Source organism: Schistocerca gregaria, chromosome 4 (genome assembly GCF_023897955.1).
Source record: "Schistocerca gregaria isolate iqSchGreg1 chromosome 4, iqSchGreg1.2, whole genome shotgun sequence".
In the NCBI taxonomy this organism is placed as follows: Eukaryota; Metazoa; Arthropoda; class Insecta; order Orthoptera; family Acrididae; genus Schistocerca; species Schistocerca gregaria.
Window position 1 is genome coordinate 637,894,501 of NC_064923.1, and position 144,179 is coordinate 638,038,679.

Sequence of the window (144,179 nt, forward strand, 5' to 3'; positions counted from 1 at the left end):
AGGGTAGTTGACTTACACCTTCTAGAGCACGTTGGGTGGCACGGGATACATGCGGACGTGAATTGTCCTGTTGGAACAGCAAGTTCCCTTGCCGGTCTAGGAATGGTAGAACGATGGGTTCGATGACGGTTTGGATGTACCGTGCACTATTCAGTGTCCCCTCGACGATCACCAGAGGTGTACGGCCAGTGTAGGAGATCGCTCCCCACACCATGATGCCGGGTGTTGGCCCTGTGTGCCTCGGTCGTATGCAGTCCTGATTGTGGCGCTCACCTGCACGGCGCCAAACACGCATACGACCATCATTGGCACCAAGGCAGAAGGGACTCTCATTGCTGAAGACGACACGTCTCCATTCGTCCCTCCATTCACGCCTGTCGCGACACCACTGGAAGCGGGCTGCACGATGTTGGGGCGTGAGCGGAAGACGGCGTAACGGTGTGCGGGACCGTAGCCCAGCTTCATGGAGACGGTTGCGAATGGTCCTCGCCGATACCCCAGGAGCAACAGTGTCCCTAATTTGCTGGGAAGTGGCGGTGCGGTCCCCTACGGCACTGCGCAGTATCCTACGGTCTTGGCGTGCATCCGTGCGTCGCTGCGGTCCGGTCCCAGGTCGATGGGCACGTGCACCTTCCGCCGACCGCTGGCGACAACATCGATGTACTGTGGAGACCTCACGCCCCACGTGTTGAGCAATTCGGCGGTACGTCCACCCGGCCTCCCGCATGCCCACTATACGCCCTCGCTCAAAGTCCGTCAACTGCACATACGGTTCACGTCCACGCTGTCGCGGCATGCTACCAGTGTTAAAGACTGCGATGGAGGTCCGTATGCCACGGCAAACTGGCTGACACTGACGGCGGCGGTGCACAAATGCTGCGCAGCTAGCGCCATTCGACGGCCAACACCGCGGTTCCTGGTGTGTCCGCTGTGCCGTGCGTGTGATCATTGCTTGTACAGCCCTCTCGCAGTGTCCGGAGCAAGTATGGTGGGTCTGACACACCGGTGTCAATGTGTTCTTTTTTCTATTTCCAGGAGTGTATATAATACTAGAACTGACATGTGATTACATTTTCACGCAATTTGGGTGCATAGATCCTGAGAAATCAGTACTCAGAACAACCACCTCTGGCCGTAATAACGGCCTTGATACGCCTGGGCACTGAGTGCGCCAGGGCACTGAGTCAAACAGAACTTGAATGGCGTGTACAGGCACAGGTGCCCATGCAGCTTCAACACGACACCACAGTTCATCAAGAGTAGTGACTGGCGTATTGTGACGGTCCAGTTTCTCGGTCACCATTGACCAGACGTTTTTAATTAGTAAGAGATCTGGTGAATGTGCTGGCCACGGCAGCAGTCGAACATTTTCTGTATCCAGAAAGGCCCGTACAGGACTTGCAACATGCGACCGTGCATTATCCTGCTGAAATGTAGGGTTTCACCGGGATCGCATGAAGTGTACAGTCACGGGTCGTAACACATCAGAAATGTAACGTCCACTGTTCAAAGTGCTGTCAGTGCGACCAAGAGGTGACCGAGACGTGTAACCAATGGCACCCCATACCATCACGCAGGGTGATACGCCAGTATGGCGATGACGAATACACGCTTCCAATGTGCGTTCACCGTGATGTCACCAAACACGGATGCGATCATCATGATGCTGTTAACAGAACCTGAATTCATCCAAAAAATGACGTTTTGCCAATCGTGCACCCAGGTTAGTCTTTGAGTACACCATCACAGGTGCTCCTGTTTCTGATGCAGCGTCAAGGGCAACCGCAGCTATGGTCTCCGAGCTGATAGTTCATGCTGCTACAAACTTCGTCGAACTGTTTGTGCAGATGGTCGTTGTCTTGCTAACGTCCCCATCTGTTGACTCAGGGATCGAGACGTGGCTGCACGATCCCTTACAGCCCTGCGGATAAGATGCCTGTCCTCTCGACTGCTAATGATACGAGGCCGTTGGGATCCAGCACGGCGTTCCGTATTACCCTCCTGAACCCACCGATTCCATATTCTGCTAACAGTCATTGGATCTCGACCAACGCGAGCAGAAATGTCGCGATACGATAAACCGCGGTTCCGATATCCTACATTCCGACCTTTATCAAAGTCGGAAACGTGATGGTACGCATTTCTCCTCCTTACACGAGGCATCACAACAACGTTTCACCAGGCAACGCCGGTCAACTGCTGTTTGTGTATGAGAAATCGGTTGGAAACTTTCCTCATGTCAGCACGTTGTAGGTGTCGCCACCGGCGCGAACCTTGTATGAATGCTCTGAAATGCCAATAATTTGCATATCACAGCATCTTCTTCCTGTCGGTTAAATTTCGCGTCTGCAGTACGTCATCTTCATGGTGTAGCAATTTTAATGGTCAATAGTGTACAATAACTTACATCGAGACCTCCATATTTCAGACAGTCACATCGGTTCCAAATGTTGTATATCCACAGAGTACCGACCATAACTCTGATGTAGTTTGTGCTATGTGCTGACAACCATGAGAACGCGCGTAAGCTTTAAGTAATCGGTAACAGAGCACAGGAAAAGCGTAACTGTGAGCGTCTGTCGTGTAGAGCCCTCGTGGGGAAGTTGGCAGACCGTTACTTATGAAACTGTTGTATGGGACAACATGTTACTGGCGTATAAAAGAACAGTTGAGAGGGTATAGCAATATTCTATTGACAGTCCATTTTCGCTTCGTTTATTTTAACGTAGCAAACCTAGAGGTAGCCTAAACTTGTAGTTTCAAGGAAAAAACACAGACATTGGGAACATCAGAATAAGAAAAAATTGCACCACACTTGCAGAAGTATTAATAATAATAATAATAATAATAATAATAATAATAATAATAATAACAATAATAACTGACCGCTAGATGACAGCACCACCATACATCTATAAACACTGAATAGTTCTTTTACATGTTAGGAAAATGTTGTCTTATATAATGCTCTTATATATATGTCTCGAACCTGGGACCCTTACTAAGACGAACTAACATTCTACCAAGTTCCCCATGGGAGCTCCGCACGACAAACGCTCAAAGTTATGCTTTTCCTGTGTTCCGTAGGTCACGTGACACGTATTACTTACTGTTTAGGCTCGTTCTTCTGGACAACAGCGCATAGCACAAACTATATCGCTGTTTTGTTTTATCTATCGATATACGACGTTTGGTATCGATTTGACTGTCTGACATCTGGAGGTTTCGATGTTACTGCTCCATAATTTCACACCGGAAAAATTACGCTCTCTTACACCACAACCCTGCCGTGCAGTACAACAATTCACTTGACAGTATTCTTCATGGCTTTAGAATGCCTCTGTACAACCACAGCAGTCGCAAGCTGACCGCATCTAACTAGTCGCACACGGCCACATTGTGAACTAATTAGCTACGTGCACTCAATACTTGCGACTAACAGATGTGGCTCACAAAACCACATGCCACTTTTCACTGCCTCGTAATAACCAACTTGCCATATTTCCTCGTCACTAGAATCTTCTCCTGCGCACCTGCAAGAATGTGCTGTCCGCTACCCAGCTCGATGATGTCCACCTACAACTGGCCACGCCCAGTGTTGACTGTTAGACTGCCGCTGCTGCTCGCTTCCGTAGTGCTCTCCCTCCCAGCCTGTTGTGGTTCTTTGCTGTCAAAAGACCGCCTTTAGTCACGTGCTAGTCACTGCGGCCGCACTTTGGCCAGCCCGCCAAATATGGAGACAGGTATGGTCGTTGCTCCGAACAGGTCCAGTGCTGAAACCACAACCAGCGTGGCGGGCGGGTAGTGCAACATGCAGCGAAATTCCAATTTCACGACACAAATAATTCAGAATGTTGATTGGACTACCACTCTTTGAAAATCTGAAGGTAGCAGGGTAAAAGTACAGAGAGCAATAGATTATACGTAGCTTGTGCAGTAAAGAAGGCTTCGGTTTTCAGAGCCGAAAGATACGAAAGAAAAGCATTAGTTGTGAAAGTGACCTATCTGGCATGTTATTCAGTCTGTTCATTGAGCAGGCAGTAAATGAAACAAAACAGACTTTTGGGAAGGTAATTCATGTTCATCGAGAAGAGAACATAATCTTTAAACTTTGCTGATGGAATCGTAATGCGGTCAGAAAAGAGAAAGGTCGTGGAAGAGCAGATGCATGCAATGGATAATATCTTGAACAGAGATTGCAACATGAACATAAACAAAAGTAGAATAAGGGTAATACAATGAACGAGTCCTTGCTGAAAAGTAATGCCTTCGAACTTTTTATTGTATCTTTGGACAATACGGTTTTTATTATGTTCTCAATACCAGCTGCAATATTACAAGCGAACCATATTACTCGGTCGCCTTTTCGCTTCTCTTGCATCAGTTTCAACCCTGCGCCGCTAGAAGGTTCAGATCTGTAGTGTACAACATGGGCGCTGTGCTACGTAGTTATGTTGGCGCTTCAGAAAAACCGTGTTGCAATCGAGTTTCTAAGCGCAGAAAACGTGGCTCCACTTGAAATCAGTAGAAGTGTGAAATCTACGTACGGTGATGATTGTATCGATATTAGTAACACGCGTCTTTGGGTTGTTCGTGCTCGTAATGAACGAAAAGATGGTGCTAACCTCATCTTGTGTGACAGAGCCCGGAGTGTTTTCAGACTACAAAGAACACCTTCGAGGACGTTACTGTGATAATGACGAAGTGGTGCAATCAGAAGTGAAGCTGCGGCTCCGTCAACAGTCTACAGTGACGGTATCAACAAACTTGTCTGTTGCTGGGACAAATGTATTCGTCGCCAGGGTGTTTGTGTCGGGAAATAAATACGTAGACTTGAAGAACTAAGATGTAGAATTTTAATAACGCTTGGTTTATTTAAATAGCTTTAAGCGTTTTACATTAGATTTTCGGAAGAATTACCTCTCTGCACGTCATCTTAACCGAAATAAAATCATTTAGTGCAGAGGAAATTAGATCAGGAAATGACATACTGAAAGAAGTTTCCGAGCTATCATATTTGGACAGAAAAATAACTGACGGTGGCAGAAGTAAAGGGGATGTATATTGCAGATTTACAAATGCAATGAAAGCATTTGTCGAAAAAGAGAAATTTATTTACATATAATATAACATGTAGTGTTAGGAGCTCTTCTCTGCAAGTACTTCCAGAACTGTAGCCTTCTGTGGAAATGATATGCAAACGATAAATAATACGGATAACAACACAACAGAAGCTTTTGAAATGTGGTGCTATAGAATAGCGCTGAAGATAAGATGGATGTATGGAATAACCAACGAATAGCTACTGAGTTAAAATGGGGAGGGTATTAAGCCTCAGCTTCAGTAAAATAAGGGAGACCACCACAATCTGCTCTTGACGCAGACTCTGTTAGCTTGGCTCGCTTAAAGTCATAGGGGCAGTTGTACAACAGCGCTCTAAGGCCCACGCATTTATTAAAGTGCTGAACAGTGAAATTATTATAATCTAGTTGATCGGCATGAAGAATGGGCAGTTTTGTACTCATAAATGAGCGAATTTGGAGGGTGGAAACTGTAGTGGGAGACCAAGGCTTGGCTATAGTAAGCGAGTTAAAGTGAATGTAGGTTATAACAGTGACGCGGATATAAAGAGACTTTCACAGGATAGAGCAGCATGGAGAGCGGCAGTAAAACTATCTTCATCCAAGTACGATTTTATACGTCCGTTGGATCCGAATCTGCGGACATGCGCGAATTTCTGTACAAACCTCTCTCGCAACAGCAGCGGTCAACCTCAGACTATTATCTCAATGTCATTAAGGAAACATTTTTAAATATACGAGATCGTGCTGTAACGTAATGTATCCAAATTTTTATGTGGAATCTCTTAAAGGTTTCTAAGTAAAAAAATGTTATTAATGCTTTACATATTTATTTTTCACGTCTACATATTTTCAGCCATCTGAGTGTACACGGCTCCGAATTGCAGCGTGTAGCATGGCGGTGTGTAACGTAACTACACTGATGAGCCTAAGAAACTGGTACACCCACCTAATTACATGTAATGCCCCACCAGTCGCAGAAGTGCCGCAACACGGGGTGGCATGGACTCGACTAATGTCTGAAGTAATGATGGAAGGAATTGAAACCATAAATCATATAGGGCTGTTCTTAAATCCGTAAGAGTACAAGGGAGTGGAGATCTCTTGTGAACAGCACGTCGCAAGGCATCCGAGATATGCTCAATAATGTTCATGTCTGGGGAGTCTGGTGGCCAGTGGAAGAGTTTAAACTCATAAGAAAGTTTCTGGAGCCACTCCGTAGCAATACTTGACGTGTGGGGGGTCGCATTGTCCTGTTGGAATTACCCAAGTTCGTAGGAATGTACAATTGACATCAATGGATGCCTGTGATCAGACAGGATGCTTAGGTATGTGTCACCTGTCAGAGTCGAGTCTAGACATATCGGCTTCCCATATCACTCCAATTGCACACTCCCCGCACCATTACAGAGCCTCCACCAGCTTGAAGAGCCCTTCTGACATGCAGGGTCCATGGATTCATGAGGTTCTCTCACTCTCATACGGCCAACCACGTTTCCAGTCATCAACTGTCCAATGTTGGTGTTGACGGACCCAGGCGAGGCGTAAAGCTTTGTGGCGTTATAGTGCTACAACGATGAAAGATAATATTGCGACGATGTCAAACCTTATTTTCATGATATAAAGAAGAATTGATGATATTAAAAATGTGATTATAATTTTATTATTTTAATTTTTGTGCTCAGTGAATCAAAGACTTTCTAGTGCACGGAATAAACTAGCATTGTTTGTACTACGAAACTATATATGATTGTTAAGTGAGAATTGATTCTATGTAAGACATTTTGTCTGGGCGGATTTTGCTCTCGTAATGGTCGGTAGAGAGAGAAAAGTTTCTTAATCGATGTATGTAATGTGAATGTATAAAGGCTATAAAAAGGAGAGAGAGCGAGATAATCCTTGCGGACAATCACCATATTCTATAAGAAAAGGTAAATACAAGTTATTCAAAACAATTATCTCTAAAGTGTATCGTCTTGTGATTTCTAAAGACTGAAAATTGCGGTGTTTAATCTAAACCCGTCCTGAATAACATCGAAGAACATTTATATCATCATATATTTTCTTCGTTTGACCACGGTTGTGATTCGCATGTTACTTTTTGTTACACGACGTGTTAGAAATATTTTCATTATACGCGCAAAAGTGCACACAGCTTTAATCGAACCTGTATCTTTCGAAAACGATAACTCTTAATCAGTACAATTACGCGAATATCCTCTAAATCGCAACCGTGATCACAAAAGTGTTTCCTGAACCTGATTTTAATAAATGTGTAGACTTGAAAGCGAACAGCATTGCACCATCGTTGGTTCACAACAATTGAAAGAAAACAAAACAGGGAGTGAACAACTTTAAATTTTAACGTCGTCAGCGTTACGAAATCTGAGCGACGTAAGCTAATTAATTAAATATTAACAGGAAGATAATTATTAAATTTTAAAGATAAAATCACAGCAAGAATTTAAAGCATCATTACGTTTCTTTGCATTAGCACTTGAGTATCAGATACCGTTATATCTATTTAAAAGACAGTGCGCAAAAAAAATTGCCACCTTTTATAATTATTATTACAGCAATTCATCGTGCAGTCACAAAGGGTACACGAGTGGGCCTTCGGCTCCGAAAGCCCATATCGATGATATTTCGTTGAATGGTTCGCACGGTGACTTGTTGATGGCCCAGCACTGAAATCCGCAGCAACTTGTGGAAGTATTGCACTTCTGTCACACTGAACGATTCTCTTCAGTCGTCGTTGATCCTGTCCTTGCAAGACCTTTTTTCCTGCCGCAGTGATGTCGGAGACTTGATGTTCTACCGGATTCCTGATATTCATGGTACATTCACGAAATGGTCATACGGGAAAATCCCTACTTCATCGCTACCTCGCTCGTGCGCCGACTATAACACCAAGTTCAAACTCACTTAAATCTTGGTAACTGGCCATTGCAGCAGCACTAACCAATCTAACAACTGCGCCAGACACTTGTCTTATATAGGCGTTACCGACTGCAGCGCCGTATTCTGCCTGTTACATATCTCCGTATTTTAATACGCATGCCAATACCAGTTTCTTTGGCGCTTCAGTGTAAGTCCGTATGGGAGAAACAGCGTTCAGTATTTGGGTTTCGAATTCGAAGAGTTCGTCCACACGTGGAGCGGAGCGCCTTCTCCTTCTGCATGAGAATGCAAGACCACTCACGAGCGCCCCAACGTCTGCAGCAGTCCAGCGCCTCGGGTCATTTCTATGATCACACGAACGCCCAAAAAGGGCTTTAAATGTTGTATGACTTGTTTGGTGTCTGTGAGGGTACTTGTTTTTGTGTAACCGTACTACCTCTCGACCCCTTTCATCTGCTTGGCCGTACACAAACACGATCTTGACTTGTTGTCGACATGAATATCGAAAGATTCTGCTGCTTACAGTACACTGCGCCAGACACACAGCCTGTAACACACAGGGAACACACAACACACGGTCAGAGGAACTTCCGTCATCTGCGTCATCTACTGTGGCAACGCTACATTTCTGGTCACATGTTCATAGGTTCTTACCCCCTCTATTTCCAATCAGTACTGCTGGTTGTCAGTCAGAGTGAAAAAACACGTACTGGAAATGTATTCGCAGTTGCGAATATGAACAATCATCGGCTGTTTATTTGAATGACGACATTGAAAACTTGTGCCAGGCCGGGGTTCGAGCCAAGATTTCCCGCTTTAAGTGAGTGATCGCCTTAATCGCTTCCGCTATCCGTGCGTGTGTCACAGCCAGACCCAAATTCCATATTTCGTCGTCCATGAGTCATAATCTGCACTCGTGCCTACCAGTATTCCCGCCAAGGAATGACATTTATTGAGAGTCGACGGCCTACTATTGGCGAATACAATCGAAATAGTAGCACCCTTGTTGTTAAGAAGTACAGTGCAATGTTCCTTCGAACATACGTGGCCCTCGACTCTCAATAAAGTTGCCCTTATTGGACGGGAGTGTACATAACGTAGGAGTGCAGCTTGTGACACATGGATAAGACATACAGCAGTTTGCCGCTGAGCGGGATTCGGGCACGGATAGCCGATGCGGTTAAGGCGACCGCTCGCGAACAGTGGGATGTTCGGGTGCGAGTCACAAATTTTCTCTATCGTCATTCCAATTCACAGCCGGAGGTGGTTTATATTTGCAGTTGCGAATACATTTCCTGTATTGCTTGATGATTGTAGTCTGTGCAGTGCCTGTTGCTTCGGAAGTGTATACATTACATGGCCGAAGGACCATTGCATCATACTTCTTAATAACACATGCATTGCTGTTCAATATGAAAAAGGAGGTCTTTCTTAGATATTTCTTTCAATCGATCACATTTTATACGACGAGACTACAAAGTAATTCAAGTCCTGCAGTTCAAAAGGACAAAGGATCTCTGGCAAGTAATGGCCTGTTCATTTATCATCACATTTTTGTGAAAGTTTTAGCAGCTGTATCTTGGAAACGTTTCACGAAACGTCATACGCCTTTAGAGGAGGATACCCTCACCTATTAACGTACGTTCTTTCTCTTTTGATAACGTTATATTTAACAGCAGAACTGTTGACCCTGGGAAGTACGAGGCTTCTCTTTACAATGGAGAAAGACAGCGGGCGAAACGCATGGCGGAAGCCGCGGCAGGCAGCTGCTGCTTCCTCTTCCTGCTGTTATCGACTGGCCCGGCGCGAAACTCTCCATTTCTGGTTGCAGATAGCAGTAGGCAGAGCAGTGCGTGCAGGCGTGGGCTGGCCTGCGACCGGCACGCGTTATCTGCCCAGGACTCGCAGATCAGCCGCTTCGCTGTTTGCCGGGCTCCCCATGTTTGCCCTGCACAATCCGCACCTTTCTAGATAGAGTCGCTCACCCGCTGGTGTTGTAGTCCATTTGTCGGAGCCTCACATCTGGTCGGCGCACACGTAAGTTCTCTACATATTGTCTTGTAATGTAGCTACACCATCTCAGCTCTAACAGGTTGCTTATTTCTTTTCCTGAGAAGCAGAATTTTCGGTCTAACTGACTACGGCTTTCATTTCTTCTTTTCCGGTACTAACTTTCCAACTTCGCGTATCTACTGTATGAACCGCTTTCGGTACTGTATTTTGTAGCTGTTTCTACTGCTCCCACGCACATCAAAAAAAGTTTTGCATCACCACGGTTCCAAGTACTATTGAAGACAGATGTTGACTGTGGATGTTGTATCACAGACACAGTCCCTTTGACTGTTGAGAGATGTCTCTAAACCCGTCCAGAGATGTAAACAACGATGCATGAGCAGCGCCTATTAGACGGACGGGGTCCGGCAGCCGATCAGTTCGAGGAAGGAGGTGCACGGCTCGTGTTGTACGTAGTCCAACCATTCCTAGACGGTCAGTACACCGATCCGATCGCGTCCGCATTGTTACTTTGTGCCAGGAATCGCTCGCAACAAGGAAAGTGTCCAGGCGTTGTTCGGACGTGGAAGAGATACAGAGAGACAGGAACTGTCGAAGACATGCCTCGCTCAGGCTGCCCAAGGGCTACTAATGCAGTGGATGACTGCTACCTACGGACTATGGCACCGAGGAACCCTGACAGCAACGCCGCCATGTTGAATAATGCTTTTCGTGCAGCCACAAAACTCGTGTTACGCCTCAAACTGTGCGCATTGAGCTGCATGATGCGCTACTTCACTCCCGATATGCATGGCGAGGTCGATCTTTGCAACCGCGACACCGTGCAGCGCGGTACAGATTGGCCCAACAACATGCCGAATGGACCACTCAGGATTGGCATCACGTTCTCTTCACCGATGAGCGTCGCGTATGCCTTCAACCAGACAGTCGTCGGAGACGTGTTTGGAGGCCATCCGGTCAAGCTGAACGCCTTAGACACACTGTCCAGCGAGTGCAACAAGGTGGAGGTTCCCTGATGTTTTGGGGTGGCATTCTGTGGGGCCAACGTACGCCACTGGTGGTCATGGGAGGCGCCGTAACGGCTGTACGATACGTGAATGCCATCCTCTGACCGACAGTGAAACCATATCGGCAGCATATTGGCGGGACATTCGTCCTCATGGACGACAATTCACACCCCCATCGTGAACATCTTGTGAATGACTTCCTTCAGGATAACGACATCGCTCGACTAGAGTGGCCAGCATGTTCTCCAGACATGAACCCTGTCGAACATGCCTGGGATAGAGTGAAAAGGGCTGTTAATGGACGACGTGACCCTTGCCGTTGAGGAGTGGGACAATCGGGACCAACATTGCCTTGATGAACTTGTGGATAGTATGCCACGACGAATACAGGCATGCATCAGTGCGAAAGGAAGTGCTACTGGGTACTAGAGGTACCGGTGTGGACAGCAATCTGGACCACCACCTCTGAAGGTCACGCTGTTTGGTGGTACTACATGCAATGTGTGGTTTTCGTTAGCAACAAAAAAGGCGGAAATGATGTTTATGTTGATCTCTATTCCAATTTTCTCTACAGGTTCCGAAACTCTCGGTACCGAGGTGATGCAAAACTTTTTCTCATGTATGTATAATTCATCCTTTCCAGTTTTCCTTTCAACGCCAAGTTTGTGTGGTGACAATTTCTCTTGTCGCCTACTGCATCTAGTATCACTTCATTTCCTACTTTATGTGTTCAATGAAATTTTCTTATTCTTCTGTAGCACCTCTCCTCAAATATCTCTAGTTTATTCTTCTCAGTTGTATCTTCCTCTTCCGTGCAAGTCTATGCTCCAGACACATCTTTCAGATGCAAACAGTCCAATTTAACGTCAGCATTTTACACAAGTAGATCTCTTTCCTCCAGCACCTCTATGATTCAGATGTTTTCCTTGATCGCTCCATCTCCAGCAATCACAGTTTACATATAGCTGTGTTCTGTCCACAGCCCAGATACATAGCAAGTCATTGTCCTTTCTTCTATTATTCTTGATCATTGTCATCCATGTTTTGTATATTGCTAACTTTAATTCCACGTTAAGTAGGTACTACATCCCCTTCAACAGTTCTCGTAAATTTTTCCTTCCAGATGGGCTATGTGGTGTGTGAGCTTTATCCTTAGGACTTTATTCCCTTACTTTCGTATTCATCCTCTAAAACGCTCTTTCACGTCTTTTTTTTACCTCACCTAAAATAGAGTGTAAAACGTAAACCAATACCATCTAACAAACCAAGTTTATGAGGCTTTCAGTTTGCCTAACACTTGCGAACTGTAGGGTAGTACCATGGAATTGGGACGAACTGCTCAGTAGTAACATCAACAACATTTTTAACACAAATGTTTGACAAACATTAGTTTGCACACTATGATTGTTTATACTAACAACAAAAGGAATTCCAGTTGTAACTAAAAAGCCCTTCATAGTTACTTTGCATGTGTTTTTACGGTTAGTTAGTACAAAATATGTTCATGTTGTAAGTTATTTTCTCTTTCTTTCACGTTGATTATCACTGGATTTAATTCCTTAATGTAGTTCTCTACTCATGGAAAATTCTTGCCCACCTCACTTTCAGCTACTTTGTTGCTGATTAGATATTAATTAAAATAACCAATTAAATTTTCCACATACTGGGAATTGTAGATGTTATCAGTTAATGAAAATGTCAAATTCTGCACAAATCGCCTCAGCGTCATTATTTCCTTGCATTTTCTGCGAATGATCTCGGAGTTAGACTTTATTCAAGTTGAACTTGACAACTTGTGAATTGTATGTCAGTAACACTATTTATGTGTTTGTTATTCACATATGTAAATAAAAAAGTTACTGTTATTCCGAAAAAGTTTGTAAGTCGTCACGCTGATTTTTTCTGATTGTTTACGATATTCCTTCGGTAATGACTACAACTGAACATCTTACTGATTATGGTGCACATCCAATTTGATATGAATATGTGTCTTATCCCTCAAGTTACACAAACATTTAGGATGGAATCAATCGTGGTGTGCGGTACTTTCATTAGGCTCAATTCACAGAGAAGTGGCTTGGCAGGGACGTCTGGTGGAGATGTGACAACGTTTCAAGCCCCACGTACGTTTTAGCCACGAGTGGCGCGTCGAAGCGACGCTTGGCGGTGACGTCAAGTGACGCACTGCTGTTTTCTTTAATTTGAAGTGTCAAAATGCTAAATTATTTAGAGATTAACGTAAATTTTCATGAAATAATAGAAAAATATCCTGAATTATACGATCATAATCGAGCAGACTATTTACAGTGGCTGTGTGCAAGACAAAGCCTGGCAGAACACCGCTGGAGATCTAAACGAAACAGGTCAGCTAATAGCATTACCACCTGTAATTGCGAGAAACTGACTATATTCTCAATCGAGAGAAGTAAACGTTACGGAAAATTATTTATTGGAATAGTGTCTTTGGCGGTGACGTGATAAGAAAACGGGAGTCCGATACTCTTTTGTTTAATCTCAGTTACTTTCGTAAAAGTCAGTAATGATAATAATACTGTTAACTTAAGCTACCTCTGAACTGGAAAATGGCTACGTCGCACAGTTAGATTGGAAACAGTTCGTTTCGTATTTTGTTGACAGTGAAAAGGAATGATATTTAGTCCGCAACTCGTGTTCGTGCGGTAGCGTTCTCGCTTCCCGCGCCCGGGTTCGATTTCCGGCGAGGTCAGGGATTTTCTCTGCCTCGTGATTACGGGGTTTTGTGTGATGTCCTTAGGTTAGTTAGGTTTAAGTAGTTATATGTTCTAGGGGACTGATGACCATAGATGTTAAGTCCCACAGTGCTCAGAGCCATTTGAACCAGTAATGATATTTAATTTAGTAATAATTGCACTCAGAAAAATTTAGGGCTCGGAGAAAAATAAATGACTGAAGGTTGCAATAATGTAATACGTGAGTAGTAATTTCTCGCAAAAAGACTTTTGAAATAATCACGACCCAAATGAAAAGCTTCGATATTTAGTTATTGCACTCGCTCACTCGCACCGAATGAGATTTATCTTTTCTTTTTATTCAGACTGAAAGAGGTTCTTCAAATGACGTAGTCTTAATGTCACAAAATATTTTAATGCTTTTAATGGACATTGAGTCTGCACAAGCAAACACAACTTACGTTTAGTAGTACAGCTCAGCAACAGCGATCAAGAAAGATCTAATTCCCAAGAAAACCTAATCGTCTACGAGATTTAACCGAAAGAGATCAGCGAAATAGAGCTTCTCACAATCGTACATGCCTTTTTATAATATTCTAAAACTGTTATCTTTGCGTTATTTTCATCCCATTACTAGTTACAAGGTTAATGCATCACTTCATTGCGTAGATATTGGAACCAATAAAATTAAATAGCGTTTCCTTTAGCGTACTAGGCGCTGTCATTTAGTAATTATTCCTCATGATATGGGTGAAAATTCGTTAAGTGGCGCTGTGACGCCACAAGCCAGTAAATCGCATTATTAATAATATTGTGAATGGTAATGCATAATTTGATCGTTTACCCTAACAACATCGTAACTAACTAAAAGCAAATTTTACCTAAGCAAATTTTACTGGTAAAGAAAAAACTGCTTTATGCGTAAGTACTAGTGCTTTCTTGATACAGGCGGTGTTATGAGGTAAACGCCATTCTGCATATTTTTGTAACAATTATGGCACATTTGCTTATGTTTTTTTTAAAAATAGCACTAGTTTTTATTTTCCTGAACGAACAACGCCTTAGCGCCACAGTTATGACGTTGTGCAGTTGAAAGACATTGGTTTTTCTGTGTTACTAATGGCTGGAATATAGAGCTTATTTTTGAGAAAGTGTAAGAACAAAGGTCAAAACAGGTGATATTTATTGGAATACAAATTTGCACAAGGACCAACAGAAGATACAAAAAAATTTACACTACTCGCGTTGCAATTACACGAAATATCTACATTCATAATTACATTTTCTGTCCTCAATCAGTGGGTTTTGGCAGACAGACGAGTAAATGCACGATTCACTTGACAGTTTGCTCGTAGAAATTCCGTGTTTCAGCTGGGATATACTGCCCCATGTCAAGTAAGTTTCCCCCTTCTTGTCACTTTTTACTGGCAGAAGTTTACCGCACAAAATAGAGAAAACTGAAATGTTGCCTAGGGCAGGTTCTTTCCCCGTACTTCTCGGATACTTTAAGACTTTTACTTCCCCTTAGTTCAGCAAGGCTGTCAGATGAAATTTGTAGCCTGAGATACTCAGTTATTTTGAAGGAGTGTCAGCGCCAACTTTGGTCTAGTGCGGCAAAATCTCTTAAGTATTCTGGTTCCATCTTGCAGAGAAGGGATCCGCTGTGTTAGGCGTTAGTGGTTACTGGAATCCAGTCGTCGGGGTGATATACGTGTAAAGATCTTTTTTTCTTCTCTATAAGGACAAAATCTCTATCACCTGATAGGAAACTGTGTCCTGCAACGAGGAATTTCCGATCTTCAGCAATGAAATATTTACCGACGGTCAGATTATGGAAATGTATTACAATATTTTGAACATTCCTCTTAAAATATGCGATACTTACGATAACTTTCAAAAGCACATCATACGAGAGATAAGAATTATGGTCAAATCATTCTAGGTTCGACTAGAGTTTTACCAGCTCGGACAAGTTACGTATCGAATTGTGCACAGCACTAAATCTTTTGGATTTGACTCAGACCATCTTCACAGTCGACGCGAGGACACGTCATTAGAATACATAATATTAATCGCATTGTGCATAGAAACACTTAGAACTATAAATATTACCTTAACCATCGCTCATCATACTTGAATGCATTCATCTTTAATACGTTTACTAGATGTCCTGTCTTAATCTATATGTCTACTCTGCACAAATTAGTACCATTTGCATCCACTTTCCCGAAACGCATTTTAGTATAGCAATAAAATAAAGATTTTGCTACAAGCACGACCCACCTGCTATGTGGTTACGGCCTAGCATGACGTATAATTTCTCTAATAAATTACAACAAATTTTCTACGCTGTTGCTAGCAAAAGAACGCATATTTCAATTTTTTCCTGCAGTTTATCTACAGCTACATTTACATACACCCATACGACCAACTGTAGGCCTCCGTTCGTCCTAATCTCTATTCTCTTGGTAGCAGAGTAAGCGCACAGTCTCCCTCGAAAGCGGTTTCTTTAAATGTACCCAACAGGATTGTGGAGAACTACGCCCTATTTCTTCCAAGAATTACCATTAAAGTTCTCCGTTTAATTCTGTACGCTTTCAAATGGTTCAAATGGCTCTGAGCACTATAGGACTTAACTACTGTGGTCATCAGTCCCCTAGAACTTAGAACTACTTAAACCTAACTAACCTAAGGACATCACACACATCCATGCCCGAGGCTGGATTCGAACCTGCGATCGTAGCAGTCGCGCGGTTCCGGACTGCGCGCCTAGAACCGCTAGACCACCGCGGCCGGCTGTTACGCTTTCGAATGAACTAAACCGACTTATTAAGATATCAGTACCATATGTCTCAATTCAGTTCAACAATTACAAAATCATTACTGTTATACATTGTCATGTACATGATGACTTCAGACGCTGCCATATTGCTCCTTAGTTGGTTGCTCAAGCGTCTAGCATGCAGTTAGCTCTACAGTCGAAGTACACTTTCCGAAAATCCTTCCGACATATCTAAATCTCCCATTCACCTACCTTAAAACTAATTTTACGTCAATATCGCATAATATATCTTTTATTATTACCCCTAAATGTGTATGCATTGTTTGCACAGCAAAGTGTTACAGTATTAAGCACCAGTTCTATATTTATAACACATTGTGGAGATATTTTTATCACATAACGAGTATTACCTCCCCCCATGAACCATGGACCTTGCCGTTGGTGGGGAGGCTTGCCTGCCTCAGCGATACAGATAGCCGTGCCGTAGGTGCAACCACAACGGAGGGGTATCTGTTGAGAGGACAGACAAACGTGTGGTTCCTGAAGAGGGGCAGCAGCCTTTCCAGTAGTTGCAAGGGCAACAGTCTGGATGATTGACTGATCTGGCCTTGTAACAATAATCAAAACGGCCTTGCTGTGCTGGTACTGCGAACGGCAGAAAGCAAGGGGAAACTACGGCTGTAATTTTTCCCGAGGTCATGCAGCTTTACTGTATGATTAAATGATGATGACGTCCTCTTGGGTAAAATATTCCGGAGGTAAAATAGTCCCCCATTCGGATCTCCGGTCAGGGACTACTCAAGAGGATGTCGTTATCAGCAGAAAGAAAACTGGCGTTCTACGGATCGGAACGTGGAATGTCAGATCCCTTAATCGGGCAGGTAGGTTAGAAAATTTAAAAAGGGAAATGGGTAGGTTAAAGTTAGATATAGTAGGAATTAGTGAAGTTCGGTGGCAGGAGGAACAAGACTTTTGGTCAGGTGACTACAGGGTTATAAACAAAAAATCAAATAGGGGTAATGCAGGAGTAGGTTTAATAATGAATAGGAAAATAGGAATGCGGGTAAGCTACTACAAACAGCATAGTGAACGCATTATTGTGGCCAAGATAGATACGAAGCCCACACCTACTACAGTAGTACAAGTTTGTATGCCAACTAGCTCTGCAGATGACGAAGAAATTGAAGAAATGTATGATGAAATAAAAGAAATTATTCAGATAGTGAAGGGTGATGAAAATTTAATAGTCATGGGTGACCGGAATTCGGCAGTAGGAAAAGGGAGAGAAGGGAACGTAATAGGTGAATATGGATTGGGGCTAAGAAATTAAAGAGGAACCCGCCTGGTAGAATTTTGCACAGAGCACAACTTAATCATAGCTAATACTTGGTTTAAGAATCATGAAAGAAGGTTGTATACATGGAAGAACCCTGGAGATACTAAAAGGTAGCAGATAGATTATATAATGGTGAGACAGAGATTTAGGAACCAGGTTTTAAATTGTAAGACATTTCCAGGGGAAGGTGTGCTTTGACCACAATCTATTGGTTATGACCTGTAGATTAAAACTGAAGAAACTGCAAAAAGGAGGGAACTTAAGGAGATATGACCTGGATAAACTGAAAGAACCAGAGGTTCTACAGAGTTTCAGGGAGAGCGTAAGGGAACAATTGACAGGAATGGGGGAAACAAATACAGTAGAAGAAGAATGGATACCTTTGAGGGATGAAGTAGTGAAGGCAGCAGATAAACAATTAGGTAAAAAGACGAGGGCTAGTAGAAATCCTTGGGTAACAGAAGAAATATTGAATTCAATTGATTAAAGGAGAAAATATAAAAATGCAGTAAATGAAGAAGGCAAAAAGAAATACAAACGTCTCAAAAATGAGATCGACAGAAAGTGCAAAATGGCTAAGCAGGGATGGCTAGAGGACAAATGTAAGGATGTAGAGGCTTATCTCACTAGGGGCAAGATAGATACTGCCTACAGGAAAATTAAAGAGACCTTTGGAGATAAGAGAAGCACTTGTATGAACATAAAGAGCTCAGATGGAAACCCAGTTATAAGCAAAGAAAGGAAAGCAGAAAGGTGGAAGGAGTATATAGAGGGTCTATACAAGGGCGATGCACTTGAGGACAATATTATGGAAATGGAAGAGGATGTGGATGAAGATGAAATGGGAGATACGATACTACGTGAAGAGTTTGACAGAGCACTGAAAGACCTGAGTCGAAACAAGGCCCCCAGATTAGACAACATTCCATTGTAACTACTGACGGCCTTGGGAGAGCCAGTTCTGACAAAACTCTACTATCTGGTGAACAAGATGTATGAAACAGGCGAAATACCTGCAGACTTCAAGAAGAATATAATAATTCCAATCCCAAAGAAAGCAGGTATTGACAGACGTGAAAATTACCGAACAATCAGTTTAATAAGCCACAGCTGCAAAATACTAACACGAATTCTTTACCGACGAATGGAAAAACTAATAGAAGCCAACCTCGGGGGAGATCAGTTTGGATTCCGTAGAAATGTTGGAACACGTGAGGAAATACTGACCTTACGACTTATCTTAGAAGAAAGATTAAGGAAAGGCAAACCTACGTTTCTAGCATTTGTAGACTTAGAGAAAGCTTTTGACAATGTTGACTGGAATACTCTCTTTCAAATTCTAAAGGTGGCAGGGGTAAAATACAGGGAGCGAAAGGCTATTTACAATTTTTACAGAAACCAGATGGCAGTTATAAGAGTCGAGGGACGTGAAAGGGAAGCAGTGGTTGGGAAGGGAGTGAGACAGGGTTGTAGCCTCTCCCCGATGTTATTCAATCTGTATATTGAGCAAGCAGTAAAGGAAACAAAAGAAAAATTCGGGGTAGGTATTAAAATCCATGGAGAAGAAATAAAAACTTTGAGGTTCGCCGATGACATCGTAATTCTGTCAGAGACAGCAAAGGACTTGGAAGAGCAGTTGAATGGATTGGATAGTGTCTTGAAAGGAGGATATAAGATGAACATCAACAAAAGCAAAACGAGGATAATGGAATGTAGTCGAATTAAGTCGGGTGCTGCTGACGGAATTAGATTAGGAAATGAGACACTTAAAGTAGTAAAGGAGTTTGCTATTTGGGGAGAAAAATAACTAATGATGGTCGAAGTAGAGAGGATATAAAATGTAGACTGGCAATGGCAAGGAAAGCGTTTCTGAAGAAGAGAAATTTGTTAACATCGAGTATAGATTTAAGTGTCAGGAAGTCATTTCTGAAAGTATTTGTATGGAGTGTAGCCATGTATGGAAGTGAAACATGGACCATAAATAGTTTGGACAAGAAGAGAAAAGAAGCTTTCGAAATGTGGTGCTACAGAAGAATGCTGAGGATTAGATGGGTAGATCACATAACTAATGGGGAAATTTGGTATAGGATTGGGGAGAAGAGAAGTTTGTGGCACAACTTGACCAGAAGAAGGGATCGGTTGGTAGGACATGTTCTGAGGCATCAAGGGATCACCAATTTAGTATTGGAGGGCAGTGTGGAGGGTAAAAATCGTAGAGGGAGACCAAGAGATGAATACACTAAGCAGATTCAGAAGGATGTAGGTTACAGTAGGTACTGGGAGATGAAGAAGCTTGCACAGGATAGAGTAGCATGGAAAGCTGCACCAAACCAGTCTCAGGACTGAAGACCACAACAACAACAACAACAACGAGTATTAAGTGATTAGACTTCCATTCCATGCGGAACCGATGGGTATGAGATGTACCCCTTTGAGCAAGAATAGATTCTTGTATTCAAATTGATATGGAAGCAAACGGCCTCCGAGTGTCACCCCGAGTATTTTCTTGCCATGCCATAAACTGACACATGTTGTGTCAATTTATGAAGACTACTGACTGGATACTAGTATGAATGCACGAATCCTTTCATTGTATCCCAGAGTCGTTGGGTAATAAATCTGGAGGCCAGCTTAGCTGGTAAAGGATCCATACGTCCCTCAAGACCTTTGTTGGTCATGCATTATGATGCTGGAATACGCTGTCCGGTACCCTGATCAAAAGAGTGAGAAATTAGTTTGCCATTTTTGCTATATCTACATCTACATTTATACTCCGCAAGCCACTCAACGGTGTGTGGTGGAGGGCACTTTACGTGTCACTGTCATTGCCTCCCTTTCCTGTTCCAGTCGCGTATGGTGCGCGGGAAGAACGACTACCGGAAAGCCTACGTACGCGCTCGAATCAATCTAATTTTACATTCGTGATATTCTCGGGAGGTATAGGTAGGGGGAAGCAAATTATTTTCGATACCTCATCCAGAAACGTCCCTCTCGAAACCTGGACAGCAAGCTACACCGCGAAGCAGAACGCCTCCCTTCCAGAGTCTGCCACTTCAGTTTGCTAAACATCTCCATAACGCTATCACGCTTACCAAATTAACCTGTGACGAAACGCACAACTCTTCTTTGGATCTTCTTTATCTCCTCTGTCAACCCGACCTGGTAGGGATCCCACACTGATGAGCAGTACTCAAGTGTAGGTCGAACGAGTGTTTTACAAGCCAAATCCTTTGTTGATGAACTACATTTTCTAAGGACTCTCCCAATGAATCTCAATCTGGGACCCGCCTTACCAACAATTAATTTTATATCATCATTCCACTTCATATCGTTCCGCACGCATACTCCCAGATATTTTACAGAAGTAACTGCTACCGGTGTTTGTTCCGCTATCATTTAATCATACAATAAAGGATCTTTCTATCTATGTATTCGCAATACATTACATTTGTCTATGTTAAGGGTCAGTTGCCACTCTCTGCACCAAGTGCCTATTCGCTGCAGATCTTCCTGCATTTCGCTACAATTTTGTAATGCTGCAACTTCTCTGTATACTACAGCATCATCCGCGAAAAGCCGCATGGAACTTCCGACGCTATCCACTAGGTCATTAATATATGTTGTGAAAAGCAATGGTCCCATAATACTAACCCTGTGGCACGCCAGAGGTTCCTTTAACGTCTGTAGACGTTTCTCCATTGAGAACTACATGCTGTGTTCTGTTTGCTAAAAACTCTTCAATCCAGCCACACAGCTGGTCTGGATTCCGTAGGCTCTTACTTTGTTTATCAAGCGACAGTGCGGAACTGTACCGAACGCCTTCCGGAAGTCAAGGAAAATAGCATCTACCTGGGAGCCTGTATCTAATATTTTCTGGTCTCATGAACAAATAGTGCTAGTTGGGTCTCACACGATCGCTGTCTCCGGAATCCATGTTGATTCCTACAGAGTAGATTCTGGGTTTCCAGAAACGAGATGATATGAGAGTAAAAAACATGTTCTAAAATTCTACAACAGATCGACGTCAGAGATATAGGTCTATAGTTTTGCACTTCTGCTCGACGACCCTTCTTGAAGACTGGGACGACCTGTGCTCTTTTCCAATCATTTGGAACCTTCCGTTCCTCTAGAGACTTGCGGTACACAGCTGTTAGTAGGGGGCAAGCTCTTTCGCGTACTCTGTGTAGAATCGAATGGGTATCCCGTCAGGTCCAGTTGACTTTCCTTTGTTGAGTGATTTCAGTTGCTTTTCTATTCCTTGGACACTCATTTCGATGTCAGCCATTTTTTTCGTTTGTGTTAGGATTTAGAGAAGGATCTGGAGTGCGGTATTCCTCTGTGAAACAGCTTTGGAAAAAGGTGTTTAGTATTTCAGCTTTACGCGTGCCATCATCTGTTTCAATGCCATCATCATCCCAGAGTGTCTGAATATGCTGTTTCGAGTCACTTTCTGATTTAACGTAAGACCAGAACTTCCTAGGATTTTCTGTCAAGTCGGAACATAGAATTTTACTTTTGAATTCACTATGCTTCACGCATAGCCTTCCTTACGCTAACTTTGACATCGTTTAGCTCCTGTTTGTCTGAGAGGTTTTTGGCTGCGTTTAAACTTGCAGTGAAGGTCTCTTTGCTTTCGCAGTAGTTTCCTAACTTTGTTGTTGAAACACGGTGGGTTTTTCCCGTCCCTCACAGTTTTACTCGGCACGCATCTGTCTAAAACGCATTTTACGATTGCCTTGAACGTTTCCCATAAACACTCAACATTGTCAGTGTCGGAAGAGAAATTTTCGTTTTGATCTGTTAGGTAGTCTGAATTCTGCCTTCTATTACTCTTACTAAACAGATAAACCTTCCTCCCTTTTTTGTATTCCTATTTATTTTCATATCAGGGATGCTGCAACGGCCTTATGTTCACTGATTCCCTGTTCTGCCCTTTCAGAGTCGAAAAGTTCGGGTCTGTTAGTTATCAGTAGGTCCAAGGTGTTATCTCCACTAGTCCGTTCTCTGTTTAATTGCTCTAGGTAATTCTCAGATAGTGCACTCAGTACAATGTCACTCGATGCTCTGTCCCTACCACCCGTCCTAAACATCTGAATGTCCGAGTCTATAACTGGTAAATTTAAATCTCCACCTACGACTATAACATGCTGTGAAAATTTATGTGAAATGTATTCCAGATTTTCTCTCAGTTGTTCTGCCACTAATGCAATGCAGCTGAGTCGGGAGGTCGGTAAAAGGAGCCAATTATTAAATTATTACCCTAGCTCAGTTGTTGAGTGTAACCTCTACCCATAATAATTCACAGGAACTATCCACTTCTATTTCACTACAGGATAAACTACTTCAAACAGCGACAAACACGTCACCACCGGTTGCATGCAATCTATCCTTTCTAAACACGGTCTGTGTCTTTGTAAAAATTTCGTCAGAATTTATCTCTGGCTTCATCCAGCTTTCCGTACCTATAACGATTTCAGCTTCGGTGCTTTCTATCAGCGCTTGATGTTCCGGTACTTTACCGATGCAGCTTCGACAGTTTGCAATTACAATACCGATTGCTGCTTGGTCCCCGCATGTCCTGACTTTGCCCCGCACCCTTTGGGGCTGTTGCTCTTTCTGTACTTGCCCGAGGCCATCTAACCTAAAAAACCGCCGAATCCGCGCCACTCAACCCCTGCTACCCGTGTAGCCGTCTTTTGTGTGTAGTGGACTCCTGACCTATCCAGCGGAACCCGAAATCCCACCACCCTATGGCGCAAGTCGAGAAATCTGCAGCCCACACGGTCGCAGAACCGTCTCAGTCTCTGATTCAGACCCTCCACTCGGCTCTGTACCAAAGGTCCACAGTCAGTTTTGTCGACGATGCTGCAGATGGTGAGCTCTGCTTTCATCCCGCTAACGAGACTAGCAGTCTTCACCAAATCAGATAGTCGCTGGAAGCCAGAGAGGATTTCCTCCGATCCATAGCGACACACATCATTGGTGCCGACATGAGCGACCACCTGCAGATGGGTGCACCCTGTAGCCTGTACCCGGGGTATTGACGAGCGTTTAGCCTCCCTTCAACAGCTACCAAATCAGTCCTGTTGACATACCCAATAGCCCGCTGAAATCCACCTACTACCTGAATGAGTAGCAATTGTAATTCCGTTATTAAGGGCTAGAAAATACTATCCACTGTGTAAAATTTGACGCATGAATGAACAACAATGCGATCTGCCTACTATTAATAAAAATTGTGAAGTAAAATAGCTTAATACGTAAAAGGGCCTTTAATTCAACTTGAAGAATATTTTCGACTGTTCTATTACAATCTTAAGAGTAGATGCTTTTCTTGTTGTAGAAGAGACGCGTGAGATACAGTTATAGTTGCACGTTGTAGTACCTAATATCTTACGATAAGAAGCATCAGTTACAAAAATGCAAATTTTGGATGTATTCATGAATGCAACATGTGTGTTGCAGTTCTTTGAATCTCAACCGCATCTTATTTACTTTACAGTTTCATGTAAAAAAGAAAATTGTTTATCTGCTGAAGGCAGTTCATGGTATTTTTAATTCTGCTGAAGGTTAACTTTTTCCAATGAGCCGTGCTCACACTGGCTATTAACGTGAACAAAGGTTAAGCGAGCACATCTAGACTGAACATAAAAAGTCGTACAATTGGGAGGTGACTTCAGGAGGAAAATAAATCATGAGAGATTTGACTTTAATTTTAAATATTTTTTAACAAATAGGCATCAAGTTCACGCACAGTAGATACAAATGTCTTCCAAGGGACCACGTGCATCTACAATAACACACATCTTCAAAACAGAAAATTTACCCCACATGTTTCCAAGTCACCATAAAACAATTTAGTAAACGAGGTAGTAAAATGACAAGCAACTAATATATGCTGATGGCTCAAGCGTAAACACATTGGTGTCCAAAATTAAAGCAAAAAACCGCTATTTCTCCATACTGTGTCTAATTCACGATACAATCATGCCAACTGTCAACCAGATATCCGTACCATCGTGTCCTATACGTCAGATGCCATTCTGGTCAACGAACAATCATGCCAACGATGACGTTAGGGCATCTATGAAACGAAGTATTGTTTTCCGGGTAGTCCCACATCCACAAACGCTGTGTACACTGGCACAGACGGTGCAGTATGGCACAGAGAAGATACCTACCAGATTCTCTGCGGCGGAGGGTCGTACAAAGAAAGGAAACAGAACAATCGCAAACTGATTTGGCCCGATGGCTTTATATGAATCGCTCTGTTGTTTCTCCGATGTGGTGACAGCTTAGAGAGACCGAAACTGTATCCAGAAGACCAGGACAGAGCCGACCACGAGTGACTTCAGAAGCACACTCCGTCTCCAGGCCAGAAGTGGTTAATCGGGACCATGTGACCACCGTTTTATCCTCAGTTGAGGATGCGGATAGGAGGGGCGTGTGGTCAGCACACCGCTCTCCCGGTCGTTATGATGGTTTTCTGTGATCTGAGCCGCTACTATTCGGTTGAGTAGCTCCTCAATTGGCATCACAAGGCTGCGTGCACCCCGAAAAATGGCAACAGCGCATGGCGGCCCGGATGGTCACCCTTCCAAGTGCCTGCCACGCCCGACAGCGATTAACTTCGGTGATCTGACAGGAACCGGGGTATCCACTGCGGCAAGGCCGTTGCTCTGACTTGAGAAGAGAAGACTGTTATTTGGCTGTAAGGGCACGACGATAGCACCTCAGTACTGCGTGGCAACTGGCATGTGAGCTCACAACGTCCACTGGACTTGTTGTATCGAAGCAAACGGTGTGCAGAAGGCTTTGACAGAGCGGCCTTTACTGTCGGGGCCTGCTGTATGTCTGCCTCTGACGGGTTTTCACAGAAGCGAACGTCTGAAATTGACTCATCAGTATACCGCCTGGGCGGTCGAAGAGTGAGCCAATGTTGGTTTCACAGATTAGTCCCGTTGTAGTCTGCAAGCTGGTTGTTGATGAATTCGCCTCTGGAGGGAAGGTGGAACTCGATTTCGGGACCCAAGCTTTCTGGAAAGAGACCAATGTCTAGGAGGATCCCTAATGGTGTGGGCAGGGATTATGTTTATCACTTGAGCCCCTCTTCATCGGCAAGGTTTATCTGGTGTTAGGTATCCAGACGAGACCTTGGGGCCTCATTTGCGGTTGCTGCGACGTGCAGTGGGCTCAGACCTCGTATTGATGGACAATGCTCGACCTCATAGGGCACGGGTAGTTGATGTTTTCAGGAAAACGGAAGGTATTACACTCATGGCGTGGCCTGCACATTCTCCCGATTTGAATCCCACAGAGCATGTCTGTGGCGTCCTGTGGAGACAACTTCCAACGCGTCAGCATCCACCAACCCCTCTCCAAGACTGCGAGCAGCTCTGGAGGAAGAATGGCGTTATTGCCTCACCACGAGACTGAGGACATCATACAAGGCATTCCCTGTCTTTGTGAGGCCTGTGTTGCTGCCAGAGGTGGTCACACTCCATACTGAACACCTTAATCAGTTTTCGTAATGTGTGTGCAAGTCCGTTAAGTAAGAAGAAACGAAGAACATATTTGTCTACCGTTCTGCATGTTGCAGTTGCTTACGTTCTGTGTTCCTTACATTGTTTCTACTTTACTATCGTCTATATATACTGTTCTGTGGCAAAATGAACATAACCTTGCAAAATTTCCTTTTGTTGATATAATTTTGGACATCGGTGTAGATGCTAGACCTCCCAAAACAGTCAAAGATGCAAACCAAAAAAAGAGCTGACCTCGCTCACACGAATACATGTCTAAAAACCTGAAAGTCATGTGATATAGAATGAGGCAAATGCAACGTCAGCAAACAACTCTCTCACCATACATCCTGAACTCTGCAAATTAGAAACGTGCATCTCAAAAGCACTCTCTAAACGTAACAAATCATCAGCTGGTGCAACAATGTTAACAGCTCTCCAGGTGATGACCATAGGTTCTATCAGAACTTGAAACCCTGCGCCATACTGCTCGACTGACAAGGCGCCTCGGTAAAAGAGCAGTTTGCAGATATAGTGCAAACTACACTCCTGGAAATTGAAATAAGAACACCGTGAATTCATTGTCCCAGGAAGGGGAAACTTTATTGACACATTCCTGGGGTCTGATACATCACATGATCACACTGACAGAACCACAGGCACATAGACACAGGCAACAAAGCATGTACAATGTCGGCACTAGTACAGTGTATATCCACCTTTCGCAGCAATGCAGGCTGCTATTCTCCCATGGAGACGATCGTAGAGATGCTGGATGTAGTCCTGTGGAACGGCTTGCCATGCCATTTCCACCTGGCGCCTCAGTTGGACCAGCGTTCGTGCTGGACGTGCAGACCGCCTGAGACGACGCTTCATCCAGTCCCAAACATGCTCAATGGGGGACAGATCCGGAGATCTTGCTGGCCAGGGTAGTTGACTTACACCTTCTAGAGCACGTTGGGTGGCACGGGATACATGCGGACGTGCATTGTCCTGTTGGAACAGCAAGTTCCCTTGCCGGTCTAGGAATGGTAGAACGATGGATTCGATGACGGTTTGGATGTACCGTGCACTATTCAGTGTCCCCTCGACGATCACCAGAGGTGTACGGCCAGTGTAGGAGATCGCTCCCCACACCATGATGCCGGGTGTTGGCCCTGTGTGCCTCGGTCGTATGCAGTCCTGATTGTGGCGCTCACCTGCACGGCGCCAAACACGCATACGACCATCATTGGCACCAAGGCAGAAGCGACTCTCATCGCTGAAGACGACACGTCTCCATTCGTCCCTCCATTCACGCCTGTCGCGACACCACTGGAGGCGGGCTGCACGATTTTGGGGCGTGAGCGGAAGACAGCCTAAGGGTGTGCGGGACCGTAGCCCAGCTTCATGGAGACGGTTGCGAATGGTCCTCGCCGATACCCCAGGAGCAAGAGTGTCCCTAATTTGCTGGGAAGTGGCGGTGCTGTTCCCTACGGCACTGCGTAGGATCCTACGGTCTTGGCGTGCATCCGTGCGTCGCTGCGGTCCGGTCCCAGGTCGACGGGCACGTGCACCTTCCGCCGACCACTGGCGACAACATCGATGTACTGTGGAGACCTCACGCCCCACGTGTTGAGCAATTCGGCGGTACGTCCACCCGGCCTCCCGCATGCCCACTATACGCCCTCGCTCAAAGTCCGTCAACTGCACATACGGTTCACGTCCACGCTGTCGCGGCATGCTACCAGTGTTAAAGACTGCGATGGAGCTCCGTATGCCACGGCAAACTGGCTGACACTGACGGCGGCGGTGCACAAATGCTGCGCAGCTAGCGCCATTCGACGGCCAACACCGCGGTTCCTGGAGTGTCCGCTGTGCCGTGCATGTGATCATTGCTTGTACAGCCCTCTCGCAGTGTCCGGAGCAAGTATGGTGGGTCTGACACGCCGGTGTCAATATGTTCCTTTTTCCATTTCCAGGAGTGTATAAAACCAACGATACGACTTCTCTAGTATACGATAGGATGAAATATGTCCTTTAGCCAAGTGTGTTACTCGAATCGATACGTAATATGAAAGACATTTGTAACCGAAGGCTTTCCACGCCATGTTTCCTGGAGTAAGAGAGGCGTGGGTCCCGAGAATTGCCGCTTCTTGCGGCTTTTCACCAGGTCGTCTACAGATACATTGGCGTTAGTGATCTCTCACGTTTTTTTTTTTTTTTTTTTTGGTGTGACTGTTTAAAAAGCGAGTCTCATCGCTGTATATCACAGAATATCACTCGATGATCGAGTTGACTCTAGCCCCTCACAGTTCAAGTCTCTGTCACTATCCTTGTTGCAGTAATTGCACTGTAGCCATCTTCGAAGCTAACAGTCTTGGTGGGGCGTTAAAATATTAATTCCATCTATCACTGTACCTGTAAGAATGACCCTATCACAATAAAATTAAATTTGAAAATATTAATTTCTGTATCACGTCGATGTCAGCGTCCTGTTATTGAGTGCAAGGGTGTCTCGCCACCAGTTAGCCAGGGTAGGTAGAATTAGGCTAGCCATTTTTTTTGGGTCTAATTCCAGACATATTTTTGAAATTGTTGTAATCGGTTTGCTGAAAGATTAACTTTATTTATTCGGCTATATTTTTCACTTGGCATAGCTTTTTTGGAAAAGCTGTTCGTGTCTGGCAATCTGTTATGACATTGTAGCCTTTTTAGCAGCACATTCCAGATTGCCATTATTCCAATTTTCGGCTCTAAAAAATGTTTTTTATGTTTGACATTGACAGCTCTTGTATGTTTACATGTTTCTGCATGGTATTTAGCATCATTATTTATTTTACGTGCAACAAAAATTCTCCAGTATACAGTGTGCAGTAAACACGTTCATTGCTACTCTCAGTAAACAGTTTCAAAAATTTACATTCCTTGTAGAGGTTAACGATAAACACATACTTTCTTTTTCTCATTGTCAAACTAAGAAACAAAAAACAATAAGAAATAAATGATGAAAAACGTGTAGACGAGTTATTTCATACACGAAAACAACATAAACACTTTGCCCTTTTTGTGATGCCAAATGAATAAGTCAAAATTCGTGGCTGAACCGTTAGTCACGCTTCCCCATCGACGTCAACGTTTGAATCAAGGTCGACTGAGAGGGCCACGCTCTTAATCTTTTATAGGGCGGTACTATGAACTTCCAAAAATAAACTTGAAATGCTTGTATTTCATATCCAAAACAAGAGGTTAGTGATATAACATACTTATTTTCTTGGTTATCTAAGTGCGTGGCATCCTATGGGGTGGTAAGTATACTTAACAGAGAACATTTGTGATACTAGATATCATACATTGTTCTCTAGTAAGTATTCTTACCACTTATTGTGTTTAAGAAATATTATGAAATAAATGAGAATTAATACCACATTGCTTATATTTTATTTCTTAAACACATCAATACATGTTACAATATTTCAGTCACATACATATGTATGTTCAAAACTGTAAATATAATTACATCAGAATGAATGTAAGTAACTGAGAAATCTACATCATCTACATGTGCAAAACTGTAAATACTGCTATATGAGAATGAATGTAAGTAACTGAGAAATCTACATCATGAAAAGCTATTATAAATAGCTGAAAGATGATGTGGGAATAATTGTTGTTGTTAAGAACAAAATCGCAGACGAAACCAACTGAATGGAGTTTTACTCATAATTACGAATTGGGGGTGTGGAAAGGTATGAAGCATGGCAAACACAGGGCTACATTGGGTCTGATGTAAACTGTGGTGGAGCGTTTTTGTTTCTTTGTAGTACTGCAATATGCATATCGTCGAAAGGTAGGACCCTTTGCTGATAGAAGCTGCCATACATTTGTTAGACGAATTGTACTGGCTACAGTTGCTCGGCCATCAGGAGCATTTCCCTTTCTTTTTCTTCCAATCTGAATTACTGGGCCTTTTTTGATTCGTGCAGAGAAGGAACCTGTCATTTCAGTTGCTAACTGTGACCTGTATTTCAAGTGACTCAAAGTTATTGTGCTAGACGTACATTTCCTGACTGTATCTTTGTAGAGGTTGCATCAATACAATAATAAAATAATTTTAGCCACCACCGTTGGGATTTCCATGATATGTTGTAGGTACAGAGAAGCTGATCAAAACGATCCACCCCTCCTATATATAAGTTGTAATCCATGATTGATTTTGGTCAAGGAACGCTTTCCCTAACACCCTTGTTATTAGTTCTCAGAATAAAACGTTTTGATTCAATATTATGCATCGTGCTAATTACAATAACACACTTCTTTCCTCTGTCTTTCGATTTTGATACTCCTATGTCTCCAGCAATAACTATATCAGATTCTGCTATTTTTGGAGTTTTATCAGCAGCTAAAGTATCTTTAGGAAAGCAATTTCGTGTTTGTCTGATTGTGACACAAGTAAAAAATTATCAAATAACAGGAAGTATCCTAGACCTTTATAAGGAGCTGCAAGTTTTTCTATGACACATCCACCTAGGGACTTGTTACTGTTGCCTCCTTCTTTGCCCTCGTACACTGACAGTCCTAGACAGTACCCTGTACTAGCACATGCAATCACCCAGATTTTAAAGTCACTTTTCATTGGTTTATTTGGCATATACTGTTCTAAGGAGTTTCTTCCTTTGAATCCCACCATAGATTCATCAACTGACAAATATCTAGCAGGATGGAAGAACTTCTTGAAACAACTGTTGAGGTGATCCAACATAGATCTAATCTTATATAATCGGTCAAAACCCATTTCAGCCTTTTTTGGCATTTTGGAATTATCATTTAGGTGTAAAATTCTCATAATTTTCAAGAAAAGTTTATAGGCATCACTTGTGCGACTCTACTGTTACAAAAGTTGCTGTCATTACTCCAGTACAGACTAACACTAGGTAACGGATTGAATCCCATAATAACGAGTATTCAGTTCATCGACAGTTAAATTTAATCGGATATTTTTCTGTATAGCATACAAATTTGACTGAGCAGTGATCTGCTCCAAGAACTCACCAATCAGAATTAGGTTCAAAATTGCCATTGGGCTACTCACATTCAATTCAGCTATGTTCAATATGCGAAAAGGCATAGACTAAACAGTGTTGCACAATAATTGGTGTACATGCCCTGCTCTGCACCATGAGAAAGTGACACAGCATGGTCAGTTTCATTTTCACTTTCTGTTTCTGTTTCGTCAACAACTGAAAAGTAAGTTTCATCATTGTCATGTGACAACCGGGCAACATTGGTGGATGTTGTGGGTATGTGTAGTTGAACTGGTAGGCAATCATCTGCATCTTCATTCCCACCTTCTTCTGAATCGTCAGACATCTCGTCCATTACTCTATTTAGCTCCTATAAAATTTTCTCCTCTGTCAGACCTCTTCTATTTAGAGCCATGATGAGACCTACAACAAAATGGAACTGTTACCTAAGAACTAATCCCTTCAATAAACACTAACACGTTTTTGATGGTGTTTGAACTAGTAAATAAATAAAATGAAACTTTAACATTCGTCACTGAAAACGTGTGTAACCTACCTTTTGGTGACACATGTATGATTATAACGTAGTAACATCTTAGCCGCTATTTTGAGAACGAAATTGTACCCACCATGTAAGAAAATACTGTTCAATAAATGAACAAAACATAATTGTAGTCGACAATTTAATTAGAAGGACGAGAAATCTTAGTCTGAAAACGACCCATTTTCGGCTATTCTTTCCGGCTCTCACAAAGCATAAGCCTTATATCGCAATAAATATTTCAGCACATAACGAAAGTGAATAATTTATACCACAATATACGCAGAATTAAACATACAATTATTGCCTTACCTTGGAATGCACAAATCTGCAGTGTTTCTGTCTTGCAGAACACATAATTGACGACTGTTTACTTCTCTCAACAACACTATGACAAGAGACGCTCTTTGGTAAGAATGCGTACCACTTTCACTTCCTTTACATGTTTAGAAGGCGGTGTGGCGGGAATTCAAAAAGTGGCACGTATTTCTACCACTACCAGAGATCGTTAAAGCAAGTGATTTGTTACAATAAAGGTCTATATAAACAGACGATTCTGTACAATGAGGCGGGTGGTAAGTATACTTACTAGTTCCTATAAAGTGTTAAAAGATTGTTCAAAACGCGATGTCGAGCATAGAAGTCTAAGATTAAAATGAAACTATCACCACTCATAAAATTCTCAAACCCGAACACTTTTGCAAACCTGGACATTAACCAGCAACCAACCACTAAAAATCCAGGACTATCCAGGCTAACCCTTAACGAATTGTATGCTCAGGCAGAATTCCAATGGAATATTTATAGTTTGTAGATTCTATGAGTGCCTTAATCCCCAACATAGTAGGGTCCCTCGGTGTCTTAGCACTTCAAGGGTAGTCCAGCAGCAGTGCTATACCAACTATTTCTTTAGGGGAGGGGAGAGGCAAGCAAACCACTCTACTGTGGCTTTGTGGCTTACAAAACACTCGTTCGACCTATACTTGAGTATTGCTCATCAGTGTGGGATCCGTACCAGATCGGGTTGACGGAGGAGATAGAGAAAATCCAAAGAAGAGCGGCGCGTTTCGTCACAGGGTTATTTGGTAACCATGATAGCGTTACGGAGATGTTTAACAAACTCAAGTGGCAAACTCTGCAAGAGAGGCGCTCTGCATCGCGGTGTAGCTTGCTCGCCAGATTTCGAGAGGGTGTGTTTCTGGATGAGGTATCGAATATATTGCTTCCTCCTGCTTATACCTCCCGAGGAGATCACGAATGTAAAATTAGAGAGGGTAGAGCGCGTACGGAGGCTTTCAGACAGTCGTTCTTCCCGCGAACCATACAAGACTGGAACAGGAAAGAGAGGTAATGACAGTGGCATGTAAAGTGCCCTCCGCCACACACCGTTGGGTGGCTTGTGGAGTATAAATGTAGATGTACTGATATCGTCTTTTAAAAAACCGTTAAGAATACATCCATACCGATAATGTGGGAAAGTGTGTTAAGTAATCAGCACCTTGTTATTCTACAGAGAGAAACAACTCATCAATACTATTATGGACTCAGATTTACTGGTCGTGGTCTTTAAAACAACTTCGTTACTTAAATTTTTAAAGAGACGTTATTTACCTGGGAAGTCCTACGTGTTTTGAGACAATTTACGCAAAGGAGTTCATATTTACTACAATATCAAAAGGCCGGAGAGAACCCTTTTCTTATTACTACTACATTCCTGGAAATTGAAATAAGAACACCGTGAATTCATTGTTCCAGGAAGGGGAAACTTTATTGACACATTCCTGGGGTCAGATACATCACATGATCACAGTGACAGAACCACAGGCACATAAACACAGGCAACAGAGCATGCACAATGTCGGCACTAGTACAGTGTATATCCACCTTTCGCAGCAATGCAGGCTGCTATTCTCCCATGGAGACGATCGTAGAGATGCTGGATGTAGTCCTGTGGAACGGCTTGCCATGCCATTTCCACCTGGCGCCTCAGTTGGACCAGCGTTCGTGCTGGACGTGCAGACCGCGTGAGACGACGCTTCATCCAGTCCCAAACATGCTCAATGGGGGACAGATCCGGAGATCTTGCTGGCCAGGGTAGTTGACTTACACCTTCTAGAGCACGTTGGGTGGCACGGGATACATGCGGACGTGCATTGTTCTGTTGGAACAGCAAGTTCCCTTGCCGGTCTAGGAATGGTAGAACGATGAGCTCGATGACGGTTTGGATGTACCGTGCACTATTCAGTATCCCCTCGACGATCACCAGAGGTGTACGGCCAGTGTAGGAGATCGCTCCCCACACCATGATGCTGGGTGTTGGCCCTGTGTGCCTCGGTCGTATGCAGTCCTGATTGTGGCGCTCACCTGCACGGCGCCAAACACGCATACGACCATCATTGGCACCAAGGCAGAAGCGACTCTCATCGCTGAAGACGACACGTCTCCATTCGTCCCTCCATTCACGCCTGTCGCGACACCACTGGAGGCGGGCTGCACGATGTTGGGGTGTGAGCGGAAGACGGCCTAACGGTGTGCGGGACCGTAGCCCAGCTTCATGGAGACGGTCGCGAATGGTTTCTCGCCGATACCCCAGGAGCAACAGTGTCCCTAATTTGCTGGGAAGTGGCGGTGCGGTCCCCTACGGCACTGCGTAGGATCCTACGGTCTTGGCGTGCATCCGTGCGTCGCTGCGGTCCGGTCCCAGGTCGACGGGCACGTGCACCTTCCGCCGACCACTGGCGACAACATCGATGTACTGTGGAGACCTCACGCCCCACGTGTTGAGCAATTCGACGGTACGTCCACCCGGCCTCCCGCATGCCCACTATACGCCCTCGCTCAAAGTCCGTCAACTGCACATACGGTTCACGTCCACGCTATCGCGGCATGCTACCAGTGTTAAAGACTGCGATTGAGCTCCGTATGCCACGGCAAACTGGCTGACACTGACGGCGGCGGTGCACAAATGCTGCGCAGCTAGCGCCATTCGACGGCCAACACCGCGGTTCCTGGTGTGTCCGCTGTGCCGTGCGTGTGATCATTGCTTGTACAGCCCTCTCGCAGTGTCCGGAGCAAGTATGGTGGGTCTGACACACCGGTGTCAATGTGTTCTTTTTTCCATTTCCGGGAGTGTATTTTACAAACACTGTGCATCACATCTTAACGAAAAAGAAAAGAAAGACGTAATTTGTTTTTATTTGGACTAAAACATTTTACAGGCGATTTCCAAATGTAGTTTTCCTTTTGACACTTTGTCTTTCATGACATCCGTAAGTTTAGTTTTTCTAGTTCTGCCTTGATGAACATTGAGGAGGAGTAGACGGGTGAGACTTGACTGAGTCATTGTTGATCTGAGTTTTAAGTCGTCTCAAGGCGCAGAATGAGTCTCAGAGGATGCTGACGATACTGGAACTGTCAGAATGATGAGGCGAATAACTTCCTGAAACAGTTCTTTAGCCCTGTCATGTTCAGCAATAAGTTTTCTTTCACTAGAGAATACCTTACATGCTTGTATACCATCGCAATGGTATGCAGCATTCCGAGATGTGCACGAAGCCTGTTCAAGTTGAAGTCTGTTGTATGTACTCCAAGAAATTCTTCCAAACGTTGTATAGATGGAGGATGTGTTTGGGGGGACGTAATAAGTATTTCTTCAAGGTAGAATAGACTTTTGTAGATCCTCTTAGTTGAACCTTCGATCAATCTCATTCAGAAGGAGATCAAGAATTTAAAACAAATCTTTCGTAAATTCTCGTTCTTGAAACAATTCTTTGGGGACAGACGGTGTACTGTGTGTTGTAATTCCTCTGGCATTTTTCTTGGCCATGAGATTTTTGGGACTTTCATGTTAAGGTATTTAGAGTAATCATTGGAATATCAAATACTTCCGTAGTCCTAAGATATGCAAGAGCTACTTGTAGAACCTCTACAGAATGTTTCACTCCGGACACATTAACATTTGGATCCTGTAGGGATCTGGCTAGTTCCTCACAAAGTTCAAACACTTCAGTTACAACTGTTATATAACAAATAGTTTCAAAGTTTTCGAGCCGCTTCGCATAGCCCCGCAGGACTGACCTTCTTCCGTCTCTTAACTGAGCTCCGTACATTCAATATTTCGGTCACCGTTTTCTTGACTCACTCATAGTTTCCCCTGAAAAGTGTCAGTTTCACTCTTACAGCCCTTCGGGTGGGACACATTGGAATAAGTCGTTGAGCTTTTAGTTTTGTATCGTCTCACGATATTAGATGATAGCACAACATCTGCATACACATTTTTCCTTTTAGCGGATTCTAGAATTATATTTGACACGGCTTTCACAGTTATCAGTACATCGCACAAAGGATGTGCTGCAAATTCCTCGACTTGCGCCATAGGGTGGCTGGATTAAGGGTTCCACTGGATGGGTCAGGAGTCCACTACACGCATCAAGCGGCTACACGGGTAGCAGGGGTTGTGTGGCGTGGACTGGGCGGTTTTTTAGGTTAGATGGCCTCGGGCAAGTACAGGAAGGGCAACAGCCTCAAAGGGTGCGGGGCAAAGTCAGGAAATGCGGGGACCAAGCAGCAATCGGTATTGTAATTGCAAACTGTCGAAGCTGCATCGGTAAAGTACCGGAACATCAAGCGCTGATAGAAAGCACCGAAGCTGAAATCGTTATAGGTACGGAAAGCTGGATGAAGCCAGAGATAAATTCTGCCGAAATTTTTACAAAGACACAGACCGTGTTTAGAAAGGATAGATTGCATGCAATCGGTGGTGGCGTGTTTGTCGCAGTTAGTAGTAGTTTATCCTGTAGTGAAATAGAAGTGGATAGTTCCTGTGAATTATTATGGGTGGAGGTTACACTCAACAACCGATCTAGGTTAATATTTGGCTCCTTTTACCGACCTCCCGACTCAGCAGCATTAGTGGCAGAACAACTAAGAGAAAATCTGGAATACAATTCACATAAATTTTCTAAGCATGTTATAGTCTTAGGTGGAGATTTCAATTTACCAGATATAGACTGGGACACTCAGATGTTTAGGACGGGTGATAGGGACAGAGCATCGAGTGACATTATACTGAGTGCACTAACCGAAAATTACCTCGAGCAATTAAACAGACGGAGCGAGGTGGCGCAGTGGTTAGACACTGGACTCGCATTTGGGAGGAAGACGGTTCAATCCCGCGTCCGGCCATCCTGATTTAGGTTTTCGCCGGCCGCGGTGGTCTCGCGGTTCTAGGCGCTCAGTCCGGAACCGCGTGACTGCTACGGTTGCAGTTTCGAATCCTGCCTGGGGCATGGATGTGTGTGATGTCCTTAGGTTAGTTAGGTTTAAGTAGTTCTAAGTTCTAGGGGACTGATGACCATAGATGTTAAGTCCCATAGTGCTCAGAGCCATTTGAACCATTTGAACCATTTAGGTTTTCCGTGATTTCCCTAAATCACTCCAGGCAAATGTCGGGATGGTTCCTCTGAAAGGGCATGGCCGACTTCCTTCCCCATCCTTCCCTAATCCGATGAGATCGATGACCACGCTGTCTGGACTCCTTCCCCAAACCAACCAATTAAACAAAGAACCGACTCGTGGAGATAACACCTTGGACCTACTGATAACAAACAGACCCGAACTTTTCGTCTCTGTAAGCGGATAACAGGGAATCAGTGAACATAAGACTGTTGCAGCATCCCTGAATATGAAAGTAAATAGGAATGCAAAAAGAGGGAGGAAGATTTATCTGTTTAGCAAGAGTAATAGAAGGCAGATTTCAGACTACTTAACAGATCAAAACGAAAATTTCTCTTCCGACACTGACAATGTTGAGTGTTTATGGAAAACCTTCAAGGCAATCGTAAAATGCGTTTTAGACCGATACGTGCCGAGTAAAACTGTGTAGGACGGGAAAACCTACCGTGTTTCAACAAGAAAGTTAGTAAACTACTGCGAAAGCAAAGAGAGCTTCACTGCAAGTTTAAACGCAGCTAAAACCTCTCAGACAAACAGAAGCTAAACAAATGTCACAGTTACCGTAAGGAGGGCTATGCATGAAGCGTTCAGTGAATTCGAAAGTAAAATTCTATGTACCGACTTGACAGAAAATCCTAGGAAGTTCTGGTCTTACGTTAAATGAGTAAGTGGCTCGAAACAGCATATCCAGACACTCTGGGATGATGATGGCATTGAAACAGAGGATGGCACGCGTAAAGCTGGAATACTAAGCACCTTTTTCCAAACCTGTTTCACAAAGGAAGACCGCACTGCAGTTCTTTCTCTAAATCCTAACACAAACGAAAAAAATGGCTGACATCGAAAAATGTATCCAAGGAATAGAAAAGCAACTGAAATCACTGAACAGACGAAAGTCAACTGGAATTGACGGAATACCCATTCCATTCTACACAGAGTACGCGAAAGAGCTTGCCCCCTTTCTAACTGCTGTGTACCGCAAGTCTCTAGAGGAACGGAAGGTTCCAAATGATTGAAAAACAGCACAGGTAGTCCCAGTCTTCAAGAAGGGTCGTCGAGCAGAAGCGCAAACCTATAGATCTATATCTCTGACGTCGATGTGTTGTAGAATTTTAGATCGTGTTTTTTACTCGCGTATCATGTCGTTTATGGAAACCCATAATCTACTCTGTAGGAATCAACATGGATCGTGTGAGACCCAACCCGCATTATTTGTTCATGAGACCAGAAAATATTAGATACAGGCTCCCAGGTAGATGCTATTTTCCTTGACTTCCGGAAGGCGTTCGGTACAGTTCCGCACTGTCGCTTGATAAACAAAGTAAGAGCCTACGGAATTCGAACCAGCTGTGTGGCTGCATTGAAGAGTTGTTAGCAAACAGAACACAGCATGTTGTTCTCAATGGAGGAACGTCTACAGACATTAAAGTAACCTCTGGCGTGCCACTGGGGAGTTTTTGGGACCATTGCTTTTCACATCATATATTAATGACCTAGTGGACAGCGTCGGAAGTTCCATGCGGCTTTTCGCGGATGATGCTGTAGTATACAGAGAAGTTGCAGCATCAGAAAGTTGCAGCGAAATGCAGGAAGATCTGCACGCATAGGCACTTGGTTCAGCGAGTGGCAACTGCCCCTTAACATAGACAAATGTAATGTATTGCGAATACATAGAAAGAAAGATCCTTTATTGTATGATTATATGATAGCGGAACAAACACTGGTAGTAGTTACTTCTGAAAAATATCTGGGAGTATGTGTGCGAAACGATTTGAAGTGAAATGATCATATAAAATTAATTGTTGTAAGGCAGGTGCCAGGTTAAGACTCATTGGGAGAGTCCTTAGAAAATGTAGTTTATCAACAAAGGAGGTGGCTTACAAAACACTTGCTCGTCCTATACTTGAGTATTGCTCATCAGTGTGGGATCCCTACCAGGTCGGGTTGACGGAGGAGATAGAGAAGATCCAAAGAAGAGCGGCGCGTTTCGTCACAGTGTTATTTGGTAAGCGTGATAGCGTTTCGGAGATGTTTAGCAAACTCAGGTGGCAGACTCTGCAAGAAATGCGCTCTGCATCGCGGTGTAGCTTGCTGTCCAGGTTTCGAGAGGGTGCGGTTCTGGATGAGGTATCGAATATGTTGCTTCCCCCTACTTATACCTCCCGAGGAGATCACGAATGTAAAATTAGAGAGATTCGAGCGCGTACGGAGGATTTCCGACAGTCGCTCTTCCCGCGCACCATACGCGACTGGAACAGGAAAGGGAGGTAATGACAGTGGCACGTAAATTGCCCTCCTCCACACACCGTTGGGTGGCTTGCGGAGTATAAATGTAGAATGTTGATGTAGATGTAGATGTAGATCACAACTTCTTGAATGATTACAGTCGATTGTGCATCAAGGAATAGACAATATCCCCCTTCTGCGTGGACACACTGTGAGCAGCACAGCGAACAGCTTCAGAAGGAAGACTTCGATAGGGTGATGGAGATGGATACATGCCTTGAACCTGTCATCCTAAATTTGTAATCAAGTGGTTAGGACAAGAACTCGGATAGCGGTGACGATAATATTACGATGTAGACTTTAGAACAAAGTAAAGTAATATTTGGGGTTTTAAAGAGTCATGATTTAAAAAATACGTTTTTAAACATATCGATAGCATACATAGTGTATGAGAACATCTCAGGCTTTCTTGATTAGGCATTTATATCCTAAGAAGTAAGTAGACTATAATTTTCAACATATTGCCCAAGCAGAAATTAACTTTTCCCAGCATGATGTACGCTCTAATTACTCGCGAAAACGCGGCCGGGTAAGTAAGTAAAAATTTTCTTTATTGCGACGAGGAGACCCCTTTATTTTCAAGACACGAATGCTTTAAAATGACACGGTGGGTTACTTGTCGAGATGTCGGAGGTTCTCCGCGTTATCGGTCAGAATTCTCCCGAGTTATTCACAAAAGACGGTTAGTTGTTTCCTTGTTCAGGGGACCATAAATGCGATCTCGCACTGTAACGTCAGTCTAAACTCCTGCCTGTTACAGCGAAAAATATAATAACACACTGACAATTTTTACGTTGTTCTTTTTGCTAGACAAGTTGTGCAGAAACCAGATGGCAGTTATAAGAGTCGAGGGGCACGAAGGGGTAGCAGTGGTTGGGAAGGGAGTGAGAGAGGGTTGTAGCCTCTCCCCGATGTTATTCAATCTGTATATTGAGCAAGCAGCAAAGGAAACAAAAGAAAAATTCAGAGTAGGTATTAAAATCCGTGGAGAAGAAGTAAAACTTTCGAGGTTCGTCGATGACATCGTAATTCTGTCAGAGATAGCAAAGGACTTGGACGAGCAGTTGAACGGAATGGACAGTGTCGTGAAAGGAGGATATAAGAAGAATATCAACAAAAGCAAAATGAGGTTAACGGAATGTAGTCGAGTTAACCCGAGTGATGCTGAGGGAATTAGATTAGGAAATGAGACACTTAAAGTAGTAAAGAAGTTTTCCTATTTGGGGAGCAAAACAACTGATGATGGTCGAAGTAGAGAGGTTATAAAATGTAGACTGACAATTATAAGGAACGCGTTTCTGAAGAAGAGAAATTTGTTAACATCGAGTATAGATTTAAGTGTAAGGAAGTGAAACGTCCCCTTAGAAAAATTATACAAGACAGGTCTATGTGAAACGTCCTCTTTGAACAATTATACACGAATGTGCTTAAACTGACACACAATATTTTTAGCGCAAGGCAATCTGACTTCGAAAGATCCCTACGAAAGAATGGCCCTGACTAACATTAACCTATATGTTTCACAAATCACTTACCTCACAAAAATCTTCGTTACTCGAACTACTGCAATACAGCAAGCGCCACTACCGCCAGCTAACTAAAAGATTCAAACTACGGAAGTCACTAACTACTGAGGCACAGTTAGCAAATGAAAGATTTTAATAGAGAACAAACAATGTATTTACCTTAATAGTCATAATATATATATATATATATATATATATATATATATATATATATATATATATATATATATATCAGTTCATGACACCAATTCTTACAAATTTCAAAACTCCGCCATCTCTCTCCCCACGTCCACCACTGCTGGCGGCTCACCTCCAACTGCGCAACGCTACGCGCTGTTAGCATCCAGCTGCCGCTGCCCAACACTACAATGGCAGACAACAATGCAAACTAGCCACAGACTGCGCACAGCACAGCCAGTGATTTTTCATACAGAGCGCTATGTGGCGTTACCAATAAGAAAACCTAAACAGCCTACTTACAGAAGTCATTTCTGAAAGTATTTGTATGGAGTGTAGTCATGTAGCGAAGTGAAACATTGACGTTAACTAGTTTGGACAAGAAGAGAACAGAAGCTTTCGAAATGTGGTGCTACAGAAGAATGCTGCAGATTATATGGATAGATCACATAACTAATGAGGAGGTATTGAATAGAATTGGGGAGGAGTTTGTGGAAAAACCTGACAAGAAGAAGTGATCGGTTTGTAGGACATGTTCTGAGGCATCAAGGGATCACCAATTTAGTATTGTAGGGCAGCGTGAAGTGTAAAAATAGTAGAGATAGACGAAGAGATGAATACGCTAAGCAGGTGCAGAAGGATGTAGGTTGCAGTAGGTACTGGGAGATGAGGAAGCTTGCACAGGACAGAGTAGCATCGAGAGCTGCATCAAACCAGTCTCTGAACTGAAGACCACAACAACAACAACAACAACAAACCTTTCACGAGAAAGGTTCACACATATCACCTCGAAACTGGAAAATAAATGTGTGTCTCTTTACCTCTTTAGAGGATACTGGAGAAAAATCACTGGATACAATGTGCAAGTTTCACGTTCGTTACCAGAGCAACAATGAATAGCGATGTAGCTACGGCGTGAACGCGAGGTGGTTGTGAACGGAGGGAAAAAGTGGGAATGTAAGAATACTGCCTCACCTCACATTTAGGTTTTCACGTGTTTTATTTCCTTAAATGTTGAATTGTTCGTAGAGTGCGGTGTTTGGTCATTGTTGGCCGGTGGTTCGTCATTTTCGATGGGACCACACATGGATTATTTCTGTGTGACCACGAGATTTAAGTGATCAAAAAACGTTTTGCGCCACCTGCAGATCTGCGAACGTGCCTGGACTTAGATTCAAAGGCAACCAAACAGTAAGTAATGAGGGTGGTGGCAATACTTGTTTCGAACAGTATGGTATTACGCAGGTGATTAGGATAACTGCAAACAATGTAAAAAAAAATAGTGTCAAGAATTCTGGCTTAAGTCTGGCGCTCCTCCGCAGAATTAGGTGCACTGGCCATTCTATAGTTTGCTATACGTCAAAGCCGGCCCTGAGGACCCGATCAGTCTCAACTACTGTTCGAAAGTTCTATGCCATACAATTACATTAGCATGCAGAGGCTGTCCCTGAGCCACAGACTGAAAAATGGAAGAAGGGAGAGGACAGAATGTAGTAGATGTCACAAGATGATTAAGTCAAAAGCAAAAATTGCTACTAACGAAAATGCTGATCCCATATTTGTTGACTGCAGAAATCGTATCAGCCCCCCTTCCCCCTTAGAGTTTGATGTGTGCAGTCCCCCTTCCCTCCCCCCTCCCCACATCCCCCTCGCCCCCGTTGACAAGCCGTTGGCCTGCTGTTCTCTCGCTACTGCACGCTGTCGTTACTTTGTTATAAGATGAGACCGGAACTTTGGGAGAGTTCCTTTTTAAATGCGTTACATCTGTCTTTACTTTGACTCGAATCTGTACGTTTTGCATCTCCGTATTGAAACGTCGCAGTTTTGGGCTGTCTTTTTCTGTCTTTTTTTAGTATAAACGCTTGTTTGATGAAATAAATGACCTTTGTTAAGTATTTGGTTGTTATTTATCCCTTTATTATTAAAAACAACAATGGATGTCGCGATAGAGAAAGTAATAGTTCGTAAGAGTTTTAATTTTCGCTTGTGTGTATTAGAGTTAATTTTCGCTTGTGTTTATTAATATCGGATCATTCCTTCCTAAAAAGTAGCAGTTAGTGCCGGAGCTGGAACGTGGTTTAATTATCATTCTGAATTTCTCGTTGTTTTCAGTTTTCATTGCGACGTTGTGCAATGTGGCTAAACATGCAGAAATTCGGAGTTCCTTTGCTCAGTAAACTGCAGTTATATTAATAGTTTCGGATCTGACGTATTTTCTGCTGACAGTAAAATAAGTCTGTTTAAAATATATGAGCAGTGAGTGAACTACGAAAAGAAATATTTCTCACAATTTCAGTACAAGAAAACATAAAAATACACTTCAAAGGCCAAGAAAGAAAATTTCTTTATTTCTAAAGGTAAATGCAACAGTGAGTCGATAATCGCAGTTTGCATTTGACTTACGTATAGATGCCGGAATCCCTTTGTGGGAACTACAGAATCTTACATTAAAATAATTTTTGTTGAAGTATACAGACGAATATGTGCGCAGTGAGTCAAGTTTGCGAAAATGTTACTTAAGTGAATGTGACGATGAAGTTATGAAAATAATTAAAGATGAGGCAAAAAGTATCCGGTTTTAAATCGGCGAATCAACTGATCGTACAGGTCTTTTTTTTGTCACTGTCGTTGTTGGATAAGGACATCCTTCAGAAGAAAAATCAATGAAACCATTTCTGTCTGAAAAATTTTTCGATTCAACTATCGCACATTTATTTACCCATTCATCACAATTACTGTAACCCGAGGAAATTCAATATGAAAATGTATTACTTTTTACCACAGACATTGTACTATACATGAAAAAGGTTGGGACACTTTGAAAGTGCTATTTCCAAACATCATCACGTGATCTGCGTTGGAGTTGGAATGCGCAAGGCACCAGAAGAGATACGAAGCTTGTTTTCGGATGTCGACAAATTGTTTGCCATCATTAACAAGACCTCAGAAAAAGCCCATCAAAGTTTCAGGCATTTAAAGACATTGCACCAGATATACCTGTGCCTCCTCAGCCTGTTACAACGAAATGGAGGAAATGAATTCAGAAGCAGTTTTCTACGCTTCATATTTTTTGAGAGCAGTATAGCTAAGTTGGTCATCTCTCTGGAGGATGAAGCATCTTTAATTGTGCAAAAAAGATACTTCTCGATTCTTCGGAAGTGCCAAAGACTTAAGTTTCACTGCTCCTGAGTTCAGTTTCTTGCCATACGCTTTACGTCAATGAAGCTTATGGACGATTTGGTGAAAATATTGGAGGGTATGCCAGAGAAATGTGAGTTTCGGAAAAATTCTGATCTTGACAAGCTTAGAAAGATGTCAAAAAATCTATGAAGTGACAATTATGTTGGAGGAGAAATAGACCCTGCCGTAGTTCCATGTTTTAGTTTGCTCCAGCCGCCTGTGCAGATGTTGAACCGTTATTTTCTCAGATGAAAACTGTGTTATCTGACAGGAGACTCAACACCAGTCCGGAAAATTTAGAAAAGCATTCGGATGTCAGGTGCAACCAATAAGCCTATCAGGCATTGTAATACATAAGCTTTCAAGAAACATTTTAATTTTCCTGTCAAGTACGATCATTATTTTGTTTAAAACTTTAAAATTACTTTAAAAATATAATACAGCATGAAGTTGACATGAATTTGCTACGTGTGTGATTGTCTGAATAGTGCAACCTAGAAAATAAATAGGCATAATATAAGGTTTATCTGGATAGCCTTTTATGACCTACTTTAGAGATTTGTAACGCAATTTTGCCAGCTTATTTTAATGATTTATAATGTCTAAAATTTCTGTCCTGGATATAAGCTAAATAAAAGGATGGTCAGGGAAGTAGCTAGTTAGCTACAAAATAATATAGCCGGATGTCTATACTGAACACACAATTTAATAAAGAGGCACACTGTTGTCTCAGAATCTGTATTACATGTAAGCAAGGGATTGATAATTACAATCGAGTTCGGAACCTAGAAAATTTGATCACAGAATTTAAAGTGAACCAGACATCTCGTATAGAACGAACTATCCACACATTAGCTGGATTTTCATCTACATCTACATCTAAACTCCGCAAGCCACCTGACGGTGTGTGGCAGAGGGTACCTTGAGTACCTCTATCGGTATTCCCTTCTATTCCAGTCTCGTATTGTTCGTGGAAAGAAAGATTGTCGGTATGCTTCTGTGTGGGCTCTAATCTCTCTGATTTTATCCTTGTGGTCTCTTCGCGAGATATACGTAGGAGGGAGCAACATACTGCTTGACTCCTCGGTGAAGGTATAGTCTCGAAACTTCAACAAAAGGCCGTACCGAGCTACTGAGCGTCTCTCCTGCAAAGTCTTCCACTGGAGTCTATCTATCATCTCCGTAACGCTTTCGCGATTACTAAATGATCCTGTAATGAAGATCAGTCGGATCTTCTCTATCTCTTCTATCAACCCTATCTGGTACGGATCCCACACCGGTGAGCAGTATTCAAGCAGTGGGCGAACAAGTGCACTGTAACCTACCTCCTTTGTTTTTGCACTGCATTTCCTTAGGATTTTTCCAATGAATCTCAGTCTGGCATCTGCTTTACCGACGATTAATTTTATACGCTCATTCCATTTTATATCACTCTAATGCCTACTCCAAGATAATTTATCGAATTAACTGCTTCCAGTTGCTGACCTGTTATATTGTAGCTAAATGATGAAGGATCTCTCTTTCTATGTATTCACAGTACATTACACTTGTCTATATTGTGATTCAATTGCCATTCCCTGCACCAAGCGTCAATTCGTTGCAGATCCTCATTATTACAACCTCTCGATATACTACTGTATCATCCGCAAAAAGCTTCAGTGAACTTCCGATGTTATCCATGAAGTCATTTATACACATTGTGAACAGCAACGGTCCCACGACACTCCCCTGCGGCACACCTGAAATCACTCTTACTTCGGAAGACTTCTCTCCATTGAGAATGACATGCTGCATTCTGTTATCTAGGAATTTTTCAATCCAATCACACAATTGGCCTGATAGTCCATATGCTCTTACTTTGTTTATTAACGACTGTGGGGAACTGTATGAAACGCTTTGCGGAAGTCAAGAAACACGGCATCTACCTGGGAACCCGTGTCTATGGGCCTCTGAGTCTCGTGGACGAACAGCTCAAGCTGGGTTTCACACGATCGTCTTTTTCGAAACCCATTCTGATTCCTACAGAGTAGATTTCTAGTTTAGGGAAAGTATCTTACAACGAGAACTTTGAATTCCGAACTCCTAAAACTGAAAAAGAGTATTAACTGAAAATTGGACTGCCATATGGACCTTCAAGCAAATATTTTAAACGAAACTTTTGTTCTCCTGATAATTCACGCCCGGGTTCCCGGGTTCGATTCCCTGCGGGGTCAGGGATTTTCTCTGCCTCGTGATGGCTGGATGTTGTGTGATGCCCTTAGGTTAGTTAGGTTTAAGTATTTCTAAGTTCTAGGGGACTGATGACCTAAGATGTTAAGTCCCATGGTAATCAGAGCCATTTGAACCATTTTGAACCTGATCATTATAAAACAAAGAATAGTGAGTTAATATCGTAACGTGCGACCAGCCAGCCATTTGCGTGAGTGAAACACCCGATCACCAGATAGTCGTGTATATGCGCAGTCACGCGCCTGAATCAGTTACCCATCTTGAAGTAGCAGCATTTTCAGTTAAGAACGTGGATCAACCGTCGTTCTCGATATTTTCACAGCCAGAAACAGAACTTTCACACACCTTCAAAAATCAGTTCCCACACGACCGTTACTTTCTCCTCATCACGCCGAAATAACAAAGTACGTCTATTCTGATGCTGTTTCGCAGGCTCAGAGCAGTGTCCGAAATACGTTATTACTCGCCAAGTAGTTTATTAACTCTGAAATTAACATTTTTGCTGAGCTTTCAAGTACGCAATCTTCGTCAGCAGAGGTCAGATTACTCCCAATGGTGACCGTACCTGTACTGCAGCTAGCGCCCCACTCTAGGTATGTTCCTCTACAGTCTCAGTTTTGCAAATGAATGAATTTATATTAACTGTTACAGAGGAAGTTACATTGTTAGGCTCTTCTCTCTTTTCTGCTTTAGTTCACTAATAAAATAATGATCTGTAACCTGAAGGGTTGATAAATGAGTGAAATTATTTTGTGACGTCAGCGCAATCTCTACTTATCCCACAGCAGATCCCAAACGGGAATTCCCCTTGGGCAGAGTCGCTCTGCGCGCTTTTCGTGCCTTGGAAGGTCTACATACGGAAAGAACCTTCTAGAACAACCTCTAGAACCTGCGATTTCCGGCTCGCATGAGACATGCATTCCTTTTCCGGCCACGTCTGCTATCGAGGCCCTGACGTTCCGTAGCTGTTAACCCTCTTCTATGCGTGACGTTTTTGCATATGCCGGCACAGTCCCATTATGCTCTCTGCTACGTGAAGACAGAAGTGAGTTATATGGCGCTCTCATGTCCCTCATGCAAATGATTCGACCTTTCCAAGAGTCCGAAACACGGCGATGTGCTTCACGTACACGTCTTCTGCATATGCGGTATTTAGATTTCCACCTAATAGCCACCATGTTTTCATACTATTCTTCATCTGTAGGAATGGTTTTTTTTTTCTACTGGAAATACTGAAAATAACCTTTCTTAGGGATGAAAATGTAATGAAAGTATACTATGAAAATACTGGATTTACAGCGCATAAAAATTTAAATATGAAAAGTCAATTCTGTTCTCTTATTATTATGTTTATTAACATGAACCAATCCTTTCGGTACTAAGAATAGCAGATTCGCTGTGTGTTCATTTGAGCTTCTTCCCCATAACTTTCGTATAGGTTCAAGACAGTTGCTAGCAGAAGACGTTTTTATGACCAGTGCTCGTAATTAGCTACATCACAGCTATGCCATTTACGAATGGTCTATGGTGTAAAAGTTTTAAATCGTTTTACTCGAGAGATTCGTCCTCGGCATGTATCACCAGTTCAATTAAAAAAAATCCGTGTCAAATTGTCGGTGATTTGCTAACCAGTCGGCTCCTGCCGACTAATGTCGCTTTTCATATAACATAAAGCTCTTTGTTGACTTCTGAGGTCATCAGTCCCCTAGAGCTTTGAACTACTTAAACCTACCTAACCTAAGGCCATCACACACATTCATTCCCGGGGCAGGATTCGAACCTGCGACCGTAGCGGTCGCGCGGCTCCGGACTGTAGCGCCTAGAACCGCTCGGCCACTTCGGCCGGCCTCTTGTATCAAACATGAAGCAAATATGATTTGTATCTGCTGTCATATATGATAGATTAAATTCTTTAGCTAAGTATATTTCTGTGATGTTGTTGCTGATAAAATTATCACACTATAAAATTCTATTCTACGAGTAGCTTTGCGTTCAGAATAGAAAAATTTCAGTCTATAATCTGAAATTTCAAGACAAGTCATCAATCGATCAATCTTAAAAATGTAGTGTTTATCTATTTACTACCGAGCGAGGTGGCGTAGTAGTTAGCACACTGGACCCTCATTCGGGTGGACGACGTTTAAACCCGCGTCTGGCCATCCTGACTTAGGTTTCCCGTGATTTCCCTAAATCACTTCTGGTAAATTGCGGGATGGACGGCCGATTTCCTTCCCCATCCTTCCCTTATCCGATGGGACCGATGACCTCACTGTTTAGTTGCCTCCCCCAAACCAACCAACCAACCTTATCTGTTCGTTCGTTTCCGTTCCTGATACCTACTACTTTCCACAGTGACTTGCTAGTAACAATTAAGCTCCTCCGTTACACTGTTCTGCAGCAAAAATTATTTGCATTCAACCTGTCCTGAATAAGTCACTGCTCTGTTATTTTTTAAAAATTCTGTTGATATATTTAAATAGTGCATCAGTGATTGGTTTCCATACTATCATTCTCCACACAGCTCCCGTCTGACTAAGTGCCTGTCTATTCCTTTGCTATCTCTTCCGTTACAGCGACTGCAAAATTTTTCTGCCTGTCCACAGTCATTGTATTCAGTTCTAACCTATCAACCTGACCTACCAACATTGCTAAGTTATTCAAAATATTGTTGTTACACTTTAAATTTGTTTCACTGCGATACATTTCACGAAAAACAATGTGTTACATGTCCTCTCAGGAAGTAACGTATTCAGTAACTGCTTTGTATGTCATGCGTTTCTCACTCCAACCAGATTTTCACGATGGATTTATTACAACGTTGTTTATTTGCAGACGTTAAACCACCATTCACTATTTGATTCCACTGCTTCGTGTGAGTTACAGAATTACGGTTTCTAAGACAGTACCGATACAGAACACTGGCGAATAAAGAAGCTAAAAGGATAGTTTGGAAATATGTAATAATACAAAAGTGAAATATTCTTCTCTGAAACAAATAAAATGCCATGCATTTTTAATTATTCTTGCTGCATCTGATAACCGAAATGACGTGTTTGCGTTATCCTCTATAGCAACAGCGACATTTTCATTGCTTCTTAATTCTCTGTAGAACTCTGAAGGTCACAAATTAAGACTGCTTAAATGCATGAGATTTATTTCATCATTATTTTAGTGATATGGTTATTTATCTGTGAATCATTATGTACAACATCATTTCACATGTAAGATTTTACAGAAGTGAACTAGATGGTGCATAGGGCAATAATCATATCGTTAAATATTTCTCGAGACTATGAATAGTTGATATTCGCCCCCACCCTCTCCTTCTCCTGTCAGAGTTCAGAGCCTCCAATCCCCACATATCTCACATAGCTACAAAACACCCTCGCCCCCGCCACCTCTTCCTCGTATCACTTCTCTTAAGCAACTTCCGCGAATTGTCATTACTTACCCAAAGGTACTTAGAGCAGAAAAATTTAGAAACCATAACAGAAACAACGATATGTACAAACACATACTAAATTCAACCAAAGTACTCTCGGTCACACAACCTGCATATGTGTATAATTTATAAGTAATTTATATAATATATGTGTGTGCTGGTTAAATTCAAAAAAATCGTTATCCAGGCCGTCAACTGACTGAGGTGTTCCGAAGAGCTAATCGCAACGATGAGCGTATGATGTATATTCAACGTAATTTTCATGCAAACAATTCGGAGATCACAGTTATTTTATGCTCGGAATGGGATGTCTCTAGATTGGGCGGAACCGCAATAAATGGAAACTGTAAAACAACGGAGCTATTAATTACTTCAAATATTTCCAGCTGTGTTTTGTGACCCAAAGCTCGATGTTTCACGAGAGAAGTATGGTCAATATTTGTTAATTTCCGAAAAGTCTATATTATTTACGATGATTTACGGAAATACGCACCCACAGAAGTTGTGATGTTGGTCACCGAATTACGCACTCGCACACACACACACACACACACACACACACACACACACACACACACACACACACACACGGTCGGAGACGTCTCTGGCAAGGTTATTTATAATAAATGCACCAAAATTGTGGCTTGTCTTGTAGCTGATTAAAAATAGTTTATTTCCGAAAGAAATGGTAGAGTAACTGATGTAAAGTTTCCATTATTATGCAGGCTGCACTACAATGTGCAAGATTATTGTTATGCCACCGTGACGCTGTATTACGAGCATTGTTGGGCGATGTACGAGGTTATTGATCGCATCGTCTGTGAATACTAATTATTCTGCTTGTTTGCAGGACATGTTGCAGACGTTCTGCGGACGTTACTCGCTAAAGACAGGCGCCTTTATGTTTGGGATATTTTTTACGGTAAGTAAGGAAACATATATTTTATTCATTATGGTCGCTGGTGAGGCCTGTTTTCATACTAACTGCCTATTCTTTGCAGGTAAATTCGATGGTCCATCTCTTCGTGGGCTTCTTCTTTTTCATCAGTAAAACACGATTCTACAAAGACGGTAAGCTAATGTTATGTCACTCTCATTCCGAACTGTAATAACACAATCAAAGAGCAAAAAGAAACTGATCAGCATACTTAAACCAATATAATGTTTGTTACGTACCAATTTGTGCAAATCAGAACAGATCACACGTTATCATAAGCATCAATAATGCTCGACAAGCACCCTACCTTCCATAAGATAGGGGGTTTTCCACTCTGTCGGAGTCAAAATTGTATACATGGCAGATGATTCCCAGCTGAGTGTGCGGCTTAGCAATATGTAATCACCAATTAAGAGGCAGTAAAGAGTGCCTCTGTAGGTGCTGCGTGCAACTGTGCCCGAGAGAACTGTGCCACCGCTGTGTAGGCTACGTGACAGCGACTTACCGTGATACGTGCCACTAAACCATACACCAACCTGTCATTTCCGTCTGTTCCAGTAAATCGATTAACGTTTCACAATGCACGTGAAGAACTTATCATAAAATTCTAAGTGATTAAGTATATATAACCGTACACCTAATTTTGGTCAATCATGTAGGGTATCACCTACACCGTACTAGAAGCATTATTTAAAAAAAAAAAAGGTGGTAATTACTTAGAGGTAGCCACAAGAATTTTAACCGATACTCCCACTCCTCCAACACAATCGCGGGGCATCGAAATGTCTTGAAGAAGATCCCAGCAGAGGGGTCGAAACGTCGATTATTTTAGAAGGCAATATGACGCGCCTAAAAACTCAGAAGATTATAACTCTAATGACAACGACCACGAAAGCCTATAGACTTGCATAAATTATGTTATGTAGGGCGAAAGATAAAAGTTACTTTCCGGATGAAGTCCTGCCGTTCAGATCGAAACGCAGTATTTTGTTGCCCTAATGTGCCAATAGTGTTCTTGAGAAAGACGATTAATCAGCCTCCGCAACAAAATCTGCTTGCATGTTGCAAAATGGCTCTGAGTACTATGAGACTTAACATCTGAGGTCATCAGTCCCCTAGAACGTAGAACTGCTTAAACCTAACTAACCTAAGGACATCGCACACACACACATCCATGCCTGAGGCAAAGAAATAAATCAGTTTAATCAGTTTATATTTGGACATTTAATTTAACATTGATCATTGTTCCGTTAAAATTTCAGCATATCAAACTTGATTCATAACTATACTGGTGCCTTATTTAGGATTGTGAAAATGTGAGTTTGTAATCTTACGGAACACATTAAATAGGGAGCCAAGATTGGGAAACTACATACAACACTGCATTCATAAAATAACACACGAAGAACGTTGAAACATATCCAAGAGGAAATTAATGACAACCAACCAATTCAATTTTCGCCCAAAGAAGTTATCGACACGAAAATTAGTCTACTTTGCTTATTTTCATTCGTTTATGTCGTATGGTATTATATTTTGGTGTAACTCTTACCATTCTAAAAGGATATTTTTGGTAGAGAAACGGGCGGTTCGGGCAATAAGTGGTGTAAGTTCACGAACCTCTTGTCGACCCCTGTGCACGAGTCTGGGTATTTTGACATTGGCCTCTCAATGTATATATTCCCTACTGTCATTTATTGTTAACAACATCAGCTTATTCTGAAGGATAAGCAGCTTTCACTGAGTTAATACTCGGCAGAAATCAAACCTGTATTTGGATCGTACTTCCTTAACTTTTGTGCAGGAAGGTGTGCTGTATACTGCTGCATCCATTTTAAATAAGCTACCATTAGAATTCAAAAAGCTTAACAGTAATCCACGCGCTTTCAAATCCAAACTGAAGTGCTTGCTCATGGGTCACCCATTTTATTCTGTCGAGGAGTTCCTTGAAAAATTAAGTTGATTCTTGTTGTATTGTTGATTGCGCTTATTTAAACTTAGGGTCTGATTTTTTTCGGGTTCACAAACATATTATTTTTATCTATTATTACTTTTATGTACTGAAACGTTCCATGACCTTGGAGATTTGCTCCTCAGCTTGGTCCTAAGGAACCAGACGTGTAAATAAATAAATCGTCCTTCCAATCTAGACAACTACCTATGGAGAAATAAGAGTGACGCCGCAGTGACAGCACAGTCCCTATTATTGGTGAGTATGCCAGGGTCTAAGTATGCGGAATAGCGGAATAGTGTAGTGTAGCGCGAAATGTGACAAATTAGTCTAAATAATGAGAAGTATGAGGTCGTCCACATGAGTATTAAAAGAAATCCGTCAAATTTCGGTTACACGATAAACCACGCAAATATAAACGCTGTCGCTTCAGTTATACCTAGGGGTTACAACTAAGAACAGCTTGAATAGGAACTATCCCTTAGATAATGTGGGGAAGGAAAACCAAAGAATGCGTTTTATTGGCACTACGCTTGTCTGTCTTCTTCTGGAAACTGATGCGCAATTTGGGATCCTCATCAGACAGGATCGACGGAAGGCATCGAAAAAGTTTAAACTAAGCTCGTTTTCTATAACCTCTAAATAGACGAAAGAGTATCACGGATATGATACGCGATTTGGGATGAGAATCAATAAATCATTAAATCAAAGGCTTTCTTTTCACGAAATTTCAGGCTTGGCGCCTCGTCGGAATAAAAAAAAGTTTTGCTGACGTCAACTTATGCAGGGAGAAATGATCACGGTAGTAAAATGAGAGAAATCAGAGCACGAACGGAAATATTTAAGTGTTCGTTTTTTCCGCGAGCTGTTCGAGAGTGGAAAGGTGGTTCATTGAACGTTTCTGCCAGGCACTTAGGTGTGAATTGCAGATCAGTCACGTAGATGTTGAAGTAGATGTAGTGCAGTGTAGTGTAGCATAGAGGGTATTTTTGTGTTGCGGACCGACACGATTTCCTCTCCTGTGGCAACGTCTCCATCTCAGAGTGACTATTACGTTCCACGTTCTCGGTTACTTGCTGCCTGTATTCGCGTGCGGGCATTGTCCTCCATGGCTTCTTCCAGTACCATAGAAGTTATTCCCTCGCGTCTTAATACATGTCCTATCGTCATGCCCATTCTTCTAGTCTGTATTCTCCATATATTTGTTTGCTCGCTGATCCTTTATACAGCCTTCTCATTTCTTACCAATCCACTAAATTTCTAGTAGGTATTCTTCCTTAACACCACATCTCAAGCGCTTCTGTTCTCTACTGCTCCAGTTTCGCTTCCACACAATGTTGTGATCTAGCTCGAAATTATGTATCGTAAAACCTGTGATGTAACCTTCTGGATTCTGGATGGACACCTATGCGCATGTCAGAGGGAGAACGGTACAAAAAGACATATTTATGATTTCAAATTACTCTTCTGAATCCCTCTCTCTCTCTCTCTTTCTCTCCAGACTGCTCTTTTCTCCTCCTTATATTACTTCCCTTCGCAAGACAGCACACGGTAAAATCTTCTCAGTATACGAGCTGCGTCATTTCGTTAGCTATCTCCGCCATCCTCATCCGGTGATGAAATCACTGACTGCCGGGACTTGCTCGATGTTCTGCTTATGTAGATGTAATGGCACAGTCCGGACTCGGCCGCTGTGGTCGAGCGGTTCTAAGCGCTTCCGTCCGGAACCTCGCTGCTGCCACGGTCGCAGGTTCGAATCCTGCCTCGGGCATGGATGTGTGTGATGCCCTTAGGTTTGTTAGGTTTAAGTAGTTCTAAGTTCTAGGGGACTGATGACCGTAGATGATAAGTCCCATAGTGCTTATAGCCATTTTAGTCCACAGTCTGGAACCTTCCAGAGAGGGCCGGAGTGGCGCATGCGCCGATAGCAAATTGGACAGCTACTAGCGGCTCCGTTCCGTTGCGGGACCGAGTGACATCAAATGGTGCGAGTGGCCGGCGCCACACTTAAAACTGCCGGTACCGCGTCCCTACAAGCGCCAAGCACACGTCTTTGCTTTCGCTCTATGTAGGGAGCCCTTCACCATGCCCCACTGTGTAACCCAGATATCTGTTAACATACAATTAGAAAAACAAAAAAATGAGTTCTGGCTCAAGCAACATCATATTGGGATTCCGTTATCAAAAAAATATACTTAGCAGGGTTTGGGGAGGGCCTCGGACATTAAGCTTGTAGAGGTGCGGGAGCGGCAGTTCCAAACGTGGCCGATCGCGCCGTGTGATGTCGTTGCCATCTTCGCATGCGCCATCCGGCCCTCACTGGAATTACATCTCTCTGGAATTACACCGCGCCAAGCCAAGCAAAAAAAAAAAAAAAAAAAAAAAAAAAAAAAAAAAAAAAAACCGGTCGTCAGTGGTTTCAACTCTGATAATGATGGCGAAGACAGCTATCAAAAGCTCCAGTCTTTTATTCGAAATGGCGCGGCTTGTATACTGAGAAGATTTTATTGAAGCATGTCACCACCAAAGTCTCCGAGGGCACAGCACACAATATTGAAATAAATCGATACCGTTTAAATTTTGTGTAAGTACAGTAAACTGTAAAACTGTATATATTAAGTTTCATGTGCGACTTAATGGTCTGTTCTACAATGTAGATAACACTAATACTATGTATAAAATAAGTAATAAATATGATTGCGTCTATAGTATTAGTTATAAGGTTCAAGGCAAGAAAAAAATGGTTCAAATGGCTCTGAGCACTATGTGACTTAACTGCTGTGGTCATCAGTCCCCTAGATATTAGAACTACTTAAACCTAACTAACCTAAGGACATGACACACATCCATGCCTGAGGCAGGATTCGAACCTGCGACCGTAGCGGTCACGCGGTTCTCAAGGCAAGACTTACAATGTAAAAATTGGCAGCTATGTGAAGTGTTTATTGACCACTACCACTTGCTTTCTTTTCAGTTCCTTCAGTCGGTTTTAGTCGATCTTCGTGTCACAGGATATTTCCTTCTTAATTGCCTTTGGGATGTTTCAGAAATTCCCTTGGGCCTGGCTGCCGGTAGCCTTGCTGTAGGAGCAGCTCAGATGTTTGCCAATATTGCCCTTGTCGAGGGCGTCATGAAGGTAAGTAATCAATATTAACATTATATTTGACACGTATCTTACGACATGGATCAATTTGCATCTGATGAAACATTCGGAAGGATTTCTTGTAGAATCCTGTAACTTAATAAACTCAGTATTATTATTTATTTAACAAATTAATCATCTGAAACTTATTCCGTTTAACAGTGCTTAGTTAAACCAACAAAGAAAATTCGGCTACCTTTTTGGTAAATTATCTTGAGGCTATTGGTCTGGCTACAGATGTGGCACGGTGTGAGGACAGATTACATTTTCTGCTGAGAGGTTTGGGGAAAGGTATGATGTTGATATTACCAGCCTCAAGAACTGTGATGGGATGAACTGTAGGCGATATGAGGCAGCGTAGGTGAAAGAAGGCAATACTTCACTCCATGTGTGTGGGAGCAACTGTAAAAGCTGGTACTGGATTATCAGCCCATTCTTACCTTGTGTACATTCCGCGCTATCCAGTCGTTTCCACTGCACGCCGTCAGGCAGCTTCCATCAAGCGCCCCACAGCACAAGAACCTGTACAACAAAATTGAAGGGTCACATTTTTTTGACCCCGTCATTTTCTCCCATTACAATGGGGTAGTTCTACACTTTCGCTCGAAGGTGCCTACAGCCTTCCTCTGTAATGGTACATAAGAGTTAATCCTGCAACGTCACCCTTAGGTTCAAACAGCAAGGTGTAGTAGACTCGTAAAAAAAAATAAAAAAAAAACAGGCCAGAGCTGAGAAAGTTAGGTGTAAGGGGATTACTAAGGTCACATTGGCACCAGATTTCACAAAAATTCCGCCCAACGCCATCATGGATACATCAAACCATGGGAAGGTCGTCACATCTCCCCTAGCCACATCTCACACCATCTCTTGAGGCCTCTGAAACTTTCCTTATGAATATCCGAGGAAAAAATTCCAAACATACCTCTGCTCGACATGGAGGGACCTTATTATGTGTCATTAAGTGGTGAATGAAACTACACCATCCCAAAGGACTTTCATCTTCCAAATATTTTGCGGTCTGAAAAGACAGTTTGCAGCTCTATGTGCAACAGGACGACATTCGTGACAACCTTTGACACTGCTGTCATCCCCGGACGAGTCAGCCCTTCTCTGATGACATCACAGAGCTGAAACCCCATTACACGTACTCTTACCCCTTTGGAGTATAGCATGGCAGCAATTTCTCCTCTGATGTACGGGGGTAACGATTAAGGACTGATCAAATCATTCGACGAAATTTAACGTGATCCGAAGCGGAAATGGGGGGGAGGTGGTCCGATTTGTTAAAGAGGACCTTAAAAAGGCTCATGACTTTATTTATTCTGCAAACAGATTTATTTATTTATTAATTTGAATTACGTAATTTGCTTTCTGGAGGTCTTCATGCAAATAGCATTTCCGACTATAAAATTAAGCAAGAAAAACATTTATAAATATATTTTCTCTACACCCAGATGCACAATTAAGGATTTCTTTATTTGACAATATGATAACTTCAGTTCATTGCCAAACAAATTAAAACTCTGTTGCCTCTTTACTAACGAAGCACAGCCCCGTCTTCTAATACAGATTATCTATCGCAGAGCAGAAGAATCTTAACATTTAGCTGAATGACGTACAATGTTAAAAGAAGGTTAAACCTCTTGTTGCAATATCTATCGATCTTCTACTAGAATCTGCATTTTAATTTCCAACTTCTCTGAAACCAATTCAGAATTCCTTGGGCAAGTCAAAATTTCAAAATTTATTTCTAAAACAAAACGGAATACATAACTACTAGGAGGTACATTTCCGTAAACATAACACTGATTAACACATTGATCTCAACAAGACTTGCAATTTATACGACGTCACAAATGAACTTGCATTTATACATGACAATATGGTTATACAGTTTTTGATGCTAATGAACTCCTCTGGGGAAGTTTGTGGCAGAACTTGACAAGAAGGAGGGACCGGTTGGTAGGGCATGTTCTGAGGCATCAAGGGATCACAAATTTAGCATTGGAGGGCAGCGTGGAGGGTAAAAATCGTAGAGGGAGACCAAGAGATGAATACTAAGCAGATTCAGAAGTATATAGGTTGCAGTAAGTGCTGGGAGATGAAGAAGCTTGCACAGGATAGAGTAGCATGGAGAGCTGCACCAAACCAGTCTCAGGGCTGAAGACCACAACAACAACAGCTGCCTTCCAATGTAAATATCGCTGAGCTACGCATATTGTAGAAATCGTACACAAACAACATTAAAATTAAATGCTATCTCTTCGAGAAATAAATAACTAGCCCTCAAATCAGTAGAAGAACAGTTACAAGAGTAACGAAAAAAAAAATTATATAGTTGTTTCTACAACTTAAAAACATTAGTAGCTGAAGATCATCATACAACATATAAAAACGCTTCAGTTATCACAATGTTACAAGATCGTAAACAGCGGAAGAGATGATGGGGAGGTGGGAGGGGGGAGCAAGAGCGAAGATGCAGAGCGCAGTCGGTTGGACAAATTCTAGCAGCCTGCCGAAAAAATCTCTTAGAAACGAACAAACTGTAATAGTAGAATTTGTTGTCATCACATACCCCTTCCGCTCTCCACAAATTCCTCGCCCTCGTTCTGTATCGGAACTGGTTTTCATAATTGAGCACCGCCCGGGTAACCAGATTGGCCGATATTTTGCCATTTGCACTACTAATGATAGAATTATGAGCAAATTCTTTAAGGAAATGCAACCATCATCGTTTAGACGTTATTTTCGTTGATCAACGCGATTTTTGGGCGACACAAGCAAAGCCTAGCGTATTTTTGTTCACTGATTACAATTAAATTGTACTTGTAGTTATGTTTACCCCACAGCTGCCATGTGAAATCCTTAAACATTTTAACTCAAAGTTCTGCACGTCTCCAAATAACGACTCCAGTGCTAACATTAAACTGCTATAGCTAGGTAATTAGGCTATTATAGTAACACGTTTATATTTTTAACACCATACCGCTTGTGGACGAATCAAAATTGGTTTCCCTCTTCTTTCTTGTTACAAACGTATCTGTAATTAGAAACTATCACAACAGCACATAGAACAAAAGCAATACGTTAAAATCAGCTGTAAGCAAGATCTAAACTCATTAACTAAAACAACTACTGAGCTCAAGTAAAGCCAACGTACCCCTTTTTCCGTCTGTTATTGCAAATCGAAATATCTTTCAGTTTCACTACTCGGCAACTAGGACGTGTGAAATGTCATTTAGATTAACGGATGGCGAGCGTGGAGGGGGGGGGGGCTGGATCTCCATTACTGCTGGCTACGACCTCGGTGTTTATACTTTTTCATCCCTCTTTTTTGGCGCCCTCCGGTGGCTTGTACAAGGGGGGACGGTGGTACGCTGAGACGCATATGAATTAAAACGACAATGGCTCCCTATAACACCCCTTCTTTCGGCAACACCATCTGTGCCATCAGGTCACCTTTGCTGGGCACTTTGAAAATGTCACTGTACAAAGACTCCCACTTACCGCTGCGTAGCCGATGGCGGTATAGCTTTCACTTGAGTCACTAAGCTGCTGCACTAACATCTGCTGGCCGCACGCAAAATGTGATACTTAAGGTCAGCTTAACACAGTCCTATTAAAAACATCTGGGATCACACACAGATAGATCTGCAATCCTTGCACCTAGATCAGATCAGTCTTTGTGAACTGCGGGCAGGAACTCAGTGATCATCGATCATGCGTGTCCCTCAGTTAAAAGTGCATCTCAATTTTATGCCACCGACTTCATTCAAGCTTGATTGTAGTAGAAGGTTTGTAACGGGCATATTTCATATGACTGTGACGAACGCCATTTGATAATATTTGTGCCCTTCAGAGCGTTTCACACAGACACATTCATCATTGTGCTGTGCACAGAAATGGGACTCGTCTGCAAAGAAGGCTTGAGGCCACTCCAGTGTCGAGTGTTGTCCGTTGCAACAGCTCTACCGTTGTGTCAGGGAAACCGCAACAATAACCACTGTCACACAAGATGACGTCAGACTAGCTGACTTGAAAACAAAGTTCTCTTCCAAACTGCACAGCTACTAACTACACGTCTATTGGACTCCTTGGGGAATAGTATCTGTTACCTAACGACACAACAGACAGTCGCATGATTGTAAGTTTAGAAAACATAGCGACTGACTTCAGACAACAACGTGACACTCTATCTAAAGTATGTGCACGGAGGTAAGAAACACTGACCTTGGCGAAATGTGTAATGGCTTAGTAAGAGCGCACAGCAGGATTCACTTTGACCGTTCTATATCGATTTCACAGTGCTACATGTTTACTAAAAGCCCATCATTAAGGTTTTAAAACTTAATGCAATAAGGATTCGGAGCATGGTTGTAACCAGCGAATTAGACGTTGTGCGTCTCTAAGATCCTTACACAAGGGAGGGGAACTAACACGTCCACCTCTCGTCACATTCCTCCCCTCACGTTTGAATGCTCTTTGTAAGTTAACAAGCTGTGGCAGCTATTGCCGTGATTAATACAGGAATAAAAGTGACAACAGTTGCACAACTGACAACTAGCCATTTTATGACAATAGAAATCAGTACAAAAATTGAGACATAGTTGATAGCAATCCTTCATGCCCAACACAGATATCAAATACACCCTTAAGCGCATCCAATGCTAGACAAAGTAGGTTACGCAGGTAACAGACGATCTATTATATGCGCAGCTATAAACGCACGCTCCACACTCTGGTATGCAACATCAGACGAAAGGGAACAAATTATAAATGACTTGGTAAACGAAAAAGACCGGTATATAGAAACAAAGACGGGCAGTCAGCCACGTATCAACTAAGTGCTGGCCACACAAGCAATACAGATATCACAGTGGTGAATTACAGGGCCTTGACATCGATACCCGGTTGGACACTGTTGGAAAGACTTATACAGTGTCACCACAATGTCAGACTTATAGAGATTGCAAATAACATAGACATTACCTTCTACAGAAAAACTGTTCCCGAATGAGGCATACTAGACACGACTAAGGAATATAGAGGACGACCTGTTGCAGACAAGGTAAGGAATCATCAGCTTTAAAATTTGTCAGTCAACGGAGATAATTCAATAAGCACAAACTGATGCGATACCAAATTCAGAGAGCACACGGGCGGAACATCCATAGAGACGTGAGCTAACAAAGCCACGAACAGTAACAAGAGAGACACGAAAGCAGTACCAAAAGGGAAAAGCAGCTTAGGACACAAGGCATAACACGTGACACATATAGGAAAACTAACTTCAGGTACAAAACACTGCTACTGGAGACATGACAACGATACTGTGACAACTACGTACGAACACAATTCTAAGACAACATTTGAGGAGCATCACAGAGAGAGTGAAGGTCCCACTAGCTTTTGTCCACGCTTAGTCAATCAGAGGGTGTCAGGGTGGAGAAGCGCAGCACAATACCTGCTGCACAAACTCCTCCCAGACGCCGGCTCGCAAAAAGTAACCACACACAAGCACAGCTGAGAAGAGAAATGGAACAGAATTACACGTCAGACATCGTTGTTTGCCCTTTCGTGCGAGAGGAGATCGCTCTGACTATAGTAAAGCCAAAAAGGAAGAGAGACCTCGATCTTGATGGTATCCATGCAGATTGCCCCACGGGTTATCCCATTTGTTACTGATGTATAATGAAGCCCTATGACTAGAGAAAATACATGCAATGTGGAAAACTGCCGTCACAATCATAATTAAGAAATAGGCGGATAGGGACCACTCACATTCACAATCGTGTAGAGCAATATGTCTACCAAACGTACTAGCTAAAGTCCGTAAGCTTCTGTGTAATTGCATAAAGCACACAGGGAACTTGGCTTTAGAAAACTAAAAGAAATAGATGATGCAATTAACTATGGTGTTCACTCAGTTCAAAATTCAGTAAGTATATACATTGTGACAATCCTAATTGGCACCGCAGATGCGTTTGACGATCTATTGCGTCCTGCGATGTTCACACGTGTTGGAAAATTTTAAGTACCTTTGGCACTATATAATAGTCATCTGGACTATTGTAAAGACAGAAAAGCAGTGTGGCATGCGGAACACCGCGAAGTTTGAAGGAAACCACTAAGGGAGGCCGACAGGACTCGATGGGGCAGCCTTCTGCGATGTTTGTGATGTTGCCTTTGAATCTCTATTACAACTGGTAAAGGAAAATGAACACACCAGAGGAATCCTAGTTTATTCACACGGTTTACTGTTGACAGTAGCGGTCGACACAAGATGATATCTAGAGAGTAAAAAATAAGTTAAACATAGCACTCAACGAAACAGTCTACATAATGCTAATGGGAAAACTACAAAGAAATCTCGTGATCAAACTAGACAACACTTCCTTAATACCTTAAAGATCAACTCGATACTTTGGCAATATACATTGCGACAACTAAACTTTCATAACACCATAAAAATAGATCCCAACGAGGCCAAAGAACAATTACACAAACTAGACAGGGTAAGCAAAGAATATTTTAGGGTCCACTTGTCACACTACGTACATATCACTGCGCGATCTTTGAATCCATCCCATGCTTTGCGGCCTGTACAAGGGCACATCGCCTCAGTTTTGTTACTAAAAGAACAGCTGTTAAGCGAAGGCAAAGAAGTGTGCTGCTCGGGTTATCGGCGGCTTTCCAGTTCATATCGCTTGGAGCTCTGTGTGTAGTCCTAGTAATCTATCCGACGGATAACCATAAAATATCGGGCTGCAACGTATTGTCTTAAGACTGGAAGACAGGACATTATAATTACCATGAAAGGGGAGGAAATGGGAGACAAATGCCACTTGAAGAGATGGCTTTCACATAGCTGACAACGGGACTGGGATAACAGTGGTAAGGGCCAGACAGTTTATACCTTATTCCCGATCGTCAGGAAATGATTAGGAATGACACATATAGGCCCAAACAGATGCATGGTCCACTTTCTGACTGGACATGACTCTCACCCAATACAGTTTCAAATGGTTCAAATGGCTCTGATCACTATGGGACGTAACATCTAAGGCCATCAGTCCCCTAGAACTTAGAAATACTTAAACCTAACTAACCTAAGGACATCACACACATCCATGCCCGAGGCAGGATTAGAACCTGCGACCGTAGCGGTTACAGACTGAAGCGCCTAGAACCGCTCGGCCACACCGGCCTTCAATGCAGATTCACCGCATGCTCTCAGTGAAAGGGATGAATGTATTAAGTCGTTGCATAAGTTTGTAGCTCTTCTTGTTTTGCATTTTCGTATTCCGGTTGCTTTGGGTTTATTTATGTAGCTTCACTTTATATTTGTAGGTCACTGTTGCTACTTGACACAAACTGTCATTTTGTTATTTGTACATAACGAGTGGAGCTGTGGGCGCTTGAAAATGGAGTGTCAAGTGGACAAATGGGAACATTTCCGACACATACTTCTGTTTGATTTCAGCGGAGGGGTTACAGCAGCAGAGGCAGTCAGAAACACGTTCAGAAACACCTTCGTGGTTTGATGCAGATCGTTTAAACGCATCAGAGATACACGTCAGTGAACTCGAAAATTGACAAATGTGATAAAAACGTAAATGGAAATGTCGTGCGGCTAGGGCCTCCCGTTGGGTAGACCGTTCGCCTGTTGGAAGTCTTTCGAGTTGACGCCACTTTGGCGACTTGCGTGTCGATGGAGATGAAATGATGATGATAAGGACAACACAACACCCAGTCTCTAAGAGGTGAAAATCTCCGACCCAGCCGGGAATCGAACCCGAGCCGTTTTTTTTCTTTTTTGTTTGTTTTTACGTTGTCGATCGTTTGGTTTGGTCGTTGCGGACGTCACATGACATCCGTTGAAGTTCGTTTGTTGTTCCTTCCACTCAGTTTTTTTATATTACAGAGGCCGTTAGGTGTGACATTCCGTCGCCCTGACCACTCAGCTACCAGGGGCGGAAGACACATGTGATGAAGATCCACCATTCCACCATAGTGCAACATTTTCATGCAGTGGGAAAGTTTTGAAATTAAGGTGTATGGATACCGCATGCCCTAAGCCAAAACCACAAAAATCAGGACGTGGCCATATATGCATCTCCGCTTTCTCGTTATCAACCGACTCTTGAACAACACCAACCATTCCCATCCTGTACCGTTACTGGTGACAAGAAATTGTGTCTTTACGAAAATGGCTCTGAGCACTATGGGACTTAACTTCTGAGGTCATCAAGGACTTAAAACTACTGAAACCTAAATAACCTAAGGACATCACACACATCCATGCCCGAGACAGGATTCGAACCGGCGACCGTAGCGGACGCGCGGTTCCAGACTGTAGCGCCTAGAATCGCTCGGCCACTCCGGCCTTCGGTGTCTTTATGTTAACATAAGGAAAAGGAAGGACTGGTTGAGCTGAAACAATGCAGCAACTGCCCGTACAGAGACCTGCGCGCATCCACAAAAGATAATGTTACGCATCTGGTGGAACATAACTGCTGGCATTGATTGTCAACAGCTGGAACATCTTGTAGGCCCAACCAAAAACGACGACCAGGAAGACCGCTTGAACTGATGCTACTCCATGATAACGGCCGAATCCATTGCAGTAGATTGACAAAAAGCACTACACAGGAGTTGGATTGGGAAGTCATTGCGCACCCTCCTTATTCGCCCGATTCTGGGGCCTCAGATTGTCGTCTTTTTCGCTCTGTGTCGAACAAACTTCAAGAAACATCCTTTCGGGAGGAAAATTCTCTTCGAATTTGGCTCGACGATTTCTTCGCCTCAAACCACACGATTTTTTTTATCGCTGAATCGCGAAGTTACCCCAGAGTTGGCAGACTGTTATAAATAGTGAATACGAATATATTATTGATGACTAAAGTCTCGTGTTATGTGCATTGTTGCGTTTATCAAACTTATGGAAAAACGCTATGAACTTTTGAACCAACTCAATACTCGTGGAGAGGGAGGCTCCCCAGAGCACATCGTAATACAAGGCACACCTTCCTCACAGGCCAGACGATTCAAGCACACATAGAAGGAATTTTACACGGCAATTGGAGACGAAACCCCCATGGACGAAAGTCGATAGTATGGCAGAATCTATCTCAATCGCCGTTCACCTTCAGTACATAAAAGGATTACAAAATAGACCTGACATAAGACCAGGACACAACAAACAATCAGCATGACAGACACGACAGAGGAAGACAGCGAAACTGACGTTGATGACGTCAAATTCCTTGACCAAACCACCTAGTTAGTGATGGGCGCTTCGTTCGATGTCTGTCCCAGGTAACCTCCCCACCTCCCTCACTTCCTCCACTGCCCACTGGCCTTTTGGTGGCTTCAAACTAGATCTCATCTCTATTCTTTTCAGGCGACAGGTGTCTAAATATGTAATAAATGAAAAAATAATTGGCCTTGAGCAAACATTTATTGCATTTTCTGATTCAGGGTGGGTGATGTGGCAGTTCGATCCTTCACTGCCATCGGACAAGATGCCTTTGGCTTCACCTGCTTGTGCTATTGCGTTGAAATGCTGATCATTTACGTATATTAACATGCAGCGTACTGCGTGCCGCTTGGATATTTGTTATATGACGCCTTCAAGATGTCACAATTTTAATAGCCATCAAAGTATCTACTACTGCGAATGTCCACCGTGCTGACAAGTTACGCTTCAGAGTAGTGTGTTCTACAACTTTGAACGCTATCAGGACTATAATAGTCTCCTCTGTGGGCATCTATGCAACATGTTTCTCTTGACTTTTACAAAGGAGAACAATGTTGATCCGAGGTTATCTACATTATTGGTCGAAACCAGTAAAACAAATAAAACGTATTAAATGGCCTATACGGCGTCCTTTTCGATGTTTTTCTTCAGTACATGTTAGGACATCCTAAAAGATCTTCTTCCTCTTTAAGTAATGTTTATTAACACATCCTCTCTCTCCATTATTGCTACCTCTTGCATATGACAAACCAGCTCCCCAAAACGTATGCACAGGGAGTCCGCAATTCATGTTCGTAGAAGACAGCGTTGTTTGTATCAGACTCAGTGGCTTCATTCGGGCAGAAACTAGCTGGGTGAGCGATTGTTAGCCTGTGGTTTCCAGGGCGGTGAATTGCTTTCAGGATAGTGATTTGTCCTGTGAACTACAGGAAAAAGGCCTGCAATTAGCTAGCCGGCAGCTGTTGGCGAGCGGTTCTAGGCGGTTCATTCCGGAACTGCGCTGCTGCTACGGTCGCAGGTTCGAGTCCTGCCACGGGCATGGATGTGTGTGATGTCCTTAGGTTAGTTAGGTTTAAGTAGTTCGAAGTCTAGGGAACTGATGACTTCAGATGTTAAGTCCCACAATGGTTCAAATAGTTCAAATGGCTCCAAGCACTATGGGACTTAACTTCTAAGGTCATCAGTCCCCTAGAACTTAGAACTACTTAAACATAACTAACCTAAGGACGCCACACACATCCATGCCCGAGGCAGGATTCGAACCTGCTACCGTAGCGGTCGCGCGGTTCCAGACTGTAGCGCCTAGAACCTCTCGGCCACTCAGGCCGGCAGTAAAATCAGTCTCAGTCCTTTTTATACGATGGTGCATGTTCACCTACCTGGCGCACTCATTAAGTTTTAATTGCCATCTAAAACAAAAAATTAACGTTACTTCATATATCTTTTGTCTGAGGTCATCAGTCCCTTAGACTTAGAATTACTTAAGCCTAACTAACCTAAAGACATCACACATATCCATGCCGAGGCAGGATTCGAACCTGCGACCGCAACAGCAGAGCGGTTCCGGACTGAAGCGCCTAGAACCGCTCGGCCACAGCGGCCAGCTAGGTCCCATAGTGCTTAGAGCCATGTGAACCATTTTTTTTTTCAATTAGCTGCAGCGGTTTTCGCAGCCGTATCCCTAGAATGTGTTAACGCAAATCCATTCGACCGTTTTTCGTCCGCCTTCGTTGTAATCTCTGGGGAAAGCTGTGTCAGGCAAAGTGTGAATGGGGAAAAATTAACTTTAATAGTTTCAGTGAATTCTGCCAATGCTCACGGGAACTGAACAACACCGGGAAATAATTACAGTACGTTCCCGCCCCCACGGGTACGCACACACACAAATTGCAAAAAAAAAAAAAAAAAAAAAAAAAAAACAAAGCCGCACAACAGAACTAGTATGAATATTTTCTCTGTTGGTTGGCGAGTAGGTCCTCTCGCACACCGATCAAGGTACTTAGCATGCAAATTTTTATGGCGACATGAGTATAAATTAATATCGAATAATAACATGGAAAGAACAACGAAAGGCATTCATTACCATTAATACTTTTTCTCAGTATACCTTGTGGAAGTCTTGGCTCCATATCAGAATTTCTAGGCTGCGATTGTTTTTATTATATTTGTCACTGAAAGTGAGAATATTCGATCTCCAACCCAAAACAGCAAAAGGGATCTTCGATCGAACCTTTAACTCTCTGCACGAAGAGACTGGATGTTGGTTACTCAGTTACGGAGGGAAAACATGCAGTGAATGTCTACTATTAAGTTACTGCACAGTAAGTGTATAAATAGAACACGTGTTAGATATGTGGAAATGTCCTTTTTGTCTTGAGGTAGGTCTAAAAATTATCAGGATTTCATTCGCCTGTTATTCAAAGGAATTAAGGAATATTGAGGTTCAGTATGCTGTTTACGACGAGATCGTTAAGAGACTGACCACAGCTTCGTACTGGACAAGGATAGGAAAGGAACAATGCTGGAATTCGCCCTAAGTAACATATAAAAACAACAAATACATGAATCGAGATGGCAGGTCGAAGATGTTAACTCCGCCTTTCCCCAGTGCGAGTCCAATACATTAAGCGCTGTGTCACGTCGCTCAGTGGTAATAACGTTATCTCTTGGCAGCATCCAACGTAAACATGAAAACTGACATATTTTTATGTAATTAGCTTCATTTTGCTGCACGCTTCTCCAAATTTGAAATCCTCACCACATAATTTCTGTACTGTTGAGAGCACATTGCCCCCTGCAGCAACCTAACTCCTTACTCGTTCGTACAGTCTGTTTATTACTCACCTTCCTTCCGCTTGGAACTAGTTGTGTATGAAATCATCATTTCATCATCGTCGACTAGCAAGTCATCGATGTGGCTTCAAATAAAGAGATTTGCACAAGGCGGCCTAACATCCGGAATGGGGTCTTTTCTTCCTTCCGCAAATGATATCAGTGGGCTTTTGCGAAACGTTTACCAAGAATGTGCAGCAAGGGACTTCGTGACCAGGAATCGTTTGATTCGCAGGACTATGAAAACCATTCTATTCTTTAAAATCCCATCTGAAATCATGAGCGCTGATACCTGAGCATACTGGTGGAATGTGTTAATCCCAACTGTCTTATGATACGCTGAATAGCCAAATAAACTGGTACACGTGCCTAATACCGTGTAGCATCCCCGCGAGCACGCAGAAGTGCCGCAACACGACGTGGCATGGAGTCCACTAACGTCTGGAGTAGTGCTGGAGGGAACTGACACCATAAATCTTCCAGGCTTGTCCAGGATCCGTAACAATACGAGGTGTTGGAGATCTCTTCTGAACAGCACGTTGCAAGGCAGCCCAGATATGCTCGATAATATTCATATCTGAGAAGTTTGGTGGCCAGTGGAAGTGCCTAACCTCAGAAGACTGTTCCTGGAGCCACTTCCCAGCAGTTCTGGACGTGTGGGGTGTCGCATTGTTCTGCTGAAATTGCCCAAGTCCGTAGGGATACACAATGGACATGAATGGACGCAGGTGGTCAGACAGGATGCTTACATACGTGTCACCTGTCAGAGTCCTATGGATACCTATCAGGGATCCCATATCTCTCCAACTACACACGCCCTACACCATTACAGAGCCTCCACCAGCTTGAACAGTTCTCTGCTGACATGCAGAGTCCATGGGTTCATGAAATTGTCTCCATATCCGTAGACGTCCATCCACTCGATACAATTTGAAACGTGACTCGTCTAACTAGGAATCATATTTCCAGTCTTCAACAGTCTGATGTCGGTGTTGATGGGCCCAATCGAGGCGTAAAGGTTTGTGCCATACAGTCATCAAGGGTACACCAGTGAGCATTCGGCTCTGAAAGCCCATATTGATGTTTCGTTGAATGCTTCGCACGCTGACACTTGATGCTGGACCAGTATTGAAATCTGCAGCAATTTGGGGAGGGTTGCACTTCTGTCACGTTGAATGATTCTATTCAATCGTCGTTGGTCCTGTTCTTGCCGAATCTTTTTGCCGCCGCAGCGATGTCAGGGATTTGATGTTTTACCGGATTCCTGATATTCTCGGTACACTCGTGAAATGGTCGTACGGAAAATCCCCATTTCATCACTACCTCCGAGATGCTGCTTCCCATCGCTCGCGCACAGAATATAACACCACTTTGAAACTCACTTAAATCTTGATCATCTACCGTTGTGACAGATGTAACGGATCTAACAACTGTGCAGACATTTGTTGTCTTATATGGGCGTTGTCGACAGCAGCGCCGTATTCTGCCTGTCTACATATCTCTGTATTTGAATACGCATGTCTATACCAGTTGCTTCGGCGCTTCATTGTATTATCATACAGTCTCACTCATCACAAATGCCTTTCAACAGTATGTGCCTTCTAAAGACACTTCTGTCAAGACGGAAGTGTTCTATAACATCACATCCCAGACACTTTGGTCCTTCTGTTTTACAATTTTATCTTAGTGTATGATTCACTTCTGTACATTTATAAATACATTATCAGAAATTTATTAATCGGATTTATGCCTGTTTTCGACATTTGTAGATTTTTTTTAGCTAGAAATCCTTTCAGGTATGCTATTATGCTTCTTAGATGCTATAAGCCTTTTACCCTCGCCTTACCCTATGTAAGTGTACCGCTTGTTTCTCCGTCCATCTCCTCCTCCCCCTCTCTCGGTAAATCTCCTGCTTCTCCTCTTTCTGTTCGTCTCCTACTACCCATCTCTCTGTCCATCTCATCTCATCCTCATCCTCTCAGTGTCTATTTCCTCTTCCCACTATTTCTACCTATCTCCTACTCCCCCAGTCTCTGTACGTTTCCTCCTCCTCCATGTATCTCTGTCTCCTCCTCCCCCTCTCTCTTTCCATCCCCTCCTGCCTTCTTTCTGTCCATCTCATACACCCTCATTTGCATGTCCATAACCCCACTCCCCTCGTTCTCATCCTCCCCCTTTTCTACCTGCCCCCCTCTCCCTGATCATGTCTTCGTTCTTCACTCTCTGACCGTTTCTTCCTCCTCCTCTCTCTGTTCATACCTTCCACCTGCTAACTCTGTCCATCCCCTCCTGCCTCTCTCTACCTCCTCCTCACCCCTTTCATTGTCTGATTGATCATTCCCCTTCTTACTACCTATCTCCTCCTCCTCTCCCTCTATTTGCTGTGCCTATCTGCACATACAGCCTGTGGAACGCATTCCAATACAAGCCACAGAACCGACCTGTCATGCAGGGCAGACTTATGTCTAACATTTTCACCCACACCACCGCTCCTACTGGACCCCACAACACTTCTTGTCTGACAACAAGTAGAATGTGTACCACATTTGAGTGAAATCAATGCAGTGCTTTAGGAGATGTGGAAAACACACACTTTTTTGTATGTATGTGAGTGCTTCATCCATCTATCAGCTGCCAACATCCAGGACAGTGTGGACGGGGCCCCTGTCATTGACACATTACCCCTGGCTGTTGACTTTAAGACTGACGACTTTCCCTGCATCGAAGTATTCATGATGCGCTCTTCACACGGTGACACATGAGAAGTTTACTGTTTGGCCCATCTCAGGACATCTCACATGTTCAGTGTCCACGATATAGCCATGATTGGAAGTGCTGATATTGTGCGTCTTTCCCATTCTAAGCTACAATGTCACCCCCTTCGCATAATTTGTCAAACTGTTCAATTCGCTGCGACGAAAGCAGCAATTTTCCGCCAGCGCAGCCACAATGTCTAGCTCGACTTCTCACGAACTTGGTACTACTGCTGGTTCTAGAGACAGACCGCCTGTCTACTTGCAGCGCAGCCGATGCCGGCTGGCACTGTGGGAGGTGACGCACTCGCTGCTGCTGGCCGCCTACGCAGCCGCCGCGGCCGCGCTGTGGGCGACCCTGCTCGACACGGCGCAGTTCCCCGTCTTGCGCAGGCTGTGCCCACAGGTAGTCGCCACGATGCTCGTACTCCTCTCCATACATGGAGGTGAGTGTCTGCCATGCTGCTGCACTCCGATTAAGTAACTTTGTCACTGAAGTCTCCGCGAGTGGAGTGGTAGGGACCAGCCGACGGCCGATAGTCGCTCTTTTTCGAGCTTCACATGTTCACAGTGCTGCCTGCTCTCGAGGCAACTGCAGAGTCTTATACAGGGTGTTACAAAAAGGTACGGCCAAACTTTCAGGAAAAATTCCTCACACACAAATAAAGAAAAGATGTTATGTGGACATATGTCCGGAAACGCTTAATTTCCATGTTAGAGCTCATTTTAGTTTCGTCAGTATGTACTGTACTTCCTCGATTCACCGTTAGTTGGCCCAATTGAAGGAAGGTAATGTTGACTTCGGTGCTTGGGTTGACATGTGACTCATTGCTCTACAGTACTAGCATCAAGCACATCATTACGTAGCATCAACAGCTTAGTGTTCATCGCGAACGTGGTTTTGCAGTCAGTTTAATGTTTACAAATGCGGTGTTGGCAGATGCCCATTTGATGTACGGATTAGCACGGGGCAATAGCCCTGGCGCGGTGCGTTTGTATCGAGACAGATTTCCAGAATGAAGGTGTCCCGACAGGAAGACGTTCGAAGCAATTGATCGGCGTCTTAGGGAGCATGGAACATTCCAGCCTATGACTCGAGACTGGGGAAGACCTAGAACGACGAGGACACTTGCAATGGACCAGGCAATTCTTCGTGCAGTTGACGATAACCCTAATGTGAGCGTCAGAGAAGTTGCTGCTGTACAAGGTAACGTTGACCACGTCACTGTATGGAGAGTGCTACGGGAGAACCAGTTGTTTCCGTACCATGTACATCGTGTGCAGGTACTATCAGCAGCATGTTAGTACAAGATGTTTGCTGCATGACAGAATGGCGATGTACTTCCGACATCATGGATGTCCGGCACATAGCTCGCGTGCTGTTGAAGCAAATTCACCGGATCTGACGTCCGCGGATTTCTTTCTGTGGGGAAAGTTGAAGGATATTTGCTATCGTGATCCACCGACAACGCCTGACGACATGAGTCAGCGCATTGTCAATGCATGTGCGAACATTACGGAAGGCGAACCACTCGCAGTTGAGAGGAATGTCGTTACACGTATTGCCAAATACATTGAGGTTGACGGACATTTATTGCATTAATGTGGTATTTACCGGTAATCACGATGTAACAGCAAGCGTTCTCAGAAATGATAAGTTCACAAAGGTACATGTATCACACCGGAACAACCGAAATAAAGTGTTCAAACATACCTATGTTCTGAATTATAATTTAAAAAACGTACCTGTTACCAAATGTTCGTCTAAAATTGTGAGCCATATGTTTGTGACTATTACAGCGTCATCTGTCACAAAGCGAAAAAAGTGGTGCAACTAAAACATTCATATTTCTTTATGTACTACACGAATATGTAATAAAAAAAATGGGGGTTCCTATTTAAAAAAACGCAGTTGATATCCGTTTGACCTATGGCAGTTCCATCTAGCGGGCCAACCATAGCGCCATATGGTTTCTCCCTTCAAGCTAGACAAGTTTCGTTCTTTGTAGTTTTTTTTCATTTGCCGCTTATTTCGTGAGATATTTGGCCCGGTCACGATGAATGGACTACCCTGTATATTTTTATAAACAGCAGTGCACAGGTTTTCTGTTAACATGATCTGAAAGACAGACTATGGAGTGTTGTCCTACACTGTGAATACGTGCTGTTTCTTTTCTTCCACGCAACCAGTTTTAACCACAATAGCAGGATATTTAATCATTAGACGAATTATTTCTCTCTTATACATTCTTTCTCTTTATACAGTATGTAAGAGGTATAAATGTAGTTATTGTTATATGTGATACTTATAATGAGGTGATAAAAGTCATGCGGTACCTCCTAATATCGTATCAGATCACCTTTTGCCCAGAATACTGCAGCAACGGAATGTGACATGGACTCAAAAGTCGTTCGAAGTCCTTGGAGAAATACTGAGCTACGCTGTCTCTATAGCCGTCCATAATTTCGGAAGTGCTGCCAGTGCAGAAGTTCGTGCACGACCTAACCTCTCGATTATGTTCCACAGATGTTCGATGGATTCATGTTGGGCGGTCGGGTTGACCAAATCATTGACCCGAATTGTCCAAAATATGCTTCAAACCAATCGCTAACAATTGTGCCCTGGTGACATGATATCGTTACTTGGGAACATGAAGTTCATGAATAGCTGCAAATGATCTCCAGGTAGCAGAACATAACCATTTCCAGTCAATGGTCTGTTCAGTTGGAACACAGAACCCAGTGAATTCCATGTAAACATGGGCAACCATTATGCAGCCACTACCAGCTTGCAGTGTGCATGGTTTCGTGGGGTCCGCGCCAAGCTCGAACCCTCTCCCATCAGCGCTTACCAACTGATATCGGAACACATACGACCAGGCCACGCTATTCCAGTCGTCTAGAATACAACCGATATGGCGAGGAGCTCAGAAAAGGCGTTGCAGGCGATGTCATGCTGTTAGCCAAGCACTCGTCCCAGTCATCTGCGGGACCGGGTGTTTGTGTTGTCTGCATCATTTCTTCTTTCGTCATCATCATTTGTGGCAGTGGGTAGATTGGATCGTGCAAAAATTTGACTGTGTAAAAATTGTGACTTGATACGGGCGCTGATGGCCGCGCAGTTGATTGCCCCACAAACCAAACATGATGATGATGATCATCATCATCATCGATTGTCTGGGGGACACTGCAGGAGCCTCCACGAAGATTGCGCTCACCACTCGAACAACAAGCAATCGGGCTTCCTCTGGAAACGACCTAGTCAGCCAATCCTGCAAAAACCGGAGCACCAAAACCAAAGATGAAAATACTCTCCGAAGAGACTCAAGAAAGGCCTTTATCAAGACCATCACTAGTGACAACTTCCTGCAATATTGAAGGCTTATCTGTAAATAAAGAAATTTTATTATCTGACATGTGCAAACGAAACAACTGTGATGTTTTAGTGTTACAAGAAACACACAGGGCACCAACTAGCCATAGACCAAAAATACAGGGCATGAAATTAGTTCTTGAGAGACCACACGAAAGGTACGGAAGTGCTATATTTGTGAAACCGAACTTAGACATATGCTCCTGTGCTCTGACCTGCGAAGAAAATATAGAAATTTTAACTATTGAGCTACATTCATGTACTGTAACATCGGTGTACAAACCACCCAGTGCGAGGTTCAAATTTACGGAGCCTGGAAATTTCCATTCAAAAAACATTAAAGTTGTAATAGGAGATTTTAACTGTCACGGCCTCGCATGGGGTTATAAAGAGACAAATGACGATGACGAAATGCTGGAGATCTGGGCAGACCAGGCTAAACTGAAATTGATACATGACCCAAAGTTGCCTGCATCATTTAACAGCGGAAGATGGAAACGAGGATACAATCCAGATAACATCTTTGTCTCCGAAAAGGTATCCCTGTCAACTGTAAAGCAAATCGAGGACACAATTCCAAGATCGCAACACAGAGCAATAACTTGCTACATTACTGCAGTAATCAAATCAGATGTAATGCCCTTCAAGAGAAGCTTCAATTTCAAGAAAGCTCATTGGGAACTTTTCACAGAGGACCTTGATAAGGAGATCTTGGAAATTAAACCAGAGATACAATCATATGAGACTTTTAGAGACCTTGTCAAGAAAATCTCTCGACGGCGCATACCTAGAGGGTGCCGCACCCAGTATATCGCTGGACTCAATGGTAGCAGCAAGGAAGCTCTGAAAAAGTATGAAGAACTGTACAATAAGGACCCCTTCTCAGAGGAAACGATCCAGGCAGGTGAGATACTGATGTCTGGTATCTCCGAAGCGAGAAAGGAAAAGTGGTGTAACCTCCTACAAGAGACGGACATGAAGCACAGCAGTAGGAAGGCATGGAAACTGGTCAAAAGTCTCAACAACGACCCAACAGAACCACAACCAAATTACAGTGAAGTTACACCTGATCAGATAGCTCACCAACTACTCATGAACGGAAAAACTAAAAGGAAGATCAGGAATGGCAAAATTAAAAGAAAACTGAACGAGGAGATTAGCTTCCTAGCTCGCCCGTTCTTCATTCAGGAGCTACAAGATGCCATCAACGATTTGAAAAACAATAAGGCCGCTGGCCTCGATGATCTGAGATCTGAGCAAATTAAACATTTTGGACCGGGAGTACAAGCATGGGTCCTAGAGCTAATGACTAACTGTATTACAACAATGCAAATTCCTAAACTGTGGAGGAAAGCTCGGGTTACTGCGTTACTAAAACCAGGGAAAGACCCAGCAGAAGCTAAAAATTTTCGGCCTGTCTCACTGCTTTGTCATTTATTTAACGTGCTGGAGCGAATGATCCTCAAACACATAGCTGATTATGTGGACAAAGCCCTCATTAACGAACAAGCTGGATTTCGACCAGGAAAATCATGCTGCGGCCAAATCCTTACTCTCACACAGTAGATCGAAGACGGCTATCAGATAGGAGAAGTAACTGGGGTCGCATTCCTGGATCTCAGTGCTGCATATGACACAGTTAACCATAAGCTGCTTACCCAGAAAGTGTATAATGTCACTAAGGACTACACCCTTTCTATGTTACAGAACAGACGCTAATATGTAACCTTACAATCTAAAAACAGCTGATGGAGGACACAGAAAAATGGACTTGCACAGGGTAGTGTCTTGGCTCCAATATTATTTAACATCTATACCAATGATCTTCCCATCAGCCACCACACACGAATGTTCATATATGCTGATGATGCAGCAATGGCCACACAGGATAAAACCTTTGAACAAGTGGAGGAGAATCTCACTAGACCCTGAACAGAACTTGCTACCTATTACGACGGCAATAATCTCAAATCAAACCATAGTAAATCTCAAGTATCCGTCTTCCATCTTAGAAACAAACAAGCCAAACGGAAACTCCGAGTCATGTGGCAAGGGGAAGAGCTGAAACATACAAACAGCCCAAAATACTTTTAAGCAGCACTGTCACAACACTAAAAAAAGGTCTGTGCCAGGAACAACATACTGCGGAAGCTAACAGTTTCATCGTGGGGAGCTCAACCACATGTTTTGCGCACCACGGGTCTGGTGCTGAGTATCTCAGCAGCGGAATTTGCGGCGCCAGTTTGGAGGAACTCTGGTCACACTAAGCAAGTTGACGTCACCGTAAACGAAATTGTACGTATTGCCACAAGATGCCTCAAACCAACTCCCACAGACATCATTTATCCCATCATAGGCATAGCACCACCCACTATCCGTAGACAAGTAGCCACCGAGATCGAAAGATCAAAACAAATGAATGATCCTCGACACCCGATGCATAAGCATCGAAAACAACGTCTCCGGCTGAAATTCCGCAGGAGTTTCATTGAAACTACTGAAGAGCTCACCACCAAACCCGTCGCACGGCGGGTATCTCTTTGGGAAGAAATGGTGCCACATTCCATAATGGAACTACTTGAGGAGGGATCTGCAGGATTTCAACTACCTTTTACAACTTGGATGTCATTAAACCGGCTGCGTACTGGAGTAACTGGGTGCAAATCAAACCTATTTAAATGGGGTTACAGTGATAGCGATAGGTGTGAATGCAGAGCAATACAGGTCTTGGACCACCTACTGATTTGCCCAGATATGTCTATAACATGCACTAAAGATGATATTTTGAAAGTCAATGACAACGCAAACTACGTTGCTAATTACTGGGAAGGGAAGATATAATTGGTGCATCCGGATACGGAAGAAGAAGAATCGGTCGTCTGCTTCCACAGCCTGCTAATACGATCCTCGTATTCCACACATTGTTTTCTGCTGTTATTTCACTCAGTGTTGCTTGTCTGTTCGCACTGACAGCTCTACACAAAGATGGCTACTCTCCGTCGTTAAGTGAAAGCCGTCACCCGAAGCATGGTCCTTGGCGAGAGGTAATGCCTGAAATTTTGTATTTTCGGCACATTTTGACGCTGTGGATCACGGAATATTGAATTCGTTAATGGTTTCCGAAATGGAATGTCCCCTGCGTCTAGCTCCAACTACCGTTCCGCTTTCAAAGTCTGTTAATTCCCGTCGCGCGCCCATAATCATGCCGGAAACCTTTTCTCGCGAATCACCTGAGTGCAAATGACTACTCTGCCAATACTCTGTGATTTTATACCTTGTGTACGTGGTACTGCCATCACCTGTATACGTGCACATTGCTATCCCATGACTTTTCTCATCTCGCAGTGCATGTACATGCATCGGTCTCTTGGCTGTTTTTTTCTCTGTGTCGAATAGTTTTCCCACAGAAACGTCACAAACTTTACGAATTCATGTTTTCTGCATGGTCGTAACTGCACCAATGACCTAAACCAAGTATGACTGTCAGTATAGATTCACCTTTTTGCATCTACGTGTCCACACTTCAACACCTAACGCGCTGCCCGTGAGAAATTAGGCATCACAGGCTTGCTCTTGCCATACACACTTGGAGGTCCTAACCAGTCTAAAATGAAACGACTTGTAACAGCTATAAATATTAGTCCGCAAATGATGTAAGTACTGACGTAATGTTGTTCAGTATGCCGTCGTCAGTCAACAACAGAAATATCAGCTCTTTTACACATTTCACTGTGTATATAACTGCAAACAAATACTGTATACACAACAATATCTATTCTTGTTTCTTCCCTGCAGTTGGTTTTAGCAGGAAAAAGGTAGCTGTATTTATGGCTTATCGCCCTGTGATTGGTATACGACTGTGGTGGTTGAATCGTTCGAAGCTAAAGTCTCAAGACTATGCGAAATACTGTAGTCGAAGCTACTATCGTCACAGATCGAGAAGCTGCAGAGGTCTCTCTTATATTCTCTGTTACACTGACCCCAACCGACTAACTCATTCATCTTAAGTGGCTGCAAATCCCAGTTAAGGTTTCGTCTGCAATAACGATAAACACGGTTCAAGGTCTGAGAGAGTGGGAAGAGGAGATGGACAGAGAGAGGCGTGGAGAGAATGGACATAGAGGCGGGGAGGAAGAGACGGCGAGAGAGAGGGGAAGAAGGAGATAGACAGAGAAAGTGGGTAGGAGATGAAGTACAGGAAGACGTTTGGGCGTGGCAGTGGAGGAAATGGACAAAGAGAGGGGGACAGAGAAGATGTATATGGAGAGGGCGAAGAAGGGGATTAGGATGTATATTCATTTCCTGAAAATATTTGGCAACTGCGTAGCATTGCTTCCTTTGCTAGTTTCATATAAGATACACGTGGTAAGAGAGTTCGACCACTAACCGAAGGTCGTTTCATAGAGGTTCATCGGAATTCACAAGACTCCATTTTTTTATATGAATGTTGATCGAAACTTGAGATGACTAGTAAACTTTACCCTCTCGTTAGATATAAATTGCAGTTTGGTGTGGTTCCGGTAGGGGTCGCCCAGGAGCAGCTAACTCGCACGCTCGGTCGTGCACCAATCACTATACACCGATTCGCGACAGATTTTCGTGTAGACCACGCCACTGCTCTCCCACAGCTCGTAGCATTTGACGACGGCACCAGAACTTTCAAGAGACAATTACCTGAAAGAAAAATCTCTATGGACACACAGTCAGCACAACTTTAGAAAATATTGTTCTTGTGAAAAGCAAATACCTCTTTATTCTCATAATGGAATGAGTGCTATCGACAATGAAGCTCTAACTGATTTCATATTACCGGATACCCAAAAAGCTTTTGGTACCATTCCTAACAAGCGGCTTCTAATCAAATTGCGTGCCTGTCGTCTCAGCTGTGTGACTGGTTCGTGATTTCGTGTCATAGTTCGTACTAACTGACAGGAAGTCAGTAAACGGAAGTGATATCTGGAATTCCCAAAGAAAGTGTTATAGGCTCTCTGCTGTTTCTAATATACACAAACGATTTAGGAAACAATCTGATTAGCTCTCTTAACATAGTTTGCAGATGAAGCTGTCATTTACCGTCTCGTTAAGTCATCGAAGGATCAAAATGAATTGCAAAATAATTTAGACAAGATGTGCGACTCTAAATAATGAAAAATGTGATGTCATCCCCATGAGTACTAAAAGGAATCCGCTAAATTTCGGTTACCAGTTGAATCAAACAAATCTAAAGCCTGAGAGTTCAACTACATACTTAGGAATTATAATTACGAATAACTTAAATTGGAATGATCACATAAGTAACGTGAGGAAAGCAAAGCAAAGACAGCCTTTTATTGTTAGAACACTTAGACGATGCAACACGTATGTTAATGAACGTTACGCTTGTCCGTCGTCTTTTGGAGTATTACTGCGAGGTATGGCAATCTTGCCAAGTAGAATTGACAGAGGGCATCAAAAAGTGACGGAAGGGTAACTCGTTTTGAGCTATCGCGAAAGGAGCAAGAGAACATCATAGACGTTTCTCGATGCCACGGAATCTTTTTATGAAATTTAAATCTGCAAGTCTCTCCTCCGAATGCGAAAATATTTTGTTGACGTCCACCTACGTACGGAGAAAAGATCAAAGAGAAATCAGAGCTCACACAGAAAGATTTATGTGTTAGTTTTTCCGCGCGTAAAATACTAACACATGAATCTCTTCATGCAAGCTCTGGTTTCTCTTTGATCATTTCCCCGTAAGTAGTGGAAGTCAACAAAATATGTTCCAGAGTGGAACGGTAGAGAAGTAATGTGAAGATGGCTCGATGCAAGATGCAACCTCTGCCCTGCACTTAAGTGTGAATTTGAAAGTACGAATGTAGATGTAGATGTCATGTAGACGTATACACATTGTTTTTGTGCAAGGGAAAATCCACAGGTCGCCTCCATGTGCTCGTTAAAGACAAAGATAGATTCCAGGAGATTTTGTGAATTTCATTCAGGGCGCTTAAGTGAAAGTTAAAATATTTCCTTTCACTTTTTGTGTTCAACGATGATGATGAAGAATTCTGTTTAAGTGGAATACAACAGCCATCCACATGCCATAGCTGGACACAAGAGAGGCTCTGCAAGTTTCGTGTGTTGTTTTGAACTTTCACCGCCACCCCAAAAAATAAATAAATAAATAAATGAAATAAAATAATAAATAATAAAAATTTGAAGACTATATGCATCTCCATATGCCATATGAAACATATACTCTTGTAAAATGGGATCCTTTTCAGAAGTCCAAACTTCATAGGCCTCAGAGTAAATTAAAATAAAAAGAAGTCACATGGTGAATCCGGGTGAAAATGTTTAAAACTCCCTGTATTATGAGTACTTACTTCGGATCCTACCTTCCGCTTAAAGAGTGACAATGCATGCTGTTAAACAAGGCTAAACGACTGATGTTGCGTAATGACCTCAACATAACAAGGCTCATGTGCATAAAATTAATAATTCGTGTTTCAGTGCTTCGATCTCATATCTTTAGTCTTGCTGTTTATATGTATGTCATGTTATTTGAAAATCAACTATGCAGTAAACTGAGCAGATCAAATAGCGTATACACGAAAATATGAACAGTAAATAAACAATCAACATTAATTAATATACATTACCGGTTTCGGGAATTCTCAGTTGCCATAGTCATATCTGCAAACGATAGGACCAAAAATGCTAGGACAAAGCAGCTAACATAACAACACGAATAATTATATCCAAGGTCAGCACACATGGATACCGCCATACGTATGTTTATATCATTATGCAATGTTCTCCTTCAGTGCAGTAAGTGGTGCTATGCAATGTATATCCATGTTAGTAAGGTGAGCTGTGCTAGAAGTCGGATGCCAGATTTAAAATAACGGCTGCGTTATTGCGCCGATTGCAAGTCCTCTGCTTGACAACTGACAGCCCCCGGAGTAAACGTAAATATATCAGATGACACAGTGGTATTATGAAACATAATGTGTACATAAACCTTTTTACATCATTTTAGAAATTTTTTTATAAACATATTATTAAAATTCTTTACCAAATTTTCCTTGATACAAAGTCTCAAAGAATATGACAAACTACAACCATTTAAAAGTTCTCTGAGTACCTCTAATGGTATCATATGTAGGTTAATTTTTAATACATCTGGGAATAGCTTAATATCAACAGGCACTTAAATGATATTTCATAAGCGTACATTCAAAGATATATACCGAGGATGGAGATATTTGATGTTTGTGATTTTGTTATCAGTTACGATGTTTACAAGAGCTTATCCATGACTACACGTCACCCGAGGTCACCGTACGTATAGGTGAACAGAGCTTCCAATGTTTAATATAAACAATCTACAGTTCTTACATCCTGTGGCATTGCAGTCGCTCTTATACTGGGGTCATGGTCTAGCACTACTCGCCCACTGATACGTATGCCTATGCCAGAACAAATATGTTCATGTGTTATTCCCTTAGATGATTAATGTTAAACGTACCATCATGTACAGTGTATGCAATTCTTAATAACAAATTGTGTAAGAGAATCATGAAACTTTTTTAAAATTATGTTTGATTTCGAGTATTTATGAATGTAATAAAATTAACTCACATATGGCATTATAAGACGTTCTACGTTCTCAAGCATCAAAGACCATCCAGCAGTCGTCAAACAAGCTGATGGAAGAACGGAAAGCCCTAAGATAAGCACTTACCAACTATGTGATCAACATCGAAGCACTTTTCAGATGAGTCATTAGTGCGTGGCAAGATCACATACCCTGTTATGGACCATATCCCGTCCTTTGTACTGTCCAAGGGATCATCATAGATGGCGGTGACTTAGTGTAATTATAGTATCATTCAGAGTGTCATTTCTTTTGTTTCATTTCGTATATCTCAGTTACTATACTGTAGTAGTTGTTTCTATGTATGGTCCAAGTTTCATCAATCTATGTTAAGTGGTAATGACACATCATCCGGAAGTTACTTATATTCACCCTGAAATTTTTCACACCAGGGTAATTGATGACATTGGCTGTTTGGACAGCTAAATAATTCATGTTGATAGCAGATTTTAAAATGTGGAACTCCACAAGAAAGCTGAAAAGTACATATATGGATCGGATTACTAATGAGGTACTGAACTAAATCAGGGAAGAAAGATTAGATTAGATTAGATTAGTACTTGTCCCATAGCTCATGAATACGACACTTCGTAATGATGTGGAACGTGTCTGGTTAATAAAAGGTGTCTATACAAGATATTACATTAGATAAAATATTACATTACACTCAATAATAATTTTTTTTCTGTGGTAAAACTGGACTAAGAAAAAAAAGAGTCAATTTATAAGACACATACCGAGACATCAAGGAACCATTACCTTGATAATGGGTGGAAATAGGGAAGGCGGGAATTGTTAGGGGAGACCAAGGGCTGTTTACAAAGTTGCAGGTTCTTGTGGATGTAGGTTTTGATAATTACGCAGAGATAAAGAAGATGAAAACAGGGTGAGTAGGTTGCAGAGGTGCGACAAAGCAATCTTTGGTATGAAGACTATAAAAGTAATGTCTTGCGTATTCTGTTCCCTGGCAAAGTAGTAACACATGTAAGAGAAACAGTGACTTATATTCCTCAGCTGCATATCATACAAAGTAAGGAGTATAAATTCGGGTTCGAATTTACATTTCATTAGATTCCAATGAAAAAAGATCACCAGTTTGCACTTTGTATTTATGTGAGAGTACAATCTAGCTTTCGTTATACCCATATAGATGTCAGAACGATCTGCTTCACTAGTAGTGACCGACAGATCGCTCCACACGGGCTTGGGGGCATGTAATAAAAGGTGTTGTGCCGCGGATAACTAATACGGCAGGAGTAGCTCTAACGAACATGAGACATGGTGTTGTAACTCACAAAATACAACAGACAGGGTGATCGTCTAACTATGAAATGCTCATTAATCCCTGTTTCCTACAAATTAATAATTGTTGACATGAAAAACCACTCATCTAAAACTTGAATGTTTCGCCAAAGACTGGATTGTTTAGATGAGTAAAATGAAACCGTAATCCACAAATTTGTAAAGGAAAGACGAATCTGTAGTGGATACAGTGACTGCCTCAATCTGCCAGGAGAGTGGAAAACTACGCACGAAAACTGCATTACTGATCAAGCCATGAATGAGCCTTCAGTCACTCAGGAAAAACATTGAATTCGTGGAATGTATTATGGTAATTGTCGTGCCTTGCTCTTCCAAGCTGCAGCTTCTCAGCATATCCTGTATTCAGTTGTGTTGGGAAGTAGCGATCACTGTGATCTGGTACAGATTGCAAAAGATCAGCTTTGCATTGGATCCCCAGACGAAGTGTAAGCTATGTTTCCTCCTTCAGCCAATAAGTCACCTCCAGCTCCACATTTCTCAAAAACTGGCATCCTGACTTAGGTTCTCCTCTATTTTTTAACATTAACCAATGATTAGTTCTTTTACAACCTTTTAGAGCAAAGGTTGTACACACCCTGTGAAGTGGCGCCAGAATATTCGGCCCTTCCTTTCACAAAGATAACGAATTCCTGTCCACAATGCAGCTCCGTCACTTTATAACATTCCCCTGCAAGTCTGCGCCAAGTATAACGCAATGCTCACAGACTAGTGTTACCCTCTGGGAGGATTTTTGTATCTGACAGTCTTTTTGCACCTAATGGACAGAGGGTATAAAACAGTAATTTCGTAGTTATGGCAATTAATAGAAAAACGAAACAGACTTTCTTTTGATATAATAAAAGTAGTAAAGTTCATACGAATGAAACAACAAACGGTCACCAGCCTAATTAGGCACATTAAATTGAAACATTATACTGAAGGAAATTGAATGATTGGCTAAAGTGACTTTCATTGATACTCCTTTTGAATAGCGCACTGGATACACACGACATGGCCAATTACGTTATGGATAGCAGTAGTTACCATTTACACAAAGCAGTAATCATTGGAAGATAAATGGTACTTCACTCATAATAATAATAGTTACTATCGCAATCATTAATCAATTCAGCACTGAGATGTTGCTACAGGACACACTGGACTAAAGTTGGGCATGAAAACAGTTCTGACTAAACTTACAAATACATACCACAAATGAAATTAAATAATAGTACACATACACTTTTTATACTCTCATTTTTAGAAATGTTACAGATTTCTTTTAGTAGCAACGAAAATCCCAATTATCTTCCTTAGAAAGTAAGAATATGGTGGGGACTCATAAACTGTTACTGTCTCTCCAGGCAAACGCTGTGGTTATTCCAGAACCAAAGTGCAATTCACTAATATTGATTCCTAACCCCACTTGGAATAGTTTATATTTTTATCCTTTAAAGCAAATTACTCAAACAGAAAGCTCTATTAACCTCAGAAAATAGTTCATGGTAACAATCAATAGAAATGTACATTCCTTATAAGTTCAATTAATGTACCTTTTTCACCACGTGTGAAGCAGATATTTTAGATAGCATCATTTACAGATTCTGGCACTGAACGTTAGCACATTTAATACGGAAACAAGTCACTATTTAGTTAGAAACAGGATACTCGGTTTCTGCACATTTAGGATGAGATCCTGCATTGGTTCATGATTAGGATAACTTTATGGTTCAAACATAGGTTTATACCACTTGAAATTATTATTGAAAAAGACTCACACAAATACACTGGTCCATCCTACACTCCTGGAAATGGAAAACAGAACACATTGACACCGGTGTATCAAACCCACCATACTTGCTCCGGACACTGCGAGGAGGCTGTACAAGCAATGATCACACGCACAGCACAGCGGACACACCAGGAACCGCGGTGTTGGCCGTCGAATGGCGCTAGCTGCGCAGCATTTGTGCACCGCCACCGTCAGTGTCAGCCAGTTTGCCGTGGCATACGGAGCTCCATCGCAGTCTTTAACACTGGTAGCATGCCGCGACAGCGTGGCCGTGAACCGTATGTGCAGTTGACGGACTTTGAGCGAGGGCGTATAGTGGGCATGCGGGAGGCCAGGTGGACGTACCACCGAATTGCTCAACACGTGGGGCGTGAGGTCTCCACAGTACATCGATGTTGTCGCCAGTGGTCGGCGGAAGGTGCACGTGCCCGTCGACTTGGGACCGGACCGCAGCGACGCACGGATGCACGCCAAGACCGTAGGATCCTACGCAGTGCCGTAGGGGACCGCACCGCCACTTCCCAGCAAATTAGGGACACTGTTGCTCCCGGGGTATCGGCGAGGACCATTCGCAACCGTCTCCATGAAGCTGGGCTACGGTTCCGCACACCGTTAGGCCGTCTTCCGCTCACACCCCAACATCGTGCAGCCCGCCTCCAGTGGTGTCGCGACAGGCGTGAATGGAGGAACGAATGGAGACGTGTCGTCTTCAGCGATGAGAGTCGCTTCTGCCTTGGTGCCAATGATGGTCGTATGCGTGTTTGGCGCCGTGCAGGTAAGCGCCACAATCAGGACTGCATACGACCGAGGCACACAGGGCCAACACCCGGCATCATGGTGTGGGGAGCGATTTCCTACACTGGCCGTACACCTCTGGTGATCGTCGAGGGGACACTGAATAGTGCACGGTACATCCAAACCGTCATCGAACCCATCGTTCTACAATTCCTAGACCGGCAAGGGAACTTGCTTTTCCAACAGGACAATGCACGTCCACATGTATCCCGTGCCACCCAACGTGCTCTAGAAGGTGTAAGTCAACGACCCTGGCCAGCAAGATCTCCGGATCTGTCCCCCATTGAGCATGTTTGGGACTGGATGAAGCGTCGTCTCACGCGGTGTGCACATCCAGCACTAACGCTGGTCCAACTGAGGCGCCAGGTGGAAATGGCATGGCAAGCCGTTCCACAGGACTACATCCAGCATCTCTACGATCGTCTCCATGGGAGAATAGCAGCCTGCATTGCTGCGAAAGGTGGATATACACTGTACTAGTGCCGACATTGTGCATGCTCTGTTGCTTGTGTCTATGTGCCTGTGGTTCTGTCAGTGTGATCATGTGATGTATCTGACCCCAGGAATGTGTCAATAAAGTTTCCCCTTCCTGGGACAATGAATTCACGGTGTTCTTATTTCAGTTTCCAGGAGTGTATAATACATATCTGTGTTTCTGAAGTAGAGGGAGCAGTGGCGAAATAGTGGTGGCAAGCAACGTGGTGGCTAACTGGTTTCACACACTTAATGTTGAATGCTCTTTACAATTTCTTCTTGGCGACGGATTTTTGTCGCTTTAGAGCCATTCCATAATACCAAGAGCACCAGAATAAAGCCCAATCCACATCTGAGGCAATTTTCCAATAAATCGACTTCCAAATGCCTCCCTTGGCACCCTCGATGTTTACCGTACAATTACTAGCCACTGACTGCCTAACGTTCCCACCAAGCAGCCATCCAGATCGATCGCCAAAACCACATTTTACCGTGCGCCAAGCCACTTCCGTAGCGGAGGGGGTTCCCCACAACTTTTATACGAGAGTTGGAACTTTAATAGTGGCAACTATTTATTTACAGATCTTAGAAAATAGATATGTGTTTCAAAGTATTACTGACCTTCAAAGTAGTCACCAGCATTGTGTATAATCCGTTGCCAGCGATGTGGAAGTCGTAGGACACTCTTAGCTGTGCCAGTTGTGTTGACAGTTTGAGCAGCGCGTTCTATTGCCCGACGAATTTGTAGCAGTTCTGAAGCAAATGCCGTGAAGTGTTTCCTTTAGTTTAGAAATCGAGCTGAACTCACGAGGGCTTAAGTCAGGGGAGTCCAGTAGGTAGTATAGGACTTAGCAGTCCCAGCAGTCAAACAAATCAGTAACAGCTTGCACTGTACGTGTTTGAGGATTGTGGTGCAAAATGATGGTCAGATCCTGCAGAAAGTGTCATCACTTCTGTCTCTAAGCTGGTCATAGGTTGCTTTTTTTAAAAAAAATGTAAAAGCTACGTATTTCTCTTGTTTCCATATTAAAATTAGCTTCTTTTTCTAAAACACAGTGGAATTTACAGAGTTTCACTTCACTAACATCTTGTGTGGACGCAATTGCGAGAGAATTCTGAAACAGTGGTTTATTAAATTTATTAAATGAGGAAGTGAGGAGAAGTAAGGTCAGTATCTTTTGAAAAAGCACATCATCGGTAACAAATAAATGTGTAATGTATTCACTTATGTTGTTCTAAAACCCATAGGATTTCTCGTTTCACCAGCTATTGATGGCCCTTAAAAATTACATTCTTTCATCAAAAAAGTCTGTAGTTAGTGGAATAACATGGTAGATAATGAAATTTTGCATAACAGCCAACGGAAAAATACTCTCCTCTTTGCATTCTGTAATTTGCCAGAATCTCAGTTCCATATATTAAACCGTTTATGAAATATGGGGAATGTTGTGAATATTTCACTCTGACTTTACCGCTGGCGCGGCGCGATCGCAAAATAGAGTGCTTAGTCAGGTCAACTTCTTCGAGACTTTTGAGGGATAGAAACCTCCTCGCAATATGTTATCTAAATTTCATACGCAGCAATGTATTATCTAATATGCAACAAGCGTAAAATCATAGCGGTCCCTGTTTTTCATTTGCAAACTTTTTCGAATTTCACGCCGTGACTTACATCCACATACATGTCACAGTAACTATGACAGTTAACGAAACGATGGGCACATCGTAATGAACGTGATCTACAAAGCTACAAGTAAAGCAAAAATGCGTTTTTTACCAAACAGTTTCTGTAAAATCGCCTGAGAAAAATTTCGGGGCGTTTGCGTCAATTCTGTTCTCGCCGACTGGCTGAAAGGAGGAGACAGTTTCGACCCCTCCTTCCGAACAAACGGATGAACTCGCCCATCGTTTTGGAATAAAACTGATCACTGTGCATCGGCTACCGCATCCTGCGTGGACTCTACATGTGTTACCTGCCCTAAGCGACCAACTCGTCTGATCTCCTCACACTCTCCTCTGAAAGGCTGGCGGCAGTCCCAGGAGGTCTCGCTGAATGCAAAATTATTCGCATGATGCGTCTGTGTGCTGAACCTGGCCCGTCTGTGACACAATTAAACTGCAGACTGTATTACATTTGGAGACTATGTTACATGAGGAGGAATCAGTATCAAAGTAGATGGCGTAATGCTGGCAATCACTGATGTTACTAACAGCAAGTGTTAACTATTTTATTAATTAATGGGAACAGAAATAAGATAGTAATGACACTAAATCAGTTACGAACGACACATGAGACATGCCAGTCAGCCAGTGGACTCATGTGTATCAGTATTCCGGCAACAAAGTTCTCTATATGAACACTGGTACAATGGACTATCATATTGGAGTACCATCAATGAAATGTGCTTCCCACTATCGTGATTTACGGTTTCTCCGGTTTTTGTTTTCAAATAACAGAAATGCCAGTTTCAACTCTTCAATCAAACCATAATCCGGCCAAATTAATTTATTGTATCTGATGGGCTCAATTTCGACAGGACGTTCGACTCTTAAATTTATTGCCTTTTCCCTTGACAGCTGTTTGAGACACGAAAGTATATATGAAGAACACAGAAAATTAAATTTACAATTCATTGCTTATCCATCGACTGGATTTGCTAGCAAATGTATAACCCTATGTAATATATGATCATCTTCATAAATTTGTTTCAGGAAGTCCCATATATGCCATCTAGTTTCTTCTTTTAGTACTACTAACGAGCTTGTTACCAACTTTTTCCTTCTTGCAGCTCTACAAGTATACGCTCTGATAGTTGTCGAGTCCCTCCGAAGGAAGTTCTTACTGGAGTCGCCGCCTCCGAGTATGGACGTCGCATACAAACGACTGGGGCGAGACTAGAGCGTCTTCTCCAGCATGTCATCAGTTACAAGGAAAGACATCATAACTGGACAATGGACCATTACTTTCAGAACGTGTGTGTGTGTATGTGTGTGTGTGTGTGTATGTGTGTGTGTGTGTCTGTGTGTGTGTGTGCGGTTCTTGCAGTTACACGTTATCAGCCTAATGTGTACAGATATACATATAAATTCATCTAACATGAATCTCACTAACTAATAGTCCCACATTTTTTGTTTTGTTTCTGTAAAGTTCAATATAAATTAAGTATCGAGGTTGCAGATGTTTTTTAATGCACTGGGCGGTCGGTTAACATGTTACTTCCTCGCATTGACGGAGTCTCTCGTATATTCATAATTCTCTGGCAATATGTCAATATGTGTTTCGAAAAACTACCTCAGAAATACCAGATTGACGTGATTGCTGCACGAAAGTGCTTGTGAATGCAATTTCCATAATGTATTGACGCCAAGGTTCTATTGTATTTGTGGATTCAAAACTTTGTCGAAAAATTTAGCATATCCAACTTTACTTGATACACCGGCAATTCTCAATGACACTTCTCTGCATTATTGCCTCTGAATGTGTGTAAACACCTTTAAGACTGGCTTCTAAAAGCTTTCTTCTGAGAGAAGAGTTTGGTATCAATCGGTCGGTTCTTATGTTAGAGATGATAGTCAAAGATAAATCTGTGACTCTATGACATATGTTCAAGGCACCTCAACTGGCATTTGGTCCCAAACCACATAAACACATTTTTAGAATTTACATTAGACGATTATCGTATAAGCTTTCCGTGTTAGGTGGTGTACTTTTACTACAGAGGAAACACTTCATATCTGTCGACAATCCTGTAGGCAAATTTCGCGACGTCCCTCTACACATCTATATTTGTAAGGGAATCTCTTTCTCATAATTTTTTTAATGGTTTCATTCCTGTCGACTGTGATAGGTAACCCATCCGACGTGTACTAATGTGGTACGTCACCAAGACTGACATGAGTCATAGGGGCTCACATAATTTACATTGTTTTTATTATTGACTACTGCTGTGTTTTCAACACTCTTGAAAACGACCTAGCATCGAAATTGCAGTAGTCGATATCGTAATAAATAGCACAGTTAAGGGTGAATACAGTCATTTAATAATTTCTTCTTTATGTTAATGCCGTTAAAATTAATCAAACTACCTAGAATTAACATCTTTTTTCAACAGACGAATGAGCACGTTTACAAATCAAACACGTAATAGTCAATAATTTGGTGCATTGCAGTGATGTAACAAGTTTTGGAAATGTTAACCTTGATGTTTTCTTTGCCTTTCAAGATTTGCATATTTATGCAAAAGGTATGTCTGCAAAGGGGTACATTCGTTGTGTTATTACTAAAGGGAGATAACAGTGACAGTTTCGTATGATTTTGGTACACGGAAAGTGGTTTTCAGATGGTGTCAATTTTGTTTTATAGAGAGGCGTGAATGATACAATAACAAATATAGTAAGAGCAACGGTTGCTAATTTTGTTGATTTCTACATAAAAATAAATGATCACATAAAATAAAAATTAAAGAATTGTAATTAAAATAATGAACTTCATCTCTTCGTACGTTACAAGGAAGCCTGTTTTAAATAAGATGATTTGCAGACGAAATATGTCTTTATACTGCATCGTGCACAATGACTGAAAATCTTCATGGACGTAGAGAAATCATCAAATAAAATGTTATTTGCGGCAATATTTTGAGATGTGAGGGTTTGTCTTACAAGAATCTGAAGAAATGCAATAGTCTTGGTTTGTGAACCACAGTTACTGTTTTCTGGAAGCGATATTTGCATATTTGTCGCCTGTTTGACTTTATATATTGAGTAACCACAACGTTTTGAATATTGTTTGATTTTATATATACTGAGTAACCGCAAAATTTTGAATATGCATCTGAACACTTTTTGTACCTACATGTTGTAAAAAAAATGTAAACAAACAGTAACAAAAGAAATCAATAATGATGAAAAAATTGCCTTTTCATTGGATTGAACACACATTTGTTTCAGCAGCTATATCTATCATTGTTGTAGTTGTGCAGTTGTGCATAAAGTTATTTGGAAGTGAATTTAGAAATATGTTTTAGGGTCTACGGGTTATGTCAGCTGTACTGCAAATATAAATAAGATTGTTAAGCAGGTTGTGTTGGAGAAATGTTGAACGAAATTCAATGATATATCTGATTAAAATAAACTAGAACGTGAGAAATTTACCATTGCGCTGGTTAATGACTAGAGGACCACCGAAAAATTGGGAACTCTTTTATTACCTGATGTTGTACTTACTTGTAACAACGAATACTCACTTAAGAATTTCAATACACGTTGGGCGTTAGTGAGTGAATACTGCTGCCAAGTTCCACTGTCTACACAATAAAAAAATAATAAAAACTTTGCGACATGAAATGGTACAAGGTTTCACAAGGCACTCTCATTTGTCTTGTGGAACTTTTAATTTGTGCATATATTCCGTGTAAATCAGCTGAAATATTAATTAATTAAAAGTATACTTTGTTAAAAAATTGAAAATAAATTATGAATGCAAGTTCTTTCCTGCTTTTGGCAGGAAATTTAGAAATGAGTTCGTACGGTCAGCTCTACTGTCCATTTCATCGTAATGATGTAATACATACTGAGACTCAAGATTAGCACTGTGTAGCTGCCTCCACGCTGCTGTAGCAAACCGAGTATTCTCGGGCGCCATCAAGACGCGTTATATGGCCTACCATAACCGCGCCTGAATGTTGGCTGATAAGTTACGCAGCGGTATCACACAAGATAGCGATGAGCGTCGAACCAGTGTTCTGGGGGATTCCTGAATATAGCGTTTCTCCGTGCAACATTCAGGCATTAACAAGTCCTGGTTCCTCTATTACTTTAGTATCAGGTTGAAGCTCATCTATGTGGTCACTAATTTTGTTCTGACAAGCAAATGAAGACTTAAATCAAATTTCTTCGACAGAGTCACCAAGAAAGAGAACAAGATAAACGTAACGATATAAACGCTAATTAAATCGGATCACTGGTTTTCGTCAGTGCTTTTTTTGTAGTTGAAATGGGGTCCACAAAAAAATTTTATGAACTAAAGCAATCTGCCACACGTGCTGCCATTGACTGGACAGGAATCCTCGTCATACCGTCCCTGGAGGGTAAGGCTGTTTATTTCCAGCTTCGTAAACATTTTTCTCCGTTTCTGGTGGCTGCATGGTCACATGATATTCTAGGTAATTTCGGATATTCATATCTTGTATAAAGTATTTATTCTGTACTAAAGTGAAATCAATTTACTTTTAGTTTCATTTGATCCATTTCGTGTTTAGTTTTTTCGGTGTAATGTGCGAAAGACATAGACTATTATTGTTCCTAGCAGTTTCCGTATTATATCCAAAGTTCCCACGAAACAGTTGCTCTTTTATTTTCGTCAAACTTTCATATAAAACTTCTCCATTCTAATTTTAGAGCAATTTGATGCCTTTGATCAGCTTCAGTACCGCAACTCTTTGCAGGGTTCTTCCGCCTACTCGTCAGGATGTGAACATGTTGCCGTATAGATGCGAATGATTTCTATGTAATATTTAGACTAGTGTCACTATTCTACCTAGGTAGAATTAAATATTTGTAATTTTTGTTTTAATTTGCTGGTGTACAACGAAGCCGATACCTGAATTTCGCACCTTGGTCTGTTCACCTGCAGTTAGATGTATATTCCGGTTGCATTCCTATTCAGTGTGCATTTTTCGCCTCACTTCTCATAATGATGGTGGTGGTGTGTTATGCCTATTAGGCAGGCCTATCGCTGCAAGTTCACCATTCTACAGTCCTCCCAGTTTCCCATTGTTCATTTCCTAGCAGTATAGGATGTGTTTATCTTGATGTTGTTGCCTAGTTGACGTGTGCTACTTCCTCATGTCTTCATCTCAATCACCATTCCATTGCTTCTTCTCATTCACCGCGCTAGCCAATTTTTTTGCTTCCTCTCGGTATTTTCGAGAATTTTTCTTTTGGTATTCATCATGAGGAACACAGCCACGTTCTGTATTTAATCTTTCCACTTCACACCTTCCATTCTTCTCCAAATCCACATAGCAGAAGCCTCTAAGCATCTCTCCTCTCTTCGCCACTGTGTTCAAGTTTTGGCGGTCTAACAGGGCAATACTCTATCCAAAACCGATGAACTTTTCCCTTATTTTTCACTTATTGGAACACAGAAAATACTCCCCCTTTTGTAAAATATTTCTTTAGCAGTAAGTAGTCTTGTTTTTATTTCTTTACATGTTAAATTACAGGTTGTCTTGCATCCTGGGCACCTGAAAGAATTAACTTATTCCACTAACTCATCACAAAATTTCACTTTACTTTCCTTGATTATTTTGTGAAAGACATTGTCTTATACCTCTTCAAATTTATCTGCATCCCACATTTTTCTTAGCCGGTGTTCACACATATTTTTGATTGCATTTTCTCTTAGTAATACCATGGCATCACTAATTCTTCCTCCTACTGTCACACCACTGTTTTGTGGGAAGCAATTCATAAATAAATCATCGATATAAATATTTAACAGAGTGTATGAAGGATATCAGCCTTGTCTACCCCTATCTCAGTTTTAATTCGTTCTACCATCTCAACTCCCTTCTTACTTTTACTTTTAGTATATATATAAATTGCTCATTACCCACATTTCTTTCCAATTCATATCACAAGCTTAATCGAAGTAAAAAAAAACTGCTTCCCTCCCTTTTCTTAGCTGTCTTTCTCCAGTTGTTCGTAAGAATGAGATTACAGTTACATCTCCTGTACCTTTTCCACATGTGAAACCGATGCGTTCTTCACCCAGTTGCCTCTTAACTTTAGATGCTCGGTCAGGGATTTGAACCGTTCTTCTTCCAAATACGAATCCAATGTATTAACAACTACGCCGCCTCGCTCGGTTTTTGATCAACGACATCGCGCCCCTTCGGAATCCCATCTCCCATCAGTTGCTTTTCCTTTGTGCCATCTCAGTTTCTTCCACAGTGACTGGAAATCCTTGGTCCACTTGGAGTAATTGTTTTTCGTTCTTCATATCCGAAGCATCTGGACAACATCTCTCTCATGTAATTATTTCAAGTACCTCTTCCACCTATTCGTTACTATTTCTTTTCTGCATTTTCATTATCTTCCCTATCTTTCATCATCCATTTATTGTTTCCCTCTCTGTTTTCGAAGTATAGGTTATTTACTTCCTGGTACATGAAATCTAACTGTTATTCGTTTTTAGTTCCTCCATTCTTCACATTTCTGTTATATAATTATATTTATTAACAGCGTCGGATTGTTTTAAAGTTCGATGTGACTCCACAAACCGGAAAATATTTCTTTTCATAGCAGAGGTTATAAAATAAATCGTAGTAATATTGTCTTCCTGTCGTTTATGAATCACTTTTGTCAGTGACTGCAGGTTCTTGTAAGACTCGATGTAGAGCACAGGGAACTGTTCCAAAATTAACTAAATTTTCTCCTTGTAGTTTTTTTATGTTACTGAATCTGAGATAAATTACATTCAGTGACGTTGACACTGAATTACTATTCTTGAATGTTATTTGCTATTAACTATACATCTTTTCTCACATTGATGATTTTTCAGATAATTTAAAGCTTTGTATGCAAATCGGTACATTCATCTGAAATTAAAAAAAAAGAAAACACTTAGTTCTGTAATATATCCTTTGCAATAAATCGTCTAATATCTCGATTTATTGAATGACTAGTACACTCACTGATTGTTTTCAGAACGTACGATACAGTTAATATCTTTCTTATATGGCATTAACAGACTACGTCCGCCATCACTCAGACATCAATGCTAATTGCTCATTTACATCATATTATTACAAAACTCAGTTAAAATGTTTCTTTTATGTCATTTATTTCATTACTACGATGAAGCGCAATGAGGCTCTAGACAATTCGACATCAATGTTCTCGCGGTCAGCTGCCCGTCGAAAAGAAAATTCGGCGACTGGAAATGCGGAACATCGGGTCAGCAGAGAAGTGTGATGCCGCGTTGTCATAGTTCCCTAAACGCCAAAGCAAACACAAAGGAAAGAAACCTGCACGAGCACATCGAATGAAAATAAGTGTAGTTACTCTGAAATATAAATCTGTAAATGTTTACCTGGCGTCTGGCAGAAGGGAACTACATCACTGCTACCGCATGAAAGGCTTTCGCTGTAGCGTGTTGTAATGTTACTGATGACGTGCATCTATAGCGGGGTTACTTAATACGGATTGTCGAAATCCCTTCATCAAAGTAGACGAAGTAAATATTCCAAAATTCGAATCAAGAACAACAGCCAACAAATAAATATACTCTATTGCAAAGCGGTTCAAGTTGCTTAATAAAGGCAAGTCCTCTGGTCGAGGTTGTACATCAGTTAGATTCCTTTGACGGTATGCCGTTACGATAGGTCAATAATTAGCAATCAATTTAAGCGCTCACTAGTCGAAAGATCCGTACTCGAACACTGGAAAGTTGCACAAATGGCACGAAGACCAAAAAAAGGAAACACTGGCAATCAGCTGAATTATATCCATATCACTAATGTCAATTTTCAGTACGATTTTGGAACATATGTGTTCGAATATTGTGAACTATCTCGCAGAAAACGATCTACTGAGTTACAGCCAGCATAGACTCAAGTAGTATCGTGCTTATATAACACAACTAGTGTGGGGCGGTGGGTGAAATAGTTGTGGTAAATGTGTTCCTATTATTTATTTAATGCTATTGTTTGGCGTTCTCAACACTGGCTCACTAACTACAATATTGGCAACCAGAAAGTGATTAGCAAAACGTGAAGCCTTTAATTAGTATTCCTAGTGCCCACTTCATTTCAGAAATGCATTTATAGCTACAGCTTATAGCTCTGAGGAATTAGGAGATTGTCTGGGATTCATAATCAAAAAGGATTCTCTCTCAAATATTGACTATATTCTGAAAGTCACAGACCAAAAAGAATCCACACAATCCAACTACCAGAGCAGTTCAGAGTATAAAGCGCTGAAGCAACTATAACTGTTCAGATTAAATATTCAAATGAATGCTCGCCACTATTTGATGATAATGTTCATTAAACGCCACACTAAATAATGGTAGAATGTCTGTCCTGCGGCGGCACGTGAAAATACGACATACGCAAACTGAAGATAGATCATTAAAGTCATCCCAGAATTAACACTTCACTCGAAAACGATTTCATGGTTACGCGTACCCCAAGTAACTTATTACGGCATGCGAGACTGTTTGTAGCAATGATACCGATGCAACGCGACTCCCGGCACAGGTGGTGCGCTAATCAGCATCTGGAGAGAACTGGGGCTTTTTTTTTCTCGCACAGCGTTCTTATATATAAAGCCGCGATGCGGACAGCTAGGGGAACGCCTGATCAAATCCGCTCTCCCTACTAGCCGCTGGGCTAGTAATGCACCACTTTAAGTTATTGAATAAATCATTGCTTCCTTTGCTGATGGCCGATGAAGCTCTCAATTTAAATGTGCAATCAGCACACAGGTAAGTAATCATAATAAACGTCTGACGTGGCTAAGTCAAATATTTTGGCGAGAGAATTAATTTAATTACACTAGACGCAGTAGACGAGCTCTGAACTTGCCCTTTGGAGATACGCTATCGCTATAGTTTTATAGTTATTCAGTTGAAACTTCTCACATATTTATGATTATAGCAGATCTCCCTACTACTTAAATTTGAACATCCTAGCCTTATTTATTCGCCTACTTGATCTATCTTCCTTCCTTAATTTCTAAGACAAAAACCAGAAAATCATGAATTTCAACTAAAACTTTAATTTGTGAGATCCAAAATACTGTTTCTACTAAATTATTATGCTAAAGGATCTAAATATAAATTTTTAAGTTTCTAGCCCTTTTCTGTTGCGCCATTGATTTTTACAGAAAAACATCCAAATTTCGAAAATTAACTGCTATTCAACAAATGTTGATTTAGTATTACTCCTGAGATGCTAGAAGCGTTTCAGGTTATTTACTTGTTTTTTAAAATATTGCGCAACACATATGACGTCAGAGCTAGTTACAGCGGACTGGCTGGCACGCAATGGAAAGAGTGATGTGAATTTTATAAGGCGTGAGTTGGCTGCTTCACCCTCTACTTAATTTTTTTGGAATTTAAATAGAAAAAAAATTGATCACAAAAATGGAAGCAAGAGTACAGCTTAACTCCCTATGAAAATTAAAATTGACATGTAAACATGTAGAAATATTGAAGGAAAACTTATTACTTACATCAATTATTTAAATTGTGGGATATTCACTGCTTAATAAGCAACATTATCAAAAATTTAACCAATATCAATGAAACACTTTGGCATTCATATTGCCTTAAACAGACAAACACATAAAATATGTAAAATTATGATAATCTTAAATCCATTAAATAAATTTTTACATACAGAAATTCAAAGAAAATATAACAGTTATTCATGATACACAAACAAATAATTATATCTTAGCAGTCTTTTCTAAACCTGAAAATTTGACAAATCATGACAATTTCATTTTTACACACGTGGTTGTAGCCGCTTTGGCTGGAGTTCTACACTTCCATTCACAAGGGTAGAGGAAGGGAAGTTGCTATGGAGTGCGTCCTTCACTTTCACTCTTAATTACATGGGAAAGGGGAGGGGTCACTGTGAGTTGTGTCCAAGTCACTCCACGCTTTCACGCAGCTACCAGGCTGATATTATCTGGTTTGTCCTCAGACTCTGTTCACTTAATATCTAAGGGTGGGTCACAATGAAATGGGGATATATACATTTTATCTTTCAATATGTTACTGGAACAAAGTTAACATAACTTTTTCAATTTTGCTCTCACAGTTACTTAACTGTCATAAAATCGGTAAACAAATGGCTCAAAACGCTGTTAGTCACGTACTAGATAAAATTTACGCTCAAGGCATACAATCATAAATCCTATTTAATTTGAATTTACTATTTCTGGGCCGGAACACTGAACCAATGCCTGGTACATTCCTGATATATTTGTATTTTAATTACTTAGCTGACTCATCTTCGATTACCTTATTCTTATAGATATTATGAGTATATTTGATTAGAAGTTGTCTTCTTAGCTTCTTTGTACATGTGAGTAACTTGTGGTAATTGTACAGTTCTGAGTGTTCAAAACGCACTACGTTTAGTTGACTACTAAATCCACTTATTGGTCCTCTGCTGCTATGTCAGTTCCACATCTGCAATTAAGTACTTACTTACTTTGCTAGTTTATTTATGATGAGCTATAAATAATGTTTCACGTCTGCCATTATGTTACTCAATTATGTTGCTAGTGTATGTACTTATTTAACACTCACTCTATTGTCATTTAAGGCATAGGATATCACATTTATTTCACATCTATAGTGTATTGCAGCTGATCAGTTTGCTCACGTGGCAATCCATTTCCACTCGATCGGACGCTGAAACCACAGGTAGTCTCTCTCGACCTACCACTAATTATGGACGAGGGTAATGCTAAATTCCTTAAACCTATAGGACACCATGAGCTGCTCTGTCTCATCTAACATAAGGGTACATATGGTCGCATTCACGCCTCCAACTCATAACCTCAATACCCGTAGTTGTGTCACTGCACACCCAACACCAAAATAAAGGCCAGCTCCAACCTTATAAATACTTCAGGGACGTGTCCTTCACGTCTCAACCACAAACACTACTCAATTCTATTACACTACCATTCCTTGCTACACAAGGTGAGTTCATTTTTACAACTTATCTGCATATTTTTCATAACACTAAGCAATCGCTTTTAGTATTAATTAGTTAGCTCTACAGCATGGAATAGGTTTCACTGCCACTTCAGATCCTGCTTGTACACGAACTTGAATAACTTTTTAAAAATATTATTGTAGGACCACTTCCAATAAAACAACAACTTTGTACTTATAGAATTACCAGGGTTCTATACATACTTGTTACTCAAGTACCTTTGTATCTTAATTACGTCATACTTCTCTGTTGTTTATGTCACTGTTAGGTTTGTCACATTAGGTATTTTCATCACTATTCGGTGGATAGAATGGTTAGAGAACTCATGGCTTGATAGCCATGACGGAAAATTTTTGTATTGCAAAGAAGGAGTCGAAACTTTGGTGGATAGGAAAGATGAAGAATGAGTGAGACCTGAAAAGGAAAGAAGATCTCACACAGCTGCCACACTGTGTAGAGGTTACAGAAACACCTCCTCCTTACAGCATTCATTCACTACCTATGAACTTCTTTATGTCGGTCACGTTCCTGAAACCTAATATATTTTTACTCTTAGGGTACTCTAGCCTATATGCATTGGCATGTGGTTTTCCTATGATCCTGAAAGGTCCTTGGTATACGAACATGAATTTCTTTGTTTCTGAATTTATTTTCTTTGATTTTTCCTTGGTTTTGACAAGGACTAAATGACCTATTTCAAAACTGGTGGGTACAGCTTTTGCGTCATGACGCTTCTTCCTTTCCAATGCTCTTTTTCTTATATTTTCATTAGCCTTTTACTTCTTCTCGTCTGTGGATAGCTTACTTTTACTAAGATTAACACCTTCGTCCCAATATCTCCTATTTTTCAGAACTCGTATAGACAGGTCCCAAGTTGTATCATTAGTTACAACATGTTTATCAATAAAAGGTACCGTAATTACTCCAGTTATCGGCAAGACCAATTTTAACTGGCTTCTTTCAAACTCAACAACACTCTGATATTTCGATAAGAAATCTATGACAATTAAAACCTCAATACTGAGATTGTTTACAATTAAGCATGGATGATCAATTAAATTACCATTAATGTTAAAGGGCAGCAAAGCTTCTTGCTTTACCGTTTTTGACACCTTGCCAGTAGCACCAATTATTCTTAGTCCTGATACCCTCATGACTGTAAGCTCGTCTTTACCAGGTAATGCATCAAAGAAGGACTGAGATATAGCACTCACCTCACTTCCACTGTCTAAGAGACAACGTACATTGATACCCAACATTTCACTATTATTATTGGGTGGCTTATTCTAGTTTGTACAGGTGGTTCCTCAAACTCATGCAATAGTTCCTTTTGGATTTGTCTTCAACTAAAGTGATCGTCATCTGTCTTCATTACATTTAGGTCAAAGTGTGTAGTTGTTTACTGAATTACATTTACAGCTGCCTTTTCCTGTCGGTCTTTTAATTTCAAATCGAAACACCACACGAGTTCATTACATTTAGTTTGCTGAACATGACCCAAATTACTGTAGTCTGAGCGATTCTGAGCCTCCAGACCGGGCATAACACTAGTTACAGCTAAACCACATTCACTATTATCGTCAGGTTCCTTCTCAAGTGACAACTGGTCACAGCTACTGGGTTCATCGACACCCAACAGGCTATCCTACATCCGTACTTACCTCCTGTCCTAAATCTATTGGTACAGTATCAACATCCTGCACAGGCACTTTAGATAAGAGCACATCATCCTCATCGTAAATATAAGCATGAATTTCTTCTGCTTCTTCACCTGACAATTCAGTATTTTGTAGCTCTTTCCTAACGTTACACTGCTGCGCCTTCTCTTTCTCTTCCCACTTAGAAAGCGTCTCTGATATGGTATCTATCAAATACTGTGAGTGATCTAATATTTTTGCTGTATCCTTAGATGCTACCGACCCCTCATCCACATGTTCAATCTGAGTATTCTGATCTGTTTTACCAATTACTGTAATTACTGGCTTAGGAAAAGTAACCGTCTGGTGAGCGCCAGTTTCCTTATAGACGGGAACTAGTTTTCCTGCCTCGGCCTACTACTGTTTCCTTTATTTCCATTACAGTTAACTGGCACAGCATTGCTTTCCGCACTGTTGTTTACCTGCATAATTTTGTTTGGAACAAAATTACTGTCATTTGGATGCCACTGTTGGTTCTGATAATTATTTTTCGAATTCCTACCTCTCTTACGATGGCGAGCACCTACTGTTCTGATGTTTACATTGCCATTCTGCTAGTTCTTAAAATTACTACTAGTGGTATTAGCATTTCTGTTATTACGTGCTTGCTCCTCATTGGCAGCCACACGCTCTACACGTTCCAAATATTCAATGACACGATCCAGATTGTCTCTAGGGGCAGATATAATTCTAGTTTGCCAATACCATGGCAGTTTGGCTTCAAGATCTAATATTATCATTTCAGGTTTTAGCTTTTCGGCCAAATGTGACAAACGTGAGATCCATGACCTAGCAAATTCTTGAATAGATTCCTTGCCTGTATTGAAGCGTTTTCCACTCCAAAATTCTCTCAACACTTCATTTTGCTTATTACTAGACCAATACTCATTAATAAAAACTTTTTTAAATTCCGCTAATGATTTACACTTCAACATAACATCAGCTGACCAACGGACGGCGTCTCCTGCTAAATGGCTTCTAATAAACGAGATTTTATCTCGTTCAGACCAAGTTGGTGGAATCACATCTTCAAAATCGTTCCAGAAATCTAGCGGGTGTATATTTTTATCTGGATCGAACCGCAAGAACTGCCGACACCCGATAAAAGCGGCGTTTGCAGCTACAACTTGTTGCATACTACCATTACCAGAAGTTACTGAAGCTACTTTACTCTCAATGTTCGTACTAATATTATCTACTCTCATTTCAACATTATCTACTCTTGGAACAATATGAGTAGTATCAGTTTTGATTGCATCTACTTCTGCTTGACATATGTTTACTTTTATATTAACTTCTTTAAAACTATCTGAGCACAGTTCAGATTCCGCCTCGATCTTTTCTGTTAACTTGTGCTCCAGCTTTGCATCTTCCATTTGGAAGTCTTTGCGAACCTCAGCAACGTAGGGATTTTACTGTTTTATACATTTCAGATAACTGTTGTGCAACCATTTTCTTAATATCCTCATGGTTGTAATCAATTTTATAATTTAAACTATCCAGATCCTCTTTCAACTTATTGCAGCCAGTCTTGAAGGAAGTTTGTAATTCAGCTTTATTGAATTCTAATTTATTGTCCATTACCTCAAACCGTTTATTAAAATTGGTTTGGCTGGCCACAATCCTGTTATTTACCTCAATTATATCCGATTTTTAATAAGCTGTCATTCTAGCATTACTGCTTTTGACCTCAGTTATTTCAGACTTTAATTCAGCATTACTGGTCGCTATTGCTTGTAATATAACATTTAAATCAATAGCCCCAATATCTTTGGATTGCTCACTAACTGTTTTTTTTTTATCACACTCAGGTGACGAAAATGTAGCTCCAACACCAGAATCATCAAAACTAAATGAAACTTCTGATTGATCAGTCATATCTAACATCTCCTGTTTAAACTCTACCACCTCTGATGACTGTTTCATTCTTAACTCATCAGCATTACTACAGGGGTCTCTATTATTGAATCATTGCTCTTTTCACACTACTGTCCAGAGACAATACTTCACATTTCACTTTAACATTACTATTTTCATGCATATTTACACTTGTACCGTTGTCTGGATTTACAGTTCCCTCAACAGACATAGGTTCTGATTTAAGTTTAACCTCAGTTTCTTCTGGCAGTTCCATCGCCGACAGTCTTTTAGTGCAGGTTAGTAAAATTTTTAACAGATTTTCACTTAACTTAGTTCCTTCTGCACGACGTATGGCGTTGCCGGCACAGCGTACCAGGATTACTGATGCGACGCAGTGCGTTGTACTGCAGACGGCACTTCGACCGCTGCTTTGTGTTTGCGTGGCCCGCAACTGCAGGCACGGCTCTGGCTACTCCGGCGGACGACTGCGGTGAAGAGAAACTGGCTTCTCGCGATCCGGCAGCGCCGCTAGACTCAATGCCAGCTCCGTCAATCCAGATGCGTTGTTAATGCAATTGCGTCGTCCACATGCACACGTAACACTATCACTGTTCTATTATTCAGTTGCATATCGCACTTCAGTCCCAATTCCGAATATTTAAAAATCACTTTCACTTTTACTGAGTTTCTTTCCCGGCCGATGCACCATATGTGGGGCGGCGGGTGGAATAATTGTTATTTAAAATGTAGAATGTAATGTAGAAAAGATGCCTTTCCCGACAGATGCTCCATATGTGGGGCGGCAGGTGGAATTAAATTTTATTATAATGTTCCTACTATTTATTTAATGCTGTTGTTTAGCGTTCTCAACACTGGCTCTATAACTACAATATTGGCGACCAGGACGTGATTAGCAAAACGTGAAGCCTGTAATTAGGATTCCTAGTGCCCACTTCATTTGAGAAATACATCACTTTATTCTGAAAGCCACAGACCAAAAAGAGTCCAGAGAATCCATCTACTAGAGCAGTTCAGAGTCTAATGCGCTGATGCAACTATAACAGTTCAAATTAAATATTTAAATGAATGCACGCCATAATTTGATAATAATGTTCGTGAAACGCCACGTTAAATAATGGTAGAATGTCTGTCCTGCGGCGGCACGTGAAAGTACGACATACGCAAACTGAAGATAGATCATTAAAGTCATCCCAGAATTAACACTTCACTCGAAAACGATTTCATCGTTACACATACCCCGAGTAACTTCTTACGCCATGCGAGGCTGTTTAGAGCAATGAATCCGACGCAACGCGACTCCCGGCACAGGTGGTGCGCTAATCAGCATCTAGAGAGAACTGGGGCTTTTTTTTCTCGCACGGCGTTCTTATATATAAAGCTGCAGTGCGGACGGCTAAGGGAACGCCTGATCAAATCCGCTCCCCCTACTAGCCGCTGGGCTAGTAACGCACCACTTTCAGTTATCGAATAAATCATTGCTTCCTTTGCTGATGGCCGATGAAGCTCTCAGTTTAAATGTGCAATCAGCACACAGGTAAGTAATCATAATAAACGTCTGACGTGGCTAAGTCAAATATTTTGGCGAGAGAATTAATTTAATTACACTAGACGCAGTAGACGAGCTCTGAACTTGCCCTTTGGAGATATGCTAAGGCTATAGTTTTATAGTTATTCAGTTGAAACTTCTCACATCTTTATGATTACAGCGGATATCCCTTCTACTTAAATTTAAACATCCTAGTCTTGTTTATTAGCCTACTTAATCTATCTTGCTTCCTTAAGTTTTAAGACAAAAACCAGAAAATCATGAATTTCAACTAAAATTTTAATTTGTGAGATACAAAATTCTCCTAAATTATTATGCAAAAGGATCCAAATATAAATTTTTTAAGTTTCTAGCTCTTTTCTGTTGCGCCAATGATTTTTACAGAAAAACATCCAAATTTCGAAATTGGTTAAAGTAATTGAACTGATATTCAACAATCCTGACATACTAGAAACGTTTCAGGTTATTTACTTGATTTTTAAAATATTGCACAACATTTATGATGTCAGAGCTAGTTACAGCGGACTGGCTGGCACACAATGGAAAGACTGATGTGAATTTTATTAGGCGTGAGTGGGCTGCTTCCCTACACTAGGTCTCTATTCTCATGAAGCAATGAGTGCTATCGACAGGGGATCTCAAACTGATTCCCATCTTTGACAATTCGAAAAAGCTTTTGACTCCGACTTCCAATCAAACTGAGTGCCTATGGAGTTTCGTCTCAGTTGAGCTACTGGATTCGTGACTTCCTGTCAGAAAGGCCACATTTCGTAGGAACTGTTGGAAAGGCATTGAGTAAAACACAATTAATATCTGGTGTTTCCCTGGGAAATGTGATTGCCTGTCTGGTATCTCTAATCTATGTAAACGATTTAGGAGACAATCTGAGGAGCCATCTTAGTTTGTTCGCACGTGATGTATCATTTACACCTCCTAAACGCATCAGAAAATCAAAACCAATTGCAAAATGGTAAAGACAAGATATCTGCATGGTGCCAAAAGTGGCAACTGCGTCTAAATAACGGAAAGTGTGAAGCCGTCTACATGAGTACTGGAAGTAATCGATTAAATTTCTGTTACACGATAAATCTAGAGGCTGACAGTTCAATTAATGTACAGCAACTACAATTACGAACGACTTAAATTGTAATATACAGGGTAAGACACTAACTGTTGCCACCAAGATCGAAAGTATGACAGGAGCTGAAAGCTTTTTGGGACGAAAGTGGCACGCGACAATGGGGCCTATAATATACGTTGGTTTTTTGTTGCTAGGTGAGGTCCCTTCAGAGATATGAAGGTCAGCTTTGTTTTTTAAATGACATGCTATAGTTTTACACTTATTTTCTGATATCGGCTATCGAGACGAATCCACTGACGTGTAACAGTAAGGTCTTTGAAGGTCAACGAAGGTCACAAAGGTGTCATGAACGTCCATAAACATCATAGTTTTGTTCGTTATTGACACAGTTCACTTCTGGTTATCGTAATATTTTACTATGGCTTTTAGAAGGCTTTCCAGGAGAATGTACAACGTACTCTGCTTGTCGTAAAAGTCCTGATTTTAAGTTTACGCGCAACATTCACCTCATAAGGTTTATGCAGGATCAATTAGTTATTAATAATTCACATCCCCCCCCCCCCCCCCCCCATGAAACATGGACCTACCCGTTGGTGGGGAGCTTGCTTGCTTCAGCGATACAGATAGCCGTACCGTAGGTGCAACCACAACGGAGGGGTATCTGTTGAGAGGCCAGACAAACGTGTGGTTCCTGAAGAGGGGCAGCAGCCTTTACAGTAGTTGCAGACTGGAAGATTGACTGATCTGGCCCTGTAACACTAACCAAACCGGCCTTGTTGTGCTGGTACTGCGAAGGGCTGAAAGCAAGGGGAAACAATAGTCGTAATTTTTCCCGAGAGCATGCAGCTTTACTGTATGATTAAATGATGATGGCGTCCTCTTGGGTAAAATATTCCAGAGGTAAAATAGTCCCCCATTCGGATCTCCGGGCGGGGACTACTCAAGAGGATGTCGTTATCAGGAGAAAGAAAACTGGCGTTCTACGGATCGGAGCATGGAATGTCAGATCCCTTAATCGGGCAGGTAGGTTAGAAAATTTAAAAATGGAAATGGATAGGTTAAAATTAGATCTAGTGGGAACTAGTTAAGTTCGGTGGCAGGAGGAACGAGACTTCTGGTCATGTGACTACAGGGTTATAAACACAAAATCAAATAGGGGTAGCACAAGTTTATATCCCAACTAGCTCTGGAGATGACGAAGAAATTGAAGAAATGTATGATGAAATAAAAGAAATTATTCAGATAGTGAAGAGTGACAAAAATTTAATAGTTATGGGTGACTGGAATTCGGTAGTAGGAAAAAGGAGAGAAGGAAACGTAGTAGGTGAATATGGACTGGCGCAAAGAAGTGAAAGAGGGAGCTGTCTGGTATAATTTTGCACAGAGCACAACTTAATCATAGCTAACACTTGGTTCACGAATCACAAAAGAAGGCTGTATACATGGAAGATGCCTGGAGATACCGACAGGATTCAGATAGATTATATAATAGTAAGACAGAGATTTAGAAACCAGGTTTTAAATTGTAAGACATTTCCAGGGGCAGATGTGGACTCTGACCACAATCTATTGGTTATGACGTGTAGATTAAAACTGAAGAAGCTGCAAAAAGGTGGGAATTTAAGATCATGGGACCTGGATAAACTGAAAGAACCAGAGGTTGTACAGAGTTTCAGGGAGAGCATAAGTGAACAATTGACAGGAATGGGGGAAAGAAATACAGTAGAAGAAGAGTGGGTAGCTTTGAGGGATGAAGTAGTGAAGGCAGCAGAGGATAAAGTAGGTAAAAAGACGAGGGCTAGTAGAAATCCTTGGGTAACAGAAGATATATTGAATTTAATTGATGAAAGGAGAAAATATAAAAATGCAATAAATGAAGCACGCAAAAAGGGATACAAACGTCTCAAAAATGAGATCGACACGAAGTGCAAAATGGCTAAGCAGGGATGGCTAGAGGACAAATGTAAGGATGCAGAGGCTTATCTCACTAGGGGTAAGATAGATACTGCCTACAGGAAAATTAAAGAGACCTTTGGAGAAAAGAGAACCACTTGTCTGAACATCAAGAGCTCAGATGGAAACCCAGTTCTAGGCAAAGAAGGGAAAGCAGAAAGGTGGAAGGAGTATATAGAGGGTCTATACAAGGGCGATGTACTTGAGGACTATATTATGGAAATGGAAGAGGATGTAGATGAAGATGAAATGGGAGATACGATACTGCGTGAAGAGTTTGACAGAGCACTGAAAGACCTGAGTCGAAACAAGGCCCCCGGAGTAGACAACATTCCATTATAACTACCGACGGCCTTGGGAGAGCGAGTCCTGACAAAACTCTACCATCTGGTGAGCAAGATGTATGAGACAAGCGAAATATCCTCAGACTTCAAGAAGAATATAATAATTCCAGTCCCAAGGAAAGCAGGTGTTGACAGATGTGAAAATTACCGAACTATCAGTTTAATAAGTCACAGCTGCAAAATACTAACGCGAATTATTTACAGACGAATGGAAAAACTAGTAGAAGCCGACCTCAGGGAAGATCAGTTTAGATTCCGTAGAAATGTTGGAACATGTGACCCTACGACTTATCTTAGAACCTAGATTAAGGAAGGGCAAACCTACATTTCTAGCATTTGTAGACTTAGAGAAAGCTTTTGACAATGTTGAATACTCTCTTTCAAATTCTGAAGGTGGCAGGGGTAAAATACAGGGAGCGAAAGGCTATTTACAATTTGTACAGAAACCAGATGGCAGTTATACGACTCGAGGGACATGAAAGGGAAGCAATGGTTGGGAAGGGAGTGAGACGGGGCTGTAGTCTCTCCCCGATGTTATTCAATCTGTTTATTGAGCAAGCAGTGAAGGAAACAAAAGAAAAATTCGGAGGAGGTATTAAAATCCATGGAGAAGAAATAAAAACTTTGAGGTTCGCCGATGACATAGTAATTGTGTCAGAGATAGCAAAGGACTTGGAAGAGCAGTTGAATAGAATGGACAGTGTCTTGAAAGGAGGATATAAGATGAACATCAACAAAAGCAAAACGAGGATAATGGAATGTAGTCGAGTTAAGTCGGGTGATGCTGTGGGAATTAGATTAGGAAATGAGACAATTAAAGTAGTAAAGGAGTTTTGCTATTTGGGGAGCAAAATAACTGATGATGGTCGAAGTAGAGAGGATATGAAATGTAGACTGCCAATGGCAGGGAAAGCGTTTCTGAAGAAGAGAAATTTGTTAACATCGAGTATAGATTTAAGTGTAAGGAAGTCATTTCTGAAAGTATTTGTTTGGAGTGTAGCCATGTATGGAAGTGTATCATGGACGATAAATAGTTTGGACAAGAAGAGAATACATGTTTTCGAAATGTGGTGCTACAGAAGGATGCTGAAGATTAGATGGGTAGATCACATAACTAATGAAGAAGTATTGAATGGGATTGGGGAGAAGAGAAGTTTGTTTCACAACTTGACCAGAAGAAAGGATCGGTTGGTAGGACATGTTCTGAGGCATCAAGTGATCACAAATTTCGTATTGGAGGGCAGTGTGTAGGGTAAAAATCGTAGAGGGAGACCAAGAGATGAATACACTAAGCAGATTCAGAAGGCTGTAGGTTGCTGTAGGTACTGGGAGATGAAGAAGCTTGCACAGGATAGAGTAGCATGGAGAGCTGCATCAAACCAGTCTCAGGACTGATGACAACAACAACAACAACAACAACAATTCACATTTTGGCAGAGAGGCCCTTTAGAATTATTATGTGAATATAATTTTGTTGCTTTTTTTCACTTACCATACTGTGGCCAATACAGTTATTTTATTTAGCATATGATACATAACAATCACAATAACACATAAAATACAGTACCACAGACACATTGAAAGGCAGTTTAGATCTTTGTATCTAAACCATTGATCCAGTCCACCACTTTGGAAGTTACCAGGTTTCGAATCCACTAGATTTCCAGGGAATGTACGGAGGGGGCAGTCCGCTGCTACATGCTTCATTGTTTGTGGAACGTCAGCATAGTCACACTATGGGGTGTCCACCCAACCCCATTTATGAAGAATCGGAGCACTTCTTCCCACACCACTTCTGAAGCCGTTACGCCAGCTCCAAGCGTATCTTGGCAAGCTGAGACCATTGAACCTTACTGTTGGATCTTCAACTTTCAAGATGCCCTGTGGACTAGATGTCCATTCCAGAATGAAATTTTCACTGTACAGCGGAGTGTGCGCTGATTTGAAACTTCCTGGGAGATTAAAACTGTGGTCCGGACCGAGATTCGAACTCGGGACCATTGCCTTTCGCGTGCAAGTGCTCTACAAAATGAGGTACCCAAGCACGACTCATGCCCCAAGCTCTCCTGCGAACGTTGCAGAACTAGCACTCCTGGAATAAAGGATAGATGTCCATTCTTTCAGCCAACTGTCTTTGGGGTCGAAATGGCCGTTTTATATGCCGGTTTACGGGACTCCAACCGGGATGATTCTAGCTGTCTCACATCTTCGTGAGAGTGACGAGTTATTCAGTATTCTTGACCACTGATGACCAATAAGTTTTTGTCTTATAATGTGAGGAGGTGGTCTGTGACACAGCACCGGCAGCCATTGGACTGGAGTAGCAAGTAATGTTCCAGATATTATACGCATAGAGTGACGAAGTTGAGCGTCCACAAGATGAGTATGGCAGCTATTAAGCCACACTGCAGAGAGGTACTCTGCTGAGGAATAGACGAGTGCTAGAGCAGATGTTCTCAATGTGTTTGCGTGAGCTCCACATGATGTACCAGGTAGACGCTTAAGAACGTTATTATGGCTCTTCAGTTTTGCAGCAGATTTACGTAATTTGGCTTTGTACGTTAGGGTCCTTACCAAAGTCATACTCAGATATGTGCTACTGAACCGTAATGCTTCCCCTCTAAAATTGACTCTTGGTTGGTAATTTGAGAGCCTATTGTCCAGGTGAAATGTAGATACCTCACTTTTGTGAGGGTTCGTTTTCAAACGCCATTTCTTAAAGCATTCATCCAGGACTACAAGGTCGTGGTTGAGGACATTCTCTGCTTCTGCAAAATTAGTGCGTTGAACTGTGAGGTTGATATCATTCGCATATACACTCCTGGAAATTGAAATAAGAAAACAGTGAATTCATTGTCCCAGGAAGGGGAAACTTTATTGACACATTCCTGGGGTCAGATACATCACATGATCACACTGACAGAACCACAGGCACATAGACACAGGCAACAGAGCATGCACAATGTCGGCACTAGTACAGTGTATATCCACCTTTCGCAGCAATGCAAGCTGCTATTCTCCCATGGAGACGATCGTAGAGATGCTGGATGTAGTCCTGTGGAACGGCTTGCCATGCCATTTCCACCTGGCGCCTCAGTTGGACCAGCGTTCGTGCTGGACATGCAGACCGCGTGAGACGACGCTTCATCCAGTCCCAAACATGCTCAATGGGGGACAGAGCCGGAGATCTTGCTGGCCAGGGTAGTTGACTTACACCTTCTAGAGTACGTTGGGTGGCACGGGATACATGCGGACGTGCATTGTCCTGTTGGAACAGCAAGTTCCCTTGCCGGTCTAGGAATGGTAGAACGATGGGTTCGATGACGGTTTGGATGTACCGTGCACTATTCAGTGTCCCCTCGACGATCACCAGAGGTGTACGGCCAGTGTAGGAGATCACTCCCCACACCATGATGGCGGGTGTTGGCCCTGTGTGCCTCGGTCGTATGCAGTCCTGATTGTGGCGCTCACCTGCACGGCGCCAAACACGCATACGACCATCATTGGCACCAAGCAGAAGCGACTGTCATCGCTGAAGACGACACGTCTCCATTCGTCCCTCCATTCACGCCTGTCGCGACACCACTGGAGGCGGGCTGCACGATGTTGGGGCGTGAGCGGAAGACGGCCTAACGGTGTGCGGGACCGTCTCCCAGCTTCATGGAGACGGTTGCGAATGGTCCTCGCCGATACCCCAGGAGCAACAGTGTCCCTAATTTGCTGGGAAGTGGCGGTGCGGTGCCCTGCGGCACTGCGTAGGATCCTACGGTCTTGGCGTGCATCCGTTCGTCGCTGCGGTCCGGTCCCAGGTCGACGGGCACGTGCACCTTCCGCCGACCACTGGCGACAACATCGATGTACTGTGGAGACCTCACGCCCCACGTGTTGAGCAATTCGGCGGTACGTCCACCCGGCCTCCCGCATGCCCACTATACGCCCTCGCTCAAAGTCCGTCAACTGCACATACGGTTCACGTCCACACTGTCGCGGCATGCTACCAGTGTTAAAGACTGCGATGGAGATCCGTATGCCACGGCAAACTGGCTGACACTGACGGCGGCGTTGCTCAAATGCTGCACAGCTAGCGCCATTCGACGGCCAACACCGCGGTTCCTGGTGTTTCTGCTGTGCCGTGCGTGTGATCATTGCTTGTACAGCGCTCTCGCAGTGTCCGGAGCAAGTATGGTGGGTCTGACACACCGGTGTCAATGTGTTCTTTTTTCCATTTCCAGGAGTGTATGAATTTGCAGGAGAGTGTGTTAGGCAGATCATGAGTGTATAAATTGAAAAGTACTGGAGAGGAGACGGAACCTTGCGGTAGGCTATTAATTTGCTGAATCGGCTTCTGCTGTTTTCTGAATAAACGAATTATTCTGTTACATAGCATATTTTCGATTAAAGTTGATATCGTCACACAGGGCACCACCTTGATCAGTTTTAATAAATGAACTTGCTTCCAAATGGTGTTGTAAGCTGCCTTCATATCAAGGAAGACTGAGACGCTCTTCAGCTTTTTCTCAAAACCAGCTTCCACAAAAGTGGTCAGTGTAAGGACTTGATCACTGCAGTCACGGCCGGGGCGGAATCCCGCTTGTTCAACTGCAATTAACTCTTCAATTACTGGTGCTATTCTATTCAAGATTAGCTTTTCCAAAAGGTTGTACGTGACAGCAGGCAAGACTATTGGTCGATAACTTTGAGGTAAGTTTGGATTTTTTCCTGGCTTCAAGATAGCAATGATTTTGGTCTTCTTGAATATTGCGGGTAACTTCCCAGGTTCCAATATTTTACTAAAAAACAATGCCAACCATTGTTTTGTAGCAGGGTGGCAGTTCTTTAGTAGTTCCGGATAAATCCCGTCTAATCGCGCTACTTTTTCATTTTCTAGGGAGTGTAAACCTTGTTCAACTTCTTGTGTGGAGAATGGTCGGGAATATACGTCGTGAGTTGAGTTGTCTGCTTGGTTGCCTGAGTTTGGATTTTACTAGTCTGCTGAGATTCTTATCGTTTGGCGTTGGAGGTATCAACAAGATGGTTAGCTACTGCATTAACATTGACAGGTGTGGTCTCCTTCCATTGTGTGGAAGCAGAATCTAGTTTTCGTATCATTGACCAGGCCTTCCTGCTGGAATGACTGAAGTTTAAATTTTTAACAATATTTATCCACCTATCTCTCCTAGCTTTGTCCAGATATTCTAATAGTTCAGGTGCTTTCTCTTTTCTGCTGTTTTCATCAGTCTCTTCTCTTAATCTGTTGGTCTTCTCATTCCAAACTGGTATGTATTCCTTGCGGAAACTTCTTGAGGTAGTTCTTTTGGCTACTGCTTTCATCAATCCTACAAACTTTGTGCAGTTATCAGGTACCGCTTGAATCCACCTGATGTTAGCTTCAGTGTAGTTGGTATACATTTTACAATCTGCCTTTTGGAAATTCCATCGACATCTGGGCGTGGGACGAATAGCTGGTAATTGGAAACTGATTTTGTATATTACTGGCCTGTGTTGACTATGGGGGAAATCTTGAAGCACTTGTCTCCGGACTCGGGGGACTGGTGTTATTAAGCCAGGGGTGACGAAACATAGATCTGGTGTGTAATCCTGCTTCCAGCGGACTGAGTGAAAAGTACCCCTGTCTTTAGAGGCGTAGACTTCAGTCAGATTGTTTACTTCGGCCCATTCTACCAACTTAATGCAGTTATTGTTATTCTGGTAGTAGCCCCAGATTGTATGATGACTGTTAAAACCCCTATTACAATATTTTCACTCGTGGAGACAATAGCTATAGGATCAGGCCAGGGGGAGGAAGGAAGTTTGTAGACATTTGTAATCACCGTATTCTCTATTTGTACAGATGAGGCAAAGAAAGAACGGTATTCGGAGTTCGTGTTACAAAAAGGTACGACCAAACTTTCAGAAAACATTCCTCACACACAAATAAAGGAAAGATGTTATGTGAACATGTGCCCGGAAACGCTTAATTTCCATGTTAGGGCTCATTTTAGTTTCGTCAGTATGTACTGTACTTCCTCGATTCACCGCCAGTTGGCCCAATTGAAGGAAGGTAATGTTGACTTCTGTGCGTGTGTTGACATGCGACTCATTGCTCTACAGTACTAGCATCAAGCACATCATTACGTAGCATCAACAGGTTAATGTTCGTCACGAACGTGGTTTTGCAGTCAGTGCGATGTTTACAAATGCGGAGTTGGCAGATGCCCATTTGATGTATGGATTAGCACGGGCAATAGCCGTGGCGCGGTACGTTTGTATCGAGACAGATTTCCAGAATGAAGGTGTCCCGACAGGAAGACGTTCGAAGCAACTGATCGGCGTCTTAGGGAACGCGGAATATTCCAGCCTATGAGTCGCGACTGGGACACCTGCAATGGACGAGGCAATTCTTCGTGCAGTTGGCGATAACCCTAATGTCAGCGTCAGAGAAGTTGCTGCTGTACAAGGTAACGTTGACCACGTCACTGTATGGAGAGTGCTACAGGAGAACCAGTTGTTTCCGTACCATGTACAGCGAGTGCAGGCACTATCAGCAGCTGATTGGCCTCCACGGGTACACTTCTGCGAATGGTTCAGCCAACAATGTGTCAATCCTCATTTCAGTGCAAATGTTCTCTTTACGGATGAGGCTTCATTCCAACGTAATCAAATTGTAAATTTCCACAATAAACATGTGTGGGCTGACGAGAATCTACACGCGATTGTGCAATCACGTTATGAACACAGATTTTCTGTGAACGTTTGGGCAGGCATTGTTGGTGATGTCTTGATTGGGCCCCATGTTCTTCCACCTACGTTCAATGGAGCACGTTATCATGATTTCATATGGGATACTCTGCTTGTGCTGCTAGAACATGTGTCTTTACAAGTACGACACAACATGTGGTTCATGCACGATGGGGCTCCTGCACATTTCAGTCGAAGTGTTCGTACGCTTCTCAACAGCAGATTCGGTGACGGATGGATTGGTGGAGGCGGACCAATTCCAAGGCCTCCACGCTCTCCTGACTTCAACCCTCTTGATTTTCATTTATGGGGGCATTTGAAAGCTCTTGTGTACGCAACCTCGATACCAAATGTAGAGACTCTTCATACTCGTATTGTGGACGGCTGTGATACAATACGCCGTTCTCCAGGGCTGCATCAGCGCATCAGAGATCCATGGATGCATGTATCCTCGCTAACGGAGGACATTTTGATCATTTGCAGTAACAAAGTGTTTGAAGTCACGCTGGTACGTTCTGTTGCGGTGTGTTTCCATTTCATGATTAATGTGAGTTGAAGAGGAGTAATAAAATGAGCTCTAACATGGAAAGTAAGCGTTTCCGGCCACATGTCCACATAACATCTTTTCTTTATTTGTGTGTGAGGAATGTTTCCTGAAAGTTTGTTCGTACCTTTTTGTAATACCCTGCATATGCGAAATTTCCGTGATGTGCTTACAATATTTGATACCCAGGAATTCTACCTCCAGCTAACAGCTGTTCGTCGCTTTCGTGCGTGTTTCTTCCAGTACTAGAACGTCCACTTCGTGTTCCTCTAAGATCTTAGCGAGGTTATCACTCTCCTCTCTACTGATGCCTTCAATATTTAATTGGCATATAATTAGTTGCGGGCCTATTTTTCTTGTCATTTACTATACTGTGGGCAATACTGTTACCTTGTCACTTACTATACAGTGACCAGTACAATTAGTCCGGAAATAAGTTAACAGACTGCCAGGGATTAGAATATTTTACTTCCATATTTGACGAGGCTCAAGGAAAGCTCCAGTATGAAACATGGGTGGAAGCCTACAGACTAATTGTATCGGACTTCCGCAACATTGAACTCAAAATCAGTCATACACATGAGAATAAATTAATTTCCAGAGATGCAGGAAAGTACAAATGCATTTTCATCAAGGATTCATTAAAATGATTATCTTGTTCAATGCCCACTGGCAGAGTATGTAATCCATGTGCACAATAATTAATCATTATAGTTTGATTAATGAATCATAAATTTTTTAAGCAGTTCTTTGGACAATGGTAAGGTATATACAGTAAGGTATATATGGTAAAGTATATATGGTAAGGTATGGTATATGTAAGGTGCAATTAAGGTTAGATTAACGAGTCGTAAATTTATTAAACTGTTCAGTACTCACTTGCACAATGTAGTTCATTTTAAGAGTTTTGTCGTTATTATGTTTTTGACGTAGCAGTAATGTTCAAGTCGTTACAAAATATAGCTCGTTGTTCTATTTTCGTGATGTACAAGATTTATACACTAATAACAAGTTTTAAAATCTCGACGACGACGTGTGTAGTCGGCATGCGGCGTCGATGATTTGGAAGTAGTCATCTGCCCTCGCCGGTGATTTGAGTCCATAGTTTGCCTGGACAGCATACGCGCAGTGGGCATGTGTTGAGGAGTGTGAAATCAGGAACACAGCATCTGGACCAGGTGCAGAAGCTCATCACTGCTGCCTGTTGATCTTAGCAGAAGCTCATCTGGAACTGCGAACTTGAACATTTCCAAAGCTGGATCAGAATTTCTTTATGACACAACGTCCACTGAAAAGATCTCACACAGATTAATGAACTGTTAGTATCACACAGAAATGTTGATCGCATCTGTTTGTGAAGTTTTTATGTTGTCTGTGAAGGTTCTTCGTGGAAATATCGCACCAACTGAATCAGGTTCATCGCATTCGCTCGCATATTTAAAATTAGCTTTTGCTCTGACTGCACTAAACATGAGTTTCACAGTTTTCGATGCCTATATGAAAATTATTAACAATATCACTACGTGATATCGGCTGAAAATATCTGCATTGTCTTACCGCCCACATAAATTTTTATTTTCCACTCAAAAGTTTTCATAATTTATTTTAGCAACGTCAGACGACGTTACCCAGAGGTCTAAAAAGAGCCTTTGAAATGTCACTGTAACAGTCTGTCTCTCAAGCCTCGACACATTGGTTGTGCTACAGTTTTTAACGCATCACACTCATGGGAAATTTCACAGTCACTTCTGAGATTGCTCGCACATCACTGACATTAGTACTGTAGCTTCTTTATAGATGAACATATAGGTTTTCGTACATCATTTATGAGATCCTTTTACATACACTTCATGATCACACAACGACCGTATATTATTCATCTGTACATTATTGTCACATATTAGAATCATACAGATATGTATGTAACTTTTCCCAGATATATAATGTTTTACATATAATGAATAGGAAAATAGGAATGCGAGTAAGCTACTACAAACAACATAGTGAACGCACTATGGTGGCCAAGATAGATACGAAGCCCACACCTACTACAGTAGTACTAGTTTGTATGCCAACTAGCTCTGCAGATGACGAGGAAATTGAAGAAATGTATGATGAAATAAAATAAATTATTCAGATAGTGAAGGGAGGTGAAAATTTAATAGTCATGGGTGATTGGTATTCAGTAGTAGGAACAGGGGGAGAAGGAAACGTAGTGGGTGACTATGGACTGGGGCAATGAAATGAAAGAGGAAGCCGCCTGGTAGAATTTTGCACAGAGCACAACTTAATCATAGCTAACACTTGGTTCAAGAATCATAAAAGAAGGTTGTATACATGGAAGAATCCTGGAGATACTAAAAGCTATCAGATAGATTATATAATGGTAAGACAGAGATTTAGGAATCAGGTTTTAAATTGTAGGACATTTCCAGGGGCAGATGTGGACTCTGACCACAATCTATTGGTTATGACCTGTAGGTTAAAACTGAAGAAACTGCAAAAAGGTGGGAACTTAAGAACATGGGATCTGGATAAGCTGAAAGAACCAGAGGTTGTACAGAGTTTCAAGCAGAGCGTAAGGGAACAATTGACAGCAATGGGGGAAAGAAACACAGTAGAAGAAGAATGGGTAGCACTGAGGGATGAAGTAGTGAAGGCAGCAGAGGATAAAGTAGGTAAAACGCCAAGGGCTGCTAGAAATCCTTGGATAACAGAAGAAATATTGAACTGAATTTATGAAAGGAGAAAATAAAGAAATTCAGTAAATGAAGAAGGCAAAAAGGAATACAGACGTCTCAAAAATGAGGTCGACAGGAAGTGCAAAATGGCTAAGCAGGGATGGCTAAAGGACAAATGTAAGGATGTAGAGGCTTATCTCACTAGGGGTAAGATAGATACTGCCTACAGGAAAATTAAAGAGACCTTTGGAGAAAAGAGGACCACTTGTATGAATATTAAGAGCTCAGATGGAAACCCAGTTCTAAGCAAAGAAGGGAAAGCAGAAAGGTGGAAGGAGTATATAGAGTGTCTATACAAGGGCGATGTACTTGAGGACTATATTATGGAAATGGAAGAGGATGTAGATGAAGATGAAATGGGAGATACGATACTGCGTGAAGAGTTTGACAGAGCACTGAAAGACCTGAGTCGAAACAAGGCCCCCGGAGTAGACAACATTCCATTATAACTATCGACGGCCTTGGGAGAGCGAGTCCTGACAAAACTCTACCATCTGGTGAGCAAGATGTATGAGACAAGCGAAATATCCTCAGACTTCAAGAAGAATATAATAATTCCAGTCCCAAGGAAAGCAGGTGTTGACAGATGTGAAAATTACCGAACTATCAGTTTAATAAGTCACAGCTGCAAAATACTAACGCGAATTATTTACAGACGAATGGAAAAACTAGTAGAAGCCGACCTCAGGGAAGATCAGTTTAGATTCCGTAGAAATGTTGGAACATGTGACCCTACGACTTATCTTAGAACCTAGATTAAGGAAGGGCAAACCTACGTTTCTAGCATTTGTAGACTTAGAGAAAGCTTTTGACAATGTTGAATACTCTCTTTCAAATTCTGAAGGTGGCAGGGGTAAAATACAGGGAGCGAAAGGCTATTTACAATTTGTACAGAAACCAGATGGCAGTTATACGACTCGAGGGACATGAAAGGGAAGCAATGGTTGGGAAGGGAGTGAGACGGGGCTGTAGTCTCTCCCCGATGTTATTCAATCTGTTTATTGAGCAAGCAGTGAAGGAAACAAAAGAAAAAATTCGGAGGAGGTATTAAAATCCATGGAGAAGAAATAAAAACTTTGAGGTTCGCCGATGACATAGTAATTGTGTCAGAGACAGCAAAGGACTTGGAATAGCAGTTGAATAAAATGGGCAGTGTCTTGAAAGGAGGATATAAGATAAAAATCAACAAAAGGAAAACGAGGATAATGGAATGTAGTCGAATTAAGTCGGGTGATGCTGAGGGAATTAGATTAGGAAATGAGACACATAAAGTAGTAAAGGAGTTTTGCTATTAGGGGAGCAAAATAATGATGGCCGATGTAGAGAGGATATAAAATGTAAACTGGCAATGGCAAGGAAAGCGTTTCTGAAGAAGAGAAATTTGTTAACATCGAGTATAGATTTAGGTGTCAGGAAGTCATTTCTGAAAGTATTTGCAGTAGGTACTGGGAGATGAAGAAGCTTGCACAGGATAGAGAAGCATGGAGAGCTGCATCAAACCAGTCTCAGGACTCAAGACCACAACAACAACATAATGTGCTTACACAAGGTTACATACGTATCTCTCCAATTCATGTTTTATGATCAGTTGACTATCTGGACTGCGCCACTTAAGGCTGTGGCTTGATTTTTACAAAGTAATAGTCACTGTATCATTTTTCATGTTCAAGAATACAGTTACATTTTTAGAGGACACTGAGACGCCCGCTAAACTCGCTGGGCAGAACAGGTAACAGGATTGTGGAAAGGGCTAGAGGTTGAGGTCAGCTGCTGTTTATAATTGTCATTTATTGTAATTTGATAACCTTTGCAATCAAAGTGGAACATAGCCGAATCTTTACCGAAGGCAACTCTTTCACGGCTGAAGGCCTCCAACAAGAAATCTTAACAAGATAAGAATCCGATTGTTGTTGTTGTTCTTCTTCAGTCCAGAGACTGGTTTGATGCAGCTCTCCATGCTACTCTATCCTGTGCAAGGTTCTTCACCTCCCATTGCCTACTGCAACCTACAACCTTCTTAATCTGATTAGTGTATTCATCTCTTGGTCTCCCTCTACGATTTTTACCCTCCACGCTGCCCTCCAATACTAAATTGGTCGTCCCTTGATGCCTCAGAATGTGCCCTACCAACCGATCCCTTCTTCTAGTCAAGTTGTGCCACAAATTTCTCTTCTCTCCAATTCTATTCAACACCTCCTCATTAGTTACGTGATCTACTCATCTAATTTACAGCATTCTTCTGTAGCACCACATTTCGAAAGCTTCTATTCTCTTCTTGTCTAAACTAGTTATCGTCCATGTTTCAGTTCCATACATGGCTACGCTTCATACAAATAATTTCAGAAACGGCTTCCTGATAGCAATAAAATAATTTAAAGAAGCAACATATGCAAGGTGCAATACCAATGGCATAGGGCCACAATTAAACTACAAAATTTTAAAATATATTACCATGTTCTTTAAAGGCAGAAGGTGGCAGTGTTTGAACTTGAAAGATAAATTTAAAAATTAATTTTGCAAAATTTTAAGATACAAAACAAATAACCATAAGCCTAAAATTTAAAATATCTGACAACAGATAATTAATTACCGGTGGCACTAAGAAGGCCGCCAGGGAGGTCAGTCTGCCCTCGTTTACTTAGGTGAGACAGGTGGTGAGCCCAATTATACTTGATCCTTAGGAACCCAACCAGCGGACAGCCACGGACCGACCGACACAACGATTTGCTTCTCATCAATCAGTACATGAGAACTCAAACCGGCTATGTTACAGACCTGATAATCCACAATGGAGTATGTATTAGCTGTCAGTATTACACACCATGTTGGACAGCAGCAACAGGTGGGGAAAGGACGCTGCCCGAATTTACGCCAGTGCCCAAGGCAGGTAACGAGAACACTAATGGCCACAAGACAGAAAATTCGACTGGTGCATTCAAATCGTGTAGTTAATTGCACCGCATGGCTGCTAAAACTCAGCAGTAGAACCACTCGATGTTGCTCACCGGAAAACCTCCCCAGCAGCAAACCACCGAAGCGAACCACCACAACATGAATAGACATTCCTTGGGTAGTTGAAACCACTACTCAACTTTGACGTCCTGGGTCGGTGAACTACGAATCTCGTAGCGATCCGACAGCTCCACACACGCTCCGACACTGCGCAGGGGCTGCCAACGGCCCCAGCCGGATGCACCGCGCGGAGATAATTTCCCTCTTCCGCAACAACCGACCGACTCACTCCAGACCCCCTTGCCGGAAACTATATGCACTGAAGCAAAGACGGTACACGGCGCAAATATCGATACACGTCACTGCAGCCACTCGTAGAAGGAAGAAGAACCACGACGTAATCGCGACAAGGGTGGGAAACCAAACACACAAACACGGTGAGTTCACGAAAACGCATAGTTGGAAGAGAGCACGCCTCAGAGACCTGTTCATGTTCCTGTTTTCTCAGAGAAGCAACCTGCTGTTGCCTAGTTACCAGGACAATGTCAGAAACGCGAAAACTAACTGGGAAAACTGCCATTAGATAGAGAAAGAAAAACTTCATCACAAAGCAATTCAAACTCTGATAATCCATGGCGCATCTTGTAATGTTTGTCAAGGCACACAAGGATAAGTAAGTAAATAATGAATCAATCACTGTCTAATTGTGTGTTAGAACACCCCAAATATAGAGGCCCTATTGACATTCTTTTTGACAGCAAAAGATATAAAAATTAGTCATCTTGACCTTGACGGTAGCTACTAGCAGCAAAATATTAACACTATCCAAAGTTTGAAATACTAGGGGACTAACAACATCTATTCCGCGGAAAGAACTAAAAGAAAGACTATCTATCAGATGATCACTTAATCTACGAATCATGGAACTCTAAGTAAAGAATTCAAAATATACGCTTTACGAAGGTTAAAACCCAGACGAAATAAAGTGATCAAAGATAACATTAATCCAAGAAGAGAGTTGTCGCCGCATCTAGCTGTAAGTTCTCTACGACTACAATGAAAAACTTCAATGAAGATGTTAATTCGCTCTCTTGTAGACGTCACGATAGAAGCACTCTTATTGGCCGATACTAGATTGTTTCAGACCGATCTGGAATTTTAAAGTTTTCAAGCATCGTCTTGACGTGTTAGTCAAATATCTGAAGAAAAGTGATAGAACATTTACCGTTTAGCCAGACAACGGAACAGGTGTTATACGCGAGGGAAAAGTAATTCGTGTGATTCTTAATCAATTCTGGGACTTAGTCGTCGTGATCTTTGATTGCCACGAACGTTGATGGACACAGCAATATACCAAACGCCGACATAAACTCTGCAAATAGACGTGAATAGGAAACATATACACGCAATCACGAAGAATTCACAGGTATACCGTGTTCTCGGAAGCTGTAGTCAATGCTAAAATTGCTGATGTAAATCGTAGCTTCAGTTCCTTGAATGACAGTTCGGTGAGCTTTCTAGTGCAGTGATTAGACAATTCAGAAGTTCAATAAACTCATTCATAACTTTAATACTTCGACTCGTCTGCATCATTTAATGGCACTTTATTGTGTAACTGTGAAATAATCATTTTCATGACACAAGGCCGAAACTGAAGGTAATTGAGTGATATTTTTAACAGTGAACAGAAACAGGATATTTTATTACGACGCTTTCTGTACGTTATTTAGAGAATACATTATCTCTGCATTTACGACATAGTTGTTGACTTAGCGCCGTAGCGACGCATTAACGGCGCTATAATACTTTGTAATGAACATCCTCGCAAGACTATAACGTGGCATCGGCTTCAGTGGTGGAATTTATAATTCGAGATATCATATTATGTACGTTTGAACATTCATTTGCAAACCGTGCATAAAAATTTCTGTTATCATGTTTCGCATAAGCTTATAAGCCCGTCGCGAACACGCGAAGGATATTTGGTTTATTGTTTCAGATAAAGGGAGTTGTTGCGGTACCGAGTGGTGCAATCGCTGTGTGTAGCAGTAAAGAAGACAGACGTCCTGCGAACACCATTTCTTCAATTATAAGAGAGGGCCTCTTATACATTTCGGCGTGCTGTTCTATCGATACGAGGATATCTGTTAAACGGAAATAGTACATGAAACTAATCAAACAAAGCGAGGAGTTTGTTTCAACAATTACAGATCGGAGTTGTTATGATCGACGGATGCCGACCTGTGTCAACCAGACGTGAACAACCATCCCCATCGAGCCAGCACACACACACACACACACACACACACACACACACACACACACAAACACATACACACACCACAGTGTGCGAAATTAAACTTAGCCTGACATTCTTATATTCTAGGTCAATACAATGTAAAAAAGTGATTACTATTCTTATCGACACTTTTAAGGAAAAGAATCTGAGTTAAAAGATGGATCAACCATCAACAGTTCTCATTTCAAGTAAATAGCATTTAACAATGTTCTGTCCCTGTTAAAAATATTATACAAGAGATATAATGAAAAATGTTTTAAAAACGGTTTCAAATCTACTCTTAAATGATTATTGCTTTTGTTTCCCCTGGGCTCTTTGTTAAAAATCACACTGAAAACGTTAAATAACAAAAAAAATATAACAAATATTTACATGACGAACTACAACACGTATACAAAAAAACAAATATTATCTAGAGAAATGTCACACCTCCATTTGAAAGTTATTCTATAATTTTTTTCAAGTCCTTATGTGGGCACATGTCTTTGGTAGTCATACTGTCAGGTTGTGCCAGCCTGTGACTGCCCTCATGGGTAATGTCTACAGCCTTGCAGAGACCAGTGTACAAAAGTTGCCATATTTTTTTCTGTCTTTTAAGGCTCAAAGCCTTGTTGTAGGAACACGAATTCTCCAGTATCATAGTCTCTTACTCTATTACAGTCTTATCATACTCTCTTTTGCTTATTCTGCTTCTTGATTTAATTCAATTATAGGTCATTCTCATTTCATTTTGCTTCCCAAGTTACTTCTGATCTAACTAGCTTAGGTATTGGGGTTGCCCACTTATTCTCTTCCTTAGCAGCTAACATGATCTTCGCTGGGGTATACCCAGTGGAAGAATGTGTCAGATTATTGTATATCTCCTGAAAGTGTCCCACATAGTCTACCATTGCATATGTTGTCTAGGGCTGTAGGTTCATATAAATCTCTTGAACACTTCAAACATGCATTCAACTGGGCTACGTTCTGGATGAAATCTTAATATTTATACCTGTTTAATATCCTGTTCTTCCAAACACCCTGCCCATTTAGCATCGAGGAAGTATGACACATTGTCAGACGACATAGCTTTGGGTTTTCCTACGCTTGGCAAACAATCATTTAGTACTTTTCCTGTAACAAGAGCTGCTGTAGTGGTACTTGTGGGCAATAACTTTAAAATCTTCAAGAAAAATTCATAGAGTGCCACTAGATACTTAACTCCACCACGAAATGTCGGGTAGGGACCACTTTCCTTAGTTGACGTGAGCTCGAAGGATTTTATGGCTATTATGCGATACAGTTCAATCTTAGAAGAAATATTCATGTGTTTGTCTTTTTGACAAACTGTACAAGTCCTTATGAGCCAGTGTACTATCCGTTTTAGATTTCGGAAGTAATAATAATCGGCAATTTTCTGGTGATTTGTCTGTTCCGAAATGACCCCATACTCTATGAGTCGACCAGATTAAATACTCTATTGAATTAGAAGGGATGCAGGTACGCCACCTATCCTCATCGTTCTCTGTATAATAAAAGAGGATGCCATTTTCAATTCGAAACTGTGTAGTCGGTTCAGTATTCGGCTTATTTCTTGTTTCCTGAATGACGGGTTTCCATTTCTCATCTTCATTTTGTATACGACCCATATTCCCACATACACATTTATACTGCCGTACGCTTGACGGAGTATTGGTTAGCAGCACTTTGTACTCGGAAGCTTCTTCTACGAGTTTGCAAGCTCCTGTGGCAGATGCAGTAGTTTGTTAGCTACCACACTGTGAAAGCCTTTTGTATGATTTATTTCGAAATCATATTCTCATAGGAATAGAGCATAATGAGCTAAACACAAATGCAACAGTTGACATGTAAGAAAAAGGTTTAGCGATTGATGGTAACAAAAACTTTATTATTTTGCTATGCGCATAGTAGTGAAACATTTTTAATGCCCAAATCAAAAGTAATGCTTCGATTTCCATTGCCGAATATGCCTTCTCGCATTGTGAGAATATGCGACAGACAAATCCTATCACTTTTACTACGTTTCTTTCCTATATTTCCTCTACTTGGAATAGGCAAGTGTCTAACGTACAAAATGATACATCTGTTGTTAGACAAAATTCCTTTGTCATGCCGGGGTGATTTGATATGTACTTCTGAATGGATCAGAGTCTTCTTATAGTATACATCTGACATTCAGTCATCAACATGCATGACGTATTCAGCAAGATTTTGTTGTTCAACAACTGCTCAGGCATGAAATGGCGAAAAAATGAAGCCAGCCCAACAAACGCCTTCAACTGTTTCTTTGTTGTAGGCATTGGAAATTCCATATCACATCTAACTTTTTAGGAACAGGAACTATTCCTTCGACTGACTCAATATGCCTTAAGAATGTAATATGTGTTCTGCTGAATTGGGATTTGGTTAAATTTGATTAATACTTCTTTCACCACATTGAAATGTTCTTCTCTAGTTTTCGTAGAGATTACAAGTTAATCTACATATAGCGTAACATTGTCTAATGTCTCGCGGCCTAGCACAGTATCGATGCATTGATAAATACTCCTGCACTAATATTAAGGCTGAAGGGTAATACCCTGAACTGGTAATGCCTACCGGCAAACAGGAAAGCAGTGTACTACCTTGCTGCACCTGACACTGCTATCCGGCAATACGACGAACTCATATTTATGCTCCAGATTTTCCGGGCTGGTACATAGTGGTACAATTATCCTGTTAACATCTCTTGCATCAAACACAAGCCTTACACTTCCATCTGTCTTTACTATAGCCAATTGTAGACTTCTATGTGGATAATAGGAAGGCTCTATAACATTCCATTCTAAATTCTAACATCTGCTTCCTTTCTCTTCCAAGGGACAGTATAAGTTGTATGGCAATATGTTTCATGTGGATACACCTACATGTTATAAACGTGACCTCATATGGTTACTGGCTTGCAGAAAAGACTTCTTTATAACTGCTTAAAAAATCCATTGAATGTGTCTGCTGCTGCATATCTAAGCACTCTCACTTGGTAACCTTTTGTTGAATCACTTCTTTAGACGTAAGCTACAGCATCCCTAAATTACTGTTTATATATAACAATTGAGGTCGCGTGTAGAAACTCAGGCACTACCTGCCTTGTATCTCTTCTGTAGCGATCAATTCCATTAGTATTCTTTTTCCTAAATTATCCACGGTGCAGGTACCAGACGAGAGGTCGATTGTTGCGCTCCTCTCTCCGATAAAATCTAAACCTAGTATACAGGCCACTGATCAATTTTTTATCGCCAGAAACGTGCACTTAAAGGCTCCATTTCCCACTAAAATTTCGACCTACACCTGTGTTTTGACTACCCTACAATCTAGAACTGGAAAATCCGGTATCTTATATACCTGACATAACTGTTTGTATAGCGGAGCTCAATCATACTTGTCGTTGCTCCTATGTCTAAAAACACAGTAATCGGTGTACTGCCTATCTTAGCATGTACTGCAACTTGAACCATGGATTTACCCATCTGATTGCACCCTCCTCCAAAACGGCAGATTTTTTGTTGAGTTTCAACAACAACGCAGTCGCTGGAGAGCATAGAAAAATGGTCTACCTCAGGGAAACGTCTTGGCTCCAACTCTCTTCAACATTTATACCAACAACCAGCCATTGACCCCGGGCACGAGAAGATTTTTATTTGCAGATGACCTAGCCCTTGTTACGCAGAGCTCAGGCTTTGAAACAGTGGAATGAAACCTGACAACTGTACTTAGAACACTGCCAAGCCACTACCAACTCAGACCAAACCCGTCGAACCCTTCGAAGACACAAGGGTGTGCCCTTCACCTAAGAAAAAGGGAAGCTAATCGTGAGCTACATGTTGAATGGTCAGTCATCCAATTGCACCATCCTCGCGTCCCTAAATAGCTGGTAGTCAGTATGACATTCAAAAACCACTGCAAGAATACCAAAATGAAAATCTCCCCTTGAAACAACCTAATTCGGAAAATAGTTTGGACACAGTGGGGCTCACATCCACAAACTATTTTCTCTTCTGCAAAGGCACTGTGCTTTTCTACTGTATGGTTCCCCTGTCTGGTACAGGTCATCTCATGCCAGATAAATAGATATTGCTCTCAACGAAACCTGCAGGTTGATTAGATTGCTTAAGACCTACCCCAACCGATAAGCTCTGCTACCTGGCTGGAATATTGCCACCATGGGTACGCAGAGCAGTGGCTGCCAACAAGGAGAGACTGAAAGTGGAACAGAACAGCACGGACATAATCCACCACAGCAATGGCCGAGCTCGCGAAAGAGCTTCCTGAGGACATCCGAGAAGCTCACCGCTTCACCAGAGCAGGCAAGGCCGGAGTTATGGAAGAAGTCGACAATGAAAGCTGTTGTAATATTTAAACAGATTACGATCAGGAGTTGGTCGATCTAGAGACAATCTGAAGAGAGGGGGCTTCATAAGAGAAGACACGTCCTGTGATTGTGGCAAGGACAAACCACAAGCCACATGCTTCTGTGTCCTTTGTGCCCTACATCCTGAACGGAGAAGGCCCTCTGCTAGCCACTCCAAGCGCCTGCGCCTTGGAGGTTGGAAAGTATTGGGCACATGCAATAGAAATACAATTTATATATTGATACGTATGGCTACTGTAAATTTGTATGTTTCTGCCCTGAGAATAAGAAACCAGAGACTTTCGGCTCAGCACATAATTCATTACGTATATCATGGCCTTCGTATCGCAACATTTTTATATCATTCATAGAGGTGCTTTCACTGTTCTCCATGACCATTGCAGGAAGACATGAGTGATTAGTTTAAAGGTGTATATGGCCCGGTTGGCGGTCATCTACCACTTTCACGATTCTTACTCTTTGGTCTTTATACTGCTGCATAATGTGATCATCTTGTCCCTACACATGACTGTACTTAGGACAAGGACGTAGACAAAGTGGGGGGGGGGGGGGGGTGCAGGGGACCCAGACGCGCCATCACTTAAATGAAATTACACCCATCCTAGGTGCCATGTAGTGATATTGAAAGATGTATACAGCGATTAAAAAGTTTCAGTTTGAGGGCGTTGCAGCAGCGTATATGCAAAGTAGTGGGTCTCCGATGCGCTTATATAAGCACCGACATATGGGCGATGGAGTAGTGTAGCATTCGTGTGTTTCCGACGAGCGGGCAGTAAATGAGGGAACGTGAACTGTGGTGACGTTATTACCAAATGCGTATAACGAGAACCAACGTGCTGTTATTCTTTTCTTGGCTGCTGGTAGTCATCCACCAGAGAAAGAAAAATGTGTAAAGGACAGCATGTCCATCGAAAAGCGCCAATATTCCTGATCTCTCCCTATGTGATTGACACCCCTTGGGTCCCTTACAATGGTCTTCAAGGGTCGATGATTCCTGTCGGATGAGGGTAGGCAGCAGACAGTCACGGACTTCTTCAACTAGCAGAACATGGTGTATCATCAACATGAAGCGTCGATGGGTTGATTGCCTGAGTGTCCACGGCGATTTTGCCAGAGTCCCATACTGATTCTTGACAGTAAAGCCTTTTATTTCGATTTTAAGTCAAACGAGGTTTAACAACTCTAACACAATAAAGGTCAAAATTAATTATGATTGTAGTGTTTGCGACGGATTTTTTCGTGCGTGCGTGCGATGCACCAATTGCTACTGAAATGCAATTTCTTTTATAATTTTTGTTCACCTACCTCTTTACAGCGGTAGATCTTCGCACGTTAAGTCCTGACTGCAGCTACCTACGAAATCACAGAAAAGCAGTGTTGAGGAAACTGTAACCTCATAGCTACACGCCGGAGGCCGCTACAAGTAAAATTTGCTGAAAATTTTCTATGAACTTTAAAGAAATGATTCCGAAAGGGGATGTCACTCATACTTTAAAGATGAAGCTCAAATTTAAGCCTTCAATATATCTTTATTGCCGTTAAGCAAGATCATCAGCCCACATTTACGAAAATTACTAATGTTTCTGCTCACAGTTATCACCACACCTAAAACAGCCAGAACTTTTACCTTCCCAAATTCCGAAACAATTTACTTGTAACACAGTCAATGATCGGCAAATTACTTCTGCACACGATATTCAGTGGTTGTCTTTAGTAAAAGTTTATGCTCGCCATAAAATACTCAGTAAGAATATACTCAGTACCGCCACGCTATGTAATTCAAAGTTCACTCGCGATTTTCGTCGGAACGAATTATCACAACACTCTAAAGTTTTCATAAACAGCTTATGGTCACTACCAGATACCATTAACACTGTACAATAACCCGGAAGTCATCCCAATACTTCATTTTACACATAATGAGAAAAGTCACATCCAGCATAACCGCCACCAACGAAAGCTAGCTAGCGACTCTCCTTCACTCTCCCACACTCAAAACTATATCTCCTAACTAGGCGTCCAACCGTCTCGCTTCTCATTGGCTGTCAGCACTTACGATCAATGAGAACTCACTTCTAGGGCGCGGATCGCGCCAAAATCTAGCAAGCACCAACTACTTCTCTAGGCTCATTGACGTCATCAAATTAAGTAACACAAAGCTCTCTAATTAAATAAACAAAACAAAATGAACTATAAGTTTTACTCTATATCTGGAAATTTATTTTGTAGTCAGGAATGTTCTGGCTGTCTTATACATAAGCATACATACTTGGACATCCGACATTCACTAGTAGGGTAACCACTAGCGGATTCGTTCCCACGTTACAGAGTTGGAACACTTGCCAGTTCCTGTAGAGAATTACATGAATGATTTTTAATAATGCCGAACGTCCCACATACTCTCATTCACACGCATTCTCATTCACACGCCCCCTAAAACACAATACACACATTTACTTAGAATTCCTGAAATAATTATTATAGAAAACTTACAGAGGTTTTTTGAAACTAAAAACGTTCCAAATTTATATATGAACACTGAAAGTGTTATCAGATCATCGTACATAGTCACTGAAGGTGCACTATTACATCACTGTATTTATTTAAATTCTTGACTGTCGGAAAATTACGTTCTTTTTTATGGAATTTTACTAACTTCCAAAATACAACTATTTTTGATCTCAGACATATTGTTTGTTTACACAGCAGAAGGTTGTACGTCAAATACGACGTTCCTCAGGTTATTCTTTTATTAGTTATTAATATTTTTTAGTTTCGTATAATGTAAGTGGCCTGCCAGCACTACTGCACTGCTTTCATACGTGCAGCTGCAACAGATGGTCGTGACGTCAGTCTGCAAGACACAACTCGTCCGTTACTGACCGTATAATACTCTACCGGCTTACATTGCAGCCCACATACATTCTGAAGTAAAGCTTTTAATAGACAAATGGGCGATCGCGCACTAGTTGCGACGCCACATGTTGCTCACGCTGCTAAATTTGGCATTTTCGGGCAACAACAAAGTTATATTGTGTGGTAGGTGTTATTAGAGCACAGTTAATAAAGTCATTTCTTGAAGTAATGGATAAACTAGGCACTTATCTTTTCGAGTTTCCACCCTGGTCTCGCTGTGAATTCATGGCTCAGTCGTCGAAAATCTAGGTAGTGATGATTCCAAGCTCAGATGCAAAGAGGCGTAGGTGTTATTCTGCGATATTCAAAAATTTTATAGATGTGTTTCATAAACCCTTCTTCAAGATTAAACTTTTGCAAGGTAGGATAACGGTGATGTAAAAAATAATCAGTACTCCGAATTTAAGTTACACTTCTTTTTTATTACTTTTGTTGCAATATCACGTATCTCGTTCTAAAGCACCACTTCACAATAAAAACATACTTGAAAATATCTCCCTCACTGTTAAAGTTCACATTTCATTACAATTTGCGTCTTTTTAACATGACGACCAAAGCTTGTCTCTGTAATAACCGCTTCGGGACAAAAATTAGAGTTACAAGCACGTCAAAGGTCATAGTGACAAAAGAAAGAACACACATAAGAATAATATCATTGCAATGTACAGGGTGTCCCAGCTATCTTGTCCACCCAAAATATCTCTGGAATAATAACAGCTATTGGAAAATGACTTTCACCGGTATCAATATAGGGCTGGGGCCCATGAATGTACATATTTGGAAACATTCTAAAACGAAAGGATATGTGTTTTTTAACACAAGCTTAGGTTTTTTAAATGGACCTCCTATATTTTTTCGTCAGCAATCCATAGCATACAAAGCACATACACAATGGCGTTGATTGCATCTCCATATTCCCATTACATCCCGAGATATTGAGACGCGAAGTTGACGCTTGAAACACCCGACATGCGCTGCTAGCGCACGTCCTGAGGCTCAGGCGTGAACCCCATGCTGCCCGTAATCGCGATGTGACTGACATGCGTAATCACACTTCCATACTTATCAAGAGGTCCGGAACGAATAATACGGTCTGCTGCCATCCTGCATTAACGTCGTATATTCCAGCAGGTATTTATCCTATAGGCTAGAGGTGATGCGGTTCTGTAACATAGCTGTGTACTGCAACGTTAGTCACAAAGTTAACTTCGCTTATCGTTAATCCGTTACTAAAAACGTAATGCCGTTCAACATTAAAACTTTACTTTACTGTAGATCTAGCGCAAGTGACAGTTAATTATTCACTCGTAATAGTGAAATTCATGTTGATGGTTTTAGTGAAACGAACAAGTGAACTAAAAGTTTTACCGTTGTTTAGGTAAAAATATTTTGATTTGGGAAGTTCAGGAAGGACACAGAAGATGAATGTAAACATGTTTAACCAATTAGTTTTATTATCACATAATTATCAGTATTATGTTTATCTAATGCGTTAAATGACAAATTCTAGCAAACATATGTTTCTTAACATCACTGGGTAGAATGGCCCTTTGTAGAAACTTCCACGGTGATACCAGCACTGCATACTAAACATAGCGTTCACATCGCATGCTCAAAGTGATGCCCATTGGCTTGCATACATAGGGTCACTCTGCGGATGAAGGATGTCCTACTTCGTGCTACTGTTTCCTCTTTGATGGCTGGACAAGCATCAATAATGCGTTGCTTCATGTCCTCTGGTGTTGTTGGTTCATGTTGGTAAACAGCATCCTTCACTGCTCCCCAAAGAAAGTAATCCAGCGGTGTAAGGTCCGGATCGGGCAGGCCACCTAACAGGGCCACCTCGTCTCATCTACCTACCAGGGAACTTACAGTTCAGAAGTCGTCGTGCTCGTAAGGCGTCATGTGCAGGGCATCCGTCATGCTGATACCACATGACCATTCTCCAGTTCAGAGGTATGGTGTCCAAGAGAACAGGAAGATTGTGTCGTATAAATCTGGAGTATTGTCTGCCATTTTGGATGCCATTTATAAAGAAAGGTCCGATAATGGTATCTCCAATAATCCCACACCAAACATTAACTTTCCACGGACGTTGATGCTCTACCTGACGGAGCCATTTTGGATTGTTTGCGGACCAATAATGCATATTCATCATATTGACAATTCCTTTGTTGGAGAATGATGCCTCGTCGGTAAAGAGAAAATTGGATTTGTCAGAAGTTTTTGCTGAGCCCACCGACAAAATGTTACTCTATTGCGGAAGTCATTTCGATGAAGATCCTGATGTAAATGAACATGGTAAGGATGAAATTTATGACTTTTAAGAGTACGCTGTGCCCTTGATTTCGACACACCAACTTCACGTTCAATTTGACGTGTGCTGATTTGAGGATTCACAGTTATGTAGCGAGCACAGCAACTTCAGCACCGTCATCTGTGCGTGTTCTAGGACGATGTCGAGATCTTGGATTTAAGCTTCCCGTTTCACGTAGACGAGATGTGAAACGACCAAACATCCAGCGCGAAGGCGATGGCTTGTCAGGGAATCGTCTTATGTACAGTCGTTCTGCCTGAACAGCATTTCGTCCACCTACAACAGGGTACAGTACAGGTATGTAGAGTAGGTTAGAAAACAGACATATTAACTTAATAAGCATAATGTTCGCTAACAGTACTATCAACAAACAAGCAATCTCATAACGTATTTCCCGTAAACGTACATTCTCCATAGATCAGCAGCATTTCTACCATATCTTCATGTGTGTACATTATACTGTACAGTATACTTTTCACAACACAAAGTTTATTCACAATGTGTACTACCTCCGTACCGTCACTAGATTACTCTGATGCACGACTACACTGGCAAGCGGAGTACTGCACGCCAAAGCAACAACAAATGGGATGCTCGGAGGGTGGTGGAGTAGAGGAGTTTGTATGGGTCGCAAATCATAAACAAGGTGAAGTGGTAACTGTGGCAATAGTGGGAACTACGTTGGACACTTGACTAAGTAGCGCCAGGCCCTGCGCGACAGGCACAATGGGTCATATAACGCATTAGATAAACCTTATTTTGGTTGTGCAGGATAAATAACACAATCTGACGGGTGTACATCGAGCGGTACTGGTTCATATTGTGTACGTAGATAGGTAAAACGTGCTAGACGGAAACCATTATGTGCTTATGAGAGATGATGGCAGCAGACCGTATTATTCGTTTCGGACCTCTTGATAAGTATGGAAGTGTGATTACGCATGTCAATCACATCGCGATTACGGGCAGCATGGGGTTCACACCTGAGCCTCAGGACGTGTGCTAGCAGCGCATGTAGGGTGTTTCAAGCGTCAACTTCGCGTCTCAATATCTCGGGATATAATGGGAACATTGTGATGCAATCAACGCCATTATGTATGTGCTTTGTCATGCTATGGATTGCTGAAGAAAAAATATAGGAGGTCCATTTAAAAACGATACGTTTGTGTTAAAAAAAACACTTATGCTTTCGTTTTAGAATGTTTCCAAATATGTAAATCATGGGCCCCAGCCCTATATTGATACCGGTGAAAGTCGTTTTCCAATAGCTGTTATTGTTCCAGAGATATTTTGGGTGGACAAGATAGCTGGGACACCCTATATATATATATATATATATATATATATATATATATATATATATATATATATATATATATATATATAGCGATGTATCGAAGTACCTCTACATTAATGAAATCAAATCTGAATGTTGCCACAGAAAAATGTTAACTATTTTACAGAAATACAGTAGAATATTGCTGGTATTGAGAGGTGGAGGTGGGGTGCCGTAATGGTTACGTAATTCAAGTACCATTACAGATGGAAAAGGGATACACGCTATGGATAGCAAAGCCACTAATAGGTTTAAATTATCGCTATATCGATAGCGCTGTCACCTGTCGCCTATCCTTGCTTTAGCCAAGCACAAATTTGAATGTGGTAATGGTAGTGACACACCAAAATCACAGTAGTAATCCATTGTAGTTGCTACATATTTTATTACAATGAAAAGCATTGTAAAATCATAATCACAATGATACACGAGACTGCCTTACAAGGTCAGATCACTTGGACAAATAACAAATAAATTTCTTTAACTGGAACAAGACCCACAAAACTTGAAATTTGAATATGACTAGGTAAACATACTCAGGTACATCTTTACTTAAATAGTAGAAATGTCCATACAATTTTCATCAGAACTCTCATTACTTCCAATCAGCTGAGGAACGTTTTAGGATAAGCGCACAGATCTTTTAAGGCTTGGCTAGCCGTCTTTCCTAAGCAAAACTATATACGAATGACTAAAACAACTAAGGAGGTGCTTCAAGTTTACTTACTCAGTTGATTAATCAACAATATTCTTAGAATAATTGCAACTAGAACATGCTCATATGACAATACCTCTCGAATAAGGTTGCTTCAACATTACATGTGAATTAGCGATAGACGCGAGCAGACCAAGGATTCAATACGAGAGATTCACGAGACAGGAAATGCCATAGAAATGTACTCAACTTTGCACTGCAACTGAACTTCAGATGCTATAATTCTCCATTGGAAAGATGGAATCACGTAACAGTGACAACATAACCCAATACGTAAAGGAGAGGACAGGGCTTAAATATCTCTCTGCTCCGGTGATGCTCTGCTCCCAGTATGCACACGTTGACAGCTTCCAGTTATCTGTTAACACGACACACATCAATGGCAGACAATATTCTGAGACATAAACTACAGAATCTTATCCAAAGAACAGGTGATCAATACAACTGATGAAAAACAAATTAGTCTCCGTGAGTTTCTTAGGCGGTGCCAACCCTTAAATTTTGGTTAGTAAATTCTCTAAAAATCGTGCCCTAAAGTTAAGATGACCAGAATTATCTCGGTGCACATTTACACGACAAAGTACCAAATGAACTACAAGGTAGAATAGAGAACATATCTCAGCGTCTCTTGAAACTCCAAAGCCGGACTTACTCACTACTCGTTGAACTTCTAGCTACATCTTTAACCACGCTTCTTTCTTGCGAAGTATCCTATAGATTTCGATGATTGGGTTTGCGAGTTTCAGAGTATGTGACCTAACTAGTCGTATCTTTTGATTGCATTTACTTAGAAGCTTAAAATTTTTACACCGCCAAGGAACCATAGAGCTTCGTATGTGACGTAAATTTGAACCTGACGTTCCAACTTACAAGGGTTTTGTTTGCACAGATTGAGGCACAGAATCCTAAAAATACACATGAATTTGCCTGTACCGCCCAATAATTGCGTTGATCAACAAAAAATCGCCCAAGAGAGCGATAGCTGCATTTCCTTAAAAATTTGCTCAAAATTTTATCATTATTAGGCTAAATGATAATATTTCGCACGGTCAGGTCAGCCATGTGTTACTCAGGTACGAAAACCTGTTTGCCTACGGAACGATGGGGCAGGGTTTGTGGAGAGCGGGGTGTGATGACAGCACAGTTTACAGTTCGTTCGTTCCGAAAAGACTGTTTTGGCACGCAGTTCAGTTCGTCTGAGCCAACTGCGCCTTTCATTCTAATTACGCTCATGTCATACTACAAAAAACTGAAGCCACGAATCCCCTGCACAATTAAATCTAAAAATATGCTTGTATTCTTGCACTATTAAACGGCGAAATAAGCATAAATAAGGGAAAAACGCATCATGAGAGTTGCACCTTTTATTGTGATGCATTTCATTTTGATTGAATACAATGCACAACAACCAGTCCTTCCAGATTTCCAACTACTGGGGTAGGTGTACGTCTTGAAATGCTGAGCTAGCATATACTGGATTCGGCGAACGATGTGGTTCGAATCCATCTGCAGGCAACCTTGAATATGTTTTTCTGTGGCATCTCATTTTCAGGTTAAGAAAATGCTGGGTTTGATACTTTACTGTAGGCCACAGCGAATTCCTTCTAAAATCCTTTCTTTCCTGGTAGATTCGGATTTCCTTAAAGATTTAGCCTGTCAGCCTAAATAAGAAGCGCTCCATCGAAATGGAGCCGAACATGTCCGCAGAGACTTCTGCCACTAAAAGCCATGTTGACACTGGAAAGCAGCTAGCGATCGTCGTTTTGTGTTCTGTATCTGAGCATAAAGGTGGCTCACTTGTGAAACGGCAATAAATACTGTCTTCAAGTCTTTCTACAAGAATGATGTTCTAATAAGAAGAGCAGTGAATCTAACAGTCACAGCTCTAACTTATTTGTCAATAAAGGTCATATAAACGACATCGTGTGTTGTACATCGTAGAGGAGTTTATAGGCGTCAGAGACTGTATAACTATGTTATCATGGATAATTAAAAACTTGTTTATGAGGTCCATCTGTTAGAAGTCTAGCTAAGTTAATGTGTGACTATTAAGATTCGAGAATTATAGCTCGTAGTTTTTGTGTATTCCGTTTTGTTTTATAAATAAATTTGTTTGCTATAGTGTCAAGTTGATTACTGAAATAACAGCTTTGGAATTGAGTACCGTGGGATGCTTTGCCATGCCGAAGAGAATTTGAATTGGTTTCAGATAAGTTGTAAATTTAATCACAAGATTGTAGTAGGAGAAAGGTAGTAACTGTCAGAAGAGAACTGATCCGTTTACTTTTATACGTAAGTTACTTAACCCAGCGTTAAGATTCTTCTGAACTTTGATAATGAACTCCAAAGCATTAGAAGACTGAGCTGTTTTGTTAGCAAAAAGGCAATAAACTAAAATCGAATTTTAATTCGTTTGGCAGTAGAGAAAAATTATGGTGTTGTCAAACAAAGAAATATTGAATTGCACTTTTGGCTATTTCCTACATTTATATAATGTTGAGAATATATGTTATATTTTTTAAGAAAAGCTTTTCTTGCCTGATTTTATAGACTAAATATTATCTGTATGGAGGCCTACCAAAAGCTAATTATGCACACAAAATTAATAAATAAAATGAAAAATATAAGCCTTTTTAAGGTCCACTTTAACAAATCAACCCCCCCCCCCCCCATTTTAACAAAATCCTAGCCACGTCCTTGTTCCAGTATTAATCGAATCCAGCAAGTGGGTCCAAATTAGGATTAGGTTGTCCTTCCTGTTGGTTTGGCCACCTATCGCTATTGTATCTACTTGTTTTTGACTGCTGGAAATTGGGATTATTGTTCCCTATGACGTCCCCGGGCGTTCTTCCTGTTACCACTTTGTTGATCGTCATCGTATCCATTCACATTTGAATTCCGATACACAACATTATATGGTGGTTGTATCTGATCACTATTGCCATTGTTACTATTGTTGTTATGGTTTTGTTGTTATGGTATTGATCTCTGCTAGCGTTACAATTAATTTTGTTATTCCCCTCCTTCTTCCCCCTATGGCGGAGAATAACTATAGTTATTTGTGTTATTCTTCTTTCGATCTTCCTGTATGAGATCGAGCTGTTACCTCACCTGGATAGATAGTTTCGGTTTAAAGATCAGTAATGCTCTCTCGTGGTCATGGCTTCATCCCAATAACGAGTTTTACTGATGTACAGTGGCAGCTTTTGTGTAAGAGCACGTGAACAGCCTAACGTCTGACCTCTTGCGGATTTATTTGCTATTTTTATTTGAATGCCGTTAAAAGTAATGTAGATGCGGTAATCTGAAATGCGCGTTGCTAAATTTACCACACTGTGCTACATTGCTTCTCTAGACTCGGTGTAACTTGGCATCATGGTGGCTAGAACACCTTCATTTGTGCTGGTTATAAGGAGGTTCTACACATGTTATGAAAAACGTGCACTGTTCAGTACGTGCAGTGCTAACCCCTACCTCTCAACTGCAAGTTTATGTCAATGTCACCAGGTCGTATCACAGTGCAGCAGACTTTTATCCACGTTCGCTTACCATAAATACCGCTAGGCACTCCACAGATATGCCAATTCCCTCACTATATAGTAAAAATAGATAGGGCATTAGTATATGTAGTTGTAGAAAAACCTAATTGTGGGATTCTGAATGAGATATATTACATTAAGTTTTATTATTATTTTACTACACAGTAATCCATTTAAGGCCCTGAGAACCATGAAGTACATCATCGTGAATTGTGAGTCTGTAGCATTTATTCATGCTTCTGACATCTGTTGATCTTTGATGTGTCAAATTTCTCTGTACTGTTGGCCCTTATTGTATGTGTATTTGAACATTCACGAAAACCTGTCTCACTGGTTTCTCTGACATTCACTTATATATGGGGGGTCGAAGACGGTGTGCTTTTGGCCCTTATGGCTCTCAGCACCTCATTTGTATTCTAGTCAAATGACCTTGTGGGTAGTACTACTTGAATTTTATTATTTCCGAAAACGGCAGTTCTTGTTTGGTTACTGTGCAGGAATCGCCTTTCCTGTGTAGTGGTGACATGAACTCTCTTGAACCCGTATTGAGCGCTAACAGGAAAGAAAATTAACAGGAAAAATGAGGCGCAAAGGAGGTACTTCCTCCCAGACCAGAGCCGTTGTCAGAGAAAAGGACGAAATCAAATAAGGGTGACTACAAACGAACATATAACAAAGAAGCGTATAATAAGAGTTTAAGTTGTTGGTGAGTACAATGTAAGAATGCCTGAGTTTCAGCCCAGAAGTTAATTCGTTAACTAATACATGAATTAGGGATCCTATACAGTTGTCCGAACAAATAAAAAGGCATGAAAACTCCCACTTACACAAAAGTGCGAAACGGCGAGTATGATGGCTTATACACTATTTCGTTATTGCCATAAACTGTACTTAATTGTATACAAAACAACAAAATTCCACAAAAGTAGTTCTTCCATCTTCAGATAAGTTATGCATGTTATCATTGTTATTGACTGCGGCTGAATTTGTATAAATATCTTGATAAGTATAACTGTTATTTTGCGGATGCTATTAATTTCGCCCTCTCGCATTTACCTGAATTAAAAAATTTGTTAACACCGAGAATGTATACCTACGAGCAGCCATTGTTTCTGTAGTTTTAACATATTTACACAACCTACAAAGTTTTGAGTTTACACTGGGAGATTGTACATCTTCTGTATTGGATGCACGTGATCCAGTATTTAGATAAGTCACATTCTCAATTTGTTTTAATGTTTAATAGCTATATGCTTGTCTCTGTAGCCCATAATGGCGCTTCACCGACTATGTACAGAGTTACGAACTGAATCTTCTGAGCTTCTGTCCAGAGTTGGGCAGAACGTATCTAAAAGTGTTGATAAAAATAATGGGATGTATAGCCTTTTTCTCAGCTGAGAATATCTGAAATTTCCTGTTTTTGATAAGGCTTTCCTGTATTTTGGTATCAGCTACAACTGCTACCCTCTCTGGAGCGGAACTGTAGTTACTCCGCACCGGGAAAGCTATATGTTCATAATAACATTCGTTCTGTATTTCTTACGATTTTTCGTCATATTTTGATCACTATCCTGCACACTCGATTCCTTTCGTTGTACACGCGCAACACATGCTCTAATTTAATTTTTCCACTGTGGAAGTTCCTCATCTAACGTGTGTTGAACCTGCTTTAATTCGGATGCTGATTCACTATTGCCGTATGCGGCTTCGATCGTGGCACTTTGTATTATCTTTTGTACTTCAGTGGTTACGTGTTCTCTAACCTCAACATTTTTCTTCGCTTACCACTGAGTTACTTCAGTTCCTAGTTTCTCAGTTTTGGCCTTCATGTGCTCATCCACCTGCTCGGTTTGTTGTAGACAGAGCTGGTTTAATCTACCAGTGATTAACCCGTACTTTAGTGTCCAGAGCATTTTGTGCTTCCTGATACTTTTGTACCGCCTTTGTAATCTTGCTTACTGTATCAGGTAGCCCACGATAAGCTTCCTTCATAGCAGTCACCTCAGTTCGTATGGTACTGTTCATCTAGTTTTTGTAATAATGCTTCATCAGGCTGTACTAAAACTTCATTTAATTGACAATTGATGTCTTCATCTCGCAGCTTCTGTCTAGCCTGTAACTTCTCATCGCGTTCTTTTTCTTGAAGAGCTAACCTCTCTTCCCGTTACCTTTCTTTAATGGCTAATTTTTCTTCACGTCCCTTTCTTCCCTTCAAGTTCTTTCTTTAAGGACTAACTTCTCTTAACGTTCGATTTCCTTCAGGGCTAATATTTCATTCATTTGCTTATCGCAATCCTTTAGTTACTGACGCAGCTTTGCTAAAAGAGCTTTTTCACGTAACTTTGCTTTAAGTTCTAATATTTGAAAACGATATTATGTGACGAAATCATCGATCGGTATGGGTGCCGGTGACGGTTTAATTACTGTTGGTTTTGACCACGCTTCCCCAGAGGTCAATACTAATGGCTTAACGTCATCTGATAACATATTGTTTTGGAACTTGCTGATATCGTTTTGGAATTCGCTGTGTATCAGATGTTCTCATTCCGTTCCTGTCATATTTTCTTGGGAAAGGGTTCGGGTAATTTACGGCCTTCACCTTGTAATTCTTTTAAACTGCCTAGAGATTCGGGATCAGACATTTCTGTTTCCTTTCTCGTTTGCTGACGTGTTCTAGCACGGTTTATAGTGTGAATAAATACAAAATTTATCGTCCTAATTGTAGCGAATAGATTCATAGCCAGTTGCTGCGTCAACTGTTATGTGGCTGCGAGCGAGACTTACCACTACTCAAAGTGAAAATGTAACTCAAGCTTCACACTGTTACAGCTGAATTATACATTCAAGATACATGTAATACAAGATATAACACATAACACATAAAAATGTACCATGGGCTATTACAGTAACTACCCTGTCACCACAAAAAACAGTAGGTACCCTCACCTCATTTAAGTGCAGCAACAGATCCAGGTCGCTTGGAATTTAGTCTTGTCTGGTAATATTTAGTTCCTTTAGGTACAATTTTACTCGCCGGCGCAAGGAAAGATTCTCATTAGTTTCCTATTTAAGCACAAGTCGATGAACATGTTAAAAAAATACGCACAAATTAATTTCAAACACAATACGATACAATAAAACACAATAAATCAATGTATTTTCTTTTCTGTTCTTTCTATTCCGGTGGAAATCGGACCATGCGTTCGAGAGGCAATTATATTCTCTCTCTCTCTCTCACTCCTTTTTATGAAAGGTACCTGTTTGTTACTTTTGGAATCGTGGTTGAAGGTATTTATACGTCCTGACGTCGCGTATACTTTGCGTACCCATACTCGTAGTAGCGATTAAACATACTCGGACAAAAATCAATGTTGCTACATAGAGAAATAACTCTGACTAAAGGTACTACGTTGGATTGTAACAATTTACTTTATTGTCAACACACACGGGTAACTCAAAAATACTCGTTTGTTTAAAACTATTAATTAATGCCCGATAAATAAATATCGTCGCAGAGAGAGAGAGAGAGAGAGAGAGAGAGAGAGAGAGAGAGACGGTATAATCACCTACGTAGCTTCATTATTATTTTAAATGATGTTATGTAAATTCTCTCTGAAACACTGACCTTTTATACTGTTAATTATAATTTAAATGACTTTTACGGCAGTGAAATTAAGATATTTGCGTCAGCGATTTACTAATAAGAAATGTCGTCCTTGTATTACTGTTTATTATATTCGAGTTCGTCGCTCATATTTAATTAAAACTTTTCTGCAAAAAATATGTTCGTTTCCTGATAACAAAGATATTCAAAGTACTTTTCCCTGTTACGTTGTGGATGAAGCCCAAAAATCATATGATAAATTACATTTCGCTTAAGGGCTATGAATGTGCCATTGTCAGACAAGGGTAAAATCTGAATTCTAGTGGTAATTAATTATTTCCACTTAATTATATTCACATGGATGAGGAGGTGTGACATGAGATTACAAGAACAAACACTTTCTATACGTATATTCTGCAAAAAACAAAATCGTGTGTTCAGAAGCTACAAGCGTCTAGGAGGTTCGAGAGCTGACATCAGAATGACTAGTTTATTCATCCATGTCCTTATCACACAATTACATAGAAATACCATGACGTCATATACGTTTAGTCTTTGTTGTTCTTAGTATTTGTTACTCGGAAATATTTTTATTACTAATATTTTTTGTTGAAAAAAAGGTTGAGAGATTTTCTCGGTCGAAAATAATATTTTTTCGTTGATAGCACATTTAAATACATAAATCGCATAGTTTTGTTCGTTGCATGATATTGGGCATGTGTACTAGTTTGTTTGGCTCTTCAGGTTTTCAAATCTAAAAGGAAAGGTTCTATTGTGGTATTCTCCTTTCAGTACGTGCAGGTGTCTCTGAAAGTAATTTAGAGCCTTTCGCTGTGTCGTGTTGTAGGTACTTTCGCAGTTTAGTTGGTTTTGTAGCGTTTTTTTCTGCTTTTGAATTATTTTTGTTTCAGTCGTGTAATGCAGCGTTCCACGTCTGAGAAGCTTTAACTTGGAGGGTCCGAACGGAAACTTAATGGAAAAAATATCTTAATGAAATTTTAGATGCATCGACGATGTGTGAGATGTCCACTGTTGAGTTCCAATATAATATGCTTTCTAAACTTATTCTAGGCATATGTAGTGATATTTTCATCAAAAGTACAGTGTCTCGACTGCAGCAGTGAAAGATAAGTGAAAGAGCTGGTAATTTAAAACGAGAGACTACATCGAGAGATAAGAGGAAAACAGGAGAAACCGAAGGAGATAGCGACGAATGGACGTAGGAGCAAAGAGAAATTCACTTAGGGGCGAGGGCCGACTGGCTGTTTACCCCTCTGCATGGCCGACCGTAATGGCGGACGAGATTAAATTTCCGCTTAAAAGTGCCGGGGAGGTGCGGTGCGGCGCGGCGCGGCGCGGCGCGGGATTCCAGGTGCTGCCTGCCGGATTACTGGCGCAGCCGGCTCTGTGTGTCTCACTCCCACCTCCACGCACCCCCTCCTGCGGCCCCAACGGACGCCGTTAGCGCTCTGCCAGACTTATGGGCCACCAGAAAGCTGCGGGCGCAGTCTGCCTCCTCTTTCTTCCTTAGCTGCGGAATCCGACCGCAGCAAAATGTGTCGTTTCACCGCCCTGAACACTGACCCAAGAGACGAACGGGCCGTTCCCTAACGATCCTGCGCATTTAAAGGTCACAGCCTTTCCTGAAGGTGGAATTCAGCAGTCTTACTCGACTGCGGCGTCGGGTGGTGTACTCTGAGATACAAAATTTCCCATACAAATGTCACCACTTTGTCTACAGTACTCATCTCTTTTGTATTAAGACTGCATTACTTGTGAAAGGTCGCAGTTGGGTCTTAGGTGCAACGAGAAAGATCGCAAAACACAGAAAATTGTACCGCCATGGTATCTTCACTTCAAATAGTTTGTCCCAGTATAATGACAGGCGAGACTGCGCTTGCTGGTCAAATGGTTTACTACTGATAATGACTCCGATATTGAGTCTCAGGCAGAATATTAACAGATGTAGCCGAGATTTCAGAGGGGAGATCAATTTTGTTTTCCACTACGTTTGTGAAGGTTAAAACAACAAAACCGTAATCGTAAAATCGCTTGTCCTCAATGATCTATTCGTACAAAAAAAAACTGGTTTACCTGTCTACTATCGTGTAGAGTCCCCGCGAGCAAGCAGAAGTGCCGCAACACGACTCATGTCTGAATTTCAGAAGTAGTGCTGGAGGGAACTGACACAATGAATCCTGCAGGGCTGTCCATAAATCCGTAAGAGGACGAGGGGGTGGAGATCTCTTGTGAAAGGCGCGTTGCAAGGCAACTCAGATATGCTCAGTAATGTTCACGTCTGAGGAGTTCGGTGCCCAGCGAAAATGTTTAAACTCAGAAGAGTGTTCCTGGAGCCACTCTGTAACAATTCTGGATTTATGAGGTGTCACATTG

The 144,179-nt window shown here is 41.7% G+C and overlaps 1 protein-coding gene across 1 annotated transcript; it reads left to right on the top strand.

Annotated features, from left to right (window-relative positions):
• The first annotated feature begins 9,797 nt into the window (after nt 1-9,797).
• On the top strand, nt 9,798-91,582 carry LOC126266795 (uncharacterized). The gene is made up of 6 exons (XM_049971338.1): nt 9,798-10,019; nt 51,039-51,110; nt 51,190-51,259; nt 56,124-56,212; nt 71,331-71,508; nt 89,224-91,582. Exons 2-6 carry the CDS (start codon nt 51,042-51,044, stop codon nt 89,331-89,333), a joined length of 516 nt encoding a protein of 171 aa, XP_049827295.1. The 5' UTR covers nt 9,798-10,019; nt 51,039-51,041; the 3' UTR covers nt 89,334-91,582.
• The last annotated feature ends 52,597 nt before the right edge of the window (nt 91,583-144,179 follow it).

Excerpts from the sequence above, each read along its gene's own strand:
- LOC126266795 (XM_049971338.1), top strand. The coding sequence starts at position 51,042 with ATGTTGCAGACGTTCTGCGGACGTTACTCGCTAAAGACAGGCGCCTTT. Across the intron at positions 56,213-71,330 it reads TTGTCGAGGGCGTCATGAAG|CGCAGCCGATGCCGGCTGGC; the intron begins GTAAGTAATCAA and ends GTCTACTTGCAG. Across the intron at positions 71,509-89,223 it reads ACTCCTCTCCATACATGGAG|CTCTACAAGTATACGCTCTG; the intron begins GTGAGTGTCTGC and ends TCCTTCTTGCAG.